The sequence below is a fragment of the Hippoglossus stenolepis genome, chromosome 15, assembly GCF_022539355.2.
Source record: "Hippoglossus stenolepis isolate QCI-W04-F060 chromosome 15, HSTE1.2, whole genome shotgun sequence".
Lineage (NCBI taxonomy): Eukaryota > Metazoa > Chordata > Actinopteri > Pleuronectiformes > Pleuronectidae > Hippoglossus > Hippoglossus stenolepis.
Genome location: NC_061497.1, coordinates 14026943 through 14127971, shown reverse-complemented (window position 1 = coordinate 14127971; position 101029 = coordinate 14026943). Strand labels below are relative to the sequence as shown.

The 101029-nt window shown below is 40.3% G+C and overlaps 8 protein-coding genes and 1 long non-coding RNA gene across 13 annotated transcripts in view; 7 read left to right on the top strand and 2 right to left on the bottom strand.

The window, feature by feature from the left end:
• The window catches only part of jade2 (jade family PHD finger 2), a 160382-nt gene extending 154031 nt beyond the window's left edge, over positions 1 to 6351 (top strand). Inside the window, exons 13-14 of the mRNA XM_035178002.2 lie at positions 2416 to 2561; positions 4533 to 6351. Of these exons, the coding sequence (XP_035033893.1) occupies positions 2416 to 2561; positions 4533 to 5327 (941 nt within the window). The 3' untranslated portion in view covers positions 5328 to 6351. The remainder of the gene's footprint in view (positions 1 to 2415; positions 2562 to 4532) is intronic.
• Positions 6352 to 24837: 18486 nt separating this feature from the next.
• On the bottom strand, positions 24838 to 33464 carry sar1b (secretion associated, Ras related GTPase 1B). Of its 2 annotated transcripts, XM_035178762.2 has the most exons (8): positions 33253 to 33464; positions 31403 to 31465; positions 30292 to 30367; positions 28201 to 28320; positions 27856 to 27921; positions 27488 to 27591; positions 26946 to 27077; positions 24838 to 26498 (listed from the first exon to the last, which is right to left on the bottom strand). In XM_035178762.2, the coding sequence occupies exons 3-8, from the start codon at positions 30347 to 30349 to the stop codon at positions 26382 to 26384; spliced, it is 597 nt and encodes a 198-aa protein (XP_035034653.1). In that variant the 5' UTR covers positions 30350 to 30367; positions 31403 to 31465; positions 33253 to 33464; the 3' UTR covers positions 24838 to 26381. The 2 variants fall into 2 exon arrangements, with proteins under 2 accessions (XP_035034653.1, XP_035034652.1); XM_035178761.2 differs by lacking the exon at positions 31403 to 31465 and having other exon boundaries at positions 33253 to 33462.
• Positions 33465 to 34598: 1134 nt separating this feature from the next.
• Positions 34599 to 55223, top strand: sec24a (SEC24 homolog A, COPII coat complex component). 2 transcript variants are annotated; one of them, XM_035178521.2, is made up of 24 exons: positions 34599 to 35000; positions 40171 to 40737; positions 43028 to 43357; positions 43704 to 43781; positions 44338 to 44400; positions 44777 to 44943; positions 45454 to 45641; positions 45991 to 46093; positions 46336 to 46462; positions 47011 to 47120; positions 47251 to 47363; positions 47649 to 47767; positions 48402 to 48457; positions 48785 to 48991; positions 49544 to 49667; positions 49858 to 50016; positions 50166 to 50339; positions 50436 to 50546; positions 51412 to 51587; positions 51824 to 51961; positions 52249 to 52353; positions 52738 to 52830; positions 53049 to 53152; positions 53648 to 55223. In XM_035178521.2, the coding sequence occupies exons 1-24, from the start codon at positions 34940 to 34942 to the stop codon at positions 53760 to 53762; spliced, it is 3588 nt and encodes a 1195-aa protein (XP_035034412.2). In that variant the 5' UTR covers positions 34599 to 34939; the 3' UTR covers positions 53763 to 55223. The 2 variants fall into 2 exon arrangements, with proteins under 2 accessions (XP_035034412.2, XP_035034413.2); XM_035178522.2 differs by lacking the exon at positions 43704 to 43781 and having other exon boundaries at positions 34600 to 35000.
• A 1747-nt stretch (positions 55224 to 56970) lies between these two features.
• On the top strand, positions 56971 to 61932 carry camlg (calcium modulating ligand). 2 transcript variants are annotated; one of them, XM_035179078.2, is made up of 4 exons: positions 56971 to 57313; positions 58111 to 58568; positions 58916 to 58981; positions 59345 to 61932. In XM_035179078.2, the coding sequence occupies exons 1-4, from the start codon at positions 57163 to 57165 to the stop codon at positions 59534 to 59536; spliced, it is 867 nt and encodes a 288-aa protein (XP_035034969.1). In that variant the 5' UTR covers positions 56971 to 57162; the 3' UTR covers positions 59537 to 61932. The 2 variants fall into 2 exon arrangements, with proteins under 2 accessions (XP_035034969.1, XP_035034968.1); XM_035179077.2 differs by having other exon boundaries at positions 56972 to 57313; positions 58108 to 58568.
• Positions 61933 to 63218: 1286 nt separating this feature from the next.
• ddx46 (DEAD (Asp-Glu-Ala-Asp) box polypeptide 46) lies at positions 63219 to 73705 on the top strand. The gene is made up of 23 exons (XM_035178691.2): positions 63219 to 63361; positions 63595 to 63765; positions 64312 to 64434; positions 64764 to 64851; positions 64944 to 65112; positions 65373 to 65641; positions 65789 to 65899; positions 66009 to 66174; positions 66807 to 66927; positions 67196 to 67371; positions 67505 to 67626; positions 67793 to 67871; positions 68828 to 68910; positions 69099 to 69263; positions 69413 to 69575; positions 69941 to 70134; positions 70362 to 70499; positions 70706 to 70855; positions 71069 to 71299; positions 71624 to 71842; positions 72508 to 72652; positions 72773 to 72846; positions 73022 to 73705. Exons 1-23 carry the CDS (start codon positions 63345 to 63347, stop codon positions 73067 to 73069), a joined length of 3222 nt encoding a protein of 1073 aa, XP_035034582.1. The 5' UTR covers positions 63219 to 63344; the 3' UTR covers positions 73070 to 73705.
• A 1299-nt stretch (positions 73706 to 75004) lies between these two features.
• On the top strand, positions 75005 to 82275 carry c15h5orf24 (chromosome 15 C5orf24 homolog). 2 transcript variants are annotated; one of them, XM_035177685.2, is made up of 2 exons: positions 75005 to 75252; positions 76753 to 82275. In XM_035177685.2, exon 2 carries the CDS (start codon positions 76756 to 76758, stop codon positions 77359 to 77361), a length of 606 nt encoding a protein of 201 aa, XP_035033576.1. In that variant the 5' UTR covers positions 75005 to 75252; positions 76753 to 76755; the 3' UTR covers positions 77362 to 82275. The 2 variants fall into 2 exon arrangements, with proteins under 2 accessions (XP_035033576.1, XP_035033575.1); XM_035177684.2 differs by having other exon boundaries at positions 76750 to 82275.
• A 601-nt stretch (positions 82276 to 82876) lies between these two features.
• On the top strand, positions 82877 to 86543 carry txndc15 (thioredoxin domain containing 15). The gene is made up of 6 exons (XM_035179075.1): positions 82877 to 83085; positions 84193 to 84503; positions 84813 to 84959; positions 85422 to 85585; positions 85991 to 86121; positions 86193 to 86543. Exons 1-6 carry the CDS (start codon positions 82989 to 82991, stop codon positions 86387 to 86389), a joined length of 1047 nt encoding a protein of 348 aa, XP_035034966.1. The 5' UTR covers positions 82877 to 82988; the 3' UTR covers positions 86390 to 86543.
• LOC118122378 lies at positions 85646 to 87231 on the bottom strand. The gene is made up of 2 exons (XR_004698461.1): positions 86974 to 87231; positions 85646 to 86385 (listed from the first exon to the last, which is right to left on the bottom strand). It is a non-coding gene; the product is annotated as an uncharacterized LOC118122378 (long non-coding RNA).
• Positions 87218 to 100398, top strand: LOC118122377 (pterin-4-alpha-carbinolamine dehydratase 2). The gene is made up of 4 exons (XM_035179076.2): positions 87218 to 87520; positions 88633 to 88764; positions 97496 to 97576; positions 100120 to 100398. The coding sequence occupies exons 1-4, from the start codon at positions 87398 to 87400 to the stop codon at positions 100213 to 100215; spliced, it is 432 nt and encodes a 143-aa protein (XP_035034967.1). The 5' UTR covers positions 87218 to 87397; the 3' UTR covers positions 100216 to 100398.
• The last annotated feature ends 631 nt before the right edge of the window (positions 100399 to 101029 follow it).

The following is a 101029-nucleotide window of genomic DNA, read 5'->3' as shown; positions in this document are numbered from 1 at the left end:
CAAAAATATGTGCGCACACTTAGCCGTGTGTTTGTGTGAAGTCTTTTGTCAACATCATTGACATTTTATTCATGTTTATAAGGAGCTATGAGGCAGTTGTTCCTCAGAGGATATGACAGTCGTGTAGTGTTCTCATGCAGAGTTTAATGATTGTTTCTGGCTAAATACGAAAACTAAATGTCATTATTTTTCCATATGACAGACATCATGATTAACTTTTGCCTGCTGCTTTACCAACAAGGAACATTTTACTTTACTGTCTGTAATTTATCTGAACTTAGGACACATCGGTTGCTCTTTATCTACACACCTACTGAATATTTTCAATGTGTTTGTGTTGTTGTGAGCGTCAGTTTTTCATAGAAATAAGAGAGCTGTTATCATCCCACTTTGCGTGAACATCCTCTGTAACTACAAGCACAGACTCTTATCAAATCAATCATCTATCCAGAGTTTCATTTATAAAGTAATCAAACATTGTAAACTAGCAGGTTGTTGCAATCGAATGCAAAGTCATTGCAAAGATGCAAACAGACTCAAATTCTTCGGGGGGGGCAAGTGAATATCTAGAGTTTCTGCTGAGTGTTGAGTTCAGTCAGAGGCTAAAGTGAAGACACACATACTTCCACACACTCAGTTGTGTGTCCGTTGCTGGTTGTTACGTGGCTATTTATAGCAAATTTACACAGAGTGCACAGATCGTCACCCTCATGATTCAGGGCAAACAGCCGATCGTTCAGGTTGGGCACTGGTAGACGGTTCACTTTCAGGAGTTGGTCCAAATTTGCAAGTTATCTTTTTAATGGCCTTTCTTTTTATCAGCAGTCTGCAATGTGCAAAACATGTATATCAAGCGTTTAATCTGTTTTTCATTTAATAATTTCATTTTTAGTTTAATTTCTCCAAAGCTAAACTTCAATGAATTTAAAAGGGTTTCAGAAATATTCAAAAAGTGGACTGTATACAGGATATTCACTCATGTGAACCACCTCTAACCGAAAGAAATATATATACATACATCTAAGTATTAGATAATGTAAAGATCTGAGTGAACAACTGGGAAGACAAAATGTGGGCACCCTCTTCCCTGGTAACAGGGGAGAAGAAGTGTATAAACTGACGGATCCCACCCCCATATTCTGTGTTCGCCCCAGGTTGCAGATTACTGCATTGTTGTTGTGTGTGTTTGTGTGTGTCAGGGTGAGAAAGACTAAAATGTCACAGACCTACTCACAGCGCTTTGGAAGCACTTTCACTGCCCACAATGATACAAAAGGACCCATGAAAACCTCCTAATTACACACAAATACATTTAAAAGCAGGGAGCTTTGTCTGCAGCCTCCCACACACACACACACACACACACACATACTGAACTCACACTTGCACAGCTCTCAGTCCCAGGCTGTTACAGTCCTGTACAAAGGAAACAAACAAGCTCTCTGCTGCAAAACGACTTTAATATATATTTTCATTATTGATGAAACCTACATGTTTGGATTTGGAGCTCATTCAGACACACATATCACTGACAACATGGACTGCTATCTTCCAGCTATTGACCTTATTTAATATTCGTTTACATGAGTTTCTAAAAGTATTCCCTTTTACATGTGACAGAGTATAGTCTGATTATGATGTGAAGATGTCAATGTTGCAAAAATACCCTGAGAACTCCAATAGTTTTAATGCGAATAAGATGTATACGTGTCAGACTAATGTGACTAAGGTTGGAACACGCCACTTGTCTGACCTCATTCGGGTTAACATGATCACAAAATGTGTTTCAAGAGTTTTGAAATGTTAAGTTACATATTTATTCTACTTATTGTGAGATAACAGAAACGACTACTAATATTACAGATACAGCGCCAATTACCTTCAAATGTTCCGAGCAGGTTTTATTCATCAGTAAAGATGGATTTACTTTCTTAATTTTTCTGTTAAAGTGATCCACTTTGAGTGACATGTGTTTAAGTTATTTAAAAGAAAAGAAAGTCTTAGAATAATTATTCCTATTTGAGATAAAGTACCTCTGTTGACTGAACTGACAGAGTGAAGTGAACCTGACTCAACAGAATCGAGGTATATCAAGTGTTACCTTGGTGCTCTTGTTCTATGTATGCTCTTTATTCTTTAAGACAGTTCCCTTCAATGTCACTCACACTTTTAGAGCAACTTTTTTCTTTGTTTATTAATAATTTATGAAAAATGTGCTGCTCCGCTCACCTATCTGCTTTGTCTTTCTCCCTCTTGTCTCCCTCTGTCTCCCTTCCCTTCATCCCCACCATTTCCATCCCATCTCTCACCTGTCTGACATCACCACTCCCTCTCTCTCTTTTCCTTGATATCGTCCCATCTCCTCCCCCCCGAATCCTCCTCCCTCCCTGCTCCTGTCCCTCACCCTTTCCTCAGGTTTGTCAAAGTCCTTCCCCCTGGACAACTCTTTGTTTGACAGCTGGCTCGCCCAGTCGGTTCAGATCACCGCTGACGACATGCTGAGCCAGTGGGCACTGGGTGCCCAGCACGGGGACAAGAGTGGCAGCCTGCTCTCCGACCAGGTAGGGCTTCAGTGGCAGGAGGCCTGGAGGATGATGCATTAGCTGTAATGTTATGATCCTAATACACAGTGACAGATTTTGTACTTATTCAATATTTTAAAAAGTGGTGTGCAAGTTTAGATTGGCTCAAGTACATGCAGAGGATATTAGATGTATTCTGGCTCTTGGCAATGAATTAAAGCAAACATGGCAAACTCCAAATGGCTAAAATTAGCAGCGTCAAACGGTCCATCGCCTCTTGAAGTGAATCTGAGTCCACTACACATACCTAATGCCAGGAGCCACTATCCTGCCTACAGACCCGAAAGACATGGACGTCCAAAGTTACATAAAGGTCTTGGCCCAAAAGTTGTTCTCAGTCAAGGAAGGGGGCAAAATCTCCACAAAACTGATGTCTGTAAAAGTAGAAAGAATGTGTAGGCGGGGTGTTCTTTCAAAAAGTAACTGCAGCAAACAGATATTAAACACTAAGTCTATCTTCAAATGTCAATACACAGTTTTTATTTTATCAACTTAGAAAATAGGAAAACACAAACAGTAAGTCAGTACTTTGTGAGCTTTTTCATCAAGGCTCATTGATCCAACAGCCAGTGCAGCATTAGAGTGCAGTATTGATGTATAAGATATTCAATTTGTAATGTTAACCCGGCTGAAAAACTTTATATTGGTGTTTTGTAACATCATTTTTTACTTCTGTTGTTTTTTTCAGTTTCACAATTGGTCGATTAATAGACAGAGAATTTATCAGAAGGTTACCACAGTCAGTTCCTTAATGGTTTTCTAAAGAGTTTCAAAGTTTTTGTTGTAGTACATTATATAGTAGTATATGTATAGTATAGTGAAGTACTACAAGAGCCACAAAACGACAGAGAAAAATGACTGTGCTGTGTCGCCATCTTTAGGTTGACACAATGCCAACATTTTTGACTTCGATACGATACTAGTATAAAAAGTTATACTCAATAACGAAAAAAGGTTGTGCACTATTGTACATGTAATACTTTTCTTTGAAGCAATGCATATTTATTTATTTAATTAATTAATTAATGCAAGGAATGAATGCACCCAAAAAACAGTGTCTTGACCATTATGTAAGAAGACACAATTTTAGGATCAGCTGATTTCCCTACGTGTTGTTTTAATGCTTTAATGCAGCCTATAGGGTTTAAAAGTCTGGTTCTAGATCTGCTTCGGTACTTTTCGGTACTGTCGACAGAGAGTGTATCGTGGTATCGAAAATGTATCAAAGTATCGATACTTTAGTCAACCCTCGATCTTTACATGGCGTTTGGAGTTATGTGTGAGAGCTGCTCCTTTCTTTGTCGATGAGTCAGATGCGAGAGCTGCTGGTCAGAGCAGAGCTGCACTGGGGCTGACCCGCTGTTCTCCTCCGGGAATGTGTTCTGTTTGTGTATCGATTGGCAGGAGGCTCCGACCACATTACATGACATAACTCCAATTGTTTGGAAATGTGTCGCAGAACAAAAAATAAACCAGAATCAGAAACATGGTCTTTTTTCAGTGAAGCAGAGATGTTGATACTTGATATCCTTAAAAGACAATCTGCAAAAATAAACAGAGCTTCAATTTATCACGGACAATTATCTAAAGCTTCAGGTTTTATCTTATGTTTTCTTGTCACATAATATTAAACCACTTTGTTTGGGATATTCATATTACTCAACAAATGTGGCATTAATTGCTCGTATGTGAGTGGGTGGGTAATTCCTGTTCCAAAATATTAAAGGGAAGAATTTTGATCTTTTAAATCAGAAACGCAAGCAACGTGCAAATTGTATTTGATCTATGAGCAATTTTCCAAATGCAAAACTTGAACTGATTTGGCTGTTTTCTTCTCATCCTCCTCACTATGATCCACTCTCTTTTTATTCATCTCATCACACCTCCTCTATCTTCAATGTCTTTCCATCTTTCCATACATCACCTCCCATATCTCCCCCTCTCATGCAGCTCCTGCAGGGCGAGGAGAGCCTGTTAAACCTTATGATGGAGAACTCCATGCAGTCCACCTGGAAAACACCCCAGCTGGGCCGCAAACGGGGAAGCAACAAACCCCGTGGTCGTGGACAACCCGCCGCCCCCGAGCAGCCGCAGACGCTCCTCTCGACGGCGGCGGCCATCTCCACCGCCAGCAGCCCCTCCACTGCAACAAGCCTCCGGGCGAGCGTGGCGGAGGAAAATCCCAGCCTTGTGATCCGGAGAGGGGAGAGGTCCAGGGCTTCCTCCAAGGTCCTGCACCATCACCACCTTCATCACCACCACCACACCAGGAGCTCTGACCTGCAGGGGGACCCACCACCACAGCCACCCATCTCCAGTATGGATTCCTGTCACATCTCGGAGGACCCCGGCCCCTGGAACAGCTTCGCCGAGGGGAGTGATGTCGCATCAGGAGCTGGAGCTGTTTTCCCCATGGGTTCATCTCCACTTCCAGCCTCCAGCCCCGGGCTCATGGTTCCTGACACAGGGGCTGTCATTTGCAGCAGGGCTCCACGGCTCCGTCTGGCCCGCCACGGCAAATCAAGAGGCAGGGGCATGAATGGAGGTGGAGGCATAGGGGCACTGGAGTCCATGGAACTGCCGCTCAGGGACACGTCCCTGCTGGATGCCACCGAGACTGACGGGTACTTCTCTGACGGCGAGCAGAGCGATTCGGACACGCGCTCTGGCGGACGCAAACTCCGCTTGCCACAGTTGCATTCTGGGAACGAGGACCTGTTGAGAAGGAGCGTGCTGGCATCTTAAAGAACCAAGACTTAAATCAACACACACTCACAAACACACAGTTACCCAAGCAGAGTCCCGCTGGCTAATTGTTTCTCCATCTGTGCCCAGTGATGGCTTCGTTCATCCAAATCCCGGTCACATCTACCAATCCGAAAATCTATTCAGCTCACCTGCTATGTTTTTTTGGGGTAAATTTGAATGTAGCTGTTTGCCTGTCGTACATTAGAGCTTCTCCGCTGGACCGTAGTTCGTTGTTCTATAACGCGACATATTCAACAAATAGGAAACAAACATTACATTTAGTCATTTTGTTTCTGGGTGTTGAAGTACCCTGTTCTGGCCTCATGTCTGTGGTATCTGTCAGAACAAACACTTTGGGGCATTATTGATAATTATTGTTATTATTATTCAAGCTGGTTTCAGGGTCTCCATCTTGTTTGGTCTTTTATGGAGCAACATCCAACAAGTCCTTGTTTTCTTGAATATATTCAGTGGAAAGACAATTTCACACCAGACTTGTTCGAAATGTGTGTGTGTGTGGCGGTGACACCAGACAACACGTATCCAACCTTGAAAAGCACAACTAGCTTGTCATCAGAGCTGTATTTTAAGCACTCGTGTGGGTAATGGATGCTCCTTCAGGGTTGGGGTCAATTCTCATCACGTCAACTCCGTTTCAAAAAGTACTCTTCGAAGACTTCCCTCAAAATTGTCTGATTTTCCAGGATTTGAATATCAAACAGATCGACCTCAACCCTGGGTCTCATTCAGATCGCCACACGGAGACGCAAACCCACAGACGCACACACACTGACACACAAACTACTTAAAGCCAATCCCTTTGCTCACATCACAGAAAATATTGGCTCTGACTTCTGTCGGCTGCTTTCAAATTCTTCCTGGTTCTGAGTTCTTTTTTTATTTTTATTTTTTTTCAGCCCGAATCTTTGGAGAAAAAACTCTTTGTAGAAACTCTGTGCCTTCTGTCGCTCGCCCTGTGCCCCCCCGCCACCCCTTCCCCCCAAAACCCCCACTTTCTCAATCAATCAATCAAACAATCAATAGGTAGATCAATTTTTCAATCGGATTTGTAACAATCAAAACCAAAAGGTAACCCAGTCGGATTGGTTACCGAGCGTGGCCAGCTCCTTGTCACCTTAACAATTGCCTAGTGCCTGAAACAAGGATGTGAATGCAGCGTTTGCCATTAATCAACAAAGCGTCTGTGACAGTTTTCAAAGCAGAGCCAAAACTGTGCTATCTGTGCAAAGAGCTGCCTACTGTTCTATGCCCCCACAACTAGATCACTGCAGTTCAGAGCCGTCGATGAGCAGAGTTCGGCCCGGTCGCACAATCCCAATGCAAATCAAGCGTTTTATGGATGGTGGCGAAGCAAATTGTTATCAATGTTTGTATTTTGAGTTCTGATTCCTCTGCTAGCTGCCGGGAATTCATCATTTATTAAATCACATGTGGAAAAATTACCAGATTTTGAGCAAAATATCAAACAGGAGCAGAAACAAACTTCTCCTGACAAAACTGGAGAGAGGAAATCTCACAGTCTTGAAAATTAGGATATAATCTACAAATTCAGACAATTTGAAAGTTCCTTTAAATTTTTTTTTTCTAATAAACCTTTGTCTTTTTTCTCATTCATAAACTGATTAGTGACTCACTATGCTGCTTAACATGAGCATCCTCTGTGCAGTTTAAAATAATAATAATAACTTTATTTGTATAGCACTTATCTAAACGAGGTTACAAAGTGCTTATTTATCCATCATCATTTAATGATTCTTTAAATTTTTTTTTTAAATCCTGGGTAAACCCACTTAAAAAAGCAATTAAATCTTCTCCCATTGTCAGTAGAGGAGTTTGCCTTTCTGTTTTTCTCCCCCCCGTGCGTCATGTTCGCATGACTTGGGAGTGAATGCTGATTGTATCAATTCCCATTGCAGACAAAAGCCAGATGTAAGTGGAAAAGAGGCTTTCCTGCAGCTTCCAGGCGTCAAGAGAAACAAGTTAGTCATTCTTCAGCTCCTCCATGTGATTCTACATGATTTATCATTTATGATATATATTTATTCATGTCGTACGATGCCCAACACTGACTCATTCAGCCAAGCATTGAGTGGTTGTGTGGCACAACGTTGCCTCCACTGACGTCTGCCGTGGCCACGCTCTTCTCACCGATAGCTCTGCTGCACCTTCTCCTCCTGTTCGCCGAACGATGACAATGTAATAATCAGCTTCAGAAGCCTGCGCTCTTATGTTCAGAAATTGAGTTGTTTGTAAATTTGTTTAAATTTTTTTTTAATTTTAATAGTTTTTTGTTGTTCTCTCAGAGAGTTGTATTTTGTACTTAAGCAGTCCATGGTATTTCTCAGGGGTTAAAAAAACTTTTAAAAAAGAAGAATAAAGGGTTAAAAAAATTATCAAAAATGCGACGCAAGGCGAAGATACATATATATACATATTTTATATCATATACAATATGTGATGTGTGTATGTCTAGAACTTTCCTTATGTCACTGTTTGAACTCCTACATGACTACTACTGAGCATGCTCCCTCTCTCAGTGTGACCATATGACCATCAGCCCTGGGTTTAATAGTCTCAACCGATAATCAAGCTCATTTTAACTTCATTACCAGATGAGCCGGACATGTCGGATAATATTGGCTTGGTGGTCAACTACAAGATCGGGCCGTGTAATTACTTCTCTCGCCTCTTTGCAGCGAAGACCCGAAACCCATCCGGGGCCAAATTGGGTGAAATCAGAAATCTCGTGTGAAATTTAAGGGCTGCTTTACCCAGGTCTGATGAACAGACGTTTAAATAGAGGTGCAGGTCCAATGTACTTCCTCTGTTGTTTTCTGTTTGGACACCTTCTCACCTGTCCTCTGAAGTGACCACGCCAAAGAACAGATCTGTGCATCAAAGCAGCACAGTTTGCATCTTATCTACACAAACACACGTGCTCCGACTCTGGTTTTCAAGATGAAGAATGATAGATAAGGATGTCAGACAACTCTGCCAGCGCTCTCTGGGTCTGCTCGGGTTTTAATTCGGTTTTCCTCGACCTGGTCCGCCCCGGCCCGTTGGCGGTTGGGTTTTGAAACACTGAAGTCGTTGTGGTGTGAACCCCTTTACTGGCACTGTTGATTCTGCTCCACCACCAATACACCTGACCTGGATTCTCCCATGATCTGCATTCACAAGGGGCTTCGCGCAGGAAAAGCCCGTCACCACAGCAACGGGCCGGCGATGGTTGCAAAAACACTCGCATGTTAAACCCCCTTCAGAAAAAAGCCAAATGCTGCTGAACTGAACACACAACATACAGCTTACACACACACAGACACACACACCAGAGCTGGTATAACAGGGTTATAATGTACAAGATGAATAGTTTTTTATGTATATGTGGTCCTGACTGCATCAGGAAGTATGAGCTTACTCAGAGTGCAACGCCCCCTATCAGCAGGAGAGTATTACTACAGGTGACCGCGCAGTGTCCCTGTCTCCTTCGTCCTTCAGGTGTAGCCATCGCAGAAGATTCACACCGTTAGTCTGCCACAATTTTCTCTTTTTCAACACAGATGCAGACACAAATCTGTAAAAATCCTCCATTGAGGTCAAGGGTTGGAAATTAAGTTTTGTCTCAAGCAAGCAAATTTTTATAACAGCATAAACATAGGAACAGGTGGACGATTTTGAATTTCTGCGTTGGCTACCTCTATTACAATCGGCATGGAAACTGACCATAACAACTACCGCAACGACGCTCGTGTCTGAAAGCGAGGATGTGGTTTAGTGTCATTACGGCGCCACGTGATCCTCCGCCAGGTGGTTAGTACCGTTCTTGTGTTAATAGGACAGACAAATGTAATACTGGTCTCAATATTCAATGTTCAGAAGTAGCCTGACTTTGTAGACAAGGCCTCACATGTATGGCCTAGCACGTAGTAGCCAATGCCAAGGCTGCACAGTGCTGGCAAAAAACAAAAAAAACAAAAAAAGACTTAATTTCCTCTGCAGAAATTTGTGTGGGTGGTTAGGTGAGTTAGACTTGCTGCTTTTCCAGATTCTCTCTCGTTTGAAAGTCAGAGAACAGCGTCGTTGTACCTAAAATTACCGTTTTGATAATTGCAGCTCTGATTTTTCTTTTCCTAGATATTGTGCAGCCTTAGCAAACACAAACTGGTTATTATTATGTATTTACAGTGTGGCTTCAATGCCCTCTCCTTCCGCTTCGTAGTTACTGTAGACTGGAGTCTTTTTGCCGGTTCTTTTTTTATCAATATCCAATAGAACAACTTCAAAGCATCGCTGTCATCTGTGTGGTACACTGGTGTGGGTGTTGGCTCACGGCCCGAAATGTGCTGTGGTGATCTCTGAATTTTGCAACTCTGTCAGGTCCAATAACCACGAGATACTTGATCTAAATAAGATTTTCTTTTCTCTCTTTTTTTTTACATTTGATCTGTAATATCAGTCATGTGATATCACTGTCAGTATCAGCAGAAACTCTGTTGTCATATTTTAGTTTATATTTCCTGCACCATCTCACTGTTTGAATTTCATTGTTAAAGTTGGCAAGTCTCAAAGATTTCAGTCCTGGTTAATTTGACGACTGAATAAATTTAGTTCTGAATCTCGGAAAAACTAAGTTTTGATTATGTGGCAATGATTGGCCTTTTCCCATCGTTCTGTGAGAAGGTGTGATCTTGAAAGTGTGCATTCCTGGGAGCAGGGGCGGGGTCATATTAGCTTATTCATAGATTCCAATCTCGAAACGAAGGAAGGTGAATAGTTACATTTAAGCAATTTGAGGACAACGACAAAACCAACATTTTGAATATTTCTAAGGAACAAATGTTATAAGCTACTGGAGAAGATCTTAAAATGAAAATCCTGGAGACTGCCACTTTGAGATATTGTTGGTAATGGATAAATACACAACTTTAAAGTTCTCCAAATAGTGAGCTGGTGCATGAGTCAGAAATAAAACTCTCCCCCAGGTGTTGACATGAAAGTGACTTCACAGAAATAAGCTGGTGGGCACCTTGCGTGTAATGGCAGGTCAGAAACACACACCTACACACTGCCATGAATTTCTCGACTTCAGCTGAAAAGCTGGTCAAAGGCCAGCGCTGATTGCTGCAGGTAATTGGAACATCGCCCGCAATTCACACAGCAGCCATCGACCGCACTGACATAGTTGTAAAATTTCTTGGAAAGACATCACTGCACTGGCAGGGCTGGGTTCCTCACAACTTCCTCAGCTGCGCAAACATCACGTCCAAAGCTTTTTATAAGCAGAGAGGTAGTTTATCCTCCAATAACATGAGGACCTTGGAAACGTACGAGACAATTTGTGCTCGGTTTGAGCTAAGTAATTAAAACAGATCATTAAATTCCGGGTGGATGAAAGAGTAAGATTTTCTCTATTTGAAGACAGAGAGTGATGTTTGCTCAGCAGTGGTTCTGGGGAATCAGAAGGGGCATCAGAATGCTGTTAATAGAATATCTCTCTTCCTCTGTTGTTGCCCTTTCGGCCAATAGGAGTGGTTTGAGGCTGTCGTCAGGTCAGTGAAGCCAGGATTGGCCAATGGCTCAAAACGGAATTTCACGCCCCAATAATTTGTGAACACAAAAAACAAAGTCATATAATCTGAAAAAGATTGATGAAGTTCAAATGACGTTATGTGATCGAGACTTGCTCGTGCTTCCTGTTTCTGACATCAGCGACAGTCCTCGCTTTGTTGTCCTACGCCAGCCGTGCAAACCCACCCACTTACCTACTGCTGGAGTTTATATACATCTACAATAATGTACAATACTGTTCAACTACTACTACTACTACTACTACTACTAGAGACATTTTTATTTTCCGTCTTTTGAAAAAGCCTTTGCAAGCTGTTACATTTATTTTTCTTTTGTAATGCTATAGCTGGCCACCGTGGCTTGTATCAAACTAGAAAGCTGACTCATTACCTGGTTCCTCTGTTTTGTTTGTTTCTGGGTTGTTTTTTTTTACTGGCGCTTTGCTTTCCTCTCTGTTACAGCAAAGTTATGGCTTCAAGGTCTCAACATCCACACACTGCACAGATTGTAGGTTTAGTCATATGAACACGTCTCGCAGGCGGAGCTGCTGTGGAGGCAGAAACGAGCTCAATTGTGGGGTTTAATGTAAACTGGTGGAGTCAAAGAACCACAGTGATTGGAATAAGAGGCCGTGTTGAGTGGTTGCATCAGTACAGTCAGTTTGACAAAGTTGATAAAGTGAAAGTATTAAAGCCATATATGACAATTTTTCTATGTTGTATAAAAAGCCTGGTCCACCTCCTGTTAAGTAAAAAGCCGATTTCAAGATTTAAAATGATCAGTTGATTAATCGTTTACATGTATTCTGTAGCTAAAAACAAATGTATTACTGTGTTGATTATTATTCCACAGGCCAAAAACATGAAGGTTAGGTTTATTGGAGACACAAAGTTTCCCGCTGTCAGCCGGCGTTTGACCCTTAGAAGTTAAGCTGTATAGCTAAGGAATGGATAGATGGACAGGTTTATTATTTCTATGTATACGCCTTTATTGTACAGTGAATGTAAAGAGAGGACAGGAAATAAAAGAGAAGAGACAGACTGTTAATGCCATTCAACAAAGGTCAAGGACAGGCTATGAAAGAAGAATCTTTTGGTTCATGTTCATCCACGAGACTAAATCGTAGATCAAGTGTACGTCCTAAACTACCAGTTTTACCGTCTGCCAATTTCTAAGGAACACATAAATCAAAGGAAGCCTCGGCCAAGGTTGCTAACGATTAATCCTTCTGTCTGTTAAATGTGAAAAATGTTTTCAGAGCCGTCTTCCTTTAATCCGACCAAGAGTTGAAAATGCCAACATTTTCAGCTCTTGGATGACAGCAGCAGGAACCAGAGAATATCTGCAAAATGTTCAGTTATCTCAACTCTTCACTCGAGTTAGGAATGAATCAACTGATAATTATCGGCTTCCTGAGAAGTTAGAGCTCTCTCAGCTTTAGAGAGGACATCACACAGAGCAGCAGAGTTTGTGTTCAAAAAGGAAACCTGAAGAATCACATTCAAATAACTTCCTACTATTTTTTGGGTTTTTCTTTCCCTCGGCCATTTCAGTTGGCTTCGATCCAACATCACTTAACTAGATTCCCTGTGTTTCTGGCTCCACCTTATAAAGTTCACCACAATGAGACGACTTCTGCTTCCAGAGCAGATCCAAGAAAGGTTTTTAAGACTAAAGTTTCAGTCTTCACAAACTGCGAACTGTACTCTGCCTCCACCACCTCCCTCCTCCCTGCTCGCTCCTGCTCCCCCACCTCCTCCTATACCAGCAGCTCCGTCCCCTCCACCCCCTCCTATGGTGTCCCCTCTGTCCACGACTCCTCTCTCGTCTGGTGATCAGCCTCCTTGCCCGGCACGTGGCTCCTTTTTAAGTAGAAGAAGAAAAAAGATGTCTGTAGCTTTAAGGACAGATAATGACAGGCACGTGTTGTGGAGGTACGTGTGAGGAGGGGAAAACATTGCTTTGCTCCGGCCTGGAGAGAGAGAGAGAGAATAGATGGATAAAAAAGAAAGACAGAGGAGGGAGACGTTTACTGAACCGGAGCCAGGGAGGCAGACAGGGAAAGAGTACAACTTGTTCTTTCCCTCTCGTGTTTGCGGCTTGTCCGCGCAGTTAACAAGCAGCTAATATCAACAGCAAGGCCCTTCCCTTCTCCCTTTCCTCCATCCCTTCATCTCCACCTCCTGCTCGGTTTTCTCTCTCTGTTCTCCATCTCTTCTTTCAGCTAGGTCTCAATCCAAGTATTTCCTTCACAATCCATAATAACAATGGAAGCAGCGAAGCAAAGCAGTCGGGTAAAATGTGCATCAAATGGCACAAACAGCCTGGAAAACCATTCAGTTTTGTTCCAGAATATTTCTTCACTTCCAATATAAATCACCCTCTGATTAATTCAACCAACAATTCATTCATCTTTCTATTTGTGTATCCAAAGCCTGATATGACTTATTCCTCTGTGCTACATGGATCTTCGTCATTGTCCAAGTACTAAACAAAAGAAAACACACCATCATTGTAACTTCTGTTTCTCCACAACGTGTAAAAAGTCTAGATCAAGTTTTTGCAACATGCTCAAACATTAATTTAGACATGATCACGATTTCTGGGTAGAATCACTGTCTTGAGTCATGTTTCGGTCTTACAGCAATTTGTTCAGGGGGAAAAAAAACTATAAAATTGGTAATGATCATGATTTTATTGTTTGGTTTATAGTTCTCAGTCCTACTTGGTGTGATAAGTAGGTGTTGTACTTCCATTGGATTTGTTGAACTTAAAGTGAGACAAAAAAAGAGCAACACCAGCTTTATTGGAATGTTTTTAAAATTTGAATGCCAACTCTTTTTTTTTATTTGGTCATTTGATATGTAACCTGGACGGAAACCTGGCTCGAGGTGCTTCTACGCTTCCTCCCTGACAATCTGAGAAATGTATTCAACCTCCGTTAACATCTGGTTTCACCATTAGGCTCCTGGGAGGTTCCGACCCTGCTCACACGTATATCACCGCAGATAAATTGAAGTGTAAAATCCTCATTGAAGATCCATTCGGCCAAAGCTACCCACTGATAGTCAGAACAGCATTTGGTCACATTAAATTTAAGCTCAGCTGCAGCACAACAAAAGGCTGAGGGTGGGAATGTGTTTTATGAAGGAAACTGTGATTTCACCACCAGCACCGGAGACACTTGACTCCCTGGTGTAAATGTAAACTGGATAAATTATGTCTAGACACAATCTGGATTTAAGATCCAGGTTTAGACCATTTGTTAAGAGGCCCTCTGCACTGTATTTCTGTCTCTGCTCTGTCTCCCACTCGTAACTTCACCGCTCACTCTCTGTTTTATTTTCTTCTCCTGATTCGCGACTTTCTTTTTCCTCACTGGTCTTTTCTGCTTCCGTGACCAGACTTCTTTTTCTCTCTCACACACAAAAAGCTTCTTCCTCAGAGGCAAATGTGTAGTTCTATGCCTCCATTATTCAATCTTTGATTCATAAATGGGAGCAATAGTTATTTTTGTTTACTTAAGTTGAGGAAAATTCAGCCGTGGTCTATGCTTTTATTCTGAAATACAGCGTGTGTCTTTGGACGGGTCTGTGGTTGCAGGAGCCTCAGGAATGAGTGAGCGTACACGAGCATGAATCCTGGATTATGTGTTCTTGGCTAGAGAGACGCTGTGGGTTAAAGTTAGTTTAAAGTGTGCAGCGGGTCAGCTGCTCCTCCAGTGAGGTTTCAGACCTCTGGCTAAAGTCTCCCCTTCTTCATCTTCACTCCTCGTCTTCCTCCTCTCATTCATCCAGAGAGAAGTTTCTGTCTGAACCCAGGGGCCACAACTACAGGCACGTGCTCAGTAAAAGCAATGATCGAACCTGAATAAACATTTTCTAAGTTTTACTTTGAAAAGCTACGTCTGTAGCTTGTGCGTTTACAGTCACTACATTCATTGTTTCAGGTGATTTATCAGACACCTGTTAAAACTTGCATTGGAAATACGAGGTGAAAATTTGCTCCGCTGGCTGTCTGAGGACACTTTAAGTCATTCCACGCTAAGTCTGCAAAAACATTTTAAACACTGTTTATGTGAGAAAATGATTTGTGAGGAGTTGTGTTTAAACACAGACAAAGTCACAGTTCAGTTCTCATTTATAGGTTGTTCTGGTTCAGTCTGACTTAAAGGAAACAAAGATGTGATCACAGGACAAACTGCTGTGACATCGATCGGTCACGTTTTTATAATTGCAAAGTCCTCTAACAAAATTCGACATAAACACGTAATGATAACCTGTGTGTTGAGTGAGTGGATATGTTCAATCACACTATCGGTTAGAGAGAGAGTCCTCTTCACTTTTACTGTCTCACGGCTCCCGATCAGGCTGACATCATCGTTTTCATCTTAAGGCTGTTTTTAAAAAGCTTCACTTCATGTGGACAAAGAGCCAAACCAGATTCAGCCGGCTCACTGGATGTGCTCAGAAAGCGTTTACCTCTCTCCTCCTTGTTTTTTCTCTCCTCTTTATCATTACCCGTCTTTCTCTCGCTTGCTCGAGTTTTCTGTCTCACTCGCAGCTCCTCCATTCTTTATCTTTTCCTCACCCTCTCCCTATCACCCCCGTGCAGTGCAGAGCAGGCAGTTTCTGACTCTCATTAATAACAAAAAGAAAAATTCTTGCTCTCCTCTCCTCACCTGCGATTCTCAAAGTTGTTCTCCCTCGGGTTTAAAACCCATTACGAAACATGTATTTCTGGTTTGCAAATCTTCATCATCACAACTTTTTACACCTTCTCCTGTAAGTTTAATTGATAACACTGCTCCTCTCCCTTCGCTCTGCTCTCTCGTCATGATTACACATTATCGGTTATCATTCTGCATCTTCTTGGTCGTTTTCAGGCACTATTTGAATACCAATCAGCATCATCCAATCAGAGCAGAGCTGGACACGCGGCTCCTTCCCCTCCTCGTCCTCCTGTCGTATTCGCCCTGATAACAGGCGTTTAACCCTCCGCTGCTGTGTCCAGTTTCTCCTCCACTCTGCATCGGTTCTTCAATACAATAATATGAATGTTGCAGGAGTTAATGCTTCTGTGTTCTTTGTTTCAAAGAATGTTGTGCCATTTGTTAATAGCAAAGAGAACTATTGAACATATATGAAAAAGAAGAGCTATTTTAAATTATTTTTTGGCTTTTTTTGCTATATTTATTTTCTTGTATTAGAATCTTCTTTGTAGGAGGGAAAAATCTAAAAATGTATTTTTCATTAGTGCGAAAAACCTATTTTCTTCCTTTTTGTACAATTTCGATGTTTTAAGCGAGACTTTGAAAAGCAATATGATGATGATGATGACAATGTTTCCTGTGACTGTATCTGCATGCTGTTTCTGTTGCCTTAATGATGGCTGCATCCCACTATGACCCCACCCACCCCACCTCCAACCGGACCCCCCCACCCACTCACCCAACCTCGCCCCCGCCACCTCAACTCCCCCCCTCATCTAATGGAGTCCTAGTCCCATCTGATCCAGTCCAGACCAATCCAGTCCTGTGCAGTCAATAAAGCAGTGCTTTCTGTGTACACGCAACTCTCGGCCTCTCATCCTTCTTCATCACTGACGTCTGTCTGGACTTTTTAAGTGATAGAAGAAAAACTTTTTTGCATTATAGCATATATTCATTATATATTTACTTATTTTAAGACACATTTGTAAATTAAAGAACATGTGTTTGGATCAGCAGAAAGACATTTTTTATATAACACAAAAAAACTACCTTGGATACGTTTTTTTCTAAATTCTCAGGTATGAGCATTTAATACAAATAACTTTATTTATATAGTAACTTTCAAAACACAGTTACTAAGTGCTTCACAAGTTTTAAATGATACGTAAAAGCTAAAAAGCACAACATTTGAAACTATTAAAGATAAAATATGACAATATATAATGTTATTGAAAATAAATATATATATATATATATCCTGTAATTAGATCTGCAATCCCCCAAAAAAACGATTGTCAAATCATTTTTGAAGCAGGTATGATGTTGACCTTGCTTAGGAGAATAAGCACTAGAATAAGAACCAGAATTAGCAGGCAAATATTTACTAATTGGCACCAAGTATTGTTGAGGCTGATGGAAATGTCAACAAACTCAAGTGCTGAATGATTTTAAACTGGCTAGTTTGGTTTTATCAAAGTATAATTCACGAGTTGGACATGAATTCCATATTTCCTGTCAGTCTGTCCAGAGTTGTAGAGACACTTACTCAGACCACAAATGTTCTGAAATAAAAAATCTGAGGGGTGCCAAAGTCAAGGATTCACCATCTGGGGACCATGAATGTCTGTTCAAATTTGATACTTATCCACCATTGAGATTTCACAGGATGTGAAGGATGACAAAGACGTTAAAACTTCAGCTGTTGTTGATATAAAATAAAAGTCTCTGGTATTACAAGAGTCATTAGGATTCCTCTTCTGGTCACCACAGATATCATCTGTTTTTTTTTTAAAAACACCCAAACCTAATGCACCCGCAGCCTCTTCCTCAGTGAACAGACTATAGTATTTAAACATAGATGTTCTGCATGGCAACAACAAAATGAAATAAACTCTTTGATGTATTCCACTAGATGTTTTGAAAACTGCCCATTTTACTCTGTCTTTGTGACTCCCTGGATCCGTGCACTGATCCCAGTGACGAGCACAGTGCAAATTGTGTTGTGTCTAAGAGGGTTATAAGATGTAAGAACAAAGTTTCACCCTGACTCACCCTAGAGCTGGTTTTTGACAAAACACAGCAACCTGCCAAGAAAGACCTTGATGAAGGAGTTGGCCAAGATCCTCAGGACCACTCCAACAAAAAAATAACTGCAGTGTTTTTCAATCATGATGGAATAACTGCTTGAAAAGAAATCAGGCTCTGCTGCAAAAATACCATGTAGGATCAGTGGTGTTTGTAAGGAGACAGAATGTGAAATGCAGAGCATGATGCAAAAGATTCTGTGGCCTGATGAAATACAATTCAAAACACTTGGCAGAGCCAATCAATCCTCTAATACCATCCATACCTCGCAGCACGATGGTGCAGCTTCAGCCTTGGCCAGAGAGAACAGGAAGACTTGGCCAGAGGTCCAGAGGAACAATGCAAGGATCCGGACTCAGGCAAATCTCGAGGAGAGCATGGTTCTGAATGCCAAAGGCCTGAGAGTGGAGCCAACAGATTTCTGCTCCAGCAGGACTCAAACCTGCTGCCAAATCAACACTGGAGTGGCTTCAACAATAAGAATGTGAAAGTCCTTCAGCCGCCTCAAACGTGAATCCAGAGAAAAGTCTGTGGAAAGACTCGAAGGTTGTGCCGTTTCGGGAAAATCCAAATTTGCCAAAGTGATGCAGATGTTTCCAGGGATAAGTTAAGAAGAGCTGCTCCCACAAAGCATCATCTCACATTGGAATGTCTTTAATGCTGCATGAATCAAAAGATTTAGATTAAAACAAGTGTGTAATATGAAGGGGGTCACTCATTGTAAGGTAAGTAGGTGGGTGGGTAGGTAGGTGGGTAAGTAAGTAATTAGGTGGGTGGGTGGGTAGGTAGGCAGTAGGTAACACAGCTTAACCACATTCAGCTCAGAAAAGCATGTGGATATATTCAAAAGTGAAGCTGACAGATCCCTGACGTTGTGGCGTGATCGTGGGTCATTAGTATAACTACAGCCGATCGAACCACTCCAGCCTTCTCTGGAAAAATAACATTTAGATTACGAAACAAAACGATTTTCAAAATGGCCTCTGAGGAGAAGAATGAAAAAAAAGCTTTGTGAGGAAAGCCATGTGCATGAAGTCTATCCAGGTGTTTTTGCTTTGTGCTGCTAAATTGATTCCCATTGTAATGAATATGTCTGTTTGCTTGGCTTGTATCCAGGGTGTGTTTGTGTGAATCAGATAGATGAGAGAGAGTTGAGGTCTGTCGTATTATAAAGCAAATAGAAGTCAGCTGGAGGAGACAGGCTGGTTATGAAAGAGCAAAAACAGAGCCACAGAGAAAGAAACAAGGACCTAAAACAGAAAAAGACGAGTAGTTGATTTATCAACCTTTGTTTCTCGCTCCGAGGCCCTGAACTGAATGAGAACAGTCTGTATTTACTCTGCCTTCATTTAGTCCCTGTGAAAATAATTCAAGGTAGATCCACTTCATATACATCACATGATTTCACAATCCTTCTGTACCAGAAAATACAGAGCTATGGATAAATGATAGAGAGAAAAAACAAGCCTAACTTATGACGCCTGCAATAGGTTTTCATTTTTATATCAGATTGAGTTAAAAAGAGAAATTAGAGATCCCTTATATGTGATTACAGGCTATTGTGCTTTGGTGATCCATACATATCTATCTATCTATCTATCTATCTATCTATCTGTCTGTCTATCTATCTATCTATCTATCTATCTATCTATCTGTCTGTCATCTATCTATCTATCTATCTATCTATTATCTGTCTGTTGTCTGTCTGTCTATCTATCTATCTATCTATCTATCTATCTGTCTGTCTGTCTGTCTATCTATCTATCTATCTATCTATCTATCAATCTATCCATCCATCTATCTGATACTGTTTCCCTGGTGTATATAACGTCTCTGTCCTGTGAGTCATATTGTTTTTTATGGCTAACTGTTCTACCATGTGTCAGTGAGGAATGTGAAGTATCATGGATCATCAGTTAGCTCATTAGCTCTCGGATAAACACTCGGCTCAATTAGGAATGATAATAAGCTGTGTTTCAGTCCAAAAAGACACGAGGCAGAAAGTGCTTCCCTCTGCAATGTGACAAGTGTCTGGCAAAAGGAAAAAATCAGAATGTCAAGGAATCCATTCAACAGTCTTTTCTGCTGGCAGTCAGTTCATCCGACACATTGCTGAGGAATCAATAGATAGCAGAAAAGCTGTTTGCAGAAACAGTCGGCAGCTGACGTCCACCACCGTGAAGGCGTGAAATCCACATCAGTTTCAGGACGTCCAGGGAACGACAGGCGAAGGAGGCGGGTGGCTCTGCTGCGAGGGTTCGAACCATTCTATCTGTTGTGATGTGAGATACTGTCACACACACACACACACACGCAGAGTGACAGCATATATACATCAGCAGATCATCATGGTCCTGACACAAGTAGCTACTCAAGCTCCTTACTGTCGGGCTCCCAGGGGATCCTTGTCAACTGCAGTAACACGTCATCCCCACACCAGCATCTTCATGTCTGGTGTTGAAACTGTCCAACAGCAGCCGGAGGCCTCTGGAGTTTTTAGTCTGTTACTGATGAATTATAAGTCATCTAGTTCATCTTAAAGCAACAAACATCGGACTCAGCTAGGGACTTGTCTTTAGAGAGAAGAGGAAGAAGAAGGAAAAAAAAGTCTAAGAACCCGTGGACATGAAAGATGGTTTGTTTGTGTTGCTCTTGGTCCGGCTCCAGGCAGCGAGTGATGCACTTTCCATACGAGAGGCCCTTTAAATACTTAGGAGAGTCAGAGGAGGGTGGAGCTGAGGTGGGAACGAGGGAGGACCACGAAGGAAAAAAAACAATACCAGATGGGTCGAGCTTGTGTTAAGAGATTTCATTTATCAAATACAAACAACAGGGGGATTTATGAGTCTTATATTGACAGTTTCAAAAGAAAGAGTTGTGACTTGAGGCTATATGTAAAGATGCACAACACATCCATGTGTCCCAAAAATATCCTGGATATAAATGCTGCCATCTTGTATTTTGGATGAGTCTGTCTCAGGTGTCAATCATGACATTTTCCCCCCATTTTTAGAGCATCAAATATCTGAGTAAAGCTAAACTTACTGTAAAAATACCCTTGGACGTGTATCGGTGTGATAAAAACTAGTTCAGTGAGTTAGAAAACGCAGACAGTTCCACTCGCAGAAGCATTTTGTTTCTTGGCTGCAGAGGGCGCTGTTGCTCAGTAAAAGTCACACAGTGTTGCTTTAATATCGTGCTCACCAGATCAGCATTGCTTTATATGTGATATATACGACCCAAACAAGACATATGTCAACGTGGGCTTTGGGAAATTATAAAGGCCATTTTCACTGCTGTCTAGATTATGGACAAATTACTTAATTGATTGATTGAGAAAATATCCGTCAGATTAAAAGATAGAAAATAGTCATGAAAATAAATAATTGCTGCCAAATACAGAGGACAACAACTCCAGTGGCAAATTAACAGATTAACAGAAGTTCCTCCTTCATCTATTACACAGTTTTAGTGAAATCTTACATCGCAGGGTTTCCTGGAGAGAATTGCGCTGGAGGCGTTCACCCAGATTAAAGATCACCTGCGCTAACATGAAAAATTAACACACATTTTTATAAAACATTACCCTTTAGGGAGTAGAGCAGAGGCTCTGCTTCACACAGAAAAGGCCTCACACGCTGTATATTTAATGAGTGGGACTATTGTTCAGACAGTTATCTGTTAACTGAATTGATCGTGAGAAGAGATATATCAGGTTTGTTCCTCCTCAGCTGAGAGACTCCCGCAGCATTTTATATTTCAGTCAAACTCTGTATCATCTGAAATAAAGTCTCATCTTACAGAAGAAATTATTACATTTTTATGAAATATAATATTTGACTTGTTAAGATTCAAAGCTAGTAGTGTCACTGCAGAGCAAAGGCCACGTTTAATAATACTCCTATGAAGTGAAGCAATGATTTACACAGTAAATATCAAAGTAATAAGGTAAACATTGTATCTTTATTGATAGTGAGATATGGGAGGTGATTAATCCATCAAATTCTCCAATTTAATTAAATTCAATCCATCCATTATCCTTAGAGGGTTGTGGGGGGTGCTGATATTTGTCGAAAGGCAGAGTTCATGCTGGGCAGGTTGCCAGTGTATTGCAGGGCTAATACATAAAGAGACAAACAACCATTCACTCTCACATTCATACCTGCAGTCAATTTAGAGTCTCCAATTAACCTGACCCCAATCTGCATGTGTTTGGAACCGGAGTCCCCGGAGAAAACCTACGAAGACCTTGGGAGAACCTGCAAACGTCCCACGGAAAGGCCTCGACCAAACGTCATATTCAAACCGGGATGTTCTAACCACCACCCAGCACATAGTGCTCAAGGCAAGTGCTGATGTGTGAGGAAAGAAACACTGGGACTTTGGTAGTTTGTTAATCTCCAGTCGCTTACACTCTCCACAGTAAAGTCTGCACTAAGTGGAAGTTAAAGGGATAGTTCACAGAAAAATGAAAATTCACTCATTATCTCCTCACCACTATGCCGAAGGAGGGGTGGGTGAAGTGTTTGAGTCCAGGGGTAAACAGCATTGCAGCCAAATCCAATGTGCTGTAGCATCACTCCTTCCGGCAGCGGACATTGAGGCTGAAAACGTGGTGTAAATGTTGAATTTGAATGTCTGGGACAAGAAGTGGTCTCCAGTTACTTCAATTGTACTTAAACTGTTTACCCCTAAAACTCCAAAAGTCCTTTGTGGACTCAAACACTTCACCCACCACTCCATCAGCATAGTGGTGAGTAGATAATGAGTGACTTTTCATTTTTCTGTGAACTATCCCTTTAATTTAAAGTTAGTACCTGTCAGCTGTACTGTGGATTCCACTGGTCCTGATTTGATGCATTTTAAGCAGTGTCATTGTTAAGAACAGAATCTGACGTCACTGTTGTGTCATCCCTTTCCCTGCTGTCTGCCTGGAGGTGGTTTTCTCTGAGTATCAGAAAAAAATGACAAGATCCAGAAAGACTTCCAGTATAGAGACCCTCAGCTGCTTTCCAGTACTGCCCTCTGGTGGCACGACATGATATGGCTTATTAGTTACAGTGCATTTTACCCACTGCGCCAACTGGCCACTATGAAGCGCACTGTTGTGTATATAGAGGGTTTTCTGCTTATAGACTTATAGTCATTGCCTTGGTGTTTTGTTTTTGTTTTTATTATCATTAGTTTGCGATGACCTTTTTTGGTGTATTATTATTGTACAAGTTTAAATATGATTATTGTCTTTATTTATTTTTTGGTGCATCCTATAGTATGATTTCTGAATCGTTGTTTTTAGGGTGGAGCCCAGGAGGACTAATGGGGATAAACAAATATACAAATAAGCTTCTGAATGCATTAAATCATTTGTCTTTTTAAGGGTTTCAAGGTGCCATTATACTTCAAATCAAATCTATACTATACTGTACTTAAACTTAAAGTAGTAAATAAATGAAGTAAGATATCAAATATGTCCATGCTATATACTCATACCAAGTGTTCACAAAGCAGTTCAAAGTTAGTTTTTTTAATTAATCATCCTTTGATTGAAGATGTCTTTCAACGGATGTAATGACGTCCACCTTGTCTGAATGAGAGTGTTTAGTTGCTGGTGTTTAATTAAAGCACTAATTCTGCTCTGAGAGTCCTGATGAAGTGAACCCTAATTATTGTGAGCACAAGGCCCACGGGCTTCATATGCTAAAATGTCATTAGCTTGAATTTTTCAATTACTACCCAGAACATTTTTTTTTCCCTCACATCGTACATTTTGATTTATAAGGAGGACTTGGACTTCAGTATTGCTGCGCTGGCAACATTCAGCCAGTAGATTAAGTGCATCAGGAGTGAGAGCGCTGCAGCCCCTGGGGGGAAACCTCTTTGTGTCAGGTTCATGAACTGTAATAATCGTACTGAGGGGGTTTCAACATTTTTTCTACTGTAGATTCTGTCTTCATTGCTGTGGTTTTACTATATTAACACAAAAACTGATGGTGTTTCAGATGAAAATGATAATTCTTAGATCTGATTTCACCTCTTGTAAAATCCCCTCATATACTTGTGAAGACGGGGGTGGGGGGGTTAGGGAATTATGCTATTAGGAAATAAATTTGACACGTAGATGCAGTTGAATTTCTCTCCAACATCTGTTATGTTACAATACAGGAAGAGGAATAATTTCTACCTTCCTGTGTATTGTTGATACTTGGTTCAGGTGTGTGTTGAATACTGATTGGACGGGGGATAGAGGCAAAGTCAAAGTGAGGGAGGACACACACACACACACACACTTTCCCCACTTGTTTCTATAGTGTTGTCTGATCATAGGTGATAACTGTTCTTACTGTTCTTAACTGTCTTAAATTGAAGCCCTCCTGAAAATGCAAAGGTTTTAATGCCATGTGCGCCCCCTAGTGGCATGGTAGTTAAGTGCTTGAGGTTTTTAGAATATGTCCTATGTGTTTGATTCTGCTTCAAATACAAGTTGTGGATATTTTCAGCTATAACAGTCTGATAAATAACTGATTATTATTTTTTTATATTTTACTTGTGTATTTCCATCTATAGAGTGAAAAAGTGTTACTGTTAATTTTTTGATAGCTGTAGTTAATCCTTACTTGACAGAGTAATATTTTTACGATATAATACCCCTGCTTCTTTGCACCGTTCCTTCAAAATCTGTGTTTACTTGGGGCCACGTGTCATGTTTCATGTGTCTGAGTTGTTAGCAGTTCTATCGAAAGTGGTTTCCTCCTCTTAACTTCTTTTAAAGTGGTTTCAAATTCAATAATATTTCACAAAAAGGAAAAATTTAAGAATTGTCCAAAATCATATTAATTATATTTATGAAACAATGTTACTCTTAATAATCTCACTCATTTTTTTTGAGTCACTGCCTGCAGCCAATTCCCTATGGTATTAAAGTGTATATAAAATACTAATGTATATTAAGTGTAACTATAGCACTATCATTAATTGCTGCTTATGCATTGATGCATTAACAGTCTAATTGAAGTGGGATTTGTAATGAACTTGTAGTGGATTATTTTCCAAACTGTTGCACCGGATCATCACTGATCTCCACCAAAGACAAAAGTGACAAAAAGAATCAGTCTTCATTGTGGATCAATGTTAAAGCCTGTTATTCATTGCAAACATTTATTACATTTTTTGATGCAAACAACAGCAAGTCCCACCCTTGTCGGAACAGCTCATCACTTAGTCATGAGGGAATGAAAGAGACATAGAGACGGGGACAGAAAAAGAATGTATTACGCGCAATTCCATTGTTTCCGTAAAAAAAACAAAAGAAAAACAAACAAAACATGATAATCAGCTCTCAATGTAAATTTTGGCATCTTCTTCCCTCCTGCTGTACTCTGGAGTAATGGTCATTAAAAATCAAAAGAACAAGGCATGCATAATAGTTTCTGGTAATGCACATAGATCGAAGGATACCACTGATAAATACAAAATCCATGTACGATGTTCGTGTACATTTCATATATACATGGTCCCTTTCTTAGAGGTGTCATAAGCCTAACTACCTGTTCCCACTATGGGATTGTGTCCTTATTTGTCTACCCTTAGTGACTAGAATCACCCTGTAAAACGCTCTGCGCTGCAAAATACACCCGGATGAACGATTAATGTCGACTACTACTTGGTGTTACAACCATCCCTATATTCCTCCCTTCATCTCTTACTGCATGTTATTATCTATTATTCAAAGGTTTCATTTACTTAAATAGTTGTCTTTGCCTCCACTGACCGCTGTGCTATCTACACGATTCCATAAAACCTTGCTGTGGTTATAGCCGGTAATTATTTTCTATTAAAATACGCCACCCATTGCATCACTACCACCCCATGTGTCTTTTTATATTTTAAAAAAAGGGAGCCCACAGTTCACCATTAACTACTGTGCCCACAAGATAGGAGTCTGGAACAATACGTTTCCAGGTACCCTTAAGAAATGGATCACTGTGATAAATGCACTGGTTCATTTATAATAAATGGGTGAAACAGCCACATGTCTATAGGAGGGCTGTGAACGTGGCCACACATTTATTGAAATCATGTAGGGAAAAAAGAATAGTAAAAAGGACAAAGCAAAACACAGTGATTGAAAACAATGTTGAATGGTGACAATGATCTTTACTGTTAAAAAAAAAAGTGTACTGTGATGTTTACAACTATGTTGCTCTCTGTCACTGCTGAAATTGAGATGAAGAAGGGGGAAGAGGCGCCAGAGGTTTTTGATATTTGTACAGATTTACAGTTATAATGCGTCTATCATCACACTCAACAGATGGCAGGGAGGGAGAGAGGGCAGCAAACGACAATATAGAAAAGACTCATCCGTTTAAATTTGAACACCCTTTGCTGTGGAACCAATGCTATGTTACTCTCTTAAAACAGACAGAGAGATGAAAATGTGTGTGTGTGTGCATACAGGTATGAATGTTGTAAGTGCGGAACCAAGTGTTCGACCAATAAAAGTCTATTGGGATCAAGTTGTACTGGTTTCTCTGATGGTGGAGGCATTTGTTTAACCAAACATGGGGCTGAGTATGATGGTACTGGTGGCAACGGTGGGCGTCTTGAGTGGTTGATTTTAGCGCCCCCTGATGGTGGTGGTGTCGGTAGGTTTCGGCGGCGCGGCTTCTTTAGTCGATGTACTGTGAGAGCCAGCGGAAGCCCTCGCCGTAGCCCTGCCTCTTCAACACACTGCACATGAACACCTCCAGTGGTCTTGTGTTCAGCTCTTTCATTGGAATGTTGCCCTGAGAGAAAAGAATGAAAACAAATACATTTCTTGAATATGTGAGATGGCTGATAACTTGTTCTTTGGCGTGACGAAGGGTAAAGACCGAAGCTCCTGCAAGAAGAAATTTCACTGTAAACTGAACTTGATCAGACACTTATTTAGAACTAGAGCGTACGAAATGGACCAGGCAGTTGTAATATATTTGACCTGGACTGAAGGGAGGCGTTTTAAAACCATAGCTGAAGTGGAGGTTTATTACATACACTCAGTGTGTTAATCTACGATGATAGCTTGCTTTACTATTACCTCTTTTACACCAAAACTACAGGGTATCGACAAGTTTTTAAAAACATGTTTATACCCGCTGAAAAGGGCGACTGACTCCTTTCCCATTACAAGTAGATGAGTTTAAGATTTGACGTAGAATGTAGTGTGCTGACACACAGCTCTTGTGTCTACTCACCTTTCCTGTCGTCTGTCCAAACAATCCAAAAAATTCCCTCAGGTTCTCCTCGCTGATGGCTTCTGATCTGTCAATTTTGTTTCCCAAGACCAGAATAGGCACATTTCCGATGGTCTCATCTGTCATTAATGCCTGGGAGGGTAGACAAGGTATAATTAATGTTTGGACAAATATTTACCCAAAGATACAGATGTCACATGTGATATTGTGTTTGTTAGAATAATATTTAATGTCTTCGAGAAGTTTTGTGGATAATTTACTTAGATTGTAAAAATGTCTTACATTTTAAGGAAGATGGCTTTGCATTAAATGCTTTGATCAAAATATTTTGTTCACTAGACATGTTTATAGATAAAACTGAGGAGAAAACAACATACAGAAGTTTTTATCATTAAGAATTAGCTTTAAAAAAAGCATTTAGTGGTATTATTAACATCAGCGAAGAATAATTCACCAATAATGAGTATTTGGAAAGTTTCTAAACACTGTGAAAAGCTCAGCTCTACGGTGTGATGGTGACCAAGCAGATTGGAGGTACTTACAACAAGTTCTGCTTTTGATTCAGCCAATCTTGCGTGGTCCGCACAATCCACAAGGAAGACAATGCCATTAATGGCAGGGAGGTAGTTTTTCCACACTCTGCGGGCTGTACGAACAAACAAAGAAAACAAAAGCAAACATGAGTTTTATAGTCTGTTCTGTCTCCTTCAGTCGCGTATTGTATTTACCTTATATTAGCAAGTGTGTTGATAGAAGAGGAATTCTTTTGTAAGCAGTTTTTTTTCTCTTCATGTAACTTTTCACTGAATCTCAATAATGCTATTCCCCGATCCGATCAGTGGTGAGGAAGTGGAATCAGATCTTCACTAATACATGTCCTGATTAAAAAACCCTCCCCCTGTTCACTCACCTTGTGCGTGGCCTCCCAGGTCAAAGGTGGTGAAGGTCATGCCAGCGATCGTCAGCTCTTCCGAGGCTAGAGGAGAGAAAGTGACCATCAACAAATGTTCTTTAAACATCTTTAAAAATTCCCTGATAAACAACAGCTTAGTGTATTTACATGTGTAAAACATGAATTCATATAACAACAAAATGCACATTCAACAGGACTGTTTGAACATGTTCACTTAAAAATGGATGAAAAGGCTTTGTGAATAATCAGGGTGGTTTCTTTTTTAGCATGGATGGCTTTCAACACATAACTGAGTGAAACTGGGTGTGTAATGTGCATGTGTGAGAGAGAGAATCAACTCACTTGGATGTAAAGTTGGCACATGCTGTCCCAATCTGTCATCTTTGAGCATGTGCAGTAGCGTCGTTTTGCCAGCATTGTCCAGGCCAAGAAATACTAACTTGCCCGATTTCCTGTACAGTCCTGAAAAAAAGGAAGCATCTCTGAATTCAAGCCTGGACACTGGAAATCCTTTAGATGAGCTACATGATAATATTGTCTTATATATTATTGTTTTGAACTAATGTGATCAGTCTGATTTTGATGGTTTGAACAACACAAAATCAATCTAAAAAAAGCATTAGAGTGACAACTCCAGGTAAGACTTGTTCTCAGACATGTAGGAGTTTCACACATACAGTACAGTGTCCTTGATGCACAATGGAAAATTAACTTAAAGTTTACTTGTTTTTGTAGAGGAATACCATTTAGTTATACTTTTAAATCTCACTATTCTTCATAATAGGATCCATTTTAATTTACAATTTAAGTTTTATATGAATTTGAAATAAATTACTATAAAATAATGATATAAGAAGAAATCACTATATAAGAATAAGAATACAACAAATATTTAGAAAATAAACGTGTTTCCATAACATGTTAACAAAAGATGTGCCTCTTTTCTGCATTGTTTATTGTGTATAATAATAGTTGATATATCTGCACATAAACGCAGGTACAAATATTAATATCTTAATAATAGAGTCTTTATAGTTTGAAGGGAAACTAGCAGATTTTAGCCCTACTATCCGTTCTGACAGATCAGCACAGGACAGGTGCAGGGTCACTCCTTCCTGAACTTTGCTGAAGAGATTAAAGTGCGTTGAGTTTGACTCTATGAGTCAGCCTGGGTATCCAGTAGATTTGTAAACTTTCTGACTGAGTCAGCTTGAATAGATGATTACTCACAACAGCTCTATGCAACCTGTCTGACAGGGAGAACAGGAACCACTACGTCACAAGAGCAGCTCTGACTGAAACTAAAGAGGAGCTAGTGAGAACATCATCTGGTGCACACAAGAGTGTCTAATAGATTTAAAATAAACACCTTTTCTCGAAGACTTTTTTCCTTTAAGTGACAATAACTGAGACACAGAAGTGTAAATAGCAAGTGTTGCTTCAACGGGAACCAAACCCATGAGCCAGCTTGTGTTCGTGCTCCAACAAAGGAGGTAGAGGCCCAATCAAGACTGCGAAGCGGACCACATTAGAAGCTGGTCAGTGTGAATTGTATGGCTGCACAATATTGGGAAAAGATGCGATATGCGATAACGTAGTTGAATGTTGCGATGACGATATGACTTTCGATAAATAAACAAATGCTCAGGTATACGCTGTTAAAGTCTTTCTGCGCACAGCTCAACTAAGTCTGCTTACAATGATCATTTAGGGTCTTTTCATACATGTTTGGACTGTTAAGAGGTTATGTTTTACAGTTTTTACCAGCTCTGGCAGTAATTTACGGCTCTTGTCTGTGTCTTTATCATTCGCACTGGACGGGGCCTGTCAATGATCTTAAGATCTTTCATTTATTATTATCTAGTTATCCACAGTTCAATCTGTCTTTTGCAATACGTATCGCAAGCATGTTGATATCGCGATGACGGTATATTTTAGATATAATGTGCAGCCCTCTGGATAGGAGCCATTTCTTTGATTGTGCAATAACCTGATGTGTTTTGTCTCAACAAGTGAGTTTTAGCTGAGAAAGCAACTTTGCTGAAGATGTTTATTGCGTAACATTTTGTATGTTGCTTTTAAGGCGTGGCATCTGCTGAAGCATCGGAGTGTTTGTGTTTCAGATTTGTGTCTAAAAAGTAAACACTTTTAGAGAAACGGCACCTTCCAATCCATTTCCCCCAAAACAGGAAAGGATGTCGAGGAACAAAGCCTACAATTGTTCACAACAGTCTTAGCCCTGCATTGTGTCGTATTCCTGACAGACCAGTAGCTTTATCAATTAAAGGTCTTCATGTTATCACTAAAGACATTATTCAAATTACAACTCCATTCATAGTTTACATAAGACTTTTAACATATTAAATAATGACTTAACAAGCAAAAAAAGTCAAAAGTTTAACAGTGTTAGTGTGTCTGTTCATTAGTACTCACCTAAAAACTGTAGTACGTTATTGAATCCGCTATAAATCCAATCAAATATGAATGACATATCCGGAGCTGTTGAATCCTGAAAAATGACACGTGGGGAAAAAACAGAGGTAAGAAAAGAAAGGCTGACACAGCACAAGCAGAACAATACCTGGTGGAAAATTACGAGTTTAAGTAAGAGCTGGTACATTTACCCATTGCTCCTATTTTTGTGAGCAGGCTTTCTGTGACATTATACTGCGGCTGTGTTCTCATGAACAGAGATATTACTAATACTGCACAATGAAATGAGTGTTGAATCAACACTTGAGAAGATTTGGAAAGTTTCTCTCTTAATCCCCAGCATGAAAAAATATTTAAGCTTAAATCGATTCCACAATGGCACACCTGTAAAATGTGCATGGAAAACACAAGACGGTATGGTCGGGTGAAAATTTAAATTTATAGTCTCATGCAAAGGACCAAATTTTCAGTAAAAAAGAAAAGAAAATTGCTGTACATGTTGGGTTGAATTACTTCTGATCATGAAGAACCATTTGGATGAGAAGACAGAAATTGTAACCATACGTAGTATTATCTTCAAATTTTTCAGGTTGAATTTTGTTTATTCAGTGGCGCATTAAACTAAGACTAAGACTAAATTGTGGCTTAATATCTTACAGGCCCAGAGCCTTCAGGGAATAAATTACAAATAAATAAAACACAATTAAAAGTATCAGACAACAGGAGACAAATAATTACATCATTAAGTACCAATCAGCACCTCTCAAAAAAAGTGACAACACTTTCTATGAATACGAGTCCTGCCATGACTTATCAGACAGCTATTGACAAGTGGTGATAAGGACAATGACTGGCTCTCTATGGCCAATGATTAGCTTGTTCCAGTAGGAGTCTTTGGACAGGAGGACAGAACATGCAGAGCACTGATCACATCTGACAGCTCCTCAACAGGCAACATGAGTGTTTAATTCAACACGAGCCATCTGCAAGGGCCGTGGAAATAAAGCCAGGTCTTAAGCCTTTCAGGATAAGCAAGTTAGATTGTTTTTCAATCAAAATAAAATGGAACAGAGATAGGATTGCTGTAAGTGTGTGAAATCAGATCCCTCACCTGCTACACCTAACAGATTGTTAAGGGCTTCTCTTTTGTTCCCTAGTCAAGTTTTGTGGAAATCTGAGAAAATGGGTCAGAAAAAGTTAACAAACTTCTTGTTTTTGTAAGCAAAAGAGACATGAAACCACAATGTTCGATCCGTCGAAGAGATTAACACACACAAATTAATCAAATGTCTTCTTTGGTAGCTAAAGAGACACCAGAGAAAGGTAGGCATGTCCTGACCTCTATCCCTCGTTACGTAAAGTGCAAACAACTCCAGGACTAAAGTATAAAGTATCCAAAGGTCAAGACCACACAAATACAGCTGAACTACACGTCAGCTGCTGCTATGCTCCAGTCCCATCGGCAACACTGTGGGCAGGCGTTACAGTCTGATGCTCCCACGTGTAGCGTGATGCAGCTGTGAATGTGAAGCAATTTTACAGTAACTGACAACAACCACAGGCAAATATGTACAACAAGCGGAAACAACCACATTAAAGAAAACAGTGTAGTGTCTTTGACAACATCCTAGTGAATAAACTGATATAAACCCTGTTTTAAGCAATCAACAGTCCAAAAACCAAACATCTGAAATGTTATATTATATCAATATAATCCATCCATCCAGTATCTATACTGCTTTTCCTTTAAGGGTCAAGGGGGAGCTGGAGCCAAATATTGCTCTAATGTAATTTGGAAATTTTTCACGCAAAGACTGTTTGGCATTTTGCTTGAAATGTAACCAAAATTGGTTGCAGATGACTTTCCCTTCGAGTGACTTATTGAATAATTAATAAATCATTGTTGCTCTGCACTAAAATGACAGTGATAAAAAGGTGAGACATAAATTTTGGGTTGTCGGGTTAAGATTAGAGTTGAACTTGTCTAAAGTAGCTCTGAAGCAAACAAACCATCATCATCTGTAAGTATATCAGAGATAATGAGCATTGTTGAAGTGCACGTGATCAAAATCCACGAAGCCGAGTGTGATGACAACGTGACCTTACTGATAAATCCACCTTCTTAACGAATTTCGCAGTGCCTGAAGAAACGTTTCTTTCACTAGAATGACAGTGACATCCTGTTGACATTTTAATGGTATTTATTTAAGCACAACCGCGGCCACTTCAGACTGATGTTCAGCTCATAAATTATAATTAAGACATTTCCTTCCTTGAGGAGAAACTGTCACTGTTGATTCTCTGGCTCTCAACACTGAGTCCACAATACAATAAAGAGACCTAAAGCAGTTTGAGTGGACTGACACATCAGTCCGGTTCACACAACCACTGTCAACGTAGCAGTGAAGTTAGCCAACTTTTACGCTAGCGGCTAACGTTTCATGGATCGTTGATCTCCGCCGGGTTTCGCGTCAGGGAAACAAGGGCAAAAGGCCCAAATACCGGAATAATAACAGTGAAGTAAAAGTTAGTTGTGTTTAATTAAGTGTATTTCGTGTAACGCCTGGGCGAGGCCGACTAACGGGACGGCTAGCAGGAAGCCACTAGCTACGTGTCATAATCTTAGAGAGGCGACGTTGCATCGAGTGGTTTCTGACTACGTCGGCTAATTAGCAGTTAGCTGGAGAAATGCTCCACCGTTAAAACAACAGAGTCGCGTGGTGATGCGGGCGATATTTGTCTTCTACTGATCAACGCGGATAAAGGTAAAACACACATCAGTGGCTCGATAGCTAACATCACTCTAGAGGCTCTTAGATAATACGCGAGTTAGCCCACTTGGTGTTAGCAATGCTAACGTAGCATCGTTAGCAGCCGGGGTTGTTCGCTAGCCGAGACGCCGACCGCTCACATTAGACTTTTTTTTCAGGTTATCAGGAGAAAAGGGTCGAGAACACTTACCCGTTGTTTAGGTGCAGACTAGTTCAATGTGTGTGTTCGCTCTTCGACACATGTAAGTTGGTCTCCCGGTCAGAAATAGAGGGCCTGAGAGCTGCCAGGTCTTCCTCTGCTTTTTCGTGTTTTGTTACTGAGCCACGAAGCTGCAATGGCTGAGCAACTACTCCCCAAACTCTGCCCTGCCGCTTCCGGTTGATGTTTCACACTCACCTCTCCGACCGTGCAACTGCCTTACACAGAGGATCTACGGTTCCTATTTTATTATTATTTTTATTTATTTAGTCTTTTATATGGAGTCAGTTATTGTTTACACTTTACGCAGTCATCACCAGCTGTGTACCTTTGTTTAGCTTAGTTTTAAAGTAAACATATTAGGGTGTTTGTTTTATTTAAGTTTTGGGGGGAAAAACAATAATAATAAATTAATAATAGTACAGAATTAAATAATCATAATAATAATGATGATGATGATAATTCATATTATTAATAATAATAATAATACAATTAAATAAACAGAAAAGATATGTATATACGCACACATACATACACACACATATACACATCCATATATATATACATACGTGCACTTACATATATATACATACATACATAGTTCTTTAGTGAATCAAAAACAATTTAGACAAGAGTAGGGTGCATTAAATAAATGTCATAGATGATATTATACCAATCCCCTACTGATGGGGAGTGTGGCTTTAACCTACGGTTCCTATTTTAACACATATTTCACTGTTGTTCTTTTTCATATTTTTTACTTTATTATCTGACGTATGTCTTGTTTGCAGATATTGACCAAAACCTCAAAAAGCAGTGCCGCTGCTTGTTCACGAATAGCATTTGCTTTGCCGCTGGTAAATAAATGAAAAAATTATAATAAATGATTTTTCCAGGCTTAAAAAGTTTTCAAGGGTGGTCATTATTCTGGTGATAGTTTAAATCCTAGGTGGGCATGGATTTTTATTTTAACAATTCCATCACAACACACCAAATTTTTTCTTTATTTTTATTTCTAAGTTTATTTCATTCATCGACCAAACAAAATAATTTAAATTCTAACACAAAATCTCAAATCTTGAAAGAAAAGGGGCAGAAAGAGGAATAATCTTATATGATCTGCCCCTCTTTCACAAGATATTAATTAACAAAGCAAATCATTCAATAATATTGACAAAATATTTATATTAAAATTATATTCAAAAATGGTGGTTGAGCTTGAATTCTGGTACTGAAGCGGGCTAATAAATCACGTCCTCTTGTTCCCGGTACGCTTGTAAAGTCAGGAGCACCGGAGGAAATGCCACGTGTACACACTGCGCATGCCCGACAGTTTGTACGCTGATCCTGCTGGGTGATCCCAACTTCCGGCGTAAGAGGAGAAGTGTCTCACACGATTACTGTGACGAGGCCTCACCCGTAGCTCGTCCAACGGGGTTTCGGTTCAGGAGCCATGGCCCTGTGATCGCCAGCAACTTAGCTCGTCAACTTTTTTGTTTTATATAAAAGAAAGGAATAAACGTCGCTGCTAACGACGCTTTGACTAAACGCCACACCGGCAGAGCCACAGGTTTGAACGTCACCCCCCGCGACTGCCAGCTAGTTAGCTAGCTAAAGACGCAGCTAGCTATTTAGCCAACCCAGCACCTCTAAATTAGCTCCTGGTGTCCGTTTCAAGATGTCAACGGCGGGGTTCAACTCTCAGAATGGGACGGGGACGGGGCAGGCATATGCGAACGGTGAGTGACGTTTTCAATTAAATTAAATTACAACGAGGCGAAGAAGCATTCGGCGTAACAAGCTAACGGTGTTAGCGGGTGTTGGATCCTGTCCCTGCGGCTATTCGCTAACAGCCTTGCTCCGTAACTTAAAGCAGCCGAGCAGGAGCGAGCTGTCAGGCGGAGTCATACTGGGATCGCTCCGGTTAATCTTGACCCGTGTTACCCTGTTGACTTAAGATGACTAAAATAGTTGCTGCCGTTAAAGTAAGCTAAGTACAGCTAACTTGCTCACAAACTAGCCACACTTTATTAGCTGTTTTTTGGTTTTCGGAGGTGGTAACTAACATGTTGACGAACCAAACGGTAAACATGGGTGGGTGAAAGCTAACATAAGGGTGATTATCGCACTGTTAGCATTTGTATTCTTGTGTCAAGCTAACCGGCTAGCCGGTCGTTTCCTGTCATATTTAAACGTACGAGCTTTGACTTTTTGTCTCCTCAGGAATTTTGTTGTCGTTTCATTGCTCGTTACTAATCGCAATGATGTTATTATAAGTCCTCTCGTTGTTGTGCAATACGTGTTTTCTTGTAGGCTAAACAGCTGTTGTTCGTTTTACTGTACATGTGGCATATTGGGGATGATCCAGATAAGTTGCTGCAGTGTTGTCTCCACCATCCTCCAATACCAAAATATCCAACTTTGACATTACTACAACATGTCTAACTGGTTCCCATGAACACAATCTGTTGCATCTATGATAAAAGTGTACAGAGTCTGTTATTCTGTACAGTGCACATGAAGCAACTGCAGCTCCCGTTCATTATGCATCCCTCGTTCTTCTAAAGCTGTAGATAAAAGTGAGTCTCATGTTCCAGCTGTTCACTACATCTCCCCTTATCTTTGTCTTATCTCTCTTTGATTGAGATGTCACTAAGTGATGCTAACCCACCTCTGATCAATCACTAACCAAGGTATTTGTCTGACGAGCTGAACTAATCATGAATACATGCAATTAAATGTCATTGGTGATGTTTTTTTAGCCCTTTGTCTTGACCAGTGGAAGATGCAGTGAACAGACAGACATCCGGGAGACCTACAGATAAACTACAGTGGGAAAGAATAACTGACAGCTAGTTAGTTGTCACAGACAAGTTGAGAGAAAGGGAGAGTTTCATAGACTGAACGCAACTGTAGTTAAACTACTTACTATAAGCCCGCTAATCCTCACACTTAGTGTAGGCTCTCTTCATCGACTTATATTTTCTGCCATATTCTTCCAAAGACTACAATAGTATTGGCTTCCTCAGATGACTTAAGTATGTACTGTCAAGAGTAAAGATGTCAGTCTGCCCTCTCCAAAGTCCAATGCTATTTTATTAAGTGTTTAATAATAGAAGAATACAGACAGCTTTACTGGCATCAATTAAAATGTTCACAATGTCTTTTTTTAATCATTTAAGTATCGCACTATAAATCTATATCAGTTGGAGTTAATGTTCTACTGACAGACATTAAACAAATGCTCACTGCTTGATCTTTTTCTCTTTAATTCCAACTTTAATCGTGACTTACCTTGCACTGGGCTGAATTTTGTATGGCTGACTGGTCTGATCACATATCTTTTCTGACTGGATGGGATCTGTAAATGACAAGGAGCTTTAGTTCTTAAAATGTCCTTGCTCACAGGGAGGACAAAGATTTGCATGGGATTACGTGTCTTCATCCATCTTTGCTCACTGAGAAGAGTTGTTCTCTAATCCCCTTTCACTCCGCTGATTTAGCTTTGCTTCCATTTATGTAGAGTGGGATTGCACGATATGGATTTTTTCCGGCCGATACCGATAATTACATGCTTCACATGGCCGATACTGTTAATAATTTCATGTTTCTTAAAAAGAAGTTCATAGCGTGTAGTTTCTGCACACCTGAGGGTAAAATTGCAAAATATAGTAAGAAAATATGGATGAATTAATATTCCATTGTTAACACAACAAAAACACTTGTTAACTGTGAGTGTTCGTTAAGTTTTTTAGTGAAGTACATCAGAAAACTGCAAACAACTAGGTGGAGGAGGAACATTTCATAAGTAATGGGATTCAAAAGAATTAAATTACATACAATATTTTGACATCTCAAATAAGGCATGTCAATGTATTAAAATAGTAATTCAGATTAAATAATGTGCATTCAAAAATAATGGCTATTATAGAACTGACTAAACTGACTAAAACTGACAAAAGCACATGGAATATTATGCTCAATAAAGGAAAAAGGTTGAAGATAAGCTTATGTACATGAGAGTAAGGAAGGTTTCTCGATACTTTGGCCTTCATGTAACAACAATCGTATAAAATGTTTTGCATAAAAATTCTAAATAAATTAAATGCACTGACAATATCTCTGAACAATAATGTCAACTAGAAAATTCCTCAGTGGAAATTGAATGTGTGCAGCGTGCTTCCTGCCGGGTCCAGAGACTGTTTCAGTTTGAGAGAGACAGACAGACTGGCTGGTTTAAGAGACAGAGAGAGAGAGATACTGAGCAGGTCTACTGGCCCGCTTGAAAACGGTGAAATCTTTCACCTTTGCAACTTTCTAAGACGTTTGATCTATGATCACTGTCACTCGTTGCTTTGATGATGGCTCCCATTGACTCCCATTTAAGAAAAAAAAAAGAGTTGTCACAAGTGTTGGGTGGCAGTTGCCACACTGTCTGAGAGCCACTAAAGCTGTTTGTTATTTATTCAATGAGATATACTGTTTTATGAAAGTTTATTAGATAGTTTTTTAGCTCTCGGGTGGTTGGACTCAAAATGAATCAAGAAAAGCTCCACATCTATCAGATCCATATGCATGATCTTGGTGTCTATGGATAGGTAAGAACTCAAAGACTGTATTCCCAGTGTGACTGATACTGTGAGTAAACTGTGATAAACCAAACCTTGCCTTAAATTCTACACAAGATGGTGAATAACTCCATGAGAGTAATGAATAAATGTATTCAGTGTTCTTTTGTTACAAGACAGTAAAGAGAGACTCACAATATTTTACTTTTTAATTGCATATAAACAATTTACAGTTTTATTTACTATCATAAGTTGACTTTGGCTAAATACATAGTTAAATACACTAACATCCATAAGAACATTTAAAATAGACTTATTGTTACTCCAACTTCAAAATATTTTTAATGAGTTTGAACTTCTATGGTGTAAAAGCATCAGTGCATATACAAGACACATGCCAAACAAAGCTGTTCACAACAAAGAGCTACTGGCCTACTACTTTTTAACCAAGTTTTATTCTCATGTCTTCAGTATTTATATGAATTAATTGAACTGACAATGACTCCATGGACAGCAGTAGTGATACAGTCTGGCTTATCCTGTTAAAATAAAGTCAAATGTACTGATATTGAAGCAAACTATTATTTATACTTCACTGGCTAACCAGTAATTTCAAGTACATCTCCACCAAGGTATCCAAGTACAACCTGAAAAATAAAAAAAAATGTTGCTTTTGATGGCAGACATTCAAAATGTGTAAATAATCACCTTTTATTTTTTATGTTTGAGTAATTTCTGCAAATGCAGATCATAATAACTAAATCAAAGCATTAAATTATAGCAAGCAAACAGCAGGTTTTACTTGTGTCAAAGATAGCAAAGGTATTGTATTAAGGACTGGGTGAAAGTCGCTTTAATATTTAAAAATCTTTGAAGTTCACAAGGCACGAACATTAATTGGCTAATGATACATTAATAACAGCTTCTCACCATCATCATTTCAGACAGAGGAATAAACAAACCTTGAAATTGTCTTTACCGCGAGACCTAAAGCTGCTAGACTAAAGACAAGTGAAGGAAAGACATTTTCTACTAACTTTGCAGATAAATGGGAACTAACAATACATAAAATCAGATAAAGATATACACAATAGGCTACATAAATATACATATGGAAATACCGTAATGTACAGATGGTAATTCAGTGAAGTGTCCACTTGTTGCACATTGTTTCAGTGCAAAGTAATAATGAACATGTAATAGCCTGCAGTAATATCTCTTAATTTTTAAATGCAGTTCAAAAAACACAATTACTAAGCAATATGAGGACACAATACTTAAGAGAAAAGAGAACATCTTTACCTTGTTCTCCTTGATCTTGAGGGAAACCTAGTGTGGGTCGCCCAAGCGCTCATCTACGTTATGTGCTGACTAGTCAACTTCTTTTTCCATGGAGACGGGATTTCTTTGGCTTTGAAAAAAATCGTATTAAACTTTAACTATACCACTAAAACAGTTTTTTCAGATGAAAACCAATATATCTGGATATTTAGTAGAGAAAATATTTATTTGGGAATTCTGCCGTATTAATATACAGGCATAGAAAGTAGAAAAGAATAAAACAAATGTGATGGAATGACACCATAGCTGTACACAGCGTCTCAACCATCCATGAACTGGAACAATAACATTTAAATCTTTTTTTTTTGCTCTTGGCATGATCTTGTTCCATAGGTCTTGGTATTTGCATCTGGCATTAGATATACAAAACAAATCTCTTTAAATCATCTCCAAAATTTATTCTGCTATTCTTATTTTTTCTGCTGCTGTGTTCAGCACAGTAAGGCCAGACTTGGTTCAGAGCCCCACACTCTCTGTAATTGAGGGCGGATCATGTTGAATTAAGTCCAGGTAAAGAGATTAGACCCTGAGCTGTCAGTTCATTGGTCATTTAGTGGATCTGAGGGCTTTTCACCCAGTGTCGTCACTATGTTTCTGTGCCATCTGATTTCCATATATCTTTTTGAACATATTTAAACCCAAGGATTTGCTTTAATTAAAAGTCACTTATTTGGCTTACAAACAAAACCCTTTTCAGACAAGGAATCTGTAACACTGTTCATCTGTCTGGAAGGCTAATGGCTTGACTTTTAGCCTTACAGAAATGGCCCTGCTCAAGCATGAGAAGAGCGTAACCTAGAAAAATGCAACCCTTGTGCACTTTTTGGCATCTGGTATATAAGATGGAGTCCAACAGCTTTTTTCCCTCAACACAGTGACAGCACTGCTAGTGAATGGTTTGAAGGAAAGAAAAATGTTCAAAGCTGACATGTAAAGTTACCCTAATAGTTTTAGAAACTAGAAAATAATTTTCCTATATTTTTCTTCGGTTTGTCTTTAGGTCCATCACAGAATCCAGTTGCCATGCAGCAGCTCCCAGGGGTCAGCTATGGCATGACCCACCAACCAATCTACAATCCAATGCAGTCCAAAGCTCCCGCACCCCCCGGCCCTGGACTTTACCCCTCTGGGGCATATCAGCCTATTCCCCCAGGCAGCTCCTACCAGCCTGGCCAACCGCCCACTTCCTACCCAGCTCCCCTAGGCCAGCCATTGTTGACCAGGCCTCAAATGGGTGTTCCTCCATCACATACCCCTCCTCAGTCTGCCAGCCCTGGTCCCAGGCCGTCCCTTGCACAGGCCACACCGCCCCCTCCTGCAGCATCCTCTAGTAGCTACTATCCAAACCCCCAGCAGCTGCAGCCCATGGCTCCATCATGGCAGTACAACACAGCTCCCCCACCAATGGGGCCACCCACTTCCACAAGCACGCCTCCCCGAGGCCCTGTGGCAAATCACGTGAACCCATCTTCAAGTTCAACAGTCCCACCGCCACCACTGTCATCAGCAGCATACAGCTCAGGCCCCGGGATGCCCCCTACCAGCCTGCAAGGATATAACCAGCCAGGTAGGAGCACCAAAGCACCACTGAAAGCCAAACATGTTACACTAGCTGTAAATGCACAATTCAATTTTATCTTCACCTGAGGGATGGAATAATGACATGGAGATGTGTCAACACTTCACAGTTGTAGTAAATGAGAAGCTAATGATGCAGGCACTCCCTAGGTCAAATCAATAAAAAGGTAAATCATCCTTCACACCAGTGAACTTTAGCCAATTAATCTTGATGCGCCTCAACTCTTAATCACTTCATTTTAATGCATAGACTAAACATAGATGATATATTTCTAAATAGATAAATATCCACCTTGACCCATTCCGATAAATTTATTATAGTGCTATTAGTGTCTTGTCTTCTTTAAGGGACATGCTGCAGATATTCATATCTAGAATGCTGATGTGTTGGAGCTGGACATTGCCCTCTGCTCTGCCACTCAACACGTTGGCTGGCTTCTGCCTCTTCTCCCTCCCAGAAACTCTATGACAATAAACTTGTACAAAGTTCAAATAAGAATTTTATTGTTTCCAGAGTGCTATAAATGTAGTAGTATGATACAGCTTTTTATGAATGAATCAAATCGCAATTTCTGGTTGTATTGTTGAGAAATAATTGTTTCAACTAATGAAATTAGCAAAATGCTCAAGACTATATTTTAGGAAATTATAGCATCGTGATAGATGTATGTTTAATTTAAGGGTTTAAAAGTTAGGGTCCCCTGAGAAGTAGTTTGCTCTTAGTGTCAGGGCAAAAGACCAGTTGTAGTCATCGTTGTTTTCTCTGAAGGATCTGGCTTTGCTCAGTGATATGAGCCTGATAGAAGTTGGTTGTGTAATCTGTGACCACAGCGTCCTGAATGATTTTGTCATAGCATTTTGTAAGTAGCCTTGATTTTTTTTTTTTTTTTTTGTATGTATGTGTGTGTGAAAACTCTTTAGAGCATTACTTCCCCAATAGAAGCAGGGGTCACATGACTGCCTCAGTCTGTGTGCTACCCGCATATCTCATGATCATATTTCCTTGAAAATCCCTGCTCATATTCACACATCCCCACACCATCAATAAGAGTCTATTTGAGTTTGGTGACCTTTGCACCAGAAGAACCATCATGACACATCCCCCCAGTACAGTGGTAACAGTGAGAATGGAGGCTAACAGCATAATCTATTTGGTCTTTGACTCTTTGGGGAGATGTATACTTTGTTTAGTACTCCTCTATATTAAAATGTGACATTTTACAGCAATTCTAAAAGGTCACACATTTCTCCACCAACCACAATAATCTATTGAACATTTCTTACTCTTAAGTGTTCTGCTGAAAGGTTAATAATGTAGTTCCATATGGTTTAGCCATATGTATTAACAGTCACAAAGAAATGAAATGACTCAGAATAGAGCCCAACCAATAAAGATTTTTAGAGGTATATAGGGGTAAAAAATATCCGACAGTGATATATCTGCCAAGATGTATAAAAAAACTGGCACAATGATTCTTAAGATGTTGTTATCAAACCCTTATGACAAATGTAACATCATTTATTTGTGTAACATGTAAACACAAATGCACAACTTTTCTGCATTGTTTATTAGGGGAAACGTTTTTAAACCAGCGGATTTCGGAATTTTTTGTTGTGTTTGGCAGTTACCATTTTGTGTCACTGCTGTAAGAAAGATCAACCTGTGCATTTGAATACACCATGCCTGCAGCCTTCACTGTACATACACAAGAGTGAACTTGCTTCTGTCCAGATACCTTTGAACTGGCTGGTTTGTAGATATTGACGTGGCTGTCACTGTTCTCACATTAGTTGGCTATGGGTCAGCAGTGCCATCAGCTGTTGTCACCTCCAGTCAGAGCTTCTAATGTTTCAACAACGCTTGATATCTGTCTTTTACATGATATGTGGCAACACCACAGGGAGCTCTTGTTTTACACGACACAGAAACATTTAACATAATTTTAGATGTCGTAACTCTTCCTAAATTACTTCACTAACTGCCCAGTCTTACCTGAGAAGATGGTGGTGAATGTCACCAGAATTATGGCTGAAGCGATAAGTCAATTGACGAAAAATTATTCAGCAACTTTAGTAATAGATTTCTTCTCAAATACATTGAAATTTTAGAATTTCAGCTTTTTCCCTCTGGTAAGGTGAGATTAACATTATTTGCAAATTTCTAACATTTTATACACTTAATAAGAAATGTATTAATCACAAAGAAAATTCATTATACATCTCCTATATTAAATAAATGTATATAAATTGTTAAGCCCTAATAAGGTCTTTCTCATCAGGCATGGCTCCTCCACAAATGAATACCATGGCTTCCCACACATACCATCCAAGCAGACCTGCCTATGGGCCCCCAACTTCAGGACACCCAAATTCAGGACCCCCACCCACAGGCCTACCACCTACAGGACTCCCACCTACAGGACCCCCACCTACAGGACTCCCATCCACAGGACTCCCACCCACAGGCCTCCCACCTACAGGACTCCCACCTACAGGCCCACCACCTACAGGACTCCCACCTACAGGCCCACCACACTCCATGAAACATACACCACTTCCCACTGGACCCCCAGTGGCCAATGTCACACCTCCTCCACCCAGAGCTGATGGTAATTTCTTTCTTTATTCTTGATGCATTTAATTTAACTTTGTCTTCATTTACCAGTTTGTATACTTTGTGTATTTATTTACATTTTTGGGTTTGTAGCTTTGTAGAAATGATGCAGGTCAAACTCAGTGCAAACTTTTTTTCTCCTAATTTAGGAAATGATTGTTATATGCAATGTTAATAACAAAACGTATGGTGTCTGTGGTGATTATAAAGTGAGAGCCTTGCCTGCGATGATCATGAAATTATGACCTTGGGCCAGGAGCTCGTCGTTATTACAAGCCCGCCATTTTTTTCTGATCACTTTCCGTTGTTTCCCTCCCTCCCCTCCTTCCTCTACATGCCAGCTCAGTGCGGGGCGACTTTTAACAGCACTCAGTCCCCCACTGAGCCCGACTGCCAGCAGGGGGATATTGAATGTCCAGGTGTGGCCAAATCTGTCTGTAGATGTTAGATGCCGTGTCGGTGCCGTGGTGCCCATTCTTTCCTCTCCGTGCTGCTGTCGCATTGTAACCAAGGATGCACTAATTCTTTTTTTTTTTAATTCACTTAAAGCAGATATGAAGTTCTGCAGAATCAGATGATACTAAATTCCAGTCTATTACTTTCAAGGACTAAGCAGAAAATAATGAGTTAACTGATATTATGATTTTTGATCTCTAAAACTTATAGAGTTATGTAAGTGGTGTTGGGGCCACTTCAGCCCAGTATCAGTGCATCCTTGGACACATGCAGTTCTTGTTCGTAGTTTATTTGTCTTTCCTTCATCCACTCTTACCCTATTTCCCATATGACCTCTGAATAAACATCCTACAAGCACCAAAGTACAGTACCATCAAACACAACACATCAGTTCCCATCATCACTGTGTCATCTCGTATCTTGCACCGTAGTTCCTTTTATTTCACATCTAACCCCTGTGGTAGGCGCATGGGACAGATATCAATTATTCATATCACATCTGTGTTTTCTTTGATACAGGAGCTGTGGCCGGCAATGGTCCCCAATCATCAAACAGCTATAATCATGTTGACAACATAATGGGTAAGGACATTTTCTGTCTCACACAAACATGCTACATTTCTGTGTTCACAAAGTGGAGTTTCATAGTAGCTACACATGTAGGTGATGTGTAAATGGTCCTTTTGTTTCACATCAGTGTTTGGAGGAGGCAAAGCATTTCTATATTTTATTTCAGAATCTGTTTTATCAAATCTCCTCGGTACTGTTGTTACATGACCCGTTGTGCTGAATCGTATGTTACCAAAATTGCAATGACATACTATCATAGGTTTAAAACACCACCAGAGCCACATCAGTATGAATTATTTTCATAGAATTTAAAGATGCTACACTTTTTCAGGAATCCCTGCTTTTTAATAGGTTAAATTTCTCATATTAATGGAACTTTCTTCCACAGCTGGTCCTCCCCAGCACGGACCACCTGGTCGGCACTTGGGCCACTACCCCTCCCTCCCCCCTGGGTACCAGAACACACCGGCTCCACACAAATCCCCCTCCCCCATGCACCCTGCGATGCAAAGCGCCACACAGCCTTACACTCAATCATCTCAGGCATACCAGCAGGTGAGAAGGAAGTCACAGCCTGGTACTACTTGGTACTGTTAGAGCATTTTGCATGAACCGCTCTCTTATGCATTTGCTTTGCACCTTGTACACTTGCAAAACCCTCACATTTATGTAGACTATGGAAGCGTTAAGTTGTCATTGAGACACAGCTGCATTTGTATGTGTATGTAGAGTATTTACACTCATGGAAGCAAAGTTAACTAGATGAGGAGCAGTTCATTCTACAGTATGAAGTACATACAGTTCAGTTTGCTTTATTTATGTGATGCACTTATTGTTGTTTAATGGACAAAAAACCCGGAAAAGGTTTTTGCCAGCAAATAATACTTTTAACCATTGATTTGCGGATATATCTGACTTATGTCAAATCCTTAATACCTTTAAGTGGACACATTTGGACGCTGGGATATCAGCAGAGATCTACAGTAGGCCATCAATGCTCAGTGTCTTGGCAGTCATATGTTTTCAGTAAATAAATTGACTGAAAGTTGTTTCCCCCTCTCCCAGCCACCTGGTGGCCCAGGGCCAGCCCAACTGAGCCCGTCCATGGCGGCCATGAGCCTCCAGTCCAGTACCCCAGAGGCACTAAGAGTGGTCAACCTGCTGCAGGAGAGGAACCTGCTGCCACCAAGCCCGACCCCTCCCCCAACACCCTGCCTGCCCCAGGACCTGCAGAAGATTAACTGTAACCCAGAGTAAGTCATGGTGGACTAACGGCAACAGCATGCGTCTATCTGAAACACCTTTATTTGATAATGTTGTTATTCTTTAAAACTGATATTACTGTGATGTTTAGTATTTACAGTTTATTTTGTCATAACCATGAATTAGCCCATGGTGACGTTGTTCCGAGACTAAATTTTAAAACATCGCATGGGGAAATTTTATTGGATTTAGACTGAATGATGATCACATGCATGTTCATCCATTAACTCAACCCAGTCACACCCACATACCATGCTGGTACCTGCGAAATCACCAGAGACAACATGATCTCTCTTTGTGCTCATCAAGTGCATTGACCCTCTGTCTTTGTGTCTCCAGGGTTTTCCGTTCTACGCTGACCAGCATCCCTCAGACACAGTCGTTGCTCAATAAAGCCAAGATGCCGCTGGGCCTGCTGCTCCACCCGTTCAAAGACCTCACGGTAAGACATTAGTTCAAAGCACACACATCAGTTGGTACGTGGAAATCAACTTAGATAATAATTATATAGCCTTCGGGCAAAATTTGTCAGTATGAGTGTGTCTGTCTTTAATTGAGAACAGACCACAGAAATGTTGCAAAAACATTAACAAGAAAGTCTTTATTGAATTTCCAATTCCTGTGAACTGCATACAAGAAGCTTCTCACACGGGTTGGTTTTGTTTTGTGATTTTATTGTTGCAGCAACTTCCTGTGGTGACTTCCAGCACCATCGTCAGATGTCGGTCCTGCAGAACCTACATTAACCCGTTTGTCACCTTCCTGGACCAGAGGAGGTGGAAGTGCAACCTGTGCTATCGGGTCAATGATGGTAAGAGGGGGAGATGGTTGATGTGTTTGGTGTAACAATAAAAAATGGATTTTTCTAGGTGGAGTAGAAGCTGCCAAATTAGATACACAGAACTGTTCAATTTTAGATAAATTAAAGTCAATTTTAAATAATCTAAACAATTTTTAAGTCAACAATCATTCTGTAAACACACCCTTGTTTATATAACTTGCATAATACCTGGGTATTATACATTTTCCCCTTAAGTGTGTGAAGATTGTCTTAGCCTGTTATATTCTGATTTTGTACTTAATATTATTGTGTGAACAAAGTTGTTATACAGCCCTCTGAGCCAGGTCTCTCTTGAACCGGATATTTTAATTGTAAAACGTTTTGCATGGTCTGATTAAAGAAAAAGACATTTACTTTTTTATATGATTATTTATTATTATGATTGTAGAATAATACAGTGGATAAAGAGATTTTAAATGGATACAATTATTTTTAAATTGTGCATTATATTACGCACAAAGTGCGCAGTCCAATATTGAACACTGAAATCTTACCGGGTCTTGTGTGTCTGACTGTAGTTCCGGAAGAGTTTATGTACAACCCAGTCAGCAGATCGTATGGAGAACCACACAAAAGACCTGAGGTCCAGAACGCCACCATTGAGTTCATTGCTCCTTCAGAGTATATGGTGAGTATTTAGCTGGCTCATATTCTTCTACACATTGTCTTGACATCTGAATGTGTGGGATTGACAGTGTTTTTGTTGTTGTTTTTTTCCCCCTCATGTTATGTAACCTGTTTGACCTGATTTCGTCCAGCTGAGGCCACCGCAGCCGGCTGTTTACCTCTTTGTTCTGGATGTATCCCACAATGCAGTGGAGACAGGCTACCTGAATGTGTTCTGTCAGTTGCTGCTGGAAAACATCAACACGTATGTATAATATCCAATTTCAAATTTGATATAAACCAGTGTATTCAAGGTTGTTCATGAAAACAATTATGAATGTTTTCCTTTATCCTCTCAGCAGTGGGATAGCATGTAATTTCTACTAGAAACTGGGGAAACTGTTTTTTAATTATTGCCATAAAGTAAAGCAATATAACACAGCAGAAGCAGGATGACGTCTCACTGCAACATTTATCTGAGGCTTTAAAATTAAGATGAAGGTAGTTAACGTGCTAGATTTATCTATGGGTGTGTGTTTATGTGTCCTAGGCTTCCTGGAGACTCGCGGACGAAGGTAGGCTTCATCACCTTCGACAGCACCATCCACTTCTACAATCTTCAGGAGGGACTTTCTCAGCCTCAGATGCTCATCGTGTCTGACATTGAAGGTGAGACACGGCCAACTGCAAAAATTAACAATAACATTAAATATATTAATTATAAAGAAATCACAGGCTGCCTGATTCAATTTTATTTGTATAGTGCCAAATCATGATGGGAAGAGAGGGGGAGATGGGTGGAAAAGAGGAGATAGAAGAAAGAGAGATAGGGGGGAGGGAGTAAAGAAAGACCAGGAACATTTGTGTTACCATCACGTTTCAGCTCTGAAAGACTAATTGCTATAATGAATATATATAAATGGGGGTTGGGGGGCAGGAGACAGTGAGAGAAATGCTCAGTGCATGATGGGAGTGCCTATTGCAGCATAACTAAGGGATGGTCCAGGGCTTGATGTGATGTGATGTAAGCTCTTATCAGAGAACCGTTGCCTTCAGCATTTGGCGACAGTTTTGAGAAACGTGATCCAAATTTCTAAACTTTGTATGAAACCCTAAAGATATCAAGAAAAATCATCATGAATTCTCACTTTTCTTTATTACTCGACTCTTGATCTCTTATCAGTTGCAATCAATCTATTTCCAATGACTGCCCTTTTAAAAATGAGTCTCATTACTATAGTAACAGAAGTGTTTTTGTGTGTATATTATGTTTGTTTAAACAATTGCTTTTTGTGTTTTGCAGATATCTTTTTACCAACACCAGACAGCCTTCTCGTAAACCTCAATGAGTGCAAAGAAGTAAGAAACTTCACCTTGATTAAAGTTGTTGTGAACATGTTATATTCAACATTCCAATATTTCATATAATATTGTAAACTACAATTTAACCATGTGTTTTATTCTCTTTACACTGTGTATTAAGTACCGCTAATAACTACTGTTTATTTAAGACAGTATTTTATTTATGATCACGGATCCTGCTAAATGAGACCGACTTTAAATATCCTTGGTTCTGGGCTCTTGACAACCATGCAGATGAAGAAAAGAGGACAAACAAAGGTTTTTCCCTCAGGGCTCAATAATGGGCAATACAAATTAGACTTGTGTTCTGTATTTGTTTTTCAGCTTGTGCAGGATCTCCTGAGGAGTCTGCCAAATTTATTTCAAAAGACTATGGAGACTCAATCTGCCCTGGGATCAGCTCTGCAAGCAGCCTTCAAGCTGCTGTCGCCCACTGGAGGGCGTATGTCTGTCTTTCAGACACAACTGCCAAACCTGGGTGTGGGGGCGCTGCAGTCCAGAGAGGACCCCAACCAGCGAGCGTCTGCCAAGGTAGGAGCTCTGATGATGTTTTTCCAGGACATAGATGACGAGTGGGTTTGACATCAGTCAGTATGATAAAATAACTACAGCTGCTTATGTTATTTTAAAACTCCCAATGTCACATCAGACATTATCTTGAAATAAAACAAAAAATGTTGACCACGCTCATTAAAGTGCTATTTTTTTAACAGCTATGTTTATTTAGGCAAAAATGATGATGCAATGCCCCCATATTCAAATATTTAAAAGAAAAAAAAACTCTTAAACCTGCTAGTGTCATACTTTCATGGCATGTCAAGCCAGACCCCTCACTGCACAGGAAAACATTGATAAACACGGTACAATTAATGAGTTAGTTTCATGAAAATGGTCTTTTCCAGTACATTGTCAAGGACATTTTTTAAAGTTATAGATTATAAGTGAGGACTGAGATTCAGAGAGGAATGTTAAAGCCAAAGTACCAGAGTTGTGGAAATACATTGCATTAAAATAAAAAAAAATAAAACCTGCAGGATGTGATTTTTAAATTGTGATCATGACCCTGCTATGTTTTCCTTTCAGGACATCCAGCATCTATCTCCAGCGACAGACTTCTACAAGAAGCTGGCTCTGGACTGCTCCGGCCAGCAGGTGGCTGTTGACCTGTTCCTGCTCAGTGCTCAGTACTGTGATCTGGCTTCACTTGGTGAGTCCTGCACTGAATGAATGGGAAATGGAGGAAAGAACAAAAGAGCATTTATTGGATAATTGATGTTTGTTTACATGTTTAGGACTCAATCTATGATATTTTGACAAGTTTGATAAATATCATTTACCCTCTGGTTATTTACTTGCTGTAAACAAACATCATCTCATGTGTGCCTTCTTTCTCTCAGGCTGTATTTCGAGATACTCAGCAGGGAGCGTTTACTATTACCCGTCATACCACCACCAGCACAGCCCTGCTCAGGTGGAGCGCTTCCAGAAGGATCTGAAGAGATACTTAACCAGGAAGATCGGCTTTGAGGCCGTCATGAGGATACGCTGCACTAAAGGTCCGTCATCACAAGAGCTGGAGTTTGGTCCAACATTGAACTAGCTATGTATTTTCAGATGTGAAAGGAAAAAGAAAGAAAAATAAGATCAGCATTCATCATCCTGATTTTATCATGGTTTGACTGATTTCCTCTCTGTCTCTCTGCAGGTATGTCCATCCACACGTTCCACGGAAACTTCTTTGTGCGCTCGACAGATCTGTTGTCGCTCCCTAACGTGAACCCGGACGCTGGCTTTGCTGTTCAAATGTCCATCGAGGAAAATCTGGACGACATGCAGGCTGTCTCTTTCCAGGCCGCCCTGCTTTACACCTCCAGCAAAGGTACAAACACACACAGACAGCTAATGTTGTTTTATTTAAAAAAAAAAAATCCAATTAATCTGTGTCTTCTATTGAAATATGTATTTTGTTTTAAAGGAGAAAGGAGGATCCGTGTCCACACCTTGTGTCTCCCTGTGGTCAACTCTCTGTCAGATATCTTTTCTGGGGCAGATGTTCAGGCCATTACTGGGCTGCTGGCTTGCATGGGTATGTACCACATTATGTTACACGGTCAAGGGAACAGGTCAGATGAGACTATTTAAGAATTTGTTAATGTTAATTAAGTTTTCCTATGAAGCAGACTTTGAGCAACATGTTTTAATTCTGTGTGTATTAATTCACTATAACATCAGATAATTAGTTTCCATTCAGATTGGGTACAGCTGCAGTAGCCCCTCATTTTGGGCCAAGTATAATCCCAGCTCATATATCTCAAAGCATGCTTTAATTTATTCCTCATTAATTAGTTTATAAGTTAGTCTGTTTATATAGTATTCTATTGGTATTCCTGTCTTGTTGTGAGTACATCAAGGATGTGTGTTTGCAACATGGATAAGATTGATTTTGTATAAGGCATCAAATTGTTACAGTAAATAGTCAGGGGTTTGCAGGATTTTCTTCCACTTCTCTTTTTTTAGCACTGACAGATGGACTTGAGTAGCGACAGCTGTGGTTGCCTAGCAACCACTGACTACTAGGCTTATCTCGCATTCACTTTCAGAACAGGCGCTCACAGTTAGCTTTCTTCAGAATATGGCACAGAAGAGTCTGACATTTAGTTTGAATTTGGAACATCGGTTATTTAGAAATCTGCAACTAAAACCATGTGAGGTGGGTATGATGCTGTTTTTGCCTTATTTCTACTGAAATCCACAGCTGTACTGAACAGCCCATTACCATGCACGATACTACAAGGCCTAATGTTACATTAAAGAAACCATTAACACTGTTGTTCATGTATGTCAGTTCTGTTATGACGTCTGGGGGGGGCCTCCAAAATATCAGAAAACCCTTCATATAGAGACTTGAAATGAGGTAAGATGCTCAGTCCTTCTCTTGTCCCTCTCTCCAGCTGTGGATCGTTCAGTGGCTGCCAGTCTGGGTGACGCCAGAGATGCGATGACCAACGCTGCTATTGACTCGCTGTCGTCATACCGACAGTCTGTGTTGACCATCCAGCAGCCCGGCCTGCTGGCCCCGGCCTGCCTCAGACTCTTCCCCCTTTACGTCCTCGCCCTGCTCAAACAGGTCAGCTTTTTTACACCATCCAGCCATTATACAGCAGCTGTACTGTTGGGCAAATCTTTGGGCTTTATTTAACATTTCTCTCTTGATTACACCACTGAATTACTACTAGTAACATACTAGTTTAACCTACAAAGAACATTAAAACAAAAATGATTCAGCTTTTGAGAAAGTGATTTTAGATGAAGCATTCAGCCTTTATTGATGCAGTTGCATGTGTTTGTTTGTGACTCGTGCAGAAAGCCTTCAGGACGGGCACCAGCACCAGACTGGATGACCGAGTGTTTGCCATGTGTCAACTGAAGTACCAGCCACTGGTCTACGCCATGCTGATGATCCATCCTTCTCTGTACCGCATCGACGACTTGAACGATGAGGTGAGAAGAATATTTTCAGTGAATGCAGCGGCAAAAACAAAATCCTGGATTTTCTTAAAGGCATTATTTTTCTGACAAGGCCAAAGAGTGTTAATGATATAGATAGCATGATTAGAAAAATGTGTGAAAAACACTGTTTATTGGGAGGTTACGTTTTTTTGTGTTTATGAACAATTCTCAATTCACCGTGTAGGGTTCTTTGGGGCATTGGGCACTTGACCAGTAATTCCAACAGTTTTCCTCGTTTCCTCTGTGACTGAGTAATCTTTTCTTTCCTGCATCCTCAGGGAGCTTTGAACATCAACGAGCGGACCATCCCTCAGCCCAGAGTGCAGCAGCTGTCTGTGGAGAAGCTCAGCAGGGATGGAGCTTTCCTCATGGACGCTGGATTAGTACGTACTAAAATAAGACGTTTTAACAAGCTAAAAGAAATACAAAGCTAATATCTCATTATAGGCTGAATTATGAAGACATCCGTGTTAAAACGAGAGATATAGAAAAATTTTTGCTAGATCTTTCTTTTATATAACACGCGTTTTGATGAAGAAATGTACTATAAACGAAACTGTAAAACAGTATGTAAATATACTTTGAAGCCAAAATATTATCCAGTGTGGCTTTGAATTAATTTAACAGCACAAGCTTCATTTTTATGTTTTGTATTTCAAGCCCCCTGTAAGGAGTTGGGCAAGTGTTCAGAGTCAGAGCAAAAATGCTACAATACTCAAGGTTTATTTATGAGCATATATCATATATTCCATATTCTGCTCCTGCAGGTGATTTATCTGTGGATCGGACGGAACTGCCACACCAACTTCCTCTCACAAGTCCTGGGAGTTCCCAGCTATGCTGCCGTGCCTGAAAACTTGGTAGGAAATCTCATGTGACAGCAGCCACCTGCAGTTTCCACCTGCTGTGATCTTTGCTCTTTCATACACTTTGGAGTGTGACTTAAACGTTTACCTGCGTATAGTGATTTTCTTGAAGATGAAAATATTGGTCAAGCATTTAACTTGTGTACAGCGCAGCTACAGTGTTATTCATTGCATGCACTGATGAAAAGTTGACTCCTGCTCTTCTCTCGTAGTATATGCTCCCGGAGCTGGACACTGCCGAGTCGCAGAGAACCAGGGCTTTCATTGGTTGGCTGAGGGATCAGAGGCCGTTCTTCCCCTCTGTGCATGTCATCAGGTTGGTAACAAAAAATAATGTTCAGTAGAAACAGTTCAGTAGCAAAAGTGGCACAAAGTATGGGTACTTCCTTGTGGTGTATTTAAAAAGCCAACAGCAGGTGGAAGATTTTCATTTTTCCCTTGAAGTTAGTTTTGTCCCCCAGCCTCTGTGGCAGGTACATTTTCTGTTCCACTGAGTGAAATGAACGTACAGTCAATGTAACGAACAAAATCTGAAGACTAAGCAGCACAGAGTTTATAGATGAGGTTTCATGTGACGGAATTTAAAGTCAATGTAAAAGAAAAAAATGTAGATGCTCACAGAAAAAACAAACCTGTATTCGCCTGTTCAAGTGGATCTGAGATCTAATGTGTCAATCAAAGGTGTTCAATCCAAATAGCCTCTGTGGTTTCATTGTAAACAAGTCTTGAATTTCCTTTATCATCACTTTGAAATTTATCAATCCGTGTCTCTCTAATTATTTCCCCCCCTTTTATTCTTTGGTGTCCTCAGGGACGAGAGCCAGCTGAAAAACAGCTTTATGCAGAACATGATCGAGGACCGAACAGAGTCGGCCCTGTCGTACTACGAGTTCCTGCTTCACATCCAACAGCAAATCTCCAAATAATCTTCAGTGGGACTGTGGAGATGAAGGAACACTGAAGCAAGGATGCCCATCAGTGTATGTGTGCGCGTATATATGTATGTGGTGTGTGTGTGCGTGTGTGTGTGTGTGGCTGACTCGAGGATGCCTCTTGCTCCATTTCCAGCTGTGGTCCACCATCTCTCTGAGGGAAAAACCTTCTGCGCTGAACTGATGTGAATCGTCACTCAAATCAAACAATGTGACGAACAATGCAAAGACAGTGTGACAAAGAAACATGTTTGATGCTTTTTTTTGGCACTTTTTACCCAGCTGAAGAGATGCAGCGGAAGAAAAATAAGCAAGAAATCCACGCCGACGATAATTATGTTTGTTTGTCAGTGATCGAAAGGATCAGTGTTTATTCTCATAGAACAATGCTGTCTGACTAAGGCAGCGCTTGGGTAGTGGCAGGAATGGGATGGTGTCATGTGTTTTTGTTCCAAAAGCACACGTCTTTACCAAAACAAATCAACCGTTATGTATGTTCGTATGCGTGTCTGCTTCAGGTTTCTTAGGAGGGTTTGTATGTCTGCGCTTGAAGACTGTTATTGGGTGTCACCTGGAGTATCTGCATACAGAACACCTGAGCTCTAACAACACTCTAATATCGTACCGTAAAGACAGAAGGTGAGCTTTTTATTTCTCAGTCATTATAAGTGTGTGTCGAACAAACGCGTAGACGCTGTCGGTAACAGGCTGAAATGTTTGGAGGCGGATGGAGCTCTCGGTCACTGCTGCCTTGAATGTGTGGACTCAGCAGTGAAAAGTAGTTTTCATTGGTCTGATCTGGCATCTTCTCCCTCTCTGGACAGGCAGAACACCTCTGATGACATCTTTGTTCTATTTGTTTATTTCTCTTTTTCCGATTGTTTAATTTATGAGACTCCCTAACTGATTAAATTCTATAATTGCCTTGTATGGGAACTCAGTTTTATTATGAAACCTCTGTTTAAATACAGACTCTACATATGGAATATTTTAATATAATAGGATATGGGAAATTCTTTAACACAGACATAACAAAGCCATTGTTTTAACCATGCTTATTGATACTTGTATATGAAGAGACTGCATTATATAAAAGTGACAAAATGCAGATGATTTTAGTATAAATATCATGGTGAAATGACGCTAAGAAAATAAAATGTTTGGCACTTTTTAAATGTAGTTTGTGTGTTGGTGGCTGAACAGTGTTTATTCAGTGGAAATGAAGACAAAAAACCACAATATGGACCAATATTGTCAATATTTCTCTTGACTGCGGTTGAAGTGAAGGTTTTTAATTTGGTCTGATTTCATATACGGTTTGTAATCTATGTATTATATTAGCAGAAATGTATTTAGAGCAAAGAGATATGTTTTGGTCTTCATGCACAAATTGTCTTTCATAAAAAAACTGATCAAAATAAAACTATAGCCTGTGTTTGTACAGAGTAAATCACAGACGTGTGGACTTGAGTCACATGAATCTGACTGGACTGTGCTTAATATTGGACAAAATAGACGTAGATGATAATGTTTTAACTTGACTTGGATTTATACACCGATAACATATGACTTCATGTGTTCACAAGGAGGAAAATTGGGTGAAAAATCAGGTTTTTTTTGTTTTGGAATGACTTGATCTTCTGCCAAAAACCAAACTAATGACTCATTTAAAAAACATTCAGTGGCTCAACAGTTTCCCATTTTCCTGATGACAGATAAACTCTGAATCAGTTTGTTGGTAGTCGAACATTTTGTAAGAGCAGGATGTCGAGGAGCATTTGACAGTGCAGACCTATAAACCGATTCTAACCCTCAGATAACAGTGTTTTCTAAAACATTTTAAGAAACTGACTTCTTGTGTAAAAGTCTTAAAGTTGCAGTTTTTAGAACTTAGTGACATAAAGTGGAGAAGTTGCATGTGGCAGCTAAACACACCTCACCTCACCGTCCCCTTCCAAACATGAAGGAGAACCTGTGGTAACCTTCAGTTTTCATAAAAACTCAAAAGGTTAAGTTTGTCCAGTCTGGGCTACTACAAGAAACATGGCGGCCTCCATAGAGAAGACACCCCCCCTGATGTGAATATAAAGTATTTCAATAAAAAGGGCCCATTCTAGGGTAAATAAAACAGCAATTTGTATAATTTAGATGAAACACACTCGTGAAAACATCACTAGGATTATTTTATATTTAATTTCTGTCAATAGATCCCTTTCACCTAAATCGTACACACTGGACCTTTAAAGGACCTGAACAAACATTAAGAATTTTCATAAAACAAACACATGCTGACTTGAGGAGTGTCAGATATTTCAATCTTGACCTAGGGGTGCACAAGCTGTTGTAAAGAGGATCCTTTGACATGTTTTAGTTATACACATAATTTCTAGCTGTTAGATTACAATACGGTATTCAAATCTTTCTTAATTAGATCATGTAATGTGGAAAAAATGAGAAAAACTGTAGATGAAATATTGTTTGAAAAGAGTTAACAGAAAGCCTATCACTTGTAACAGCCACAGATTCTGGAGCCTTTCCACTCTTTGCTAAATGCTAGCTTCATGGACCTAGCTATTTTGCTGACTAAAATGCTGAATAAAAAGATTAAATAACTATGCAATATTTATAGCCTAGCCTATATTACAGTAAACCTCATCACTTACCAATAGGGGACGAGCCCTGAATCTAGGTAGATTTTCGTTCTATTTGATGCAGCCGCCATCTTGAAAATCTTGTAAAATTGCCTAAGTCACATTGTCTTTTGACTTAGGCAAAATAAAACGGCCTAAGTCACACTCTTGACATAGGCCATTATTCTACAGGGGTAGAATCCCATGATCTGTTCAACTGAGGATGTAGGCGGTTTTACCAGAGGTGGCCAGCATCATGAGGAGATGATTTAGGCAAAAAAATCATTTTTGTCAAAAAATTACTTAGGCCATTATTTTAGGAAGGTGACGATATGTTATGTTACTATTTCATTTTCATAAATTTCATTTTTTTTAAAAAGTGAGGTAAAAAAATATTTACGAACTGATGAGGAAAATAATACATTTGATTGTTGTGAACATTCTTCTATAATCAAGCTGCAGGTTAAATCATGCTTCTTATCAAAGGGAGAAAGCATCTACTTTGCCTGAACGGATCTGTCAGGCGTGTGTTCCCTGTGAGTCAACACTGAGGGATGAGAACCCGCAGGAACCACTTCGTCATCCTCAACGTGACGTCATCACCGCGCGTCCTCTGTGGCTGCAGACCCCCTCTTGTCCATACCGCAGTGTTTACCGTCTAATTCAGAGACACGCGGCCTTTGTGTGGACCTCAGCGGACTATTGGCTCGTTACTTCGGCTCCACGGAGAACAAACTGGTCTGTTACCGCCGGTTTACTTCAACATGGAGTCCGGAGAGTCCGCGGAGGAGAAGACGGGTCCGGCGTCTGCGGCTCAGCGGAGAGCGGAGATCCGCAGGAGGAAGCTGCTCATGAACTCCGAGGACAGGATGAACAGGATCGTGGGCTTCACCAAGATCGAGTCTGAAACCAACGGTATGAAACGATTCAAACATTCATATTTGTTCCGCTGTGAAGCCTCCACTGGAAACCTGCTTCATCCGTCTGCTGCTGCGTCACCTGCTGTCAGGACGTCACCTCAGTCCACGAGCAAAGCGCTGTCACGTTATGTCCATGTTTCATTTTGAATGTCTTTAATGGTGTTGGGGTGTGACGCATCCTTCCAGCCTGGGATTCAAACCAGCAACTCCCCGATTCCAGTGGCTCCTCGTAGACCTATTTGATTTCCAGTCATTTCGCAGAGAGTCAAACAGCAATTATAACAATTTAAATAATCAATAGATCATTAATGCAAATGTTCACAGATGTCTGTCTTTTGTAATATGGCCAAAATTTACATCAAGATATCAGTCAATATTGATAATCATCACAATAAATATAACATCACTTTTGTTTTTCTGCTTGACCAGTATATATACCAGTTGATCTAGGATCAGATAAAAAACAGAGCCTCTAATATCGGCCAGTTATGTCAGTTTTTGTTAAGTTCATTAAATTTCCAGGAGCAGAACTACAGACATATACAACACTTAGCATTTTATCACAGTGGACAGCCACTATGTCAGAGTGAGACTTTAGTTCAGTGTCTTTTTGTCTTGCATAGAAATAACACAAATTGGATTTAAGATTAAAAATTTCGTCAAGAAAATAGATGTTGAATTGACATTTATTTGAAACCACGAAAAGCAGCAAAGTGTCACATTTGAGATTGGAATGACAACATGTTTGTAATTTTACTTACCATCACTGATGTTGTCTTACATCCTCAGCAGGAGCGTCTCTGCGTCCGACAGAACCTCGCTTCCATCTCGATCTCGACAGAACAGAGTGGTCCTCGTCCTCATCTTTGCAGAGGCCGGCTCCTTTCCTGCCGGAGGCCTCCGGGCTCGGCAGCCGCTCCCACAGCGTCACCCCAGAGAGAAGGGGCTCGCCCCTGCCAGACAGCAGTGAGCCACACGGAGGCTCTATAGAAGATGACATCATAGGGGTCCGGCAGAGACCCAGGGGGGAGCGGGCATCGGACGACATCAGCGGGTCCCCGCGCAAGGGCCTCCAAAAGTACCTGTCTCGTTTCGATGATGCCATGAAACTGCGAGGTCAGCTGGCCAACGAGAAGCCGCCCCAGGACGGAGAGTCCGAGCCAGAGGAGTTTGATCCCTTCATAGTCTTCAGGCTCGTCGGCAGCATCCTCCTCGCCATCTTTGTCAGGGTTTTCGTCTGCAAGTATCTGGTGAGTCTGCCGCTGTCGACACCTTGCTGCTGTGACGACTGTGACAATGGTCACTTTACACGATAACCAATGAGAAAACAGACGCTAAAGGTATTTATGTGCATTGATAGATCCATCACAAGTTACAGCAGGTAACTAGTATTATCCACAGGTGACTTTTCATTTTCTTTATTAATTGTTATCAGCTACCATTAGGTCACACATACACTAAATGCAGATGTTTTATCATCATGTGCAGAGAAAAATTCATGTGGCATACAATATATTGTTGATGTCTCAATAAAGATGAATATGACTAATATGACTTGTTGCTGCAGTGATGTGACTCATATTTTATTTCATCCTAGTCTATATTTGCTCCGTTTCTGACCCTTGAACTGGCCTACATGGGGTTGTCCAAGTACTTTCCAAAGGTGAGTTTGCACTTGATTCCTTTTGCATAATTTAATAAGATAGCAAACAGTGTTATTGAGAGGCAGATTCTTATGTTTTAGTGATAATGTCAAAAAAATAATTATGGCTTTAGAGCTGTAGAGGCACTTGTAAGTGGTGAACAAGTCAAAACATCCAACATCGATGTTGTGACATTAAGTGGTTAATCAAGCAGGAATGGGTTTCGTTTTCTGTCTTCAGCTTTTCAAACTCATGGGTTTGTTGCTTTTGTCTGTTTTCCATAATTGACTGTTAAATCAAACGGGCTCTAAAGCTAAGAAAATTATCATTTAGTGCAGCCATGTGTTTCATAGTGTCTTTGCATTACACTCCTGTCTCTCCAGGTAGAGAAGAAGACCCAGACCACTGTGCTAACCGCCGCCCTGCTGCTGTCCGGCATCCCCTCTGAGGTCATCAACCGCTCCATGGACACCTACAGGAGGATGGGCGATGTCTTTGCTGACCTATGCGTCTACTTCTTCACCTTCATCCTCTCCAACGAGATCCTGCTCCTCGTTGGCTCAGAGACTCCCTGACGGAGGAGCAGGACCTCACTAACCCAGCCCTCCTTCTCGTTGACCCCTCCTTCTGTTCCCCATCGCAACAAGGCATGCTTATTTACGCCCTCTGATGTGGGTTTTCTGTCGACAGTCTGGAAATGAATCCCTGCCGTCTTATGACCAGGGTCGCGCCTCAGCTGCACGAGAGCTCATCTCTACAGCACTTCAGAGTTTAACCCAGGCTCAGCTACATGTAACCAGAGAGTCCAGTGTTTGCTACAGAGCTCCATGTTATTTCTGCTCGCTACAGACGCTCGGAAACCTAAGAACAGTCTGTGTTTGTGTGACAGATGTACAGGCGTTTATAATGACCAGTAATATTTATTTTCAGGAAATGGGAAACGTGGAAGACAATTGGTCTTAAATTGCAAAGGGTTCATTGATTCCATCTGACTTTTGTCCACCTCACATGAATCTTGATGCATCATCTTGATAAAAATCTATCCTACATATTCTTCATGTGTGGAAAACAAAATCTGTCAATTCACGGAGCCCCACGCTGACAGGTTATGTGTTGTGTTGCTGCCCTCTCTGGCAAGTTTTGACCGAATTGTGTAAAACGAGGTTCAAACTGCAATTCCACTGCATGCTAAGAGAGAGTAATAAGAGAAACTGAATTATTGCCTGAGTCCTCCTTTATCCTAATAAATCCAAATGTGTTGCATAAGCTAGACAAGGTGTCAAACTCTCAGCTAATAGAAACCTGACTCCTCAGCAGGCGCCTGACCTTTAAACCAAATCTCAAACAACACTATGGATGCCCTTTTTTTTCATTTCAGCTGTGCAGAGGGTTAGAAAGTTTGGGGTCGTTGCATTTTCAGTTCATCTCATTTTAAAACATGAATCTAAACTGCCACAAACCACTGTTAGAAATGTCATGTCATGTTTTATTTACACATTGAGTTGTCTAGTTCCTGAACCAACTGAAATGCATAGGAATTGACCACAACCTTGGCGATGAGAGGGTTACTGAGGATCTTGGCCTGTTGTGACTGACCGTCGATGACTGAATTGAGTAGAGGGCTTAATACAGGTGGTTAACTGTTAAATACTTTATAGTTAAATTGAAGTTTAGGTACATTTGAAAACAAGTGCTATGAGATTAGTTTCAATAATCGGAACAACGGATTTCTGACTTTATCCTTAGGATTCTGATCAAATCTTTGGATTATTTTATTCTTTTTCTGACTTTCTTCTGTGATTAATCTGAGATCTACCAAATTTTTAATGGTTTCTTTCCTCCTGAACATGCATCAACTAGCAGGAAACGCAGCGGTACAGACTCTGAAGAACCTGCAGCACGGCTGCATGATTTTTCTGTTGATAAAATAAAGAGTTCAGGAAGAGAACCCCCCCCCTTAAATCCGCCTAGGTTTAAACACACTAACAATTAGAAGAGAAACAGCTTAATGGATCTGAGTATCTAAGAACAAAAGGCTGGAGGGGACAAATGGGTCTAGAACTGTTCATTTTCTTAATTGCATCATTAAAAAATGTTGTTATACTGAGGTCACAGAACAAGGAGGAAAAGTTACACACACAGTCCTTAAGCTTTTGGTTTGTTAAAGATTAAAAAGAACAGTTTTGTAGCGTCATCGTTCACATTCAGGAGATGATGAATTCTTGATTGGGTGAAAAACAGAAAAAGTGAACTTGGTTTGCTAGAGCAACAGTCCCGGATGATATGAATCCTTTATATTTGTGTTGTGATGGACTTCCTCATAGGCTGTGGTTTAGGTCTTGTTTTCCAATGCGATCTCACCTTTTGTTCAAAGGGGTCCAACTACATTATAAACAAGTATTTTACTTTGTGTAATAAGTCAGAAGAAGCATTTAGCCCTTGAATGTTGAGTGAATTATTTTTGCACGGCTTTAAAAGGCAGCAAACTTCATAAACTGTTTGTAGGTAATGAAATGTGCGGTTGACGGGAATGTGTTGGGTTTTACTCTGAAGTTCTGTCAGTGCAGTTTCAGTGGGAGTTTGTGCTCTTATTTGTGTCAATTAATTCATGGTGACGTGTGCTGCTTCGCTTCCTGCAGGCCTCACGCATATACATACTTTATATACAGTGTACTCTGTGGGTTTGTGCTGTTCATGTCCTCTCTGAATTTCATCCTAATTAATTTATTAATGTGAATATTTCGTTTTCATGTAAACGAATTGATGTGATTTAACGTATCTTACTACTTATCTAAGCTACTTGATTGTTTTTGATAATGTTTACAGAATAACTGTTTTATTGGCTCTTACATATTTCAACTTAAGCAACAAATTCAGTGTCGACATGATTTAAACAGTTTGTGCTTCAATAAAATACACAGGATGAATAACTACACCATTCTTACCAAATAAATACAACTTGTGGGACAAACTTAAGACTCTCACTTCTCGATTTGTATTGAACTGTTTTATGTAGCAGGGACAGTGCATGTTAATAAACATGATGAGATGAGGGTATTTAGATCGATTGAAAACTTTATTGATCTCCAGAGGGAAGCTAAATTGTCACAGCAGAAGGGGTATGTCAAAATACAATATAATATTTAGTTGGTTGCAATCTGCACCCTCACAACTAGATACCACTAAATCCTACACACTGCACCTTTACCATCATGCTATTGATTTTGTCTTGAGAAATTATTTCTCAGTCATATTTAGAGGAAGACGGAAGGGCTACGTAGCTCTCTAATCACCATTTTAAGTGGTAAGAATAGAGTATTTTATTATATTGAAAATGCATTAACCAGAAAACATAATCAGATGATTTTTGGATAGAATAATTTTGTTGTATAAATACAATATGAAACAACCTGAGTATTACAACAAGTTCTCTCTTATTATATTATATATATATATTACTTCCTCAAATGTCTTAGTTTTCTCTTTGTTGTATGTTGTAAATATAGCAGAGTAAAAAGTACACCATTCCCCTCTGATATATGATAGAGTGTAATATATTATATTACAATATAGATACAGGACTTACCGTAAGTATTAGAGAAAAATTACCTCACACCTCTGCAAGATCCTATTAGAAGACAGAGGTTTTTATTTATCTTCCTACACCCACAGGCACAGGGAATAATGGAGCTTAGGTGAGTGATAAAACCCTTTTTGCATTATTCACTCTGCATATTCTCACACTGTACATATTTTTTCTTGTTTTTAAAATGTATATACCAGTTTTTGTTCCAGTCACATCTTTTTTATATTTGTTTATATTGCCTTACACACTTAAGTATTATTATCCTTACACTTGGGTATTGCATGCTACTTATTATTTCTTACTGATGCCTATTTTTCACTCTTGCTGTTGTAATATTGCAAATTTCCCCACTTCGGGACTAATAAAGGATTATTTTATCTTATCTTATCTTATTGTCAAACAATTGTCTAAATTAATAGTTAATGGAATTGTTTATTTTATCTTAAAAAATTCAGAGCATCTGGTTTGTTTATTTTTTTACAAACCACATGAATCATCAGACTGTTACTGTTCCCACATGCATGAGTTTACACCTGTTGATTCACAGATTTCATCATTGATTCATTTTGGCATCAACTGTGTAATTCAGGGCGAATGACGTCTACTCGCCGCTCTGACCTCCCGACGCGCGGGGGCGCACGCCGTTGTTAAGTTTGTAATTTAAACTGTCGCACTTATGTGTCGCAGTTTTCTTACGCGCAGGATCAACGGCACAAACAACCATTCACCGTCCGTCGTTCGTCACAATCCATGATCTGATTTCATTTTTGTACCAGACCTAACTCGGTGGAACAGCGATGGGACGCGAGTCGAGGTAAGTCCCAAAGATCCGCTTCATTCTGTGTTCCCTTCTGTCGCTGCTTGAGCTGGTTTCATTCCCATGGCTAACGTTAGCATGCTAGCTGAGGCGTCGGTGTGTTAGTGCGCCTCCCGACAACATTTGGTCTCACACAGCTGTGGAATATGAATTAAAAAAAAGTTGTTGAACGTGTAGCCTCCGGTCGACACTCTGCAGCCGACGTGAGTTCTCTGCTGTTTGCTCCTCAGACACTACAGGAAGCGCTCAGCGTCTCGGGGACGCTCAGGCAGCCGCTCGAAGAGCCGCTCTCCGGACAAACGCTCCAAGAAGGAGGACCGGGACCGAGACCGGAGCCGGAGGGAGAGGTCCCGGAGCAAGGACCGCCGCAGGACCCGGTCCAGAGACAGGAAGCGAGCTAGGTGGGTGTTCTATGTCCTTATGTGGTCTACGATTAAACACTACATTTGTTTATAGTTGAATTTACAATTTATAAGGCAGGTCACTGTTGTATTTTATTTAGTCCCTTTTATCTGGGATGAGATCTTTGATCACACTTTGTATGATACCAGCATCGTAAATGCAGTTTTTCTGAGCTGTGAACTACCACAAGATCCAGATAAGACTGAAGAGGAGACTTTGATGAGAATCATTGTTTCTTGGCCCCTTTAATACTTAATAATTTGTTTGTTGTAGCTGTGACATAACAAAACTTTACTCCCTCACTCACTGTTTAAAGATGGTTTAATTAAATGTGTTTTTTGTTGGGTTTTCACTGGCTGAATTGGTGTTACCACAAAACATGGCATTAAAATAACTGTAGTTTATTTGGGGAGAGTTTGAATTTGTTTGCATGCACTTGTTTGAATTCACTTGAGATAATGACGTATCAGTTATTCTTGAGAAAGAGACTATTTTCCCTCCGGTCATTTTTGTCTTTATGTCATATGTTTGTACTTGTTGTTCAGGCGATCAAGGAGCAGAGAAAGGAGGAGGTCCAGAAGCAGAGAAAGAAGGAGGTCAGGCAGCAGGAGCAGAGCCCGGAGGTCCAGATCTGGCAGCCCCAACAAGAGCAGAAGAACAGATGAAAAGTGAGACATGACATTAACTAACCAAAAGCCCATAGAATCTTCAGGATACATTTGTGCAGCATTCACAATCCAGTAGTACACACTGTCGCCCAGGGTCATACATTTTAAAATGTTCATATCAGATAAAGAATGTTTAGTTAATGTAACCAGAAAATGTCGATGACTTGTCCTTAAATTTTAGTTGAAGTGGTCTTAGTCACTAGGGGTAGGATTTCTCAAAATGAAGCCAAACAATAACCCTAAATGGTTCTAAATAGTTACTGTCTCGGCGTGGGGGTCACATTCACTACAGTTTGTGTAACTCTCTTTTGTTGTTATCTTCCATGCAGATCAAGGGGCAAGGAGGAGGAAAACGTTGACCCTTTATCTGAAAAGAAAAAGGTTAAAGAGGAGAAAGAGGATGAAAAGGTTGAGGACGTAAGTTCTGTAGCTTCAGTTCTTTCAGTCAGTAAAATGTCACCACATACTGGAAGGAAAATGTTACAGATCTTTCTTTTGTGTCTGTGCAGCAAGACTTTGACCAGAACAAGCTGGAGGAGGAGATGAGGAAGAGGAAGGAGCGGGTGGAGAAGTGGAGAATAGAGCAGAGGCAGAAGGCAATCGAAAGCATCGGAGAGATCAAGAAAGAACTGGAGGAGATGAAGCAGGGAAAGAAGTGGAGCCTCGAGGATGATGAAGGTGAAGAAGCACAGTTTAAAATAACCTGCAATACTTATCAGTAATCATGTGCTAGTTATTATCAACAACAACATGTAACCTGTTATTTTACATTATGAAAGCATTATGTATCCAGTAAAAGTTTGGTAATTGTGTTTGAAGAAGTTAAATAAAAGAAGTTATAATGTTTTAATCTACTTTCATCAGTTAATTGATCACTTGATCAATACAGACCTTAGCTTTAGTGCTGCAGAGCTCTAATGATTGACTCTTCATTTCAGACGATGACGAGGAAGGCTCAGCGCCTATGGAGGGAGACGATGATGACGATGGAGAAGGGAAAGGGGAGAAAAAAGAGATAGAGATAAAGGAGGAGAAGAAAGAGGAGGAGGTGGAGGCAGAGGAGGAGGAGGAGGAAGAGGAAGAGAAGGAGATTCCTATGGAGCAGCAGGAAGAGGAGGACGACATTGATCCTCTGGACGCCTACATGGAGGAGGTGAAGCAGGAGGTGAAGAAATTCAACATGGGAGGAGTGAAGGGAAATGATCAGGTGAGTGTGAGAGGGATGTGTAATTTTTATTGTCCAGTGTCCTACGTCAACATCAGTTTGTCTCCCAGCATTCAGAAGTTTTCTTCATGGATGTTTTCCTTTGCTGTTTTGTCAAATAATGATTGTGTGTTTTTTCATCCTCAACAGAAAGGAGCGATATCCATATCTAAGGTGATGACTGTTATGAAAACCAAGAAAGGACCTCACACTCACAAGAAGAAGGGTGAGCTGATGGAGAATGACCAGGATGCCATGGAGGTAATTTTTTCCCACAGTTAATGATTTTTTTGGTAAGGATGTCACATGAACAGTAATTAAACCTGTATTTCTGTTGTGAGAATGATTTTTCTATGGTTGTGTTTGACAGTACTCATCAGAGGAGGAGGAGGTGGATCTGCAAACAGCTCTGACGGGGTTCCAGACCAAACAAAGGAAAGTCCTGGAGCCTGTTGACCACGGGAAGATCCAGTACGAGTCGTACCGTAAAAACTTCTATGTGGAGGTGCCTGAGTTGGCCAAGATGACTCAAGAAGGTCGGTAAACGGGAAAATGGGAATCAATCATCCTTTCAGTTTGGATCCCATCACAGAGATTAAATTGAAAACTGCCACATATCCCCTACCCTATTGTATATCCCATATTTATATTGTTAGGCTGCATCTAACATCATTATAATACAAATACAATTTTAGACTTATACAGCCATAGGACAGCTTCTGCTGAGTGTACAATGAATCCATTTTCCGACATGACCTGCGGGTAAAGTCCGGAAAACTGGGTCTGGAGTGTACCCAGCGTGAGATATTTGTTTTCTTTTTGTTTGTTTTTTCATTTTTGTGTCTGTCACGCGTTAGAAGCGTCACTTTCTATGGACTTTATACCAGGAGGCCAGGCGGAGAAAGTCCGCAGATAATCTGGAGCCTCTCACTCGGACATTTGCGTTCCCACATTCACCTCCTCTGGAGAAAATACAGAGAATCTGCGGAGTTCAGTGCATGTCTGAAAGCAGCTTAACATGCCCACCAGTTTATCAGGCTGTTAAACTAGCAAATACTTATTCCTTGAGAAGGTTAACTGCTCCTTTGTCAGATTATACACGTGTATTTGTCTTCATCCAATCCCTCATGGTCTATATAACGCCTTTCTGTTTTTTTTGTCTCTACAGATGTGAACACTTACAGGTTGGACCTGGAAGGCATTGTTGTTAAAGGGAAGGGCTGCCCCAAACCCATCAAGACCTGGGTGCAGTGTGGGATATCAATGAAGATCCTTCATGCTATGAAGAAGTAAGTCTGACTTGTGGTGACTGTTGTGAGGTAACATTCTGGGGGCAATATCAATGGTGATCACATTCAGTCAAAGATAGTTGGGCCGTCATCTTGTTTGTAAACGGCCTGAGCACAGATTTCTGTTAATGTACAATGAGTAGCTTCCGTTTAAAAAAAAACTACTCGTATCACATGATTATTCAGATTTAAAATGACACTTGATTCTTTATGAATCGCCACCAACAGTTTGTATTTGTGTTAATTTCTTTCTCCCAAATGTACCTAGGCACAGCTACGACAAACCCACCCCCATCCAGTCCCAGGCCATCCCTGCCATCATGTCCGGCCGAGACCTCATTGGCATCGCTAAGACCGGCAGTGGGAAAACCATAGCCTTCCTGTTGCCCATGTTCCGACATATAATGGACCAGAGGCCCCTGGAAGAGTCTGAGGGACCCATCAGTAAGTCATTCAAGTCAATTTTACTTTTGATAATATACTTGGCAAATATTTTCCGTCACAGTTATTAAATATGGTGGAAAACGATTGCTCAATTTAAAACATTTTCTCACCTCCTTTCCTCCCCCTCCTGAAGCTATAATCATGACTCCGACCAGAGAGTTGGCTCTGCAGATCACCAAGGAGTGTAAGAAGTTCTCCAAGTCGCTGGGGCTCAGGGTGGTGTGTGTTTATGGAGGCACTGGTATCAGCGAACAGGTAAACTTATTCTGAGCAAATTCACTTCTTTGCCCCAAACACTGCATCCTGCTGTGCTTTTACTTGACTTTTTGTGCTTTTACATTTATGCAGCAGTACACTGTCATTTATAAAGACAAACCGTCTGAACATGATATTAATAATGTCATTTGTTGTTGGTTTGCAGATTGCTGAGCTGAAGAGAGGAGCTGAGATCATTGTGTGTACACCAGGAAGAATGATTGACATGTTGGGGGCCAACAGCGGTAAGTTCATATACTTTTTTATTCTGATGGGAAGTTGACGCAAACAAGCACCTTTTGATGCCTTGTGAACATTTTGTTAATTATCTTGCATGGAATTAATGTTACAATATGATGAAGCACATAATGATCCACATCACTACCACTTACTAAACTGTTGCACTATTTGACCACCTCTGGAATCAGCCAAGACTTTGCTGTGTCCTGAAGATCAGGGCAAGTACAGGTAGGTGAACCTGGTGCTGCCGCCATGGTTCTTCAGTCTCCAAGCCAGGATGACCATTATATGATATCTGTGTCGTAATATGGATATAGGGAATTTATTATTTGAAATGAGAATAGTCTGAATGCTCAACCAGGGTTCTACAGTGTTGTTGTTTAAGTATTTAAGGTGTTTTCTGGGAATAACGATCATTGTAGAGCCCTGTGAAGCTCTGACTATTCATATAAAGCTGTGAATGAATGCGGGAAATGTTTTCAGACGGTAGTAACTCTTGTATTTGCTGACACTTTAAATCTGCATTATGTTTATTAAAGTAAAAAGGGTTTTTGTGGCTTCCACACATGCGAGGTAATCTGTAATATGTTTCCCTTGTAGGTGAAAAGGCGCAGATAATGCTTGATGGGGCTCCATCTCATGTATTGTATCTTGAGGCTGTTTTCTGACTTTTCTAGGTCCCTCATGAGATGGTACGCAAGACCAGAGACGAGCAAAAAAAAAAAATATATATATATATGTTAATTACAAATCAAATGAAAACCCTGGCCACTTGAAATTAGACCACTGAAGAGTGTGCTGAACTTAAGATGACTTGTTTTCTTGTGAAGTAATGTGAAGTAGCTATATCCAGCAAAAGGATTTCTGTTCGTTAGATTACTTTCATGTGTTCTGAAGAAGAGGACTGACTTTTCTTCAAGTTAACTTTTTTTTCTCCGTGCCCTTCTCCGTTGGTGTATAGGCCGAGTCACCAACCTGCGAAGAGTTACATATGTGGTGTTGGATGAAGCAGACAGGATGTTTGACATGGGCTTCGAGCCGCAGGTGGGTCTCTTTTATATTTATACTGTGGCCTACATGGCTTTTCTATAATGTTTTTGTCTGTTGCTGCAACTGTCAATGTTTGGTGGCCTCAAAAAAGCAGGAACTGTTTCAGATATTTTTTAAGTTGGCCCAAAAAAAGACTTGACAAAATTCACAAACCTCCATGTGTCTTCTTTGTCCTCCGCCAGGTGATGCGTATCGTGGACAATGTGCGCCCAGACCGTCAGACAGTCATGTTTTCAGCCACCTTCCCCAGAGCCATGGAGGCACTGGCTCGTAGGATCCTGATAAAGCCTCTTGAGGTCCAGGTGGGAGGCCGCAGTGTCGTCTGCTCAGATGTGGAACAACATGTGGTAAAACATCTACATTTCATCTCTCCGTCTAAATGCAAAGGGTTTATGTGAAATAGAACTTTTGGTTATTTGTTGTCCTTTTTTTCAATTCACACTGGTAACCCATCCAAGCTCTCACATGTCACTGACTTCCTTCTTTGTTTCTGTAGCTGGTGATTGATGAGGACAAGAAGTTCCTGAAGCTGCTGGAGATTCTGGGTCACTACCAGGAGAAGGGTTCGGTCATTATCTTTGTGGACAAACAGGAGCACGCGGACGCGCTGCTGAAAGACCTGATGAAAGCCTCGTACCCATGCATGTCACTGCATGGAGGTAAGCCACTGATAACATTTGTTAGTTTTTAGATATATTAAGCATATCTAATGAGCATTTTCTGATAGAATTCCAGGATTCCAAACTGAAATTAAACTGCAATATATGTGAAGGAATGAAGAATACTCTGATTTAGACAGTTTGGTTTCTGCTGTTGCAACAGTTGAATTAGCGACAGTTGATTTCTGATCTTTGATAACCTTGAGAAGTAAATGTTTGTGTTTAGAAACATCGCCACGTACACACAGGATCTTATATGAAGTGTATAAAGAAAATCACATGTAATATGGGGCTTAGGGGCTTTCTGCCATGGTTATGTCTAGGTTACAGGTTTTCATTTAATCCTTCCCTTGGCTCCTCGGTAGGAATTGACCAGTACGACAGAGACAGCATCATCAATGACTTCAAGAATGGGGCTTGTCGCCTCATGGTGGCCACCTCTGTGGCAGCCAGAGGCCTGGACGTCAAGCAGCTGATCCTGGTGGTCAATTACAATTGTCCCAACCACTACGAGGACTATGTCCATAGGGCTGGGCGCACGGGCAGAGCAGGTAACAAGGTCAGTCACCTGAAAGGGGGTGTAACTTTACAAATCAGTGAGAAATGTGAGAAAAGTTGCTAAATCTACTCACAGAATCTCTAACTGGTGGTTGCATTGTGGGCAATGTAGGCACAAGGTTTTGGCAATGAAGAAGAACATATGTAATAATGATTATGTCATCTCTGGACAGATAACTGAATCAAAATCTTGACATGTTTTGTTCTACATCTTGCTCTTTCTCTCAGGGATTCGCTTACACCTTCATCACACAGGACCAGGTTCGCTATGCTGGTGACATCATCAAAGCGTTGGAGCTCTCAAGTTCTCCTGTCCCACCAGAGCTGGAGCAGCTCTGGGCCTCCTTCAAAGACCAACAGAAAGCGGTAAGATGAGGAAAAGAGGAATATGAACTGTTAAGAGTGTGTGTGCAACAAAGCTACATTCAATCTTACATTCAAACACTGTATGTGAGCTAGAAATTTGTGACAATCTTATAAAAATTAAAAAATCAAAGTGACCATTAAATTCATAGCATTATCCTGATATTTGTCCCTCCTATTTTTCATCATTAATTTTTCTATCCAAACAGGAGGGTAAGACAATTAAGAGCAGCAGTGGCTTCTCAGGAAAAGGCTTCAAGTTTGACGAGACAGAACACGCTCTGGCCAATGAGAGAAAGAAGCTGCAGAAAGCTGCTCTCGGCCTGCAGGACTCTGATGACGAGGACGGAGCGCTGGATGTGAGTGACCTTTTCAGTTTCATTGTTGATTGCATGATTTAAAATATTGATGTGTTTATGGAACCAATTGTCTGACTCATCTGTTTCTCTGCATCATATTGAAGCTGTTATCCGTGTGCTGTCTTCCCCGTTATAAGTACATAATAATTACCGATTAACCAATAACAAGTCCAACCCCACTCAATCGTCCCCCTTACTTTTTCCCGTCCTCAGATTGAGGAGCAGATAGAGAGTATGTTCAACTCCAAGAAGAGGGTAAAGGACCTGTCTGCTCCCGGGTCGGCTTCCGGTCCTGCAGGCTCAGCTTCCAACGCTGCAGCCGCCGGTGGAGGAGGGATGCCAGGCGCTGGACCCCCGTCTGCTGGAAACATCCAGAAACTGGAGATGGCCAAGAGGCTGGCGCTTAAGATCAACGCTCAGAAAAACCTGGGAGCCGAGGCTCAGGTATGTCAAGTAGATACTAAAGAAAATAACTATAATATTTCATCACAATATAGACAATTGCACTGATAATCTTCCCATCGGTGGTCTCCTCCTTCAGTCTGTTTTTCTGGATGACTATAAAACAATATATACAAAATTAAAAACGACAGTTCTTATTTATTCCACTTTAAATTAAAATGTGCAAAAGCTCTTCATCTAATGTTTCTTTTCTTTGTTCATTTTCCATTTTCTTTTATAGTTTTTATATAATTTCATTAGTTTGTATGTATCATGTTTTGTTCTTTTCCAATCAAAAATAGCAAACAAGCTCTTTCTCTTGTGCAGGACGTGATGCAACAGGCCACGAACGCCATTCTGCGGGGCGGCACCATCATGACGCCCTCTGTGTCGGCCAAGACCATCGCGGAGCAGCTGGCAGAGAAGATCAATGCCAAGCTGAACTACACGCCTGTGGAGAAGCTGGAGGAGGAGCGGCAGGCGGCTGAACAGGCCGAGACGGTCAAGAGATACGAAGAGGAGCTGGAAATCAACGACTTCCCTCAGGTCAGCAGCACACAGTGCAGAGCCCTGCCGGAATATTCAACACATTTCTCTTCTAGTTTTCATCTGTGCTTTTGGATATTTCAATGCTTTTATGTCACAGGAGTATGGGCGTTCACGTCCTAAGTAACTGCAGTTAATTCCATTCACATGCAACTTGCACAGGAGCAAGAAATAAGTGATGGAAATATAGATTTGTTTTGACTTAATTCATTTTGTATGGTGCACATCATTTGTTGATGTTAAGTGAGTTCACCTTGCTACTGTGAAAATCAGGTGTTGACGGTGGGTGTGTGTACAGATGCCAGAGTGTGATTATCTGAGCCGAGCCTGATTTTAAATATTTGGGTTTGGGTTGGGCTTGACACAAAAAGACGGAATGCCTGCCGGGTTCAGGTCGGGCTGCGAAAGTTTTCTCTCAGACTAGGGCTCGGATGGGTTTAGACAGAAAAATGTGGGTCGAATGTAAGACAACAAATCAAACAAGCCTGATTTGTTTCATTCGTGCAGAGTAAAACAGGCTCAAAGCTTTCAGCAAGAGAGGGAAATAAAACAGTTTACAGCCTAAGACTTGTTGTTAAAGTAGTGTAGTAGTTGGTATCATCCGCTTGGACGAATGGAGAAAGAAAAGTATTTAATATAATATTCCTTATTCTGTTCTTCTCCAGACGGCCAGGTGGAAGGTGACATCTAAAGAAGCTCTGCAGAGGATTGGTGAATACTCCGAAGCTGCCATCACCATCAGAGGAACCTATTTCCCTCCAGGCAAAGAGCCAAAGGAGGGAGAACGCAAGATCTATCTGGCTATTGAGAGTAAGTGTTGGGAAAATAATATCTCACTCCTAATTTGATCTATCCCTTGAATATTACATTTATTCCTAGTGTTTGATTCATCCACATATACTGTATATTAATGTTATGTTTGTTTTCCAGGTGCTAATGAGCTGGCTGTGCAGAAAGCGAAAACAGAGATTACTCGGTTAATCAAGGAAGAACTCATCAGATTAGTAAGTATCTTTTGCTGCTTGAAATCAATAACGAGTAATGGACATCATGTTGATCAGCTTAAATAGGAGCTGTTTCCTTGTGCTGGATTTTAGAGAAGGAAAATAAGATGTAGGGGTTTGTTCCCCTGTATGTAAATAAAAATATGTTTCTCATCACCTTTTCTTTTCCTTCTAGCAAAATTCCTACCAGCCGACGAGCAAAGGCCGATACAAAGTGTTGTAGGGGAGAACCCAAGGCTTGTTGGAGGAGTGTCCATTTCTCCACTGTTTCCTGTCTTCTATCTTGTCTCATCAGATTGGTTGAAGAATGTTTTAGTCTATATTTTTAATAATGGCATATTAAGTTCAGTGTATGTGTGTTTCTATTTTTCATCTGTTTCCCCCCAAAGCTGTTTTCAGACATGAACTCCAGATAAGGACATTTTCCGGGTGCTTTCCTGCTGAATTCTCACATGGGCTCACTCAGACATTTTAATCTCGGGGCCATTAGGAACATTTTTTGAAAATGTCGGGAGCAACGCACTCTTTGCGTTTGAGTTCCCACATACAGCCCCTGTGGAAAATGTCCAGGCCTCAGTGCATGTCTGAAGGCAGCTTTTGTTTCCAGTAATTTTTTATGAACAAACAAATACCAAAATGTGATGCTGTTTTCACCTTCAGTGTCATGAGACCACCAGGATGCAACAACAAGCTAAATACAACATGTCTTTTAATATAAGACTGATTTTTTTGTAATGTAATTTTTTTTGTTCGGATTTGTTTGTAAAAGCCACATACCAGCCATTGTCCTCAAGAAATAAGACTCAGATGAAAGATGTTTTTACTTTCTCTCTGAATAAAACCTGATGTTAATAAGGAAGTCAAGTTTTTTAAATGTTTTTTTTAATTTCTCAATATTACCCACATCGACAAAACAATCAGTAAACAAACATATTTACTCCAAACATTCAACAAACAAGCTCAACCTCAGTATTTTCATTTCTGATCAAGATTTGAAGGATATATTAAATCTAAATAAACACGTGCATCATATATAATCATATGCCATGTCTCTACCCGAGTAATCCCGCATTTTATCCTTCATCAGCAGAACTTAAGTCACGACATCATCCTTTACATTCATTCTTTGTCTCTGACAAAAAAAACAATACAAAACAACAAACTCAAAAACAATCAAATCCAACAAACATTGAATATAAAAGCCACTTTTCAAGCCCCCCCCCCCCCATACATTTCCAAATAGTTGATTTTCGATGACTATCTATTTCATTTTTAAATAACACATTTCTCTATTCCACTACAGTAATGTAAAGGGGGCTTTGGATTTCCAATGTTTAAGTTTCAGATAGAGAGTAAACTTGATGTGTGCAGCTGTTGACAAGAGACTGCCCGGCTGTGTAAATCGTGGCCCCTTTATGGCCCCTTTTCAAGAAAAATCATGGATCCGTCTCTGGATACTGTACATTCTTACCACCATTTTAATTATTCAATAGGCTTTCAGTTGTTTAAGGTCTCTGTAAGCAGTGCAGCTGGGTTATGGCTCAGTATTAGAACAATAAGCAAATAATATATATTTTTAAAAGCAGTTGTTGGATTAAAGCCTCTTTTTGGATCCAGGGGATCAGTTTAGTGGATGTCAGAGTGAAACCAGTGCTTGGATATCAAACTGCTTCTTGAATGGAAGGAGGAAAAACTGAAAAACCAGGTAAAAGCCATGAGTTAAAGGTCTGTTTTTAGAAAAAGACTTTGAGGTTTCAAATCTAATTTCCTCACTTGAATCTTCACCTTTTGGAATCAGGAGTTGTGCATGAATATTGGACATATAATTGACCCCTTTGTGTATATTGTGGCCCCCGATTTAGAAATAGCCTGGATCCATCGCTGGATACTGTACATTCTTAATTATTCAAAAGGCTTTCATGTGTTTATTATTCTTTAGGCTCTTTGTGAGCAGTGCAGATGGATTATATCTCAGCATAGGAACAATAATACTGTTTTAGAAAGCAGTGTTGGTTGGATTGGAGCAGTTTGTTGGATGCAGATGTTCAGCTCAGTGGATGTCAGAGTGAAAACAGCTGCTTCTGGAGGGGAAGGAGGAAAACCCTGATGTGCGCATGCGCAGACTGCGCTCCTCCGTCTTATTAATTTTTAATGGAAAATGGCTGCGTTTCTTATCCAAACCTCTGGAGCTGGGAAATAAAAAAAACCTTCGTCTCTCTGCACCGTCTCTCCTCCTCTTCACCTTCATCACACTGAGGCCACCCGGTTCTACACGTTGTGGGACCCACGTCCTGCGGAGAGAGGAGGAAGATTTCTGAGGGGAAAATGGATCCGCTCACGCTTTGAGGGATGAAAGATCATTTTTCTCTTTAACCCTTTCTGCTCCCAGATCTGCGAACAATCGAGGTACAGTCACCTCCCTGCGAACACGTCTGCAGACCGACTGTGGTGATGATGAATGATCCCTGTGTTTCCTTATGTGTTCTTTTATATAAAGCGTCATTCAGGCCGGCGGCAGCCTTTACGTTTTAATGTTCCACAGGAGGTGAAGTGACAGGCAGGGCAGGAGGTGTGTGTGCGTGTGTGTGTGTGCATGTGCGTGTGTGTGTTTTTATTGTCGTCTGGGCGCAAAGATGCTGAATCCCTGTTCATGCCTTTTGTGAATGAGTGTTACTACAGACAGACAGTGTGTGTGTGTGTGTTTGTGTGTGTTAAAGTCCACACCTCCTCCCTGCATCCTCTGATCAGCATCAACACACTGACTTTGCTTTTCAAAAACGATTTATTCCCTCACATTAGTTAACAGCACTGTATTGTGTAATGTATATTTGGTTTTAGTCAAAACATCTTTTGTGTGTTGGCAGATTTTGGAATTTCATCCTCCACTATTTACTTGTCTTCTGAATTCTTCTGTTTTTTTTTTATTATAATAATATTGATAAGGAACTTTATTTATATGGGGCATTTCAAAACACACACACACACAAGTTAAACATGAAGAATTGAATGCAAAACAATAGGAAACAGTTAAAAGCAATTTGAAGATCACACAGCATTGAAGCACAAATACATGAAGGACTATAGTACTCTGCAGAGCACATTGACTGATACTGCCAACAGCCCTGAAACTCAATCAAGCTGCACCAAATCACACACACTCATAGTTATCAGTTCCCTAAACACGCTTGGAAAATGGCTAAACACGCCCTACGCTTAAAAATAAACATACAAACCAACCAACAAACTGACAGGGGCGAAAACATAATCTCCTGCATGGGCTGAAGGGAAAAAAAGAGTAAGAAATAAAACGTTATAAAATTATTAAAACTGTCTGTATGATCAGATCGACATTAAAAGTAAATCAATTAATAAAAAATTGAAGGTGAATTCAGACGTTCTGAGAAAGCACACCTATAAAAACATTTTTTTGAAGAGATTTAAAAGGGCGTAACAAGTTTGCCAGATGAATGGATTTATATTCATATAATCATAGGTCCAAATTCAAAAAGCTGAAATAAGCTAAAGAAAGTAAGTATAAAGAATTGGTTTCAAATCCCTGGCCAGGTAAACACTGCCTGGCACAATGAAGTGAGAGTGAATTGAGGGCAGGAGATTCAGGAAAACGTTTTCAGCAACAAAGCAAAAACACTAGCAGACTTTCTTCAGGCAACTCTGGACACATTTCGGTCTCAGACTCGGGACATTACCTTTTTATTTTCTATGCAAAATGCTGCTGTCTGCATGTTTTATTGCAGAGTTGAGGATGTTTCATAATTTGTTGACTTCAGTTAACTTAGATTTTCACCATCGGAGAACCCACACAACAGCACTGAGTCTACACAAAGATGGTAGTTCTTTGATGTGCGATAATAACACACTTACAGCTTGATTTCCACTTCCCAGCAGACGATGATGCGCCAAGTGACCAGCAGTGACTTCTGCATGAGCAGCCGGCCCTCGTGCCTCGCGGAGGACGGCCACCACCCCGCCTCCCACTTCGACCTGTGCGCCTCCCAGTCCAACAAGTTCTACCCTCCTCCCTCGTCGTCGTCCCTTCAGATGACCCTGATGCCCATGGTCTTACCCGCCCAGAGCCACAAGCCCATGGTGTGCCAGAGACAGGAAGTGCTCGAGGGTAAGGTACCAGGCATTAAAAGCTCTGATCAAGCGCCAGACGATGCCAAGAAGAAGAGCAAGGCTGCGGGGAAGACGGGCAGGCGCGGGAGGCCTTTGGGAACCACCAAGCTGGCCGGATACAGAACCAGCACGGGTCGACCCCTTGGTACCACCAGAGCTGCTGGTTTCAAGACGAGCCCTGGGAGGCCACTGGGTACGACCAGAGCGGCGGGGTACAAGGTCAGCCCCGGTCGGCCCCCCGGCAGCATCAAGGGCTTCTCTCGCCTCAACAAACTGGCTTACGGTAGCACCTGCAGCGGGGCGGCTTTCCCCTATCCGCTGCCACACAAAGAACTTCTCTGTGAACCTTCCTGCAAAGAGAAGACGACAAACGAGTGAAGGCTCTGTTTCTGCCCCCCCCCCCTCCATAAGTGGAATAAGAGATGCATGTGTACAGGTTTCCTTACAGATGTTTGGGGGGGGGGGGACTTTAATCTTTTCCAGTCTGCTGTGACTGAGACGAGATGATTTTCTATGATTGGTGTTGGTGTCATCTGTGTGCCTGCCACTTGATATAACACTGTTACTTTTACAGTGCTACTGCTGGAGATCTATAACCTGCGGAAGGTTTAACCACTCGACACTGTTTCTGTCATCATGGGGGGAAAAGAAACTCCAGATGTTCACTGAGCAAGGTGCTTTTAATCTTAGTAACAACTGTAGTGGTAATTCATTTCTTATTTATTTTTCATTTTAACATCAACAGATTGTTGAAGCATCCAGTTTAAAATGTTTATTGCAGCCACAAGTGTGTGAACCTTTCTGGGATGTTTACAGCACAAAACAAGGACTAATTGACTTTATGTTATCGTCATACTACAGTTTAAATATCATATCAGCTTATGATGGACAGTCACATTTGTTCTTTCTGTTTAATCAAACAATAGGAAATAATTAAGGAGAGGGACAAGCAGCAATGTTGTTTTTACAGTCTTTAATTGGCCATTGTGTCACATTTGTAAAATCCAATCAAATACTTTGTCTATCAGTTAAATTTTAACAGTTTGGGGTTAAGTGTGTTGCTCAATGGCACTTCAATAGATAATCAGGCACTTAAAACTGAAATCTGGTTAATACAACCTTTTCCACTCAAACTTAACACCCAGACAAATACTCCTGCTAATAAACTCACTCATCACTGTTCACTCTCTAAAGGTCAAGCCACTAAATGTCTTCTCAGAGCAGCTGAAAGTCACAGATTCTTGTATAAAATCCAAGTCAGTACTAACTTTTTCACTCAAAAGTATAAAAACAAAAAATGCAGAGACCTCCTGCTTTTTAATACAACCTGCTTAAGATGAGATAATGTGCCCTATGGTTGCCTCATCTGCTCATTAGTCACCCTGGAAAAGTTGTTTTTGTGTAATTGTGAATGAACAGTGTTGATATTTCCTGTTTGTCCCTTGATCGCTCTTCACAATAGTAAAATATGTCGTATTTCATCTTTGGTGCACAGACAGTTCGAAGTCCAGACTCACTTGTGGATTCACAGTTGAAATGAGGATTTGTCAGTGGACTCTTGGTAGAACTGTTCTGTCTGGAGTGCACTTGTCTCCTTACCAAGGACTAGGTGCTGCTACACAAACCAAAATTACACATTTTTATAACAAAAACCCTATTTGTTTACACTATATTTCCCAAAAGCATCTGCGTCGGATTTTGTTTCAACCCAAAGCAGCAAAATAAAAAGTGTGCTCAGTTCAATATACAAAAAATATCACGTCATATCCTCTAATCAAGACTGAAAATCTAAACCTATGTTCAGTCTCAACTGTCAATACCTGATGATTTTTGAACATTTAATATTTATTTTGTTCTAAATTGTCTATTGGCAACATTTCTAAAAGATTTATTTTGTAGTTATCAATCAAATCTGACTAAATTTTGACTTCCTGTTTTGTAAAGTCTTAACTTACACAACAGAAAACAACATAATCAGGTCAGTGTTGACTTTGTGACGTTAAATGCACTTTGCTTTACATAGAGTGAATGCTTTGTAACGTTGTCTTGTCAGGAAAGTCGTCACCCAAAGATTTAATCAGTTGTGCTACATTAATATTAATTATTATTTGTCCCAAAAATGTTAACCAAATCAACTTTGTCACATGAACGTGTCAATGACAATGATTAATATGGAAGTTGTCTTATAGTTGTTTAGCGATTTTACACAAAATATCCTAAAGGAAGAAACATTTAATATTATTATAATTTATTTGATACTCACATGACACATGTTTTAATTTATTAATTTAATGCTGAGGAAGTTATTGTGAACAAATGACACCATTGCTATATACTGGGTTTTTACAATGTGAGCTGCCAGTTTGAATTTCCTGGGATATCTGCTGACAGGGGGCGCTGTTTCTCCAGAACGACAAGCCAAAACTCATAATTATCAGGAACAGGAAAACAATAATCAAAGGTTTAAGAATTTGGCAAGTACAGATTAATGTGTTTTAGTGTCTTAATTAGTTTTTTACTTTACATAGTTTCTCGTAAAATAATTGTATCAATTGTTTTAATCAATCTGTCCAGTTTAAAAAATATATACAATTTAATGGTCAAATTCATATCAGATTTTTTTAATTAGGTATTTACAATATAAAGTACACAATCAAAGCCTCATAGAGCACTTGAATCAGAAGCTGATGTTTGTCTGAAATGTTGTAACATGAAAATATTTTTGTTGAAACAGACCACAGGCAGAAATGAAGAAATGGACTAGTTTTATTGGTTTACTGTTCACAGGTATTTCACAGCATGTTCATTGCATCGTAAATACAGTCAGTCACATTCAGTCAAACATGATTTTGATCTAAACTATTTGCCACTGTGTCGGTTTTTGTTCCGGAGTTTGATCTTCCAATTTGCCTGAAGAACACGCATTGGTATAATTCATATGTTGGGAATTCAGATTAAGAGAGTGGAGACATTTATTTAATTTGGTGCAATAACCTGTCGTATGTATATTGTACCGTGTAAACTTTGATACTATCACTTTTTATTATTGTTGTATTTTGATACTGTTGTACAAGGCCTTTTCTCACTTGTTTAGTTGACGTGTGTTTGTGTTAACAGAGGTTACTGAAACGTCACATACAAACACTCTTTCCACCCTCTACCAAAGAATATGATGTTAACTAACTTTATTTGATAGAAGAAAATACTCCAATGTCTCACAAAGTAACCTGAGCATGAAAACCTCTGTATAAAATGTAAATGAGAAAAGCACTGTCCCATGAAAGATGGTATGATTGTTTGGATTAATGCAAAAAGCTTTGAGTAATCACTGCATCTAAAGCCTCGAAACACGCAGGTGTAATTGTTTCATGGACAGTTGATTGAATGGATTGTAAATTGACGATATAAAGTTAGATCCTTGTTTTAATTCTACATTGAAAAAAAAGGTCTCTTTTCATAGATTTCATATGTAGCCACGTGTTTGATGTTTGACTGAACATTTCTTGTTGAGGTTATGGCTGAAGTGATGCCTGCCTGTCGCATATTCCTGAGGTTTGTGTCTTCTTTTACAGTTTAAGTGTTTTGTTTTATAGTTTTTAGATTCACACATTAAGAGTAATAGGATCAAAATGCTGGTTGGCTGCACTGTTAATTACATCTGCCTTTTTCACAGCAGATATTTAGACACAGATCGAAAGGTACATGCAGGCTATAGATAATAAAGTTAATGATGGTTTGATTCTATTTAGCTGCTCGGTATTGTGCAGGCTGACATCTTAACACTTGAATAGATCATCAATGTTGTTTGTTACACTTTGAGACTTGTCTGCTGTGAAAAAGGTCTTTTGTCTGTCTGAGTCATCTCCCTCTGTTGTAATTGCTCCTGAAACCCTGATGAGCATTTCTCACTGAAAAGCTGAAACATGTTTTACTTTTTGTCCTCATTCTTGGCTAACTGGGTGTCTAGCATAGACTTTATCCACTGTTGCTTCAGCAGCTACAGCTCTATTGACTTCTGACATGGTGCTTACTTTGTTGTAGGCTGCTGCACAGCTTCCTGCAAAGACTCATAAAGGTCTTGATCTTGTTTATGATGGAGTTTGGTGAAAATAATTAACATTTACATTAATTGAGTAACAACAAATTTGCAAACTGTACCACCCTCCTCCTCAGTGACGTCCCATTGAGATTGTAGCATTGTCCTCTGTCCTTGTATCAGATCCAGTGAATCAAAGTGGCATTTCAGTCTGATTATCAGATTGCAAGGTTACAGTGTAAATCTGCATTCTTAAAAAATATTATTATTTATTATTATGTCATTGTGAATCATGTTTTAATTAATCTAGAACAGAACATCGTTCTAGAACAGAAAAGCTGTTTGGCTCTCTGTGAATGAGGGGGATATTTTGTTGTTGTTGAATGCTTACAATATGTTTGTTGTAATAACTCAGGTAATATCAGGTTATTATTCTACAATGTTTATTTTTCAGATCAGTCGTGGTTGATGTTCATTTAGTTGAGAAAATTGATTGAAAAAACCTAAACATGTTTCAGCTTCAGCTCGATGAAAGAAAACCTGTAAGTTATACTGTAAATGTTGGTTTATGGTTATGTCAGGGAAAGTGGGACTCATCTGATCAGCATCAAAGTGCGTGAAGTGAAAATGGATTATTACGACTATAGGATTAGAAATGGCTGTCGTCAGAAAGTAAAAGACGGGGAGGACGATGACAGTGTCATGACTGATGTATTGGCCAGCATGTCAGGTGTAACCTTGAAGAACTCTCGAGGTCTTTATCTGTTTCACTGTTAAGTTCATATCTAAAATAATTTGTTAAATTTGTGGACAAGGTGTTACAATTTTATGCTGCTAAAAAAAATGTTTTCCCCGTTTTTTTACTTTGTTCATTTAGTGGAGTGCACTGACATTTTGGACCTGGACCCTGATTGAAGGATGATTATTGAAGGTGGATTAATGAAAAACAGACTCAGTAAAGTGGTTGATTTATTGACCTTCTTGTCATTTGTAGCTATAATATTTCAAGTTAAGTCAGCACTTTTACTTTTTGAGTGAATATTTTTTCTCTCACCACATTCAGTGTTAAATCCCGACCTGGTCCCTTGTCTGTAAATTACATTTTGAGTGTGGTTTTTGTTGGAGAAGATGTGAAGCTCAGTTATTCCAAGTGTGTGACTGGAGAGGCCTGTGAAGCTTTGTATCATTCCTACTTTATTCCTGCATGATTACTGTGGAATGTTCAAAAGTTGTGTAATAAATCTGAAAGTAAAAGAGTCTGTTCAAAATGTTTCTTGAATTGTTGTCCTCAGTGAAACATTTAAAAACTTGCTATTTGTGGTAAAACAACCAATCACCTCCAGGTAAATAGTCCCCCAGTAGTCTCTGTATTCTATAGTTAAGTGGATAAGAAAAGCAGCACAAAAGCACCTCACATTCAAATATTATCTTTGCTCTTGAAGACAATAAGATCAAAGACAATCAAGACATTTTATTATGTAAGAATATTTCAATCGATGCATTATAAGAGGTGTTGTAATGTTTTTAAAACTTTATTAACTGACAAATTCTACACATTACATCAGGTACAAACAATAACCCTACACAACACGATAGCTGATAAGTACAAGGACATTTATAAACGTGAAAATATAGAACATTTTGAAAAATGAACAATAATTTAAATAAAAATTAAATAAATAAATACAAATATTACAAAATATAGATATAATATAAAAAAAAGATTTTAAAATAATAATACAGAAACTGAATAAAAATCCTGACGACATAAACCACAAATCCTGAACACACATACATGAACTTTCGAAGGGTAAAACGACTTCCGCTCTACCCGGAAGTGGGGTGTTTATTTTGTTCCGGACTGCTACAGCACATTACATTGGTTCCTACAAGCTGCAGAACATGAATTCACTACAGCATGTCAGGATAACCGTTTATATTTAAGTGTAGCTGCACACGGCTTGAAGCTATGACGGGGGTTTGGAACAACCTTTACATTTCGTGCGTTTTATTATTTATTAGTTATCATTCTGGTGTTTTTAGGTTTTCGTCAGTGACAGCCCAAGGTAAGAGACACAGCCGCCTGCTAGCTACACAGAGCTAGCACAACACTGCTTATAATCATGGTAACTGCAGTTCAAATATCATATATGTGGAATATCTTCATCACCCGCTGCTGATCAAAGCTTATGATCGTTATGTCGATATTTAGGAAAAGCTAGTGATACACGATCAAACTAAAACATATGTGTAAGGAAGAGCTATAAGTTAGGGTTCAGGAAATATTTGTTCGACCATGTTAACTGAACACCAACTGAAAAAGTATTTATTTATCAGCTCTGTCAAATGTGTCGGTAAAACTGAATAGTTACAACAGATACTGAGAAGTGAGACCTTCCTGAAGTTATCAATCATGGCAGGGCTGTTATTGTAGACTGTGTTAGTTTCAGAGCCAACTAAATTAGGTGATTATTCACTTAATGATGGACTGACAATCAATCCACCACAATTTTCACAGTCGATCCCTCATTTAGGTTATTTTTTCCAATATGTGCTTGGTTCTTTTGTTGCTGTTATTCCACCACTTGAGTGCAGATTCTGGGGAAAGCAAAGTGTGTTTAAGTTACCTCAACCCGAACCTAACTTCCTCCATAACCCTGTTTATAACGCTTAACTTGATCAGTGGAGTCGATACTCACCTCTGGCTGTTCCTGAGCCTTCAGTGTGAGGATTGTCTGTTTTATATTTGTAGACAGGCGATAAACAAAACATGAAATTTGAAGGAGCCACTGTGTCAATTTTATGATTAAATGAGTTGTAGTCTGCAGATCAAAGACTAAAGTGATATTTATTTTCACTTCTATTTGAATCCGATATGGTATTGGCCTTGAATTAAGCTAGATCATTTTCAGCTCACTTTCCAAATGTGGAATAGTTGCCTTAAATATAAATATTTGGGACATTTTAGGTCACTCAGCAATTGAGAGATAAAGGACAGTTTATGGCAGAGAAATGATGACTGTTATTTGAATTAAGATTATCTTCACAGATATTGCCAAAATGCTTGAATTTAAGTTTTGTTGCTTACACTATCAAAACAGGCTTACAGACAGAGCAGCAAAGAGAGAAAGTCTTGTGTACTTAGCGTATTTATCATAATGTTATTTTTTCAGATATTGATGAGTCACTGGCGCTCACGCTGTCAGAGGAGGCTGTTTCTGACTTGGAGAACAGCCCCAAGTTTGTTGAATCAGAAGACCTGGAAACTCTGCCGAAGAGGCAGTTCAAGACAGCTGAGATTGCAGATGCTCTGATGGGCACTGAAGCCCCCATCAATCCGTCTGACATCGAGTCCCTTTTCCCAAAAAATGTAAAAGACTTCCAGTCAGGTTTCTCTCCGCCTTGTGACGAGGTCAGTGCCCAGTGCGCTTCGTCTGCTAAAGGAGCGTCACTGGAGGAGACGGGCACCGAACCGTCACAGCAGGTTGGTGTCTTGAAGAGGAAAGGGGGGAAGAGATGTGATTCTAAGTTTTTTGCAAATTGCAAAAGAAATGTGTAGTGGGAGTAGGCACCTTCTCCAAAAGGCTGGTGATAAGCAAATTTTTGATTTCAGTATTTTGTTTCTGATTAAGGGACTTATGAGGTCTAAGTTCCCCTTAAAGCTTTGTACTGGTTTTTATTTTATATTTTCATGTTATTCAGAGCACAGTCTGCTGGCCTCAGGTAAGATAAAATATACATAGTGAAGTGATGGTTCCCAGCATTTGACTTCTCCCTGGTTGTTTCCCTCCAGGTCACCCTTGACATAGTGCACGCGGGTGTCTCAACCTCCGAGGAGCAGAACACCACAGAAACTGCCAAGACGTACAAAGTGAATTGTGATAAGAGGAACTTCACAGAAACTGACAGTTTTACTGTGCATGTCCTCAACGTTTCACAGGTATCTATGCTGCCCTCTTGAGGTTCACTTGTTGGGTTGCCATTAACACAACACGTCTAATTGCAGTTTCCTTAATTTCTTGTGTATATATATATATATATATATATATATATATATATATACTCATATTTTGTAATATTGTTAGCCTGACAAAAGTACCAGAAATCCAGCTCTGTATTGTTGCGTAAACCCAAGTAGAATCCAGTTTTGTTTCATTCTAATACACCAAAAACAGTGGTGTTATATATTAAACTTCATTCACAAAAATAAAATGTCTTCCCATGGATGCTTGTGTGATGAGCACCTAGTTGTCTGTTTGAGGATTTAAACGTCCAGTAGGTTCTGTTTATATCCCTCAGATTTTCGAAATGTCAGAGAAGTGGATTACTGTACATGTTTCTCCCAGGAGGAGAACTCGAAACCCATCCCTCAATCTGTTTCCCTGCCCCTCATTTGTCTCAGGACCTGATGGAGTACCTGAATGTGAACAGCACAGAATGCTCTGTTGTGCTGTTCTTCACTGCGTGGTGCCAGTTCTCCGCCAGCCTGGCACCTCACTTCAACGCCCTACCCAGAGTCTTTCCCAGCATGCACTTCTTGGCACTTGATGCCTCTCAACACAGCAGGTAATTGGTTGGAAAACGTTTGATCCCGCTCCAAGTGAAAAACCCACTTTAGAGCACTCGTATTTTTTCCATTTGCAAATTTATCATTTTTAATTTAAGGTCAACTGCAATAAGTTTACATGCTGATATTTTAAAAATACACATTATTTGTCTTATACACATACATTCCTGCTCCCTCTGTCTGAAACGCTCTGTTAGCTCCTGGCCCGCCTCCCAAAAAACCTGCTCTGATTACTTGTGTGTTAATTCTTTTGTGTGCATAATTTTCAGCTTTTGTACAGATAATTGCCTTTAGATCCTATTCACTACTTTGTAAACTAGACCTCAAATTAGTAACTCTGGTGAATCTTTAAAACAATCAAGATTTGTCATTCTTTTGTCTTGTCCGGCTCCATCTTCCACCAGCCTCTCCACAAGGTTTGGGACCGTGGCTGTGCCCAACATTCTTTTGTTCCAGGGGGCCAAACCCATGGCTCGCTTCAACCACACTGACAGAACGCTGGAGACACTCACCTCATTCATTGCTAACCAGACAGGTATGAACGGTAAAAGACTTATCCTTAAAGACATAAAGTATGCTGTATCTAAAAAATCTCGTCTGTCCCAGGGTTTGAATCTGTCACTGACAGAAACGTGACGGACGATGACCGCCTGGGCCCCCTCCCCAGCGTCCCGGTGAGCAGCATCGACTGGCTACTGGTCTTCTCCATCCTCTTCATCACAGGCTTCTTTATTTACGCCATCCTGAGAACAGACAGCATCCGCTGGCTGATACCAGGACAGGAGCACGAGCATCAGGACTGAAAACACAAAAGCACGGCAAATCACTAGATGTAAACTTCCCTCGATCAACAATTTAGTTTATTTATCATGCGCTAATTTGTTGATATTTTACGTGTTTTTTGGAAAAAACTAATTAATTGAGCCATTTGGATATATAATAAAAAATACATGATTATCTTTTGTTGAGTCACTTTTCTCTTCTGTGCACTTCATTACATTTTCAGCCATAATGCTAAAGTACAAATAAACCGAACAGAATAGAACACTGAGGGTGGGCTGCTGAGGGCCTCGGATATATATATATATATATATAACCCCTTTACAGTTTATAGCGTATATACCAAAAAAAATAAAGACAACGAATAAAGAAAAGTAGAAAATGTTCTAAAACATTTTAGATTTTTCTGTTGGAAATTATGCATTAATGCTTTTCTGCAGGTATCTCCAGGACTCCAGAGCTGCAGGATCCAGATCTGGTACTTCTTAGCAATTATTATTATTAAATAACATAATTACATCTTATTATTTTGGTTATAACAACCAGTCTGACTGAGCTTAAAGGAATAGTTCACCCAAAAAGGCAAATAAACTCATTATCTACTCACCACTATGACGACGGAGGGGTGAGTGAAGTGTTTGAATCCACAAAACACTTCTGGAGTTTCAGGGGTAAACAGCTTTGCAGCCAACTGTAATACTTTTTGGGTGAACCAGCCCTTAAAATATGATGGTTACACAGCTGTTCCTGGTTTCTCTTCTCCCACTCTCCTCTTCCCAACCGGTCGAGGCACATCCACCCCACTGCTGGAGGTTTTTTTATGTGCACCGTTGTCAAGTGGGAACTGTTTACGGTTTACAAGAGCTCCCATACTTACTGAATGAATCATACAAAAACACTTGGGTCAACCAGAGTCCCGGGTAAAAAGGGTGTGATTTTAATCAGGCAGTAGATTGAGCAGCTAAGTCGCAGGGTGAGAGGACGAGCAGAGGTGAGGGGATAGAAGGAGGACAGCGGACAAAGCGCGGACTATGTTCGGGTTAATGTTTAGCCTGAGGACGGGCAGCTCATGGCCCCGCGGCAGTCACCATCTGTCCGGGCTGCGCAGTCTGCTGCTGCCGCCCCCTCCCTCCAGGAACCGCGCGTCCAAAATGGTGAGTGTCAGTTAGCGTGTGTTAGCTTTCGCCTGTAAACGCATCTTCTCGTCGCACACGAGGCTGGACGCGACACAGGTGCGACGGGTGAGACTCGAGCCGAGCACCGCGCGGACCTGAGGGCGCTGAACCCGCCGCAGCGCGGGGTGACGGGTGAAACTCGCCAAGCTCCCTTCGGAAAAACTCCAAATTAAAGGGTTTCCACGTGCAGCTGTGAGCTGACGCAGACATGTCGCAGATTTTATGAAATATTCCAGTTGCATCGTGTACATTGCTCAATTCGGCGTGAATTATTTCGTAGATATAACTTTCTGAACATTATTAACTCGAAATGTATACAACTCCAATAATTAATCTATTACTCTGTCTTCACGAACTCACCTGATTCATCAAGTGCTCAACTGTGATGTTATTTTGCAGAATATCTTGAATAAAGTCTGTTGTGTTGATTGTGTCAGTGCCGAAGTGAAGAGTTGTCTGCAACAGGTCCGTCAAGGCATACATCCATATTGTGGTGTACGGATTATCTTGCCAAGTAGCAGGTCAACATTAAAGTGAACCAGAATGAGTAATGGAGTTTGGTTTGGGTTTTGATGAGTATTTATTGAGAGTTCACAGGAGAAGCTGTAACTTGTGTTGGTATCGCTTGTTTAGTGCATAGTGAAGCCAGCGAGACTCATTTTTAGTGGTTTGCTGCCACCGTGTGGACGCAGTAAAAGTACCATCCAGGTAACTGCTGCAGTCATGTGTGTTTAAACTTTACTCTCAACCTGTGGTATTTAAGTAAATTCTCTTATACAAATGAAACTAAATCAGCAGACTGTGTGTTTTGCAATAAATACCAATAAACAGAAAAATAAATTACATTTTTTAAAAATATTGATACACTTCTCCATTTATGTTATACATTGTCCTTTCTCATGAATATTGTTGATGTGTTCTCTAACATGCACCATCTATCACTGTCTGTCCGTCCTGGGAGAAGGATCCCTCCCTTGTGACTCCACCTGAGGTTTCTGCATTTGTGTTAAGCACCAGGGTGGCAAATTGTAAATTGTTAATATGGGCTATACAAGTAAAAGGGATGCACTGTGTGTTTGTTGTGTCTCCAGTCGTCGGACGCCCACTGGCTCTCCCCTACAGACCGGGAGGACATGGTGATGGAGCTCAGGGGCACAGGCTGGATGGTGGTGGAGGACCGAGATGCCATCTTCAAAGAGCTTCACTTTAAAACCTTTAATCAGGTGTGTATGTGTGCATGTCTTGTTGATGATATGTTGATGCGCTTCTTTTCTGACATTTGTTGTAAATTAAGCTTATTTTGTCACGTTTTTTGGTTTTGTTTTGGCTTCAGACCTTGATTTTTGTTTTCGGGATTCACAATTTGTATTGATCAGTAAGAAAGTACACCAGTTAACAAGGTAAAACTATTTACAACAGCGAAGGTCATGAATCAGATGTTAGTTATATATAATGAAATCAATAATAAACCAAAATGCAGACATCCTTTATTTTAGAGAAAATTCTTTCGCCTTGTTAAATCTCACTGCAGCGCATTTAATTAATATAGTATTGTTTTTAAATCACAGAGCTGGTTGGAGTTGATGGGTAATTGGGGTCAAACAAGTGTTTAAAAATAGTCTTTTTGTTAAAACTTGGATTTGAGGCGGAGATCACATTTGGGTCAATGTGGGCAGGTACATGGAGATTAGCTGTGGGTGATTCTGACTTTTGGTTTCTTCCATTGACAATGAAGAATAAAACTAAAAATAATTTCCTCCCACAGCAGTTCGACAACAAGTCATGTCCATCACTGCACTGTTGATGTAAAGTTTGTGTAGCTTATATATCTTCTTAAAGAAAGAACACACACACACACTCAGGCAGCTGACATCTGCTTCAGTGTTTGTAGTGTTATTCCAGACGGCTGGTACAGTTTGTAGTGGTGGAAATCAGTCTGTGTCTGTGATCCGCTGTGGTCTTCAGGGGGCTGTCGTTCGCTGGCTGGGGGTTTGTTTGATGGGGATCTGGACGCAGACCACCACATGCATGCAGGCCAGCTTGCTAAACATCGGAATCACACAAATTCATCTGTTTATACACTGATTGGTTGCAGGTGTAGCGAGTTCCTATCCGCTTTCACTGGTTCCTTTTGATTCCATTTTTTTTTTTGTCCCTACCTATAAATAGAAACAATGAATATTGAAAAAAAAATGTTTTTGAGAGAAGCCTCCATTGTTACTGGCTGTTGTAGTGAAAGTAAATGGATGATCTGGGTCTAAACTAAGACAAAGCATGTTGGAAACCTCACATGAAAAACGAAAAAAATACAAATACTGAAAGTGTTACTGCATCTACTACATGTTACTATAATAGTCAAGTAATTTTTATTTATTTTAGTGCTAATGTAAATAACTGGAATTGGCATAGGCAAAGTTTTTGAAAAAGTTTATCATATCTTGGATTGAAAGTTTTCAATAATGTTGCAAACAGGAAGACCAAAGTTATAATAAATACCGATACTGAGAATATTTAAAAATGACTCAATCTTTGAGCCATATTAATTTGTTTTTGAACAAATTAATTCATGTTTTATCTGTTTGTCACAACACTGAACTGTCTTATCCTACACTGGATTACATGACATACAATGACACAACATGTAAGTATAAAAATCTGCAGCTAACAAAGACAAATCACAGTTTCATACCACATGTCTGTTCCTAAATGAAGTAAACAAACAGACAATATTAAAAAAAATGAAATTGTGCCATTTGATATTATATTTGCATTTTGATTATTATTAACAAGCACACTGTAACAGAATTATTTGATTCAGAAACCAAAACAATGAAGATGGTAAAGAAGAAAACTATGCAGTTATTTACAATATACACCTAGAAGTTTATTAACAGATGGTTCCTTCATTTTGTGTTCCTGATGAGTTGTGAGAAAATGTGATGGAAAAGTTTGAAACAAGTCTTCAGCACTTGTATAAAATTTACTACAGTTTGTTAAATGAAGAAAACACTATACTTATAGTGTCTCTGTAAAATATTCTGAGCTCAAGGTGTGTTTTTAATATATGTTTCTGGAGCTTTCTATTGTGAAAGGAACTTGTGTTGGTGTAACCAAAGTGCACAAATGACCAAGTGTGATATGACTGAAAGCTGAGATGATAATATTTTATCATGGATTCTTGTTCCCACGGATATGTATTTTTGATATGTGTTTCTTGTAAAAATAGTCTTTTTTTTTTGTGGGAACATCTGACTAATGGAGCTACCTTAAGAATTCCTGGATAGCAGACGCACATAGTTTATCAAAGCAGGACAAGTCAGATCATATCCTCTCAACTGTATCATAGATTCTGTGTCCTTTTGTGGGAGTTGAGACCAATTCTGACACTTCAGTGGATAAAAGAAAATCTTGAAGAAATGTTTTTTGGCACAGCGCTGATAGGCAGCTCACTACTTTGCCTCAGCAGCAACTGTACTTGAGCGACGTAAACTGCAACATCTCAAGGCCACTTAGCGGACTTCCTCTAATCCTGTCGTTAGTTGTTTTAGCCCCTAAAATAGTCTGTTTTTACACTTCCCCGTGTTTGAAGTTGGGGGGCCGAGCACTGACCTCCCCCATCTGCTCGTCCTGGCTCTAAAGCCTCTCCTCTTACCCCAACACGTCAGGCAGCATTACGCTGACACACGCCAGGCGGCCAGTTGGCAGCAATTGGGGTTTCGATCAGAATGATTTCTTTCACAAACAATCAAATTGGTTAAAATGTTTCATCTGGCTCACAAACCACTAACAACCCCATCATTCCTTCTGGTAGATGTTCTCGTTTTTTTCTTCTTCTTGCTCGTTGCCACCCTCCGTTCCCCACCTCTGTCTCTCCGTCTTTGTCTGTCTCTCATTCCCATGCTGTGCCCCATGTTATTGGGAGAATGAGATCACATTGTTCCAATTTTACATGTTGGCAACTCTCTCTGTCTGTCTCTCCGTCTGTCCTTCTTTTTCACCCTCTTTTATTCTCTCTCCAGCCACCACCACCCAAACATTTTCACAAACTTTCTCGCCGGGTTTTCGTGGCTGCTCTTAAAAGCGCTTTTACCCGAGGGGAATGGAGATGAGGAGCGACGTGCTGGCTGATTTCCATTCGCCACTTATCTGCGAGTGATGGGCTTGAGGAAACCAGATCCCTGAGAGTTTATAATGAGAATAACAAATCCCCGTTCTGTGAGAGGAGACACGTCATCTTTTGGTCTCTAGGGGGCGATAGAGCTGCACCCATGACTATGTAAATGCACAGTGACGGTCCATTGAAGTGGATCTGAGGCACTGAGCCACCTCATGGCTGCAAATGAATTTAAAAGGAACATGACAGCTTGTTTTTTTTTCGAGTTTACTTTTCTTTGATTACAGCAAGTGGAAAGTGTTATGATGCTGTTGTAACCAGCACAGTCATTTATCTGCGGTGTGTGGGTACACTGTGCGTCGTTAGTGGCAGCAGTCTGAGGAGTAAATGTGAGTTATTTTCCTTGTCAAGTCCAGTGTATTTAATCAGGTTTGAGTGGTGAAATCCTTTCTTTGGATTCCCTTTGGTCAGTGAGAAGCTCTTCGTGTGTGTGTGTGTGTGTGTGTGTGTGTGTGTGTGTGTGTGTGTGTGTGTGTGTGTGTGTGTGTGTGTGTGTGTGTGTGTGTGTGTGTCTTTAAGTGTCTTTAATACTGTAAATTCTGTTTTTGTTTTTTTAAAGTTGCAGGCACTGATATTGTTTACGCATCAACATTTATGTCACAACTGTTTACAGACGACGGTCTGCTTTATGTTTCAGTGGATGAAGTTGGAAACATTGAAGTGAAATGGGTTAGATGTGTGCGTTTGTGTTTGTTTGTGTGTGTGTTGGGAAGGTGAGCTGTGCATGCTCAACTGTTGTGGTGTGTTAGCCGAGGTTGACAATGATGACATTCCATTGCCTTTGTCCTTTGCTGAAGAGCAGAAACTTTTCAACCAGGAAAATGAGCATTGATATGTTTTATGGGTTAAAACAGGAGAATCAGGATGTCCATCAATGAAGAGCTCATTTCAGTTTTCCAGATAAGTGATTAGTGGACTTGGATGGTCAGTGTCAGGTGTCAAACATGAAGATTTGCTGTTTCATATCATCTTAAATTACCTATCTAGACTTGAATGGTTGAGTTTTAGATATGTTTAGACAGTTTAAGCTGTTGCTTAAAATCAATTTGACTTCACCTCCAAAATTACTATGATTAGCATGTTTTCACTTGTGAAAACCATGAAATCTTGTTAATAAATATTAAACTATTAACTGAAAAACTATATTTGATCAGTATTGGAAATAATCAGCTCTGACTTAATTAATTGTTCATTTCAATTATATAATTGAGTTATTCAAGTATGTTGTTCCCAGAGTTTACCAAACCTTCTATACTATACTATGTGATGGGTGTGGTGAGACAACTTGTTTTTAAAGAGCTGCTAACCCTCAAAGAATTTTGTCAGTGGACAGTTTTGGTTTGGTAATAAACAGTTTCAGTGGCTTTTCCACCGTGACAGAAGAAAATTATAATGGAGATACAGAAGACTGGTCATTTTCTGACAATACAATGTTCTAAATGGTTGCAATAAAAAAAACATGAATATTTGTCACAAAATGTCAATTTAGGCTGATCTACCACACTGTCCCTACTAAAGTGCTCTCACCATATCCCTTACTGTGTGAGACTGGTTACCCAGCTCAGCGGTGTTCAGTTATCACCCCTGTCTCCAAAAGGGAACTTTCCCTGGGAACTGTAGGCGTCCTGCATTCATATCGTCTCGTGGAAATGGCTGGAGGGAAGCCACGAGGTGTGGCGCCCGAGCGGAGTTGGTTAGATAATCTGGCTATCGGTTCTTCAGTAAGATAAGATGGCCCTGACGTCTGCTGCGCTTTTGACGAGCCCAGTGTCTTTTTAAGCCCTGGCTGGAAACCCTGCAGTTAATGACAGGGTTTGCATTAGTCAGCCTTAGCGCCATGCTTGAGCATTACATGACACTCTTTACATAAATAGGAGGTGACATGCGTGAACATTTGTTACACAAGATATTAGTCACTTAAAGAGTCTTTGCAGCGTTGCGGTGCATGAATCATCTTTGTCAGGGTATCAAATTGAAGCTCTTCACTGAGTTTCTCCACTTTACGAACGATAATTTGAGAAGATTAATACCTGACGATGATGTTTCACATGCCGAGCAGAGCCCTCGCTTCGACATGAAAGAACCTCAGCACTTGGCAGCCTCACTTCATCATTATTCGATATTCTATATTGAAGTTACATGTCAACTTAGCGGGCAGCCGTATCCGGCCAGCTGGAAGCTTGTGTTTGGGTAAGAAGAGAAATGAGACATAAGAGGTGTGGTCATCATCATCATCATCATCACCAGCACCACCGTGCAATTCACAGCGTTCTAGCCTTTCACTGCAGAGGAGCAAAGGTTTTCCAGCGGACCGATGCTGACGCGGGTGATGATGGGGCTTGCACGGTAATCATCGGGTAGTCATGGCGGTGTGTAATGGAGGAGAGCAGCTCGTCTTCTTGTGTGTGTCGGCGCATACTTGTGTGCAACGCCGGAGAGGTTTGCATGTGTGCATTCGTACATGCATCAGCGCGTGCACGTGTGTCTGTCAGAGGCGAGCAGAGTAGGCACAATCTGCATGCACTTAGTCCTGGCAAGGCAGAGCAGGCGTTTCTAAGCCCCTGGACCGCGCAGCAGTGGAAAACCGATCTGTAAATAACAGACACATGTGTTTGAAACTGAGTCCTGTATTCCAGCCCACGGCCGCAATGGGAGAGAGAACACCACTCTGCTCCGACGTCAAATTGTCTCATCCAGTGTTGTATGACAATCATGCCGTAATAGCACCAAAATGACTCCTCAAAAGCGGGCGCATGGGGAAAGGGGCATAGAGGGGGTCTGCCTGCGGGTGTTTCTGATTATTTGAGATGGGGGCCTGCATATTGTCATGTCAAATTATTTGACTCTGACAGCTACAGCTTGTTGGGCCAGTTGGAAAGAATGGCTGCTGGCTGGCTGGGAGGATGGATAGTCGCCTCGGCCGGCTGACATGTTGACTCGAGACGTGTGGCCCCGTGCAAAACAAACAGGGTAAACAAAGCACTCAGAGAAGGAGAGTCCTTGACCTCTGTTGACATAAGACCTCAGCTGGGAGTTGAGCGTTGGTTTTATTTTCTTGTTTGGCCCAAGTGGAGGGCGTTGAGGTGACCCACAGGTGACAGGCAGGCGCTGCACCAGCATTGTGTCCTGCTACTCTGCTTACTGCCCCCCAGGGACCACCACCTGTGAGAGGAGGCTCATGTAGGGCACCATTTTTCAGACCTTTTCAGTATTTCAGCCTTTTTGGACATTCAACTCCAATTCACTTGTCGAGGGAGATTACGGCTTTCTGTGCATTTTTGTCTTCTTGAGAAACAAGACGTCCTTTCTCAGGGTTCATGTCGCACACAGCCTGAACTTATCGTCTTCTGTTTCACATTCCCTTCTCCCCAGGAGGACTTTTTGCTCTGTGGTTCAAAGCAGGGTTGGAAAGTGTGACAACAGCAATGCAGCAGAAGTTTGGATAGCGAGCACAAGCTCCGGTTGGGGTTGATTCACTCAATTGATTCAGAATTTAAATAAAAAACACACTTATTTGGATGCTAATACAACATTTGTTCTTGATCATCAACGAGCTTCATCGTGCCCGGAGCTGGCTTTGGAAGAAAAATATACTTCTTGAATTAAAACTGAAGTGAAGTGACCAATTATTGGTCCAGACTAGAAGTTCCTTCCTCTGCCAGGTTTTGGAAATGCATCACACAGATGTGACTGCAGATGTTTGCAGTTACAGGCCCGTCATAATATCAGGGAATCTACAACTGTGTTATTTTGATAATTTTGCTGTAGAGTGGAGTGACCCAGTTGGCAAAAAAAGGAATCCTCCCTGTATTAAAGAGGGAAGGACGTCCATTATTCACACATGTCCAGAAACCAGTGAAATGCAAAAATATTCTCTTAAAGTCATGAGCCTCAATCAACATCCAACATTTGGACGGCGAATCAAAATCCTCAAAATTAGGCAACAGTGACACATCATCACCTTTTGCGTTGAACTTATTTAAGTTTAAGAGTTACAGAGCAACAATATAATTTTTCTGAGTCTGATGTTTATGAATTTATTTGTCACGTGTTGGAATCTGGCTGTTAAGATTCAAGTGGTAAATGTCACCGATACGATCGAGCCCTTTCAAGTTGTCGGATTGTTTTTTGTAATTTCGTAAATAGTTGTTATGAAAATATTCATTACAGCGGCTTTACTTTGAAACTAATTCTGGACTTTTGGCGCAGAAACTAATATGTCTCCCTCTGCAATAACTCAAATAATGGACGGTGATGTTTATCAATGGGAAATTGGACAATGTGCATGAACCATTAAGTTTTCACACTGAATCCTTTTACCTGTCACTCAAAGTTTCTCAGAGGCAGATTAGCCTGAGCTCGGCCCTGAGAGAGCGAGAGAGGGAGAGAGAGGGGACATGTTCGGGCAACACCTGACATGACAGGTTGCCTAACCATCTCCATTAGAGCCTATGAGAGTTGAGAAAAAGCAGACCGCCTCAGTCTCTAAATTGGTGCCAGCGGGGTCAAGTTGCAGGAATATGCCAATTACTTAAATTGATCGGGAGACGGTTTCCTTGATAAGCAATTTGATCGAGCTGCCGATCGTGTTACACGAGCCGCGCTGCACGGCCAACGGACAGGACGTCTCAGAAATTGGTTACAATGCACTAAAAAGGCTCAACGCAATTTCCTCTGTGAGAGTAATTCTATTTTGTCATGTCAGGTGGTGGACGGGGCTGCAGCCACGGCCTGTAAACAATGGCGTTTCAGTTGATTTAATTAGGCAGGGAGGAAGTATTTAGGGGCTTAATTGAGATTGCAGTGGGAAATTGCTCTGAAATAGGTCCACCAGTTTTTTTTTTTCTCCTCCTCTCACAGTGGGCATGACGAGGGATTTCACTCTTCTCTTTGTAGATAATTAGAATAACCATAATCACTCCCTGGATGGCCTGTGATTGGAGAGGGCCACATGCCCAACTTGAAATATGAAGTGTGTATGTTGTGTATGAGTGTGTGCATGCAAGATCTCTGCTCCTTACGTGGTAATATACACGTGCATTCAGGACTGTTTTCTACATGTGCCTCAGATGGCAGCGTTGCTCCTTGTGCTGTGTGTGTGAGTCTGGTGCTGCATGTTTAAATCTCTTTCATCTTCACTTTACTGACTCAGACCTTGAGTACTTCAACACATTTTTTTTATCCAGTTGCAATTGCAGTGGATTGAGTATTTCAATTTGGGGGGATCCAGAGTTTCTTTCAGAAATAAATTTATTTTTCCAATAAAATAAAAAAAAGATTATTGTTTTTTTGTTATTTTTTTGGGGGGGGGGCATTTCGCCTTCATTGACAGGGCAGTTAAGTGTGACATGGGGAGAGAGAATGGGGGAAGACACACAGCAAAGGGCCAGGTCAGAACTGACACTGCAGACGCTGCAGGAGAACTCCTCTCCTCTTCTTCTCCTCTTCTTCTCCTCTTCTTCTCCTCTCCTCGCTACTTCTTTTGAAACTGTCTGTGCTACAGGTCATCCGTTTTTGTTTACCCCTGTTTAGCATTTATACGCAATAAATAAACTTTTTATTAAATGGCTAATGACAAATTATCAAATTTCCCCTAATGGGACAATTAAGTACTGATCTGAACTTATAGTGGTGTTGGTGCTGTTGAACTGTATTGCATTCTATTTGGCCTTATATCATGAAACTAATTGCATAAAAAAGTATTTTTAGAGTTAGCTTTGCAGGTTTTGTAAGAAGAGACTTGTTTTTGATTGACGGTCGATTTGTTTCTTCACGTCCAGGCGTTTGGCTTCATGTCTCGTGTGGCTCTGCAGGCCGAGAAGATGAACCATCACCCAGAATGGTTCAATGTATATAATAAGGTAATAACTGTTTCCACATTATGGCTTGAGTCACACTCTGGTAATTGAGGTTTCACTCACAGTGCTGCTTTTGTGTAGTATCCATAACAGAAATCGTAGCTTGTGAAATCAAACAGTGTTATCATGTCTGAATGTTTGAGTTACAGCCATATTTACAACACTGCGCTCAGTTTATAACAAATTACAGACACATCAAGATCAGTCAACTCTGGATAAAGTCAGATTTTTTGTTCATGTCAAACAATCTGCACTGGTTCTAGAGAGCTCTGCACACAGAGCCTGAAACACACAGTTCATTTGTCAGAAAAAAAGAAAACGCAGTAGCTTCACACTGTAATCCCATCGTTTTTCTTGTGAAAAGCTTTGCAGATATCGCTACCAAGCCCTCCACGAAGCCCCCGCAGCCCCAACACTCACTCACTTTCTCTGCCTTCGAAATAAAGTAATGGTTGATATGACAAACCCAGTCCCTGAAAATCTCTCAGCATTAGGCTGCAGCCACTGAGTTACTGTGTGGTGGAAGCAGGCCGCTCCGAGAGGAATGCTGCTCCTAATCCACTCTTTATTAAAGTGGCTGTAGCACGGTGCTACAGGTCTCTGGGCCCCACAGCACTTTCCACCAGACACTTACACATAAATCCCACAATGACTGAGGTTCAGCCTTGACAAAATAGATGCTGTGTACTGAGCTACTGCTAATATTCCAGTCTGTTCTGTTTTTGTGTCTGTCAATGTTAGAAAATAGTTTTCTGATCCAAAGCTGCACCCCATTGGCTGAGTCACACCTCTGTGGGTGGAGCCAAAAACATCCTCTCAAATGTTTCTGAATGCGTTGTGAACACAGACTTTGTAGAAAGATGGACGACACGACCCGGTGGGTGGCTGCAGCATCGGTCATAAACCCCACCTCCTTCATGTTAGTAGATGGGACACAGACCCAACAAAAAAGTTTAAATATACCTTTGGTTGTAATTAGTAATTTGATGCTATAACAACTGGGTGACACTTAATGATGGACAGCTGAGACTGACACATGATTAGTCAAGTGTGTGTATAGACGGCACTTTGATACCGTGGCTCCATCCCCCGATCAAGATGGTTTAGCTTCATTTCTGGATAGTGGGAGGAAGTGGAGACGCGTCATCTATATTGTTGGAGTTGGAGGTTCACTGAATCTATCACGTATATGAATATATCAAATATATATACACAGTTGCCAGGTTTTAGTTCCCACACACACATCATCAATTTGCAGCAGCAAAAATTACCATCAGTTGAATCAGCACGTCTGTGAAACAAAATAATATCATAATCTTCATGAAGAGAAAATTATTGTAGGACTGTTGTGTAAAGTTTCAGCTACTCCAATAAAACATCAGTTTAATGTATGTCACTTTTTGTGGCTCAAGTCTCATTGTAATATTTCTCCATTTGGGGAGATATGTGTTTACGCTTTCTCTCTGAAATGAAGAAAAATGTCATGTCTGTGCCTTTAAGTGCAGAGGTGGAGTCGACTGGAGAAGCTGCACAGTACAGAGTTGTTACATAAACTGCTGTTAGTCAAGAATTACCCTCCAACTGCCCATGAAAGTAAGCTTTTAAGTCAACAAAAAAAATACAAGGCACATTTACGACCACCGGCAGAAAATATTGTCAAGTTATGCTTTCACAAGCGAGTATAAAAGCATAAAGGAGCAGCTTATTATCTCTGCCCACGAGGTTAGGTTTCCTTTGCTGTCTTTCTGCGTGCCTGTTTAGTGGCAGGGTGGGGCATGACCCTTCCATTGAACTCTGGAGCGGATCTGGATAAACTGGAGATCCAGGATTTAGTTTCTTTTCAAATTTTTTAACGTAGCAAAATAGGACATTAGCCATGGCTAATAGGGACTCCGAGCACCCTTATAGTTATTTGAGGGTTGCAAATGACACAACCTTAAAGTCCCACTCAGTAGCATGTTACTCTTTCCTAAAACTCTTCTCAGAAATACATATATAAAAGGTTTGTCAGGAAAATGGCTTAATTGTAACTCGGCGACCTCCTTCATCATTTCATGACCGGAATCTATGATTATCCTGTTCCCCATCTCCCCACCCTCACAGCTCATCTGCAGTTTGGGAGCCTTTTGCAGCTCCTGAGCTCCACCCACAAGTTTACATGATTTGTTTCTTAGGTCTGTGACATTACAAAACCCTTTTTTTCAGACTGGCAATTGTTAACTACAGTGTTGGAGGTGGAACCAATCAGCCATGGAGTTGACTGCTTAGTTTGTGCAAAGTTTCTTTTAGCTTATAACATTCACAAGGGGGACATGTTAACATGTTTAAAAACTTGATTTTCACTGGAAGGGGGCTTTCAGACTCGTAGGTCCGTATCAGTATACACAGCAAGTATCCAGCTTCTATTGTCCCCTTTTCTTTACCAGAAAACGCTGAACATGTTCAGATATTTTTTATTCAAACTATGATTACAACATTGTTTGTTTTTTCTTCTTGGCCTTTGACCTGATTTTGTGACGTGAAACAATGGTGACTTGTCCTCACAGGTCCAGATTACACTGACAACGCACGACTGTGGAGGACTGTCGAAACGGGACATCAAGATGGCCAAGTTTATCGACAAAATTTCACTTTCTATGTGATATATTTTTTGTCTTTCAATCTGAAAGTTTAATTCAATTTTTTTCAATCCCAGCTAAGAAATGTATTATCTCCTACATGTCCAGTACCCGTCTTTGATTTTTTCTCAAATAGAATCTGTGAAAATATTGTTTACAGATCATTTTTTTATGTTTTCTATAAGAATAAAATTCACTGAAATCCAACTGTGTTATTTTTTTTCATTTATATGGACTTTGTAGAAAACCTTACACCATCACTACTGATTCTGGCAGATTTCACTTCATTGTGTATGTCACCGTGTGGTTTTCTTGTTTTCACCAGTGTTTATTTTCACACATGGAATTAGGATGTGTAATTGCCCTGCAGAAACTGTGTCCCGATGATCCAGAAGATACTTTTCCCTGTCACTCCTCCACCAGACCACATGTTCTCCTCTGGCCCTGGAGAGTGGAGCAGAATGAAGAAGGGGTCAAAGTCAGTAGGAAGGGGATTTATTTGATTTACGGTTTGGTGGGGGATGAGTTGAATGGGGCTGCTGTGTTTTCCGGACTGGATCGCCATCAGGAGAAGATCAGTAAGAAGGAAAGGGAGAAATGGAAGCCAAGTCAGTAGGACTGTGTTCACGCTGTTTGTTTCTCTCTCACCACCCACATGTCTGTCTGGGAAATATGAAGCTGCAGTCACAGCTCACTAACTAATACATTATATCTTGACTGTTATGATTGATCCAAAAACCAAAGTGTAAAAACTGTGCAGTATCAAATTACTCCTTTATTCTTACAATATTTTTTTATAGTACATATTTTTATACTTTTATAGTTTTCTCATGTATTG

Coding starts and splice junctions, on each gene's coding strand:
- sar1b (XM_035178762.2), bottom strand. CDS start 30,349: ATGTCATTCATATTTGATTGGATTTATAGCGGATTCAATAACGTACTA. Junction 27,922..28,200: donor TGTGCCAACTTTACATCCAA/GTGAGTTGATTC, acceptor TCTCTCCTCTAG/CCTCGGAAGAGCTGACGATC. Junction 27,592..27,855: donor CCTGGGAGGCCACGCACAAG/GTGAGTGAACAG, acceptor TTGTTCGTACAG/CCCGCAGAGTGTGGAAAAAC.
- txndc15 (XM_035179075.1), top strand. CDS start 82,989: ATGACGGGGGTTTGGAACAACCTTTACATTTCGTGCGTTTTATTATTT. Junction 83,086..84,192: donor TTCGTCAGTGACAGCCCAAG/GTAAGAGACACA, acceptor TTATTTTTTCAG/ATATTGATGAGTCACTGGCG. Junction 84,960..85,421: donor ATGTCCTCAACGTTTCACAG/GTATCTATGCTG, acceptor CATTTGTCTCAG/GACCTGATGGAGTACCTGAA.
- ddx46 (XM_035178691.2), top strand. Junction 69,576..69,940: donor ATGCATGTCACTGCATGGAG/GTAAGCCACTGA, acceptor GCTCCTCGGTAG/GAATTGACCAGTACGACAGA. Junction 70,856..71,068: donor ACGAGGACGGAGCGCTGGAT/GTGAGTGACCTT, acceptor TCCCGTCCTCAG/ATTGAGGAGCAGATAGAGAG.
- LOC118122377 (XM_035179076.2), top strand. CDS start 87,398: ATGTTCGGGTTAATGTTTAGCCTGAGGACGGGCAGCTCATGGCCCCGC. Junction 88,765..97,495: donor ACTTTAAAACCTTTAATCAG/GTGTGTATGTGT, acceptor CTTCACGTCCAG/GCGTTTGGCTTCATGTCTCG. Junction 97,577..100,119: donor GGTTCAATGTATATAATAAG/GTAATAACTGTT, acceptor TTGTCCTCACAG/GTCCAGATTACACTGACAAC.
- c15h5orf24 (XM_035177685.2), top strand. CDS start 76,756: ATGATGCGCCAAGTGACCAGCAGTGACTTCTGCATGAGCAGCCGGCCC.
- sec24a (XM_035178521.2), top strand. CDS start 34,940: ATGTCAACGGCGGGGTTCAACTCTCAGAATGGGACGGGGACGGGGCAG. Junction 46,463..47,010: donor GTGCTATCGGGTCAATGATG/GTAAGAGGGGGA, acceptor GTCTGACTGTAG/TTCCGGAAGAGTTTATGTAC. Junction 51,962..52,248: donor TCGACGACTTGAACGATGAG/GTGAGAAGAATA, acceptor CTGCATCCTCAG/GGAGCTTTGAACATCAACGA.
- camlg (XM_035179077.2), top strand. CDS start 57,163: ATGGAGTCCGGAGAGTCCGCGGAGGAGAAGACGGGTCCGGCGTCTGCG. Junction 58,569..58,915: donor TTTTCGTCTGCAAGTATCTG/GTGAGTCTGCCG, acceptor ATTTCATCCTAG/TCTATATTTGCTCCGTTTCT. Junction 58,982..59,344: donor TGTCCAAGTACTTTCCAAAG/GTGAGTTTGCAC, acceptor CTGTCTCTCCAG/GTAGAGAAGAAGACCCAGAC.